Source organism: Salvia hispanica, chromosome 5 (genome assembly GCF_023119035.1).
Source record: "Salvia hispanica cultivar TCC Black 2014 chromosome 5, UniMelb_Shisp_WGS_1.0, whole genome shotgun sequence".
NCBI classification, from domain to species: domain Eukaryota; kingdom Viridiplantae; phylum Streptophyta; class Magnoliopsida; order Lamiales; family Lamiaceae; genus Salvia; species Salvia hispanica.
This window is the reverse complement of record NC_062969.1, coordinates 10862565-10995863: the sequence shown is the minus strand read 5'-3', so window position 1 is coordinate 10995863 and position 133299 is coordinate 10862565. Positions and strand designations below refer to the sequence as shown.

The 133299-nt window shown below is 38.1% G+C and overlaps 26 protein-coding genes across 41 annotated transcripts in view; 16 read left to right on the top strand and 10 right to left on the bottom strand.

The window, feature by feature from the left end:
• LOC125188965 (AT-rich interactive domain-containing protein 6-like) overlaps positions 1-4695 on the top strand; it is a 6707-nt gene extending 2012 nt beyond the window's left edge. Inside the window, exons 4-12 of the mRNA XM_048086097.1 lie at positions 65-110; positions 696-785; positions 1470-1592; positions 1694-1745; positions 1837-1909; positions 2911-2977; positions 3059-3109; positions 3305-3397; positions 4404-4695. Coding sequence (XP_047942054.1) covers positions 65-110; positions 696-785; positions 1470-1592; positions 1694-1745; positions 1837-1909; positions 2911-2977; positions 3059-3109; positions 3305-3397; positions 4404-4508 — 700 coding nt within the window. The 3' untranslated portion in view covers positions 4509-4695. The remainder of the gene's footprint in view (positions 1-64; positions 111-695; positions 786-1469; positions 1593-1693; positions 1746-1836; positions 1910-2910; positions 2978-3058; positions 3110-3304; positions 3398-4403) is intronic.
• A 496-nt stretch (positions 4696-5191) lies between these two features.
• On the bottom strand, positions 5192-7143 carry LOC125188964 (3-hydroxy-3-methylglutaryl-coenzyme A reductase-like). The gene has a single exon (XM_048086096.1). It carries the CDS (start codon positions 7023-7025, stop codon positions 5370-5372), a length of 1656 nt encoding a protein of 551 aa, XP_047942053.1. The 5' UTR covers positions 7026-7143; the 3' UTR covers positions 5192-5369.
• A 4173-nt stretch (positions 7144-11316) lies between these two features.
• Positions 11317-15215, bottom strand: LOC125187893 (glutamate--tRNA ligase, chloroplastic/mitochondrial). Its single transcript, XM_048084542.1, has 12 exons — positions 14814-15215; positions 14510-14631; positions 14213-14395; positions 13655-13773; positions 13514-13562; positions 13255-13356; positions 12922-13024; positions 12755-12818; positions 12463-12577; positions 12137-12237; positions 11816-11972; positions 11317-11740 (listed from the first exon to the last, which is right to left on the bottom strand). The coding sequence occupies exons 1-12, from the start codon at positions 15178-15180 to the stop codon at positions 11504-11506; spliced, it is 1719 nt and encodes a 572-aa protein (XP_047940499.1). The 5' UTR covers positions 15181-15215; the 3' UTR covers positions 11317-11503.
• On the top strand, positions 15197-16502 carry LOC125187895 (protein THYLAKOID ASSEMBLY 8, chloroplastic-like). Its single transcript, XM_048084544.1, has 2 exons — positions 15197-15737; positions 15875-16502. The coding sequence occupies exons 1-2, from the start codon at positions 15411-15413 to the stop codon at positions 16283-16285; spliced, it is 738 nt and encodes a 245-aa protein (XP_047940501.1). The 5' UTR covers positions 15197-15410; the 3' UTR covers positions 16286-16502.
• A 195-nt stretch (positions 16503-16697) lies between these two features.
• LOC125187894 (expansin-A16) lies at positions 16698-17964 on the bottom strand. Its single transcript, XM_048084543.1, has 3 exons — positions 17678-17964; positions 17309-17612; positions 16698-17231 (listed from the first exon to the last, which is right to left on the bottom strand). Exons 1-3 carry the CDS (start codon positions 17805-17807, stop codon positions 16919-16921), a joined length of 747 nt encoding a protein of 248 aa, XP_047940500.1. The 5' UTR covers positions 17808-17964; the 3' UTR covers positions 16698-16918.
• Positions 17965-18319: 355 nt separating this feature from the next.
• On the top strand, positions 18320-21856 carry LOC125189151 (damage-control phosphatase At2g17340-like). Of its 2 annotated transcripts, none has more exons than XM_048086395.1 (12): positions 18320-18570; positions 18649-18726; positions 18796-18862; positions 18939-19007; positions 19269-19409; positions 20061-20189; positions 20297-20383; positions 20819-20893; positions 21022-21099; positions 21190-21267; positions 21420-21482; positions 21586-21856. In XM_048086395.1, exons 1-12 carry the CDS (start codon positions 18410-18412, stop codon positions 21664-21666), a joined length of 1107 nt encoding a protein of 368 aa, XP_047942352.1. In that variant the 5' UTR covers positions 18320-18409; the 3' UTR covers positions 21667-21856. The 2 variants fall into 2 exon arrangements, with proteins under 2 accessions (XP_047942352.1, XP_047942354.1); XM_048086397.1 differs by having other exon boundaries at positions 18321-18570; positions 18661-18726.
• A 213-nt stretch (positions 21857-22069) lies between these two features.
• LOC125189150 (calcium-dependent protein kinase 4) lies at positions 22070-26364 on the bottom strand. The gene is made up of 9 exons (XM_048086394.1): positions 26207-26364; positions 24758-25647; positions 24488-24631; positions 24256-24408; positions 23910-24025; positions 23593-23760; positions 22979-23203; positions 22670-22814; positions 22070-22371 (listed from the first exon to the last, which is right to left on the bottom strand). Exons 2-8 carry the CDS (start codon positions 25530-25532, stop codon positions 22692-22694), a joined length of 1704 nt encoding a protein of 567 aa, XP_047942351.1. The 5' UTR covers positions 25533-25647; positions 26207-26364; the 3' UTR covers positions 22070-22371; positions 22670-22691.
• Positions 26365-32758: 6394 nt separating this feature from the next.
• Positions 32759-33157, bottom strand: LOC125189406. Its single transcript, XM_048086686.1, has one exon. It carries the CDS (start codon positions 33155-33157, stop codon positions 32759-32761), a length of 399 nt encoding a protein of 132 aa, XP_047942643.1.
• Positions 33158-40500: 7343 nt separating this feature from the next.
• Positions 40501-41899, top strand: LOC125190512 (tetraketide alpha-pyrone reductase 1). Its single transcript, XM_048087835.1, has 4 exons — positions 40501-40729; positions 40805-40977; positions 41056-41600; positions 41669-41899. Exons 1-4 carry the CDS (start codon positions 40597-40599, stop codon positions 41805-41807), a joined length of 990 nt encoding a protein of 329 aa, XP_047943792.1. The 5' UTR covers positions 40501-40596; the 3' UTR covers positions 41808-41899.
• An 8670-nt stretch (positions 41900-50569) lies between these two features.
• LOC125187833 lies at positions 50570-53042 on the top strand. The gene is made up of 4 exons (XM_048084480.1): positions 50570-51029; positions 51374-51919; positions 51993-52218; positions 52407-53042. Exons 2-3 carry the CDS (start codon positions 51428-51430, stop codon positions 52056-52058), a joined length of 558 nt encoding a protein of 185 aa, XP_047940437.1. The 5' UTR covers positions 50570-51029; positions 51374-51427; the 3' UTR covers positions 52059-52218; positions 52407-53042.
• Positions 52129-52864, top strand: LOC125189405. Its single transcript, XM_048086685.1, has 3 exons — positions 52129-52218; positions 52285-52294; positions 52407-52864. Exons 1-3 carry the CDS (start codon positions 52129-52131, stop codon positions 52862-52864), a joined length of 558 nt encoding a protein of 185 aa, XP_047942642.1.
• Positions 53043-56204: 3162 nt separating the features above from the next.
• On the top strand, positions 56205-61543 carry LOC125186652 (alpha-1,3-mannosyl-glycoprotein 2-beta-N-acetylglucosaminyltransferase). The gene is made up of 18 exons (XM_048083065.1): positions 56205-56610; positions 57078-57128; positions 57430-57517; positions 57676-57738; positions 58490-58524; positions 58610-58686; positions 58764-58809; positions 58936-58998; positions 59253-59319; positions 59409-59477; positions 59553-59622; positions 59725-59786; positions 60273-60363; positions 60464-60557; positions 60678-60740; positions 60824-60862; positions 60950-61120; positions 61290-61543. The coding sequence occupies exons 1-18, from the start codon at positions 56542-56544 to the stop codon at positions 61398-61400; spliced, it is 1329 nt and encodes a 442-aa protein (XP_047939022.1). The 5' UTR covers positions 56205-56541; the 3' UTR covers positions 61401-61543.
• A 751-nt stretch (positions 61544-62294) lies between these two features.
• On the top strand, positions 62295-64571 carry LOC125189156 (probable serine/threonine-protein kinase PIX13). Its single transcript, XM_048086402.1, has 7 exons — positions 62295-62364; positions 62437-62700; positions 62795-63111; positions 63228-63363; positions 63449-63591; positions 63680-63803; positions 63886-64571. Exons 2-7 carry the CDS (start codon positions 62631-62633, stop codon positions 64329-64331), a joined length of 1236 nt encoding a protein of 411 aa, XP_047942359.1. The 5' UTR covers positions 62295-62364; positions 62437-62630; the 3' UTR covers positions 64332-64571.
• Positions 64572-65187: 616 nt separating this feature from the next.
• On the top strand, positions 65188-69253 carry LOC125190152 (probable galacturonosyltransferase 3). Of its 2 annotated transcripts, none has more exons than XM_048087362.1 (9): positions 65188-65342; positions 65842-65888; positions 65989-66049; positions 66343-66381; positions 66452-66574; positions 66707-66832; positions 66911-67245; positions 67338-68283; positions 68916-69253. In XM_048087362.1, exons 1-9 carry the CDS (start codon positions 65292-65294, stop codon positions 69189-69191), a joined length of 2004 nt encoding a protein of 667 aa, XP_047943319.1. In that variant the 5' UTR covers positions 65188-65291; the 3' UTR covers positions 69192-69253. The 2 variants fall into 2 exon arrangements, with proteins under 2 accessions (XP_047943319.1, XP_047943318.1); XM_048087361.1 differs by having other exon boundaries at positions 66698-66832.
• An 896-nt stretch (positions 69254-70149) lies between these two features.
• LOC125187010 (U11/U12 small nuclear ribonucleoprotein 65 kDa protein) lies at positions 70150-73284 on the top strand. 2 transcript variants are annotated; one of them, XR_007170548.1, is made up of 11 exons: positions 70150-70433; positions 70559-70630; positions 70761-70958; positions 71214-71295; positions 71405-71566; positions 71646-71810; positions 71905-72075; positions 72488-72575; positions 72767-72825; positions 72908-72969; positions 73050-73136. XR_007170548.1 is itself a non-coding variant. In XM_048083511.1 (11 exons), the coding sequence occupies exons 1-11, from the start codon at positions 70252-70254 to the stop codon at positions 73134-73136; spliced, it is 1332 nt and encodes a 443-aa protein (XP_047939468.1). In that variant the 5' UTR covers positions 70153-70251; the 3' UTR covers positions 73137-73284. The 2 variants fall into 2 exon arrangements, 1 of the variants encoding a protein (XP_047939468.1); XM_048083511.1 differs by having other exon boundaries at positions 70153-70433; positions 72904-72969; positions 73050-73284.
• Positions 73285-73965: 681 nt separating this feature from the next.
• On the top strand, positions 73966-77881 carry LOC125190797 (pentatricopeptide repeat-containing protein At2g17140). Of its 4 annotated transcripts, XM_048088197.1 has the most exons (5): positions 73966-74691; positions 74767-76579; positions 76815-77045; positions 77154-77210; positions 77385-77881. In XM_048088197.1, exons 1-3 carry the CDS (start codon positions 74094-74096, stop codon positions 76933-76935), a joined length of 2532 nt encoding a protein of 843 aa, XP_047944154.1. In that variant the 5' UTR covers positions 73966-74093; the 3' UTR covers positions 76936-77045; positions 77154-77210; positions 77385-77881. The 4 variants fall into 4 exon arrangements, with proteins under 4 accessions (XP_047944154.1, XP_047944152.1, XP_047944151.1 ...); XM_048088195.1 differs by having other exon boundaries at positions 73966-76579; positions 77420-77881; XM_048088194.1 differs by having other exon boundaries at positions 73966-76579.
• Positions 77882-77961: 80 nt separating this feature from the next.
• Positions 77962-81359, bottom strand: LOC125190795 (protein NLP2). The gene is made up of 4 exons (XM_048088193.1): positions 80478-81359; positions 80282-80335; positions 79213-80188; positions 77962-79119 (listed from the first exon to the last, which is right to left on the bottom strand). The coding sequence occupies exons 1-4, from the start codon at positions 81357-81359 to the stop codon at positions 78251-78253; spliced, it is 2781 nt and encodes a 926-aa protein (XP_047944150.1). The 3' UTR covers positions 77962-78250.
• A 5739-nt stretch (positions 81360-87098) lies between these two features.
• LOC125186528 lies at positions 87099-90387 on the bottom strand. 5 transcript variants are annotated; one of them, XM_048082902.1, is made up of 5 exons: positions 90015-90387; positions 88876-89173; positions 88473-88776; positions 88307-88390; positions 87099-87514 (listed from the first exon to the last, which is right to left on the bottom strand). In XM_048082902.1, the coding sequence occupies exons 2-5, from the start codon at positions 89134-89136 to the stop codon at positions 87417-87419; spliced, it is 747 nt and encodes a 248-aa protein (XP_047938859.1). In that variant the 5' UTR covers positions 89137-89173; positions 90015-90387; the 3' UTR covers positions 87099-87416. The 5 variants fall into 5 exon arrangements, with proteins under 5 accessions (XP_047938859.1, XP_047938857.1, XP_047938861.1 ...); XM_048082900.1 differs by having other exon boundaries at positions 88473-89173; XM_048082904.1 differs by having other exon boundaries at positions 88641-89173.
• Positions 90388-90493: 106 nt separating this feature from the next.
• On the bottom strand, positions 90494-95110 carry LOC125186527 (ubiquitin domain-containing protein DSK2b-like). Of its 2 annotated transcripts, none has more exons than XM_048082898.1 (8): positions 94757-95110; positions 93216-93983; positions 92603-92805; positions 92410-92523; positions 91610-91656; positions 91282-91310; positions 91068-91157; positions 90494-90977 (listed from the first exon to the last, which is right to left on the bottom strand). In XM_048082898.1, exons 1-8 carry the CDS (start codon positions 94980-94982, stop codon positions 90829-90831), a joined length of 1626 nt encoding a protein of 541 aa, XP_047938855.1. In that variant the 5' UTR covers positions 94983-95110; the 3' UTR covers positions 90494-90828. The 2 variants fall into 2 exon arrangements, with proteins under 2 accessions (XP_047938855.1, XP_047938854.1); XM_048082897.1 differs by having other exon boundaries at positions 92603-92808; positions 94757-95109.
• Positions 95111-95703: 593 nt separating this feature from the next.
• On the top strand, positions 95704-98476 carry LOC125187965 (sorcin-like). The gene is made up of 10 exons (XM_048084659.1): positions 95704-95993; positions 96103-96161; positions 96241-96281; positions 96401-96432; positions 96870-96898; positions 97467-97503; positions 97609-97665; positions 97758-97834; positions 98116-98189; positions 98295-98476. Exons 1-10 carry the CDS (start codon positions 95772-95774, stop codon positions 98312-98314), a joined length of 648 nt encoding a protein of 215 aa, XP_047940616.1. The 5' UTR covers positions 95704-95771; the 3' UTR covers positions 98315-98476.
• Positions 98477-98909: 433 nt separating this feature from the next.
• Positions 98910-101632, top strand: LOC125187963 (U-box domain-containing protein 15-like). Its single transcript, XM_048084656.1, has 5 exons — positions 98910-99047; positions 99301-99645; positions 99725-99841; positions 99954-100370; positions 100455-101632. Exons 2-5 carry the CDS (start codon positions 99328-99330, stop codon positions 101523-101525), a joined length of 1923 nt encoding a protein of 640 aa, XP_047940613.1. The 5' UTR covers positions 98910-99047; positions 99301-99327; the 3' UTR covers positions 101526-101632.
• An 8-nt stretch (positions 101633-101640) lies between these two features.
• LOC125187964 (metal-independent phosphoserine phosphatase) lies at positions 101641-103943 on the bottom strand. The gene is made up of 6 exons (XM_048084657.1): positions 103803-103943; positions 103655-103735; positions 102985-103113; positions 102383-102445; positions 102130-102254; positions 101641-102007 (listed from the first exon to the last, which is right to left on the bottom strand). Exons 1-6 carry the CDS (start codon positions 103899-103901, stop codon positions 101815-101817), a joined length of 690 nt encoding a protein of 229 aa, XP_047940614.1. The 5' UTR covers positions 103902-103943; the 3' UTR covers positions 101641-101814.
• A 728-nt stretch (positions 103944-104671) lies between these two features.
• Positions 104672-107290, top strand: LOC125190194 (SEC1 family transport protein SLY1). Its single transcript, XM_048087417.1, has 3 exons — positions 104672-104797; positions 104875-105216; positions 105526-107290. Exons 1-3 carry the CDS (start codon positions 104767-104769, stop codon positions 107022-107024), a joined length of 1872 nt encoding a protein of 623 aa, XP_047943374.1. The 5' UTR covers positions 104672-104766; the 3' UTR covers positions 107025-107290.
• A 4995-nt stretch (positions 107291-112285) lies between these two features.
• Positions 112286-114618, top strand: LOC125187566 (isocitrate dehydrogenase [NAD] regulatory subunit 1, mitochondrial-like). Its single transcript, XM_048084182.1, has 4 exons — positions 112286-112899; positions 113562-113801; positions 113932-114010; positions 114163-114618. The coding sequence occupies exons 1-4, from the start codon at positions 112402-112404 to the stop codon at positions 114435-114437; spliced, it is 1092 nt and encodes a 363-aa protein (XP_047940139.1). The 5' UTR covers positions 112286-112401; the 3' UTR covers positions 114438-114618.
• A 307-nt stretch (positions 114619-114925) lies between these two features.
• LOC125190593 (protein DETOXIFICATION 45, chloroplastic) lies at positions 114926-118999 on the bottom strand. 4 transcript variants are annotated; one of them, XR_007170942.1, is made up of 14 exons: positions 118466-118883; positions 118037-118209; positions 117518-117792; positions 117300-117435; positions 117055-117151; positions 116851-116951; positions 116592-116755; positions 116433-116504; positions 116240-116356; positions 116076-116171; positions 115866-115987; positions 115708-115765; positions 115406-115567; positions 114926-115315 (listed from the first exon to the last, which is right to left on the bottom strand). XR_007170942.1 is itself a non-coding variant. In XM_048087923.1 (13 exons), the coding sequence occupies exons 1-13, from the start codon at positions 118831-118833 to the stop codon at positions 115559-115561; spliced, it is 1788 nt and encodes a 595-aa protein (XP_047943880.1). In that variant the 5' UTR covers positions 118834-118883; the 3' UTR covers positions 114926-115558. The 4 variants fall into 4 exon arrangements, 3 of the variants coding, with proteins under 3 accessions (XP_047943880.1, XP_047943881.1, XP_047943879.1); XM_048087923.1 differs by having other exon boundaries at positions 114926-115567; XM_048087924.1 differs by lacking the exons at positions 114926-115315; positions 115406-115567 and adding an exon at positions 118922-118999 and having other exon boundaries at positions 115593-115765; positions 118466-118785.
• An 8081-nt stretch (positions 119000-127080) lies between these two features.
• On the top strand, positions 127081-130180 carry LOC125187126 (protein ROOT HAIR SPECIFIC 17-like). 2 transcript variants are annotated; one of them, XM_048083658.1, is made up of 10 exons: positions 127081-127476; positions 127563-127622; positions 127697-127787; positions 128065-128135; positions 128332-128420; positions 128506-128680; positions 128779-128966; positions 129054-129156; positions 129225-129556; positions 129642-130180. In XM_048083658.1, exons 1-10 carry the CDS (start codon positions 127261-127263, stop codon positions 130018-130020), a joined length of 1704 nt encoding a protein of 567 aa, XP_047939615.1. In that variant the 5' UTR covers positions 127081-127260; the 3' UTR covers positions 130021-130180. The 2 variants fall into 2 exon arrangements, with proteins under 2 accessions (XP_047939615.1, XP_047939614.1); XM_048083657.1 differs by having other exon boundaries at positions 128059-128135.
• The last annotated feature ends 3119 nt before the right edge of the window (positions 130181-133299 follow it).

The window sequence follows — 133299 nt, the reverse complement described above, 5'->3', positions numbered from 1 at the left end:
AATTCTTTATTCAACTATTTCACAAATGGTTCAATGTTAATTATGTTATTTGTGCGTTTTACAGGACTTGTACCACTGTGTCCTGGACGTTTCGAGGTTTTTATGAGAAGGTTGTGTTCAGATTACTTGAAACATTCACATCCTTCTGTTGTTTTTATTTCATAATTTTCTAGCTTGTCATTTTGTTTAATTTCTCAGAAATGTCTATTTTTTAAATCCTTCTGGTCTCACTTTTGCTGGGGCATCTGCAATGCATGCATATATTCTGGACGGGTGTAGGAAATTGCCTTCTGCTCTTTGTTTTGGCTTAGGGTTTCCTCATGTAACGTAGATATGACCTATTACTTTATGAGGTGTCTCCAGGGATTTAACTGCATGGCATGCCTTGCTTGTTGGAAAAGAGTTCATCATTTATCATCTATTCTTTTCTTGAAAAAGATTGTCAGTCTAAGTGGTTTCGATGAGTTTTTGTACTTAATATGCACTGCTAGAGTAACCGTATTTATATATGTGTCCTGAGCCATTGCGAGACTTCGCTTTTGTATTTCTTTATGTTGGGTGGTTTTCTTGAACATTGGCTAAAGCTTCCCCTGGGGTGTTTACCGAGAAGCATACTTCTATGTTTAGACTGATGTTATATTGAGTTACAAAATGTCTCCTACATTATGCACTGATCAGATGGTTCGAATTTACAGGCACTGTTAGAATATGAAAAGAATAAAATGCGCTGTGGCGAGCTGCCTTTTACTGATGCTACTATATCGGACCCTGCTGCTGGAAGTCAGGTTGTTCATAAATTCCACTTCGTCTTAGTATTTTTATAGGTTGGTAGAGCATTTACAACAAAGATTTTCTAGTTCAGTAGTGTGCTATTGTCTAAACTCGAATGTATAGTTTACTTTAGAGTTTATAAGAGAACTAGATGTTTGAGAAATGTGGATGTTACTGTTGTGATTCATGCACATACTTATCTTTTGGTGACTTTAGAGGTGTCCAGGTACCATATACCTTGCTACATTTGCAACTTTGCAGCTGCAACATCCCTAAATTCTTTTGATGCGTAAAATGAAAAAATTACATCTTTGTTTCATGAGTTTTTTCCCCACATCAATTGACTCAACATGTTGACAATGTGGAGCATATATTTGGAAATTACATCTCATAAAAATTTACTGTGTAATTACTATGTATTAAAAGTCATGTAATAATTGCAAGGCTGGTGAAAGGTTGTGTTCAATTGTTAATTTTACAATTAATCCTATATTTTTTAGCAACTTAAGTGTTTTATAACTCCAATATGTGAGGACTTATTGTACGTGACCATAGATTATAGAAACATTCTTTGCCTTCCTCCAAAATGGAGAGTCGAACTACTTAACTACCCCAATCCTCCCAAAGGGATATGGAAATAATTTCATGGCTTTATATATTTTCAATCCATAAAGGTCCTCCAAACAATGTATATGCAGGTAGATCAAATTCATGCCCCAGGATCAGGTAGAGCAAGAAGGGATGCTGCGGCTCGTGCCATGCAGGGATGGCACTCTCAGCGTCTTCTTGGTAATGGTGAGGTTGGAGATCCCATCATTAAGGTATGATTATTCTTTTTTCCTTGTTCCGTTTATTTTCAGAATTTGTACTTTCCTGCTCTTTTGTTCTAATTCTTTTCTTATGGTCTTACTCTGTTTTGTAGGATAAGAATCCAATAACGACACCAAAGCGTGAAAAACAATTAAGGAATATTGGTAAGTGTCATTTTTAGAGTTGAATGGTGTTTCCCGATCTTCTGTTGGCGAGCTTGAATTATATTTCTTTTGTGGCCAATTCTTGACTAAGGCTTCCTAAAGCGCAAGGGGTCATCTCCCGTTGAGCATGCTGTCAAAGTTGCACGCACGGCTTCAAAATCACAGTTAAGATCTCTTAGTTTGGACCCTGATTTTACTGTGTAACTTGAGTTAAGTGAGTGAATACTTTGAAGCCCCTTAGGCTTTGGCATATATATACATAAATAATGTACAAAAGTATAAATAGGCTTAAAATATCAAGCTTGCTGAACCACTTAGTTCCATAAAGCTCATCCTACATGTATTTTATTAGTGGAATCAAATACTTATCCGGAATAGTCTGCTCTTGGTATTATACGCAAAAACTGCCACTGCTGGCCAATCGTCATTCGAGCAGCTCTGCCACAATAATAATGGGACAGCCTACCTTAGAAAATTCCCAAAGCTTCTTGGCATCACTAAGCTAATTTGGAATCCCCTTGTTGTTGGCTGAGGCACTAGCTGTTTCATACCACCTTTGTTGTCTCAAGACTCTCAACTCCCTTTCAGCCTCTCAGCCCTCAGGCTACATGTATTGTCTCAAATAAATTTGTCGCTTCCCGAGATCATGTTCAATCATCTTCTTCTATTAAATGAAGGAACGTTCCCAGAAAAGGGTGGTACCAGTAACATGAACCAAACGAGAAATAAATAAATAAGTCCATCTAATCACTTACAATCCCAGTCTGGCGGGTATATATTAAGGCTCGAAGGTTTTGCCAAAGAGTCCTGACTATAATTTGCATTGTCATAGTCACATGAACTACGTGAACTACTGATTTTAAATGGTCAGAGAGGAGTTCTCCTTGTTGGCCTTATCTCACATAAAATGAAGTGCACATGCTCATCTAAATGTTTCCGCTGTTACTTTGATATTAAAATAGAAGACTCTACGACTAAATTATTTGTGAATGTGAAGGAAATCTTATGCATTCTCTTTCAGTATATGGATTTCAGTGTGTTCAGTAAATTGGATAGATTTATATGCATTCTTCTTTTTCAGCCTATGTATTTAATCTCTTCCAATAGAATGGAAAAGAGTTCTGTGCATGTCTTTTCAGTATCTTGATTTTAAGTTCTTCAACAGATTGGAAATAATGGTGGTAGATGTTGGGGTTCCTGCTGATTGGGTGAAGGTGAATGTGCAGAGAATGGTACAGTTTTCACTCTGGTCCTGGTTTGTAATCATCAGTATTCATAGAGATCTAATTTAACAAGTTTGTCATGTTTTGCAGAAAGACTGTTATGAAGTATATGCCTTAGTTCCTGGGCTTCTTCGAGAAGAGGCAAGTAACCGAGATGTTACTATCTCATTCTTTTTGTAAATCAGAAAATAGAAATTCATTTACATTTTAAGCTCTAATACCTTACAATAAATATAAGTGTTGATAAATGATGCATGAGTGCATCGTTGGTCATGGCATTGCTTTTCTTTCTCATTCTAACTTTTTTGTGCTTGGTCTTGTGGCTTTGCTCAATAGGTGCGCGTACAGTCTGATCCTGCAGGACGTTTAGTTATATCAGGGCAACCAGAGCAACAGGACAATCCTTGGGGTGTTACACCATTCAAAAAGGTAGCTCCAGTAACTGATTTCTTACAGTATTTATAGTCTGTGTTACAAGTGTGGAATTTGTGAAGTTGAATAATTTTAAAACTGTAAGATAGTTTCCTTTTCTCTGTGCCGCCCACTTGTCCCCATGAGTATGCTATTGTTCTTATGGTTTTTTATATGAGTGGTAACTGGATCAAAATTGCGAGTTATGTTTTGTATGTTTTCTTTTTATAGTTGCATTTACCTCTCCCTGACTATCATCTCAGCCCATAACTTCCTGTAGTCTCCTAATCCACAACAATAAATAGATATCTGTCTGTACAGAAATTCAAGAAGTATTTCTTTTTTTGCCAATATAAATTTATGTTGGTGCAGTCCTAAATCAGAGCAAGTAAATGCCTCTGCATCTTTTGTTTCTACCTGAAACCTAAAGATTAGACTGGACCCTATGGCATGCAAATTTGCTCCCGTCTCCTTATTGTTGAAATATGCTGTTCTAGGAGTCACCTCTACAATCATTCCAACCTAGTTACTAGTAGGAAAAGAGGAGAAAGAAGAATTTAAGTTTGAAAATTTTAAGTTTGTGTCCGTACAAGTACAAGTTTTGTCTGCCTTTTCTTTCAAAGTGTTTTCGTTGACATACCATTTGATGATGCACTCTTATGGCTGTCTGAATAATTTTTAAAATTAAACATTATTACCTTTTTTCCTTTTCTTGCCTGTTAAATTCATTCTTGTTGGAACTTACATAAAATGTTATAGTCCAGTGGTTTACCCACCTTGTAATTCACAAACTATGAAACTGAAAAGAAGAAATAATGTTGTAAATAAGCTGAGCAGACATGATAATTCCATGGACACTGGTTCTTCTGAGGTTGAAATAAATGAAACATGAATCAAAAGCTATTGAAGGCCCTTATTTGCAGGTCGCTGAAATAGCTAGTTTTAAGGTTGCAGGAATAGGTGTAAACATATATAGCAGCTTGTTGTTGATCTGACTTATATGAGAGTCGTGTTCTGTCCTCAGGTGGTTAGCTTGCCTACTAGAATTGATCCTCATCAGACATCAGCTGTGGTGACTTTGCATGGGCAGCTATTTGTGCGTGTACCATTCGAGCAGTCAGATATGTAGAGGCACCCTATGAGAGATGGGCTTGAAAATAGTTGTGTAAGGTTTAATTATGTTGAATATTCAGACTGGTAGCTGTAGTGGTAGTGGTAGTGGTAGTGCACCTTGTAAATGAGGGTTGACGTGCTTCCTCTCTTTTGGATTCTATACTGAAGCGGATTACTTAGGTAATCACGAAGTCTTTTTTTCACTTTTTCCCTTGAATGTTTTAAGGTAATTTATCGTACAAAATGTAGGTCATTGGATGGTTTAGCACCACACGTAATTAATCTCTTCCACAATATGTGGCGTGCTAAATTAGAATCACCGGATCGAGTCATGCTGATTCCTGCTTCAAACGTCGGTATCCATGCTCGTTTATAGTCTGGGCGATTGGTGATGCTCACGTTTGTTTTATGTGGGGATACCTTTACCCCACATATTTATTAAAATTCATACTGAAGAAATGCACAATAGTTTAAAGGGATGACAAGGAATATAAAAGAGATCATTTTTTAAAATTAAAAATGAAGTACCTATCACCAAATATTGTTAGATTCATCAATTGCTTATGAAACTGTCTTTTTCATGAAGCTTACAAGGCATTACATGTGAACAGCATGATGGAACTGTGATTGATGGACCAAGTCATGCCGGTGGATTTGAGTTAAATTTATAAAATAACCCAAATAAAAGTGGTAAGAATATGGAGAAACAGAAGCTAGCTTTTGTAATTTGAGAATAGGTAGCCAAACAATTGAATAACGAATACAGAAAGCAAGCAATTTATACATGTTTGTATAGATATTACCACTCCATTCATATTCCTTATTAGAGTAACTAGTACTAGTAGTGGAATTGAGTTTCACTGTACAGGACACTTGATCAAGTCGAGAGCTTGGTCACATCTTTGGACGACCTGTTATACTTCATGTGGCTCTTCACCAGTTGCCCGGCCGCAATCGCCGACATCAGCGACAGCTCTCCGGCCAGAACGGACCCCGCAACGATGGTCGCCAGCAGCCTGGAGTTCGACCCCGGCACCTCCTTGCTGGCTCCCTTCACCCCCAGCAGGTTCAGGCACGCCGACTGCGACGCCAGCTGCGTCCCTCCCCCGACCGTCCCCACCTCGATCGACGGCATGCTCACCGACACGTGGAGATCCTTCCCACCGTTGATCGCCTCCATCATGGTGATGCAGTGCGAGCTCTCCACGTTCTGCGCCGGGTCCTGCCCTGTCGCGATGTACACCGCCGACACGATGTTGCTAGCGTGCGCGTTGAATCCTCCCAGCGCTCCGGCCATGGCGGAGCCGGTGAGATTCTTCAGCATGTTGAGCTCGACCAGCGCAGCCACATTAGTCTTGAGCACCTTAGTCACTACTTCTTCCTTGATGATGGCCTCGCACACCACCGATTTGCCTCTCCCTTCGATCCAGTTCACCGCGGCGGGCTTTTTATCGGAGCAGTAGTTGCCGGAGATGCCGAGCACGTCCATGTCGGGGAACTGGCTGACGAGGAAGTCTAGGACGTTCTGGACTCCCTTGGAGACCATGTTCATCCCCATGGCGTCGCCGGTGCTGCAGGTGAATCGGATGTAGAGATTCTTCCCGGCGATGGCGCATTTGATCTTCTGCAGGCGCCCGAAGCGGCTGGAGCTGTTGAACACAAGCGAGAGCGTCTCGAAGTTGAGAGGCTCCTCGAGGAATAGTTTGAGCTCCGCGGCCCGTTTAGCCGACCCGAACCGGACGACAGGGGCGCGGGTCATGCCGTCTCTGTGGACGGTGCTGGTGGCGCCGCCGGAGGCCAGGATCGCCTTGCATCCTCTGTTCGTGCTCGCGACGAGGCAGCCTTCCGTCGTGGCCATCGGAACGGAGTACTCGACGCCGTCGAGGAGGAGAGGGCCGGCGATCCCCACCGGAATCTGGACGTACCCCACCGGCATCTCGCAGCACTGACCTAAAATTGCCTCGTAATTGAATCCTTCCAAGGGGAGGCCGGCTAGGGATTTGCCGGTGGTGCGCTGCAGCGCCTCGCGGCGGATGGAGGCGGCGCGGCGGCAGTCGCCTAATTTGGATTCTAGGGCGTAGGAGGGGATTTTTCCTTGGACGACGGATTTGACGATCTCTTCATCCTCCTCGGGGAGGGGTTCGATTGGAGCGGCGACGATCTTAGTCGGGGGTGCGGCGGCGGCGCAGGGGGCGGTGCGGGAGTCTTCGTTGAGCATGAGGTCGTCGATGAGGATGTCGTCGTCTTCGTCGTCGTGGGGGGCGCGGGGGAGGATGAGGGACTGGACGAAGGAGATGCCGAAGAAGCCGAGGAGGTAGATGAAGGAGGCGAGGAAGACGACGATGGCGGAGATCTCGGAGAGGGTGACGACGTGGAGGGGGACGGAGTTGCGGATCTTCTCGCGCCAGCGGAGGAGGAGGAAGTAGACGACGGAGAAGAAGAGGGTGAAGAAGACTCCGTTGGTGAGGTAGAGAGGGAGGGGGAGGGCGTCGGAGGCCTTCTCTTTGCCGGATAGCTGCATTTTCACCGCCATCTCTCTCCAGATCCTTTTCCTCTTCTTTTTCAGAGAGATGGAGGTTTTGAGGTGAAGCTGGTGAATCAAGGTTTTGTTATTTATAGTTACTTGAGGCTCTACTCCTTCTCAGGAAGCTGCTTACAACCTCCCTACTACTTCCCACCCCATTATTATTACCACTTCTAAATTTAATCATCTCTTTTTTTAATTAATATTTAACTCTTCAAATTCATTTTATACCAAATTATTCCATTTGTGTTTTTATCAAGTTTTATTAATGGTCCTATCGTACTTAAGTTTGTAGGGAATTATTGGGATCAAATCAATAGTATACTAGTATAACACATGTAATTAAAACATTTTCAAATTGTTTAATCAATCATAAAAAATAATTAAATTTTGGTTCGTCTCACATTTTTCAACATAAAAAATAAATCACGAAAATTGAAATTTTCACAATCATCCCACCATTCACTTTTTAGGCAAATTACGTGCTGATGTGGCAGTCAATTTAATACACATGGAAAAGATGTCGTGTTTTGCCTAATGCTATTTTATCTATATTTTAAACTGATCGTCACATTAGCACGTTATTTGCTACAAATGGAAGAACGAGAGCGAGTATTTCATCTTTAGGATAGACCATAATTTGACTATTTTTTATGATTTATTCGGCAACCTGTCCTTTGAAAAACCCTCAAAATTTCATGTTCTATGGCAATGAAACGCAACCTAATTGGTGTGTCATTTTCCTTTGATTAGTAAGTCGGGGCTTCGAATCATCACGAAGGTAAATATGGATATGGATTATGCTTTCTCATTTTTTTAAAGAAAAGAAATGAAAAGCCTGCGTGTTTTGTGTTTCCTAATAAAATTCCATTTCTTGGCGTCATTTTCCTCGTGCTGGACTTCCGTCTCCACTCAAAAGTCAAGAACGTCAAGTTTTACTTCCTTGCCATTTTTTTAATTTTTTTTGAACCATTCACGTTATTTTTTTTGAACCATTCATTTTAGTATTACTAATTATTTATATATTCTCTATTTAGTAGGACAAACAAACATGTATACATTACTAATCTGTACAGGTCATCAAACAAATAATCAACAATTAATCATTAAGAGGTACATTGAGTAATGTGATCAGGAGAATCAATTTATGACCACTACCTTACTATTGGCTGTACTTGATTAAATTATTTGTATATACATTTTACACTGTACATAAGGCGTTATATTTGACATTATAATGTCAGTATTTGACTCTACCCTTAGCTCACCATTGTTGAGACTTGATACCCAAAACATTGTCAAACTAAGCTGCGGTTTGGTAAATTCATGTATCATTAATTTGATTACTAACTAATTTATATCATCGTCATCATCATATAATAATAGTAACACACTAAATTTTCCCACGGTTCACACGGCCTTTTTATCTCATGATTTGGTACTTTTTGATATATATATGTGAATGAAGGAGTAGGTTAGAGTTAGACCAGATTGCATATATGTGTAAACGCAATTTTTTCTTCTAATTTTTGTCTTGTTATGCAAATATTTTATATATAGGTATATGCTTTCTGCCGTTGAGTATTTTTGTAATCAGCACAAACCACATGACTGATTCCCAATTTAGCTGGTTAGTCAAATTCCAGCTCTTGCTTTTATTGTTGAATATTGCCAACAAATGGGTCATCAACTAACTTGAATAATCTTACTTCAATTTGGTACTTGCGTCTGTAATTTTGTTTCAAACTCCATAACCAATTTAGTAGTAATAAAAAAGACTATTTTTATATGGATGGCCTGTTCAACTTCTTGTTTTGTTTTTATTCATGTGTTGAGATACCAAAATCTTGAAATGAAGTCATGGATGAGCATCAATTGTGGGTATCTACATATAAAAAAGGGGATCTGGCTGGATAATGATTGCACAAATCTATATAGGGAAATGTGATGCACAAAATATAAAACATGCAAGTGGTTGCACACCACGATCTAATGGCGAGCTGAATGGCAATTTCGAAACTAAATTAGGGTTTTGATTAGTGACAAAATGTTGTTTCAGCGACGAAAACGACGCATAATTAACAAGTGGTGGGCGTTGATGATCACATTTATTATGAAATAGTGGCAGCATGATTTTATAGGTGTAAAGAGACATGAATGTTAATGCTCGTGTTTAATATGATTTGTTAAACTAGGGAATTAATTAAGAAATTGAAATCCGAAATTAATATGGTGGTGCGTTAATGAAAACGTTCATTTGTAGAGCATCAATATTGTGTTTTTTTGAAGTAGAGCATAAATGTAGCGTCACCTCACCGGCAGCCAATTCAAATAACTTCACCACTTTAACATAGGTAATAAGACTCCTATACAATTAGGTACATGAATTAGGAAAAATGAATTCATAATTATTATCAGGAGTATTGGTTTCTAAGACCATCCGTTCATCCCCAACCATAAATCTTCAAGCATACACTAAATCCAAACTTATTTTTGGATTTTTCTACGGATCAATGCTAAATATATGATACATCATACAACACCAAATATGGTCTACTGCAAAAATTTAATAAATATTACAAATCAATCCATTATTATTTAGTTAATGTGAACTAAAACACGAACAATAAATTACAATAACAAAAATAAAAAAATTAATCTAGTCATTCGGTAAATCATAACCAGGTCCCTCCAATATTGTAGAAGTACAAATAATATGTAATAGTTGCTTCGTCATTTGGTTGTTCTTATGCTGAACTCCTTTCTATAAAATGCATCTTCTCCGAAGTTGAGATGACGACAAATGAAGGTGCTGAGGTCAAGAGTGCTCGACTCAATATGACCCAATAAGATACAAAAATGTCATCTAGAACTTTGAAATGTGCTAGTTGATCATTTGTGTTTGAGATTTTCCACAATTGGTGTCAATTCCGGTGAAATTGAATAATATATGGCTTGTTGAAATAATCTAGGTGGACTAATCGGATCGGAGAAGTAACTATGCAATTTTTTAATAGTTGCAAGTGACGTTGTTTCATGCTAACGCTGCGATTAATTATCATACAGTACCAAATAAAATTAGGATTCATGTCGATATTTTTCTTAAGGTAAATCGCGGGAAAAAAACATGAAATTTGATCAAACTCGGGTCAATCTCGCAACTTTAAAAAATAGTCAATTAAGGAGTAGTATATAATAACTTTGATATTCTTTCAATTTTTCAATTTATTTGTATTTGGAGGAAATTGTGTATGATGTGAAAGCCGAAATATATACATAAATATATATTTTGCAAATTTGTATACATCATTTACAAAAACCATTGATTTTTATGAAATTATAGTAGAATATTATTAGATTATAAAGTTATGTGATTGAACAAAGTCTGACTAAACTTTCTGATTTTTGTGACAATTTGCTCTTTTTCTTAATTTTAGACAAAATAAGAAAAATGTCAAAATTATGATTTAACTGTTTATTTTAAAAAATTACGGAATTAACCAAAATTTGACAAAACTCTTATTTTTCCGTGACAATCTTCACTTTCTCTTATTCTTAGACAAAATTTTGGGATGAGTGTTTAATGCCAAGTTAATCATCTTCATTTCTTCCTCCTCTTCGAACAGGTAAAGGTCATGTCATATTGGTAAAGGCCACATGATTTTACTTCACCGAAATTTATAATTATTGGAGATCCCAAACACGATTAGATTCATGGTTTTAAGACCAAGTTGTAAATTCATGAAAAAATTCATACTTGGGTCATAATTCATGATATTGTCTTCTAATAACCCTTAATTTTTTTCAAAGAAAAATGATGTGTTACTTTGTCCTGATTATGACAACATGCATTTATTGATTGAGAGAGCACCCTACTATATTGCTATTAGCGTGGCTTTGTGAATAAATGAAATATTGCGACTTTTTGGGATCAAACTAAATAAAACGGTGCTACCTAACTTGTCATTTATGTGCATTGTTTGGGCATTAAAGTCTGCAGTGGCTGGCTGCCGCCGGCCTTACTTTTTTAATTATTTAATCATGTTTGTAATTTTTCATAATTGAAAAATTGAAAAAAAAGGTTTATGCATAATTTCCACTTACCTTACCAAAGATATAAATATTGCATTTACAAGACTTTGATGTGTAAATTCATGACTTTTAAACACACTACATATGTCTGTCTCCACTACTACCAAAGTCAATATTTCATTTACAAGACTATGATATGTAAATTCATGACTTACAAACACAGTCTGTCTGTCTCCACTATTAGTCGACATCCAATAAGGTAATGTTGTTCATGGAAAAACAAAAATTATTAGTAAATTTTAAAATTTAGGCTCAAACAAATAGTATCACTCATCATCCAGAAGAAGGCAAACAGATAAAGAATCATCCCAAAAAATTTAGCAGGCAAAACCATCTATCTATCAATCTGTCTATTAGTCTACAGCTTGTAGCAAGTGGAGGGAGGTGGGCCGATTTTAATTAGACACGGACACAGGAGCAGCTGACTCGAGGGTAGGATTATCCTCCTTGACCGATTCCCAGTCAACTTGTCGAAGGATGTTGAACCTTTCATCCAAGCTTACAAACTCCGAATGAGGTGCGACCACCTCACCCCTCCCGGCTTTATAGACAAGAAGCAAACCAGCTCCCATGTCGGGACCGTGGAGTTTTCCAGTCAGCAAAACGCGTAGGGGCATGAACAGAGATTTCCCCTGTATGTGTGTTTTCAGTATTACAAATGGATAAATTCAACTAAAGAACTTCATTCCTTCTTCACCAAAACTAACCTTGCGTTTCTGTGATTTACCAAAGCTCTTCACCCACTTCTGCCATCCGGCACTACCTTCTTCGAGTGCACCAATTAACTCACCATTGTCATACGCAGCAATCAGGCTTGCAGCAACTTCTCCCAGCTTATCTTCTAATACTGGTCGACCTTCAGGACTGCAATCAACAACTTTTTAATAATTGAAATTTCATGCATGGAGAATAACATGTATTAGACTATGGACTTATACCCAGAGGCTGGATTATCAATTCCAATCTTGTTTGACAAGTGGTTTGAAATGAGAAAATAGAAACGAAACTAATTCAGGCTACATAATTACCTTGCAAGCGTTGCATGCAAAGGATAAGACAGTAGGGTTTTAAGAACATTATCAGCATCTGGTATCAAGTCAATTCCATCCTTCAGCAGCTCTACAGCCTCCTGGTCATACGAAGTCATGCAATAAAAAAGACAAATCATTGACGGAAACAAGTAACCTTATCAGCAGATTGTCTATAGATGTATTGATTGTCATTGTCAACTTCGAGCTGCTTAAGTACAGAATATAGCAAGCAAATCAACAGGGTGTGTGAGATAAAGGATCACCAAGAGGGCTCTTATCGGTCAAAATCACAAGTGTGAAATAAAATAGCACAAAAGGCGTACTTCTACAAAGCTCCCCTCAGATTCTGTTAGAATGCCGATACTCTTCCAACGCTCACCGATAAGCTTAGTCAGATTTTCTGATGGAAGAGATCTCAAGTGCTGACCATTCATCCACCTTGCAGAATCATAAAGTAATACTGAGGAGACAAGAATCAATAATACACAGAGCCACAATCCTTTGAAAGACAATGAACCATAAAAACATAAATGGGCTACAAGCAGAAAGGTCAGAGGTTAAAGAGCCACCAATCTATAGAATTGCTATGCGCAGACTAAAGTATTGCATAGTTACCTCAACTTGGTGGAATCAAAAACAGCACCACTCTTGTTAACACGCTCAATCGTAAACTTATCAACTGCAAACAGTGTCAGAACATCATTGTAATAACTATAATAAAGTCAAGAATCTTGATTTGCATGAAAATCACTTGGTGAGTCTTTCATAGAGGACTAACTAACCTAGTTGGTCGAGGGTGAAAAATTCATTCTCAGTACCATCACCCCAACCCAATAATGCAAGATAGTTAACCATTGCTTCAGGCAGATAACCCATCTCCTTGAACTGTCAAAGTAGTTTCAGTAAGAAAGTTAGTGCAAGAAAAGATGCAAGGAAAATCATCAGCAGAGTTTTAAAAAAAGAATCGCGTGTTTCACAACCCAGAGTTATAGGTTCATATATCTCCAGGTGAAGGGGTAAAAATAAAACAGCACTGCCGAAACCGGATCACCTGACCTACTGAAGTTTCCCTACTCCAAGGGGAAAAATGAAACAGTAATGCAGAACTGGATTACCTGACCTACAGAAGTTGCCCCATGCCGTTTTGAGAGTTTGCTCTTATCGGGTGCAAGGATTAAAGAGACGTGTGCAAACTTAGGCATTGGGAATCCCAGGGCCTGTTTTCCATAAAATGTTTCCACCTTGTTAGTTTGTTTTATCCACACAGACAATATCACATTACGAGTTGAAAAGCACAACACAATCAATAACACTCATCCAAAATTGTTGAACAATGAAAAGAGGAATAGAAATAGAAACGAGTTCTAGTGATACCTTATATATCAATGCTTGCCTCAAAGTATTTGGCAAGTGCTCTTCTGCTCTGGAACACAAATACCAGCTTTTACACTCCGATGCCATAGACAACTATAAACCATAAAGTAAGAAACATTTGTAGCAGGTTGCTGTACTCACCTAATGACATGCGAGATAGCCATGGTAGCATCATCAACAGTTACACAAAAGTTGTATACAGGTTGCCCGTTACTTCTCATAACCACAAAATCTCCAAGTGTGTTGAGATTCCAGCTTACCTTCACGACACTATCAAGCTAAGTTAGTTTCGGAAAAGAAAGCACGATTAGACCTCAGTCACAAGTTTCTGAGCAAACAAGAGAGCACTTGGTAATCAATGTTAGGCTGTTTTAACATCATTGAGCATTCCAGATTTCTAACTGAGTGTCCAAAAAATAGCATTCTGGATTGCTTTCTTATAAACATTTGAGCTTGCAAGTTGCATCTAGACCATTTACACGGAAATGAGAAAGTGACCAAGTTTTAGTATGATGTTATATCCACATCCTAATGAAAATTCCCAACTTCACCAATCTAAAAGATTTAAAAACCACATCTACACTCATTGATGATCATTTGAGCTTGTTACAGAAGAGATTCATCAGCCTATGCTCGCTGGAAACTACAGAGACGAAAGAGAAACAGATTGTAAACACTAGAGGGTCAGTAAAGGTATACCTCACCGCGAATGAGATCATCAATTTTCAAATATCCTGCACTAGGAACTCGGAATCGATAAGTATAAGGCGTCCCTTTTTCCAACTCCTCTTGCACTTCAATGTCTGATGCAGTAGCCCACTTGCCGGAGTAGACAGGAGGCAGCTGCTTGAGTTTCGCAATCTCTTTCATCTTTTCAAGCTCCTGGTAGGTATTGAGAGAACCAAAACTAAGAAAGTCGAGCATTTTGGACTCCATGAATTCATAAAGGCACAAACAAGCAGTTAAAAGTGAAAATACAGAGAAAGTAAGGATCACCTCGGCAGAGCAGAAACAGCGGTAAGCATGCCCGTTTTGGAGGAGTTTATCGGCGTATTCCTTGTAAAGGGCATTTCTTTCAGATTGACGATAGGGACCATAGTTGCCACCAATGCCTGGGCCTACATATCAATTCCACAAATAACAACTGAATTAAATAGGATAGCAAAAGAGAACCACATTTCAGGAGAAACCAGACATGAATTGCTTGGTCGATTGAGGTGTGAAGGAAGTAATCAAAACCAATTTGAATTTCAGAATCAATTAATAACAAAATTGAACTGAGGCGATGAGGCTTGCTAACCTTCATCCCAATCAAGACCAAGCCAGGCGAGATCGCGAAGCAAGGCTTCCTCAGACTCCTTAGTTGACCTCTCTAAGTCGGTGTCTTCAATTCGGAGCACAAACTTGCCGCCTTTGGACCTGGCGAACAAATAGTTGAAGAGCGCAGTGCGCGCGCCGCCCACGTGCAGATTCCCGGTGGGGGAAGGCGCGAACCGCACTCGAACCGAGTCATCTGAAGGTGGCGGCGGCGAGGGAGAGGAAGACGCCGAAATTCTAATGCTTCTAACAAAAAACCGTCTTCCGCGGAATAGCAGCATGGATGGAGCCTCCGTGTAAACACCAACCCGCATCCCCAGGCATGGCGCCCCCAGAAGACAACTACCCATAATTCTTCCTCTTCTTCTTCAACTAATGGATGAAGATGAAGAAGAAGATTAGATGCAGATGACGTTTGTCGCAGCGGAAGTGGGCCTAATTCCCAGTAGCCCATTCTAGCAAATGGTTGAGGCCCAATCATCAAAAGCCCACACTAAATCGAGCGAAATTTGAAGAAAGATTTGAACTTTTGCATAAGAAATTAAAATCCTGTGGATTATGCAAATAGGAGTTGGAAGGGATGATGAAGTGCTTAACGGTGGTGAATCAGATAGGAGTCGGAGTAGTTGAGGCGAAGCAAGCAAAATGCGTGGAGAGGAGAGCGACGACGATGATGGCGATGGTGTCAATGAGAGATAGAAGCAAAAACAGAAAGCCTCTCCAGAAGGGGAGAAGCCTGAGCATTGAAGCTATCCAAACGGTCCAAGCTCTCAAGCGAGCTTCCAAAAATTCCCACTCCTCTCTCCAAGAAGCATTTGCCGCCAATTTCAGGCGTTTGCTCAAATCCGACATGATTGCTGTTCTCCGCGAGCTCCTTCGCCAGAATCAGTGCCTTTTGGCCCTTCAGGTTTTCCCTCTCCTCCTTTTTATGCCCAATTCTCTTTAGTTATTTTAATACTGCTTGCCTAGAATTACTTGGATTGAATTATTCATAAATCAAGAATATGGATTACTATGTTTTATGAGTCAATTGTTGATATGTAGGTGTTTGAGGATATGAAGAAGGAGGAGTGGTACAGCCCTAAACTGTCGCTGTATGCTGAAATTGTTGCGGCACTTGGCAGTAACGGAATGCTTGAGCAGGTTCATGAACTTATTGTCGAGCTCAAAGCTGAAACTACTGTCACTCCAGATCTTCAGGGATTTAATGCATTGATGGAAAGCTTAATGAGTTTGAATCTCACTGGATTAGCAGTGGAGTGCTACTACCTGATGAAATCGGTATCATGTGACCCAGATAAACTGTCATTCAAGATACTAGTTGATGGCTTAACGTCAAATGGAGAAACGGAACTTTCAGAAGCTATACAGAAGGATGCTCGAGAATATTATGGTCCTTTTTGGGATTTGTCAGAGGAGGAAGAGGCTGAATTGAGCTATGGAAGCACGTGGTGAACTATGGTATTTTTCAACTTTATAGGTGGGAATGAAATTAGTTGCTGTGTTCTTAATGCTGGATCCTCTCATGTTGTTTTCATTGATGCAAATGGTGAAATGGAAGATGAGATGAACCAAAGAATCCAATCTATGTTTTGCACATGACTAGGTTATTGAATCAACCTTTGTATAATGTATATATGGTCATCTAATGTATGTATGAATCTTGTTTTAACACTGCCTTGGCCTTATACTTGTTATGTTTGTTGATTTATTGTTCTTTGTTCAAAGAGATTGAGATGAGATATAAATTGACCAAGCATTTATATAGTAGTATGTGTATGTTTGTAAACTATAGCATTGCATTTCAAGTGACTCAATTACTGGTGCTTAGCTATTGAGTATTTTGAACGCTAACTTCACAGTAATGTTAGCTAATGAGCATTTGGGATACTATTTTCACATTAATGTACGAGTTTGAATGTATCAGAGCAATAGCAACCATCCAAATCAGAGATTGAAGCAAAAACTTTCGAAGTCTTTCTAATTTTCTCATCAACCCAGCCTACATTTAGTTGGTAATGCTGCACGTCTGGTGGTTTTACACTGTTTCAGTGAGCGAAGCCATGCCTACTTTTGCGAAACTTGAGATCACGCGTGCTGAAATTGTTTTCCTGTGAATGTCTGGCCGAACATCCAGTTTGGTGGCGCGACACTGTAAGATGTTAGCGTTTGCCAAGCAGCTGTGGTGACCTCGAAGGATAAGGGTTGGCCAACCAGGTCGATGTTGGTCTGCCAGTTCTGCCCCCAGTCCCTTCCCATCGGAATCCATCCAGTCCTCGATCCCTTCACTTTGACTGCAACAACCTGTCCATCCAACCCAACATTGCTGACCAGGACTTGCATGAAGATAGCACTGCCCTTGACAGTGAAGCGAATTCCACCTTGTCTTTGGCATGTGGCCCTATTCAGGTTTGATCAATTACAATTGATTATTGTCAATGTTAAAGCCACATGACTAAAGACTGATTCTTGATATACCTTCTGTACTGGATTGAAAGTAGTTGGGGCTTGAGGTGGGAAATGAGAGAGAAAGTAGCCTCAGGCAAGTGAAAGTGGGCTCTGGGAAAGTTGCACCAGCCTCCATGATCGGCAGGTAAGGCGTAGTTAGGCGGGCAGAAATCAGTAGCGGTGACAAGGATGGGAGGAGTGGCTTGTGGGAGTTGAGCGCTTCTGATCTCAAAGCACGCACCGCAGCTGCTCCCTCTGTCGAACAACATCCCACTGAGTCCTGTGGTGTACTTGCCATAGCTTTTGTGAAGGTCTCCATAACCACAAGCACCTTCTGCAACAGATCAATGCAAGTGTGAATGATGAAGAATGGCAGAGCTAATTAATGGAATTCTATACCTGTAAGCATGGAGTCATTGGAGTCTGTGGAGTAGGTTGCAGTGGCTGACTTCCATTCGGCAACTTGGGCGTGCATTAGGTTTGAGAAGAAGCAGAGGATTAGGGCTGAGTGGAGAAGAAGAGCAGCCATTAACAAACTGCACTGTGCACTGATTGATGACTTTTTCTTGTTTCTTTTTATATCTTTTTCAAACTAATTTCCGCCATTTACTCTGTGTATCACTTTCTTCTTACTAAACTATATGTAAAACCACTTTTTGTGTTTCCCACTTAACCATTTATTCCTCCTCTTTTCTCTTTCTCTCTGTGGAGATTTTATGAAATGGTTATTTAATTTTTAATTCCAATAGAATTCAAAAAGTAGGATGCGGGAAATTATTCAATTTGATGAAAAGTAGGAAGTAATTGGACCCAACCAACTTAGAGTTGTAAAGAATATGCTTAGGCATTTTTTTGAAATAAAATGAAACCATACATGTCGTGTAGTAGCAGTATAAAATATGGGTGTAAATATTCCTCATATTTAATTTTAAAAATATTAAATAAAGCTACATTTTTTTCAAAAGAAAATTTTAAAACGATTCAAGACTGCATTTTTAAATTTTAAAAAAATTATTTGTAGGAAGGAAAGAGCATTTGTTTACAAATAAATTAGTTCTGATTGAGCTGACAGTCCCACTCTCTCCGACTCTCACGAAATTTGGCATCGCGGAGGAAAAGAGTGGATCTGGAATGGAGAGCTCCGGCGAATTGGTGGCGCTTCCCGTGTTAGTGGAGTCCAACTACAGGGCTTGCACAATTCCCTACCGATTCCCTTCCGACAATCCCAAGAAACCCACCCCCACTGAGCTCTCTTGGATCAATCTCTTCGCCAAATCAATCCCTTCATTCCGGTATCATCCCTCCCCCTTTCATTCATTACTCCCACTTTTACCATAATAAATCATCAATCTTTTTTTTTTTTTTTCTTGATTGATCTGCAGCAAACGTGCTGAGGCCGATGATTCCGTTCCGGATGCTCCCGCCAGAGCTGAAAAGTTCGCCCAAAGGTATCACCATTGAATGCCCTAGCAGAACTAGTAGTTTCCTTTATCGATACTCTTGTTTACACTCCACAGATATGCTGAGATACTGGATGATTTGAAGAAAGACCCTGAGAGTCACGGTGGCCCGCCCGATTGCATTGTATTTTCATCTCTCACTCTCCATTTGCAATCATAAACGATTACTGCTTCTCTGAAATTCCTGATTTCCTTTCCAGCTTCTTTGCCAGCTCCGTGAGCAAATCCTTAGAGAATTGGGCTTTAAAGATATATTCAAGAAGGTCAAGGTAAGACTCCCGCTTCTCTTTTCAGGGACAACCATTTCATCCATTTGATACTAGCATTACCGTAATTCGATGATCATATTATAATTTTATGTGCCAAGGGGTCCTATGGTGTGCAAATATACATATTTTGTGTTGATGCCTCAAAGAAAGATTTAGAAGAGATTTTGCTAGCATGCCTTTGCAGTTTACTTCTTTTTCTTGTAATGGGAGGGACAGGGACATGTATGTATGACAAAGGGATTTTGATTTGATGCATAACAGGAGGAAGAAAATGCCAAGGCGATATCTTTATTTGAGGGTGTTGTCCACCATAATGATGCTATCCAGGATGAAGCTGCACGCATTGAAAATTTGATTAGAGGGATATTTGCTGGTAACATTTTTGATCTTGGCTCAGCTGAGGTACGTTAGGTTCTTTCCGTATAAGAGTAAGGTGTTTGATCAAGTGGAAGCCTAGACTTATTTGAGTTTTTCCACTGATTCCTTCGTTTAGTTTTTAAAGTACTCAAAATTACTTGATTTATTTTAACTTTTTTCTGAAAAAAGGCCTTACAAGATTTTCCTGTTACATGCATTTACTCATCTCATTTAATTTGTGCATTTTCATTTCTTAGTCTAATCCAGATTTGAGGGGTTAAGCACTTATTTTCTCAGGAGACTAACTATGAGTTTATAGTCCCTTTTTTTCTACCTTAGACTATGTTTAACTGATGGATCTTAAAACTTCCTTAAACCAATACAGGCTTCAAATAGTTTCAGCGATGTAACTTGATGCTGGAAGATTTCAGATGTTTGATGCTTATATAGCTTCTGAGTCGTGTGTGATCTTATCTATTTTCAGCTGTATCGAATTCTCATCATACTAACATTTCCTAGTCAGTAGTCAATTTGCTTGAATTGACAGAAATTTTCTGGTGAAACATGTTGGCATTTGTAGTTTCAGACTTTCAGCAATCCAGTCTATTGACTACTAACTTTGATAATTTATCTTTATAATATAGATTCCCCGTATTGCATGGGCTTAAAAACAATTTTTCGATTTTAATCTTGAAGCTTGCAGAGTTGTTTGCAAAGGATGGTATGTCCTTTCAAGCTAGCTGTCAGAACCTTCTCCCTCGACCCTGGGTTATTGATGATTTGGACAAGTTCGTTTCAAAATGGGGCCGGCGTCCATGGAGAAAGGTTATATTTTTAATTTCTGATTATTTTATCATTTGTTTCAATGTACTCGCAGAACCAGTCATAAAGGTTTATGTTTTCTTCCACTAACTATAACATTTATGCCACAGGTTATAATATTTGTAGACAATTCTGGTGCAGATGTCATTTTGGGTATATTGCCATTTGCGAGGGAGTTGCTTCGACTTGGTGCCCAGGTCTCATTTGCTATCATTTACTTGTTTGCTAAAGACTTTATCTTGCTTGGAACTCTTTTTTCCTGGGTAGTGCTGTAACATGTATGAATCGGGTCTGTAGCAAGAGACTACTTGTGGTTAATTGATTCAGCATGATTTACATAATTACATGTCCAATTGTTAGACAAATTTAGTATGAAATCTTCTGTGCTCTTGTGGCTCTTGACAAGGTCTTGAATTTGGCTTTGCGTGGCCGTGTGACACTCCCATAAGATAACTGGGGTGTTACTACATTAATGGTTTGCCAAGTCTGGGGCATTGGGATCATTAGCACTAATACCTTAAATCTCTTGGGGTGAAACTATGTTCAACTTGAACTCATTATTTGACAAACATGTCTCTTGTCAGTCTGAGTGTAATCCTATTTGAGGTCGTTGTTCTCTGAATTCTTTGCAGGTTGTACTGGCGGCAAATGATTTACCTTCCATCAATGATGTGACATATGTCGAGTTAATAGAGATTATAGCCAAGGTCAGTGACAATTTTTTGTGCTCTTACAACTTTTACTCTAGGTTCAGTTTATGTACTGGCTTCAAATGATTTGACTTCCATCAATGATTGCAATTTATGTAATCCTATTATATGCTTCTATTTTACAGCTGAAGGATGAGAGTGGGAAACTTGTGGGAGTTGATGCTTCAAACCTCTTAATTACAAATTCTGGTAATGATTTACCGGTAAGAAGCTCTGTGCTAATTCTTAGTGATTCCATACAACCTTTCTTGAACTGATCTAGTTAAACGAGTGGGTGGTCTTATTCGTTGCAGGTTATTGATCTATCAAGAGTATCACAAGAACTTGCCTACCTGGCAAGTGATGCAGACCTTGTGGTCATGGAAGGAATGGTAAATGCTTGTGAACTAGTTGTGGCATACTGTTTGAGTTCATATATGTATTTTGTAACTGTCGATAATGTATTTCTAGACCAATAGTAATGGTATACTATTCAGAAGAACGGAATGCTTTCTCACATTTTTCGTATGATGCTCTTCTCCAGGGTCGTGGAATTGAGACTAACCTATACGCGCAGTTCAAATGTGATTCCTTGAATGTTGCTATGGTAATGAATCCAATCATCTACTCCTATTATTAAATCATTTTGCTCCTTTTACTCCATCTTGTTGATTGATAATTGCCAATCCATTGCTGTGTCTGCAATTCAGGTGAAGCACCCAGAGGTTGCTCAGTTTCTAGGAGGACGACTCTATGATTGTGTGATCAAGTACAACGAGTTTTCCAAATAGAAAAACATTTTGCGACCACATATGGAACGTGATGCAGGCGTACTCGCGTAGAACATGGATTCATCTATCTTTCTTTCTACTCTTACATGTATAATAGATAGGTGAACTCTGTAATCCATGGAACAAATCTTGATTTTCACCATCTAGCCATTCTAATATATTACTCCAAATCTCAATAGGTGTTGCTACATTTCGCTCCAGCTTACACTTGTAGTTCATTTTGTTGGTACCTAAGGTTCATTTCTGAGTTAGGGACCGGAGATTTGAAGATCCAGCTCTAGTTGTTGATCGAAATGGGAAAACGACGAAAATATAAAGTTAGTGGTTTTTTTTTTGGCTAGTTACTAGTTAGATAATGACTTGAACGCCACTGCAGTTAGATGGTGCATGTTATCTCAAGAGGTGAGAATATGAAGGGGAAGAATTTGAAGGGAAAAAATATTACAACATTGGTTTCCAACACTTGATCTCACAATCAAATTCAAGAAAAAGAAGAAAAAATAACTTAACAGCATTCTACATTCAAAGATACAGACAAGTTTACAAACAGCCTCACCGGGCACACAGCAACACATCCTCTGGTAAGTTATCAAATGATGCCAAATTAGCACTTCCAAAATGTTACGGCTACAGAAGGAGATCGTTCTCTGTCATCTACATCCACAATCGAACAACATGCAAGGCTGGCAAGGATTCCATGTAGACCTGATAACGACACTCCCAATTCACTAACACAACAACTGTTGTATAACTGAAATCCCACATCACTTTTAACATATCTAACCATTTTTGCATGCGGAGTACTTTCTTTCAATTTTTCAATATTCAATTCGCAAAATATATTTCTTTTCCTGGTTTTAACCTACCATTCAAGAAAAATCAACCTCTATACCAATAGTGAATTCATATAATCACAAATTTATGTTCAGTTAATTACACTCGGGTGAAACATGCAGCATACAAGTAGGGCAGAAGGGGAAACAAATGGAAAAGTAGCAAGCACCTGTAACATGCTGAAATGGAAACTAGACAGCTCCAGGGGCATCCCTCATGCTTATGTTTAAGCTGTTTCGCATGGTTCGCCTTCCAATGCCACCATTCCCCTTGGTCATCATAGCAACAAATTCTCCATAATCGATCCTTCCATCCTGAAAGAGATGTTCGATTGGAGGTTAGCAAATGTTGATTGAGAGCTTTATAAACATTTCGCAACTCCAAGCTTTCAGCAGTTTTTGTCACACTTTTCTGCACTGTTGAAAATCCTATACGAAGTTGACAGGAGCAAGAAAGATAAGAATGAGCCATCACTTACATTATCTTGATCAACTTCTTTGATTATATCTTCAATGAAAACATCAGTCATATTGTGCTCTACGCAGGCTTGCTGAAGCTCATCAACCGTGATATAACCACTTCCATCCTTGTCGAAATATTGGAATGCAGCCAAAAGATGTTCTTCACGTTCAAGTTTATTCAAGTGAATTGTAGCTGCTATAAACTCTCCATAGTCGATGGTTCCACTATTGTCTACATCAGCCTGCAAAAATAGAAATAATTTAACAAAGACATGCCGAATAGTATCAGTTGGTTAATTAACATTCCACAGATTTTAAACCAACATAATTGTATAATATGCATCTGCAGCATCATATGTCAACAGCCATTATGGAAACTGATACGGTGCTAGTGTTGTGTTGTCTAGAGATAGTGATTTTACAGAAATGGTGACAAGATAGGGTTACGTAATATTTAATATTTTAAAAAAAACTTCAAGCATATTTGTTGGCACTCACAGGTAAAACCATAGAAGAATTCATTTTTCTATGAAGAATCTAGAGTTCTTCTTTAAGTGAATCAATAACAGTATAATTTGTCTAAATGAATAAGGCCACAAAAGTAATTGCTAGTGAAAAGAAGTTGTCATACTGCATCCATAAGATCTCTTATTTCTGTGTCCTTTAAGGTTGATCCATATTTTCTTAATCCAGCTTTGAGTTCATCAAATGTGATTGCTCCACTATTATCAGTGTCCATAGCAGCAAACATCTCTTTTAAGCCAGCAATCTCTTCTTCTGACAAACTTTCAGCTATAACCTGGAGAGAGCAAGATCAAGGTCTTCATTATTTTTCGTGATCATATTTTGCTCTGCTGCCTCTGCAGCCAGCAAGCAACTTAAGCAATATATGAATTGCAGTTACTGGTTAAATTGGTCCTGAGAGAACAATTTATAGAATATACATACCCGTAGAGCCATTTTCTTCAACTTATTCATTGCAGAGAACTGTTTCAGACGAGAAAGCACAGCAGGATCCAGGGCCCTATCAGGGGCAACACCATTTTCACAAATCCAAGGATGGCCTACATAAATTTAATATAAAATAAAAATAAAGGTGATCAGAAAATTCATGGATGCTGCGTAAGGAAAATGCATTATCAATATCTCACTTGACATCAGCTGCTAAGTCAATATTAACATTACTAAGGTACTATTGAAGTAATACTATGAAAAACATGTGTCAAATAGATACGCAGACAATGTTGAAAGAAGCCAATTGTCACTATAACAATGTAAGAAAATAGAGACATACACAGTACTTCGTGAGCAGTCAACCGCTCTGAAGGCTTCATGCATAACATCTTACGTATAAGATCCTTAGCACTTTCTGATATCAGCGGCCATGGATCAGAATCAAAATCAATGTACCCCCTCAAAACCGCATCAAATATTCCCTGTTGAGTTTCTGAAAATAAACAGAAACCATCAATTCACTGCACCTAGAGACATAAATTGTTAATTTGTACTATTACTAATAGACTTACCAGCCCAAAAGGGGGGAACACCACTTAACAATATATAAAGGATAACTCCTGCTGTCCAGACATCTGCCTCGAAGCCATATTGCTTCAAAAGAACCTCAGGTGCGACATAATATGGGCTTCCAACAACATCCGTGAAAATCTGACCTGATAAGAATAAACCATGCATAGAAGTTAGACCAGCATCCAGCAATGAGAATATCCAATGCTCGTCTATTGACCAAGCTACACTACAGAACCACCAATAAAAAAAAAGCCAAAAAGGAATTTTACCTGGCTTGAAAAAAACTGAGAGGCCAAAATCAATAGCTTTCAGAGAGAAATCATCGTCCTTGTTGACCAATAAAAAGTTCTCTGGTTTAAGATCTCTATGCATCACCCCAAGTGAATGGCATGCCTCAACAACTCCAACAATGATCTTAGTCAACTGGGCTGCCTTTCTCTCACTGTAGTGGCCCCTTTGAATAATGCGGTCAAACAGTTCGCCTCCTGCACAGAGCTCCATGACAATATGAACATACAAAGTGTCCTCATATGCCCCCTTAATGGTGACTATATTCTTGTGACCAGCCAGATGGTGCATAATCTGGATTTCCCGCCTAACATCCTCCACGTCTTCTTTGGCAATCAATTTCCTCTTTGATATGGATTTACAAGCATATTCAATGCCAGTGGAGTTCTCAGTGCACAGAAAAGTAGTACCAAACTGGCCTTGTCCTAACTTACGGCCTAGAGTATAAATATCGCGGATATTTTCGGTCTTGTGACCCAAGACAAAGTAAGGCTGGTTGGTGGCACCGCGATTCATGATGCTATCTTTCCTAGGGCTTATGAGGGGTGGATTGGCTTCCTTTTTGTGGTTTGGCTGGGCTTCTTTGGAGAATTCTTGATCGGCAGGTTGTTGGGAAGTCAGGGTAGTCGGGGAGTTGTTGTCAGAAGAAATCGAGCCGGCTGATGATCCTTTGCGCTTGGAGTTGGACTGGTCTTCAGGCACGTTGTAGCCTTGAAAAGGTTTGCCTCCAGATGATCCACGACATGTATTGCCCATGAAACAACTCAACTTCCCCTTTGCTTGCCTCTCTCTCCCCCTATCAGCTCAATATTGAATCAATGTATTCCTTGTACACAATCTTTTTTCCATGAATAGGAAGAGCCTAAACAATCTGACAGTTACAAACAAAACAAATAAGGTAAGAATTGCAACATTAGCACACAAATTAACATTATATCCAAATTCACACTCAAAACAATAGCTAGTCATAAACATTTTCTTCCAATCTCTCTCTCTCTCTCTCTCTCTCTCACACACACACACACAGACAAGGGTCAACAGAAACAGAAAGAGACAGCTGAAGAAAATTGATGACCCAGATCGGATCCAGAATACAAGAAGTAATAAGAAGTACTGATAAGTTAATGGCAGATGAGAACGAACTCGAATATACGAGATCAATAAATCCACCAATAAACGAAGCAATCAAATCCCAGAACTAAAAAATAGGGAAATCATATATCACATATATAAAGATAGGAAAAGGCAGAACCTTTGCAGAGTAGGAGAATAATGAAGAAGAGAAGCACGAGAAAAATGGGATCTTGAAAAATCAAAGCTAAGTAGCAGCAGACATAAAAAAAGCAAAGAATAAAGAGTCAAACTTGTGTATGCATATATATGTTAAAATAGGGAGCAAGAAGATACACTGTATTTTTGTACATACATACCAAATTACAGCTGGACAAAAAGGAACTCAAGATTGAGGAAGCTTTGAGGAAGACGATGGGATGTTGCAGAGTGTGCCACCATCCAGGTTCCTGCATTTCTTTCATTTTTTATCTGAAAAATATCTAGTGATAAAAGTATAATCAATTAAAAATATTCGAGCGATCAATCAATTTTTCTGACTGGGTCTCCTCGGACATAGAGGTGGAGGAGGTGGATACCAACTCATGACGCTGGCTTTACGATTTTGTCCTCACACATTTCTAATATTCCTTCTTTGATTAATTACAGATATTTGACAGCTTGTGTAAGTAGGAAAATTGAAACAGTGAGCGTCGTGACCACAAAATTGTATCTTTTCGGTTAATTATATGAAGTCGAAGTCTTATGTTTTTCTTTCTCTTCCTAGCCGTGTGTGTGTTTTCCACTCGGGATATGGGAAAAGACCGAAAGCCATAAAATATAGAAATTTTGATACCACCTTGTAAAATGAAACCAAAGTTATCTATCTGGATGCATGTTTTTTGTTGAACTGTATAAATGGTATCTTTCATTTTCGCACATAAATGTATCTAATTTTTATTTTATATTATTTTTAGTATTCTATGATAAAAATAATCCTAGGTACTAAATATATAATTTTTTTGTTATGAAAGATAATTTTGGAAATTTCAATTAAATAGAACCAAATATGTAAAAAAAAAAATTCTTCCTTTCTTATTTCTTTTTTTCTTCTTTAGTTTATTCTTCTTTCTTTTTTCTTCATTTTATTCTTTCTTTTTAGTATTTTATATTCTTTCTTCTTTCATTTTTCTCCTTAGTTTATGTTTTCTCTTTTTTCTTTTCTCTTCTTTCTTTTTAGTGTTTTATACATACATCTAATTGCATTCATAATATAAATCAATAACAAAACACCTAATTAAATTAATTATTTAAAGTAATTAAATCAATTGAATATTTTTAATTAAATTATTTATACTCATTTTAGGATTGAAATACCTAACTAAAAGTATTCAGCTCTTCATCATTATGAATACAATTCACAATTTTAAATTTTGATTAAGACTATATTGATTACTTATTAATTTAATAAAAAATAATAATAATTATTTATTAATTACTACTAGTTTTTACTATTATAACAATAATATTATTATAATAATTAAATATAATTATAACTATAATTATGATTAAGTATATTTATATGATATTAAAAAATAAATTAATTATTAATTTATAATATCAAAATAATAATATTTACATTGATTAATAATAATAGTATAAAGAGTACGGAGAATGAGAAAAGATATAATAATATCACTTTTGTTACTAGTTTTGTCAATGCTCAAAATATCCTTTATGACACAAATGGAAAAATAAATTTGTTTAGATGGTATTTTAGGATGAAAATTGCATCAGGTACTAAAAATAAAAATGTGATTTATAGATAAAAAAATGATATAAAATAAAGATTATGTATCATTTATATGCGAAAGTGAAAAATCAAGTACTATCTATATACTTCACTCTTTTTAAAAATGTCATTTCAGTCGTCATATACTATTGTCGTAGTTTTTAAAATTTTACAGTACTTAGTAATATTTAATCATGTTTGTATGTAAGAATATGTTCTAAAATTCTCTAAATTAAATGTTCTATAATAAATAATTTTGAGAACTTTTTTCTACTATTATTCATTGGAGAGGTACAATTTTAATAAAGGATAATTGAGAATAATTTTAATATGGAGTATAATTTATATAATTTTTGTACTATATATTTATATATTTTTAATAAAGGATAATTGAGAATAATAAATAATAATTAATTTTCATTGTTAGCTTTTAACCCGACCAGTCTGATGGGTTAGTGCTCACACTTAAACCATACTTGCCCTCAAGTATGAAGACAAGAAAAAGGAATAAGGCACGTTTCAATGCATGGTTTCCCCTTAACCGACTCTAACAGAAAAAAAAGACTCAAACTACTAGACCTAGACGTTAAGGACTTAGACAAAGAAAACAGATAAAATATTCAACACATAAATGCATAAACTGGTTTATTTTCTAGCAGCCATCCCAACAAGATTAAGGTCAATTCAAGAACCTACAGTCTCCGAATCTTCCCCTTCCCTTCTTCTATCTAATCGGCTTGTCAGGTTTGTCAAGATAGCCCCTAACTTCACTAACTGTTGGATTCGCTCGATCACTCATTCCTCACCAGGGATGTTAGGATCGTTCGCTCTTTATATGCTATACCACTGATGTCTCGGGTCAGAGAGTTCCCCTGTCTTAGCTCTTATTATAATTTTCTCCTTCCCTCCTGGACTTCGTCCAACTTATACCTCCCTGGACTTCGTCCAGCTTATAACTCCAATTTTTTTATTTTTTTTTTATTTTTATTTTTTTATCTGGACCTTGTTCCAGTTTATTCCTCCCTTTTTAGACTCTGGACTTCGTCCAACTTATACCTCCAGTACCCTTTCCCTAAGCATCAAGTGGCAGCCCTCTCATTTTGTGTTAGTGTGAAGTGTTTAAGGCTTATAACTCACTTTTAATGGAGGGCTTCACAGCTAGATTAGTCGAGACATATTCTATCGTCCTTACTTCATCCAAACCGATTTTGATTTATTAAGGTAAATGGCATCAAAGTTGACATGCATTCTCTTTTCAATCACTCTCACTAAGGGGCTTTGCTTTCTATTCACCAGTTATGCATAAACACATAATTTCCTACTAACTGACTACTACTAACTCCTAGACCTAGTAAACAGACACATATAATTGACATTAACTTGCACTAACTCCCTCCCCCCTCCCACTTCACCATGCTTGTCCCCAAGCATTTTTTTGGTGAAGTGGAAAACAGGGCTAAGTTAGAGCGACACTTAACAGACTCACAAAAAGATACACAATTAAACAGACACCAAAGCATGCTATATATATAAAAAAAAACTTCTCACACTTAGACCGAGCATCGGGCTAAGTGGGAGAAGATAGCTAACACATATGTACATAAAGATTACACAAATATTCACAGACATATAAAAGGGCATGCTTTGTAAAAAAGAACGATCTAAAACATAAAAAGACATAAAAAAAACTGAAATTTAAAATTACTTGGTTAGGGGGGGGGTTCAATTCTGGCTCTGGTCCCCCGTGGGACCAGACTTCTTGGGCACCGTCTTTGCTTTCTTCTGGCTGGGCTTTGGTTCATCATCCTTCTTGGCTGGTACGCTGGTGGTGGTCTCGCTGTCCTTTCTCTTCTTCTCTGGTGGCATTCCCTGGGCGCTGGAGGCTGGCTTCTCTAGGGTAGCTCCCGGAGTCAGTTGCCTAGAGTCTGTGGGCAACTTGGGAGGCATGCGCTGCTGCTGGGCCCGGAGGATCTTTTGGTCAACCACGGTGACCATCTTCATCATTGTCTCCACGGCCTGGGCCATCTTGTCAGCTTGCGCGGCCATCATCTCCCTCTGAGCTACCGCCTCTTGGTGCAGCTTCAGCAAGATCTCCTGTTGCTGCACCGTATTTGCTCCCAGCTTCAACATTGTCTCCTCCATTCTCGTCTGCCACCCTTCGTCTGCCACCTTCTCATCACTTTCTTCATCTGCCCTCTCTGTCTTTATCTTCACTCCGTCAGCTTTCCCTACTTCGTAAAATCTCAACACAGCATCCTTCATTATCGTCAATCCCTTGTTGAAGAAGAACGGGAGATCGAAGTATCCGGGGTCGCTACACATTGGCAGGTTGGTGATCTAGTTGGCTATCTTCATTGACACATTTCTCTGGAGGTATGCTCCCAGCAAGTTGCACGTGTAGAGATGGCGGTCGGAGTGAGTTCTGACTCTCTGGCATGCATAGGCAGTCCAGTACCCGAGGTGGACTTTCACGTTATTCAGCATGCACCACATGAAATACAACTCTGGAGTAGTGAGGGTTGCACCCACTTGACCCAGGAGATTGTACCCGATATATACTTGTGCCAATCGGAGTACAGGGTCAGTGATGTTCGTCCCCTTTGATGTGCTTGTCTTGAACTTGGCCACCTTCTTGTGGGCAACCATCCTCCAGGCCTCCTCAGCATCGAAGCCAGCTGTATACTTGGGTGCGCCGATCTCTCTCTCATTCCACGCTCCTTCTTCCTCTTCCTCGGGTGTCAGTAGTCCCAGTCTCAACGACCACTCCCTCATACTCATCTCCATCTCCTCGTTGAATATCCTCAAAGAGATTGTGTCTGCATCGAGATCCGTAGATTGTTTGAACTTGAATGATGTAAAGAACTCCTTCGCCAGAGCCACAGGCACCTCCGCATTGCTGTGATTGAGAAGCCACTCAAACCCTATGCTTTTGAAGTAGGAGATGAACTTCTTCTCCACTCCCAGTTCCTCCAGGTCCGATAGGCACAGCTTCTTGCCGGATTTCGCCGACTTCCCATTCGTGGCTCGGCCATCACATGCCTTCTGCAGCTTTGGGTCCTCAAACTGGACCATGGCTTCCAACAACCTCTTGGTCACTAGGACCTCCATTGTTTCGAAAGGGCTCTCCTCCACGGCTGGTATCTCAGTCTCTTCTTCTTCAGTCTGATGGGCAAACGGCGCACGGATCGCCTCTGGTTCGCTAATCACCACAGTGGTGTTCGCGGGGCGAGATTTCTTCTGTTGGGGCTTAGTAGCATGCTTACCCTTCCTCTTTCTTTCCGCCTCATATCTCGTCTCCAGGGCCTCCGGAGAGATCTCCTCCTCGGCTGGCAAAGTTTCTTGGACCGGGGGGATATCATCCCCAGTCTCCTCTATGTCTTCCAGCCTCAGGCGCTTGGACCTGCCTGCCTCTGCCTCATCCACTTGCTTTCTATTCCGACGGGATTGCCTCCTCGTCATCCTCTCGTCCGTCGGAGTTACTTGGTCGTCAGTAGTCGTGTCGTCCACCACGGCGATGTCAGTCTCGATCTCTTCACAAACTTTCTTGGCGTCTTGCTCATCGCCGTCTCTTTCTTCCTCCTTCTCAACATACTCTCCTTTTGCCTTTTCTTCCTTCTCAGTCTCCTCAACAGCAACTTCCTCATCAACACTCTCACTTTCTTTCTTAGCCTCCTTGTCAACAACTGTCTCACCTTCTTAACCTACGCTGCCCTCACTACCTCTCCCATCTTCCATAGTTTCCTCTACACCCTGTTCCTCCTTCTCTTCCACCTCCCATGTTTTATCACTCTCCCCACCATCTTCACCCTCCTCTTTTTCCCTTTCATCCCCTGACCCAGCGGCCTCTACATCCGGTATTTCTTCTTGCTCTCCTAGACTACCCCCTCCCTCCTCTCTCTCTAATTCCTCCATATCCATCCTATCAGCCTCCTCAACATCAATTTCTTCTATATTTACAGAGGGTTCGGCGTGGGGCTCAGTTTCTGTTTGAGGAATAGTGTGTGGGGGGTTCGTCTCTTGAGTTAGGGTTTCGGGTAAAATTTGGGGGTTTTCTGTGTGTGTGGGTAAGGCTTGTGCAGTGGGTGTTTCGATTAATGTATGGGGTCTTGGTGGAATTGTAAGTGGGGTTAGGGTAGGAATTACCTCTTCTTGTTTCCGGCATGCCTCCGACATTTGTGCTAAGAATTTGCTCGCCTTTGGCCCCTTCCCGTACTTCCTCATGAATTCTTGTATGATTTCCTCGGGATCTGGTTCCGCTTCGTCGGATTTCGCCTCGGCGGGGTTGTATTGTCCGATGCTTGGTTGTGGTTGCACTTCGGTCGGCATGGGCTGCGGTGGAACTTCCGGTGGAGTGGGGTTTTCTTCTGGTGGCGGTGTGGGTGTTTTCTCGGCCGTGGGAGCCGAACTCGTCGCCTCCGTCAACTTCTTCGTGGTCTTTCCTTTCGGCGGGTTCTTCCCGCGGGCTGAGCGAGGTATCGGATTTCTTTGCATCTTTGTGTACGGCTGTGGTCAACGGCGGTGGTTAATGGCGGTGGGTTTGATGTTTCTCGGATCTGCAGAGAGAAAGAAAAGTTTGGGAATGGTGAGTTATGAGAAAATAATTTTAGGTGGGGGAAGTTAATTAGTTTTCTTAGGGAAGTTTATTTTAGGAAAAAGAAAATAAAAGAAAAATAAAATAATTAAAAGGAAAAGAAAAGGAAAAGGAAATAAAATAAGAAAAGGAATATCATGATTGGCTGCAGGCGAACGGTCGCGTCTCTGACGCAAGCAACCGTACGCCTCGCCAGCTTTTTGAAATTCAAAATTCAAACTTTCCCCTGATTTTTTTTCACTTCCCTCTGACCTGGTAATCCGAAACACTTAGTAAAAATAACGAAATTTGCTGAACGTCTGGGTCAAAGAGATGAGCCTTTCACACTTGTGCATTTCCCAGACGATCATAATTTTCAAAAAAAATCTTTTTGGGTTTTAGAAGCACATATATATATTTTTGTATTTTCATAAAAAAAAAACTTATTCATGTTAATTACACCTAAATGTTTAAATATTCTTGGGAATTAACTGGTCCAGTCAGCTGATCGAAATTTTTACCCTATCTACCTGACCCAATAATTCCCGAAGAATATTTAAACATGGCTTACTAGGCAATAGTGGAAGGTGTGTGGAGTGGAATTTCTTCCACTTCACACAACTCCGAACTATCCCTAAACACTTTCACTCTATGACCATTAACAAGGAACGGAACATAGTTAGCATTGACTCCCTGAATTTCCACTGCTCCATGCGGTCGAATGCCAACAATTGTGTAAGGCCCTATCCACTTGGATTTCAGCTTTCCAGGCATGAGCTTGAGCTTTGACTGAAAAAGGAGTACTTTCTGCCCGACCTGCAGCTCCTTGACCCGAAGGTTTTTGTCGTGCCAGAGTTTGGTCCTCTCCTTATACCACATGGCCGAATCATATGACTCCAGCCTCAACTCCTCTAGCTCCTGCAGTTGCATCTTCCTCTCTTCCTCACAAGAATGAGCCTTCATATTCATTTCCTTGACTGCCTAATACGCTTTGTGCCCTATCTCCACGGGCAGGTGGCACATTTTTCCAAATCCAAATCTGTAGGGTGACATTCGTATTGGTGTCTTGTAAGCGGTTCTGTAGGCCCAGAGGGCATCACCCAGACGCTTGCTCCAGTCCTTCCTTGAGGTATTCACCGTCTTCTCTAGGATGCCCTTGATCTCTCGATTTGAGATTTCAGCCTGCCCATTTGACTGGGGATGATACGGAGTAGATAACCGATGGTGGACTCCATATTTTCTCATCAGTGCTTCAATCGTCCTATTACAGAAGTGAGTCCCTTGGTCTGAGATGATCGCTCGGGGCACGCCATATCGGTTGAATATATTGGCCTTTAGGAACTTTGAGACTTCCTTCGCATCGCTTGAGCTTGTAACCTTGGCCTCTATCCACTTGGACACGTAATCCACAACAACCAATATATACGTATTTCCATACGAGGATGGAAATGGGCCCATGAAGTCCATGCCCCAAACATCAAAGATCTCGCAGACTATTATAGGAGTCTGTGGCATCTCATCTCTCATAGAAATCCCTCCGGTCAGTTGGCACCTGTTACAATTCTGGAAGAACTCATAAACATCCCTATTCAACGAAGGCCAGTAGAAACCGCTATCCAGAACCTTTCTTGCAGTTTTCCTTGGGCCAAATGGCCACCACATGCTAGTGCATGGCAATGGTTTAGCACATCTCTTTGCTCCCACTCTGGAATACACCTTCTTATTACTTGATCTGGACCCATCTTCCAGAGGTATGGGTCATCCCAAAAGTAGTACTTGGAATCACTTTTAATCTTCATCCTCTGGTGTGGGGGTACATATGAGCTTCCTTGGTTATTTTGGTTCCTATTGTTCCAGCTGGATTGATTTCCTTGACCTCCTTGACTCCAATTACCTTGTGCTCCTTGATTCCAGTTGCCCTGCCCCTCTTGACTCCTTCCGGACCAGTTGGGTTGGTTCCCTTGGTTATTTTGGTTTCCTTCCGAGTTAGTAATCTGGAGTTGAGGGTTTTGATTCCCCTCGGACCACCTGAAGCATGGATTGTCCCTCCATGGAGCGTCTTTGATTCTCCACTGGTTCCAATTGTTGCCTTGATTATTTTGGTTCCAATTTCCTACTGCATTTATATGGGCTGGACAATCCATCCCTCCTTGAGATCCGCAATAATTGTAACCATCCTCTGGACCCAGTGCTTGTTTTTCTTTTTCTGTTGGACCCGGTGAATCGTTCTTCCCTAGGGCAGTTAGAATAGTCTTCTCCAGCTGCTCCATTCTAACGTCCATCCTTGCATCCACTCGGGCATCCATCCTTTCTTCATTTTGCACTGTGACTGCATCCGCACTTCCTCTCCTTAGGATGGTACGAGGTGAATCGTATGCCTTTTTTGCATCAATTAATCTTCCCAGTATCTCTCGGGCCTCGCTCACCTTCCTCTTGGTGAAATTTCCTCCACTAGCGGTGTTCATCAGATCTTTGGACTCAGGTTTTGCCCCTTCATAGAATAGATAGTAGGTTTCGGCTTCCATCATCCGGTGGTTTGGGCAAGCATCGAGCAGCCCCTTAAATCTGGACCAGTATTGGCTCAACGATTCATCATACTCCTGCTTGCATTCCTGGATCTCCTTCTTAAGAGCATTTGTTTTGTTAGAAGGGAAAAAGTAATCCAGAAATTCCAACTTGAAGTCCTTCCACGTATGGATCGAATCGGGAGGCAACCTTAATAACCACGTGTTAGCCTCCCCCTTCAGCGCACATTAGTTTTGATGTCGATCGCCCTCTGGCGCTGGTTGGAGACGATGGCCTGGGCAGGCTCGCCATCTAAATGGGCAGTGAGCCAGCCGATCTCCGGGTCGTCGTCGCCTGCGTTGGCCATGCTCTCAACGCTTTCCTCCTCTGTCTCTGAGGTTGACTTTGGTTCCTTCTTAACTGACGAAGTTGACTCCTCGTCCCTCTCCGAACTCAGGTGAACTGGATCCCCTGTTGTAAGCCCCGATCTGGTGGTAACTGGGAATATCGCTTCCTTGACCCGCCAACTAGTCTGGGCACTCCTCCAACTAGGTGAGTTGTTCCAGTGTCCGAACAGGTAGCTCCTGTTCATAAACCGAAAAGAGAAACAAAAGAAAACATAGTAAATAAACTATTTACACCAAAACATTCGCAAACACAGAAATAACACCATGCATTCCCCGGCAACGGCGCCATTTTGACAGAGCTCTAGAGTGCAGTGCAGGTGCGGTGTGATATGTGTCACTCGATCTAACAGGTCCAGAGGATTCGACTAGACTTTAGAGGCTAGAAGATCATGAAAATTATCAGAAAGGGGTCGTTGGGTGCACTCTGTCCCTTCAAAAACCTCAACCCACTATACTTCAACTTAGCACAGGGAAGTAAAGGATCGATCCCACGAGGACGAAGGTGCTACGAAACTGCATTTGAGAATGTTTTGGAAAAAGGGGTTGGCTGCTGCCACACAATTTTGTCGGTCGAGAACTTAAAACTACTGGGTCCGAGAGATAAGCAAAACTTTACTCTACCTATTGGGTCTATTGGATCAAAAGAATTTTACTCTACCTACTGGGTCTAAGAACTGAGAGCGTACGGAACATACATGACTTTAGAGACTGCGATATTTTAAAGATCTAAAATAGCTGAAGTAAACTTAACTAGAAAGGCTTTCCTAATTTGGACAGACAAGCATAAAACAAAAAGCAAGACAAGTTTCCTTAAACTACCAGCGTCTGGAAAAGCATGCAGAAAAGTAAAAGAGACAAAGTGGATCGTACTGACAGGCCTAGGGGACATGCAGAAAAAGCAAAGTACATGCTGAAAAGTGCTGACATAAAGCAGATCTGGTTCTAACTACCAACAACTTCATCTTCTTCGGGAATCAAACGAGAATAGCAGAGAAAACAGAGTTTTAAACACCATGAAGACAGAGCAAACTTTAGATCTAGACTTAAAACGAGAAATTAAAGCCTAAACTAACAGAAAAAGCAAAGTACATGCTTGAAAAGTACTGACATAAAGCAGATCTGGTTCTAACTACCAACAACTTCATCTTCTTCGGGAATCAAACGAGAATAGCAGAGAAAACAGAGTTTTAAACACCATGAAAACAGAGCAAACTTTAGATCTAGACTTAAAACGAGAAATTAAAGCCTAAACTAACAGATCTACGCTACTGGACCTAAAGGATGCAGAAACAGAAAGTAAATAGCCATAATCATGCACAACGTAAACATCAAGCACCAAATATGTGAAACTTCAACTCCAAAACACCACGATTCAACAAATCCAAACATCTCCATATGCAAATCCCCAACCTCCGTAAAAAAACCAACGTATTTCAGCTCCAAACATCCAATAACAAACAAAGAACGAAAGCTAAAAACAAGAGATGAACATAAACTCAGAGATATCCAACCAAAAGCAAACATAAACTTCCATAATAACTAGAAATTGGTCTAAATCCAGTAGATCAAAGTAAGGAACTAGAGTTGCGAACTAAAAACCAACAAATTTTAAACGAAAGCAAGTAAAGATTGTTTCTTCGCCTTCACAAGGCGGTGTTACACAGCAAAATAACAACGATGACGATGAGAACCACGGTGGCCAGGATCCTCCATGTCCAAGTGCGCAGCAGTCGAAAATGAAAAATTGAAGTTTGGAACTAGAACTAGAGCTAGGAGAGTGTAGAAGTGGCTGTTCACGGTCTGTCTTGTTCTTCAAGGTTGAGCTCTTTATATATGTGAGCCTCTGATCCCTAGGGTATCCCCTCTGGTGATTTTAGGCTCCCGCCCTTGAGTAAGACTCTTTAAAATAATTTTCACTCGCTCCATTCTGCTCCTGTCGCCAACTTTTGATTCTCCCAGGTCCGAACGACGACTTCTGATTTTTGCTTCAATTTCATCTCTTTTGCATCTGCCAGGTCGAGGTAACAACAACTCCCGGGTCCGACAGATTTACTACGCACCTGAACTCATAAACGCACATTAGCACCCCAAATGCACAGAATTTTAACCCTAAACCAATGCATGAAACGAGCCTTATCAGTTAGCCTGAAACTCGAATATTTAAGGTTATGATTGCAAATTTGTAACCCAAAAAATTTCAATGCGATAAGTCTATAACCCGAGTATGATACAGTTGAAACTCGATGGATCGTCTGCTGGTGGAGCCGTGAGTGCCGGCGGAGGAGGGGAGAAGAAGCTCTCTAGCAGCGCATTGCGGGAATTGGCAATGGATATGTTATAGGGTTGTTTCTCTTGCTGTTACCACTATTTATCATGTGCAGGAGGGAGCGGTCGCGGTCAGTCGACATGGCGACATTCAAGAATCGGGAAAGCAACTCCTCCACCGCTGCGCAGAAAGCCCCCCCACCCACCACATGCGCTTGACGATGGCACCAATTTGGGAGTGAAGGTAAGGGAATTTTGGGGTGGAAATATAGGATAAGAATGAATAGTGAATTAGGGTGAATTTGAGGATTTTGTTGGTTAAAATACGAGTAAGTATAATTTTAAACGTTAGTACACGCTCAACAACCACGCCAGTTGGGGAAAAAAGTTTAGTTCGTGGAAAAAACCGAAAAATGGAAATAATTTGTGACTTTTAGGGCAATTTGCCCATATTTTAACACGGTATGTTCTCAACAAACATTCAACAACCACGTCAAGTTGTTTCTTGGCTAGAAAACCCGTCATGGGAAAACGGCGACTGAATGTAAAGTTCATAAACATTATACGTCAATTTTTTAGTTCGTGGAAATACCAAAATTTAACAAAAATTTATAACTTTTAAGGCGGTTTCCCTTATTTCAAATAGAATACTGATTTTCTAGTATAGATTTTTACTTCGATCCAATTGACCACTACTATGCATGTAACTCCACTCACCCATCTCACACACAGAAAAACTTAGATCTACATCAAACCATTTTTGATCTAATAGACCATATATGACTTAGTTTTAGTATAAAATTCAGATTAACGTTTTAACCGTAGTTTATGTCAGTATGCATCATGCTTCCAGTCAAATCCAAATTTAGTTTCCAAGCTTAAAATGATTAGAATTTAAAAATTATAGTTACTTTAATTTTAGATTTATTAACCATAATTCAATTTTTAATATAATGACGAAAAATTCGAAAAAATAATATACTCCGTACAGTGATAAACTCTTGATAATATAGTAAACTGAAATTAAAAAAAGGTACATTAAAAAAATATATAAAATGGAAAGAAGTCAATGTAGGGACTACTTTTTTTATAGGCAAATGAATAGAAATTTAAAGGCCCATTCATAGTGGATTCAAAACCAAGACTTTTAGCATTGGACATTAACACTCTAGTACTATTTCCTCAGTCTACTGATATGTGTCCTATTTTGACTCAACACGAGTTTTAAAAAATGTTATAGTAGTAAGTTGGTTGCAAAAGTTACTATCTCCGTCCACCAAAATTTGTCCCATTTTGATCCGGCACGAGTTTTAAGAAATGTAATAGAAAGTGAGTTGAAAAAGTTAGTCGATTGTGGGTCCTACTTTTATATATTAGTTTTATAATAAAATGTGAGTAGAAATGAGTTAGTGGAATATGAGGTCCACTACCAAAAATGGTAAAAGTGAAATGGGACAAATTTTGGGGTGCTGACGGAAATAAAAAAATGAGACAAATTTTGGTGGACGGGGATAGTAGTAGCATCAGAGTCCTACTTTTATATACTCCTTCCGACCACCAAAAATAGACATAATTGTGTATGTCACGAGTTTTAATATGAAATTGATAAAGTAAGGTAGAGGGGGGAAAGTAAGAGACGAGTAGCGTTAGTGGATTGTAGGGTCCACATTATTAATTCTACTAGTATTTAATTTCATATTTAAAAAGTACCGTAGTCTAATTTTGGGGGACGGTCCAAAATAGTAAACCTTGTTTATTTTTTGTGGACGGAAGGAGTATTAGCTTCATAATAAAATATGAGTGAAAACGTGTTAGTGGAATGTAGGGTCTGTTCATGGGCGAAGCCACGTTGAGGCCAGAGGGCCCCTGGTCTCCCATCAGTTTATCGTTTTACTATATATTGAGTATATGCAAAACAAAAATTAGATGTGGATTAGTTAGGGCATTTGGTTGGAGATCATGTCTCTTGTCCACTAGGTTCGGGATTGATTCCCACTTGGGACGTTTCTCCTATATTTTTTTCTCTTCTGTTAATTTGAGTTCTTTATCACTTTGTAGTTGTTTTCTTCTATCATTGTACTCATAATAAAAAATTTTAAAAATAATTATTGTATTTTATGTTTGTTAGTATAACTTATATTTTCGTTGATATTTGCTGTGGTGACATTTAAACAATATAAAAAATCATTTTCATCCATTATTCGTATGTAAAAGTTGAAACTATCAACTATTTCGAGCTTCCAATGTCACAGGCATAAAAAAAATCCTATGACTATTAACAGTAATTTGGGCCCATCGTAAAACTTTCGGTTTCACCTCTGGGTCTGCTAAGAGTATCCACAGTGGGAGGGCCGCGGCCCTTGGCCCGGAGTCGGCCTAGGCGCGGCCCCCCACTACCGAGGCGCAAGGTGGACGAGGCCCGGGGGGTGGACGAGAGAGGGCCGAGCTCTCGGCCAGGCCGAGGCCCTTGGGCACGCGACTTGGCTCGCCACTACAGGGGCCGAGAGCCGCGGGCCAGGCCATGGTTTCAATGTTTTATTTTTTCAGTTTTTGTGTTAATTTTAGGGTTTTGGAGAAGATGAAGTGAAGAAGATGAAGTGGAGAGAGAGAGAATGTATGTGACGAAAATTAAACGGTAGTTTTCAAAAAAATTTGCATTAATTTAGCATTAATTTAGGAAACAAATCAATCTCAATCACTAAATCCCTATTAAATTGGTCAATCGTTTAATTAAGGATTGTGATTTCAATTTACACCCTAATTACGGAAATAATTAAAATTCAAATTTTCAATAAATATATTTACTTGTAACTGTCAAATTTTTTAAAATTAATTTAGATCTTTTTAATATTATTGTCCAATAATTTTTATTCTAGCTAAATTAAAATATAACAAAAAATGTAAAAAAATAATTTTACTTGGTGGCTCTGGCAGAACCAAGTTTGTTGGGCATGTCCAAGAAATGGTGGTTGTACATGCCTAAGAGGGCCACCATTGTGTACACTCTAACAAGTGGGATAATCCTATGGGGCTAGCATGGGAGGGAGTACTATTTTCGTCTTCCTTTTGCTTCCCTACCTACTCCTAACCAACAGTCAACACACATTTGGCACCACGGCCGCTACTTCATTTAAAATTGGGCACACAAGCTTTCAATTTAGTAGCGCTCCACAAATGGCCTCTGCGTATATATACATTATTGAATAAGTTGGATGAACTTGCAAGTTACCAATGGAGGAAACGATGAAGGATTTGGAGGGGAAGAAAGTATGCGTGACTGGCGCTTCAGGTTTTGTAGCTTCGTGGCTGGTGAAGCGCCTTCTGCTTTCAGGGTATCGAGTGATCGGCACCGTCAGAGATCCAGGTATACCTATACATTTATTATGCGTAAAATTAATCAAATCAAATCATTAATGAACTGATGAATCGCAATTCGCAGATGACGAGAACAGAGTAGGCCATCTCCGAAGGCTGGAGGGAGCGCGAGAGAGACTCGAGCTAGTTCAGGCCGATCTGCTCAAGGAGGGAAGCTTCGACGACGCCGTTTTCGGATGCCATGGCGTTTTCCATCTCGCCTCGCCCGTGCTCGGCACCCCTAAGTCCGATCTCATGGCAAGGCCGCAGTAGCGCTAATCATAATTAATTGAGATTGTTAATTGAACTGAGCTGAATCGAATTGAATTTAATCAGGTTGAGATACTGCAACCTGCAATCGACGGGACGCTGAACGTGCTGCGCTCGTGCAAGCGGAATCCATCGCTGCGCCGCGTGGTTCTGACGTCTTCGTCGTCGACGGTGCGGATCCGACCGGATCTCGAGGGCGCGGCGCCTCTGGACGAGACGTCGTGGAGCAGCGAGGAGCTGTGCGAGAAGCTGCAGATCTGGTACGCGTTGTCGAAAACGCTGGCGGAGAAGGCGGCGTGGAGATTCTGCGAGGAGAACGGCATCGATCTGGTGACGGTGATGCCGTCGTTTGTGATCGGGCCGAGCTTGCCCGCTGCGTTGAGCTCCACGGCGAGTGATGTGGCTGGATTGCTGAAGGGGGTGAGGGAGAGATTCGAGTGGCATGGAAGGATGGGATATGTTCACATTGATGATGTTGCGTTGAGTCAAATTCTGGTCTATGAGAATCAAAGCGCACGAGGCCGCTATCTCTGCAGCTCCACTGTCATCGACGTTGATGAACTGCTCGCGATTCTCTCGTCGCGTTATCCGTCACTTCCAATCCCCAAAACGTAGGCTTTCTATCTCTCTAAATTTTATGCATGTTTACATTAAATTAATGGCTATTCATTGATTTCAGATTGCTCAAACATGAGAGACCGCACTATGATTTCGACGTCTCGAAAATCAAGGGATTGGGAATGACATTCAGATCTATTGAAGAAATGTTTGATGATTGTGTTGAGTCTTTAACCATGCAGGGTCATCTCTCTCCATAGAGATATCAGTATCTACTTATATTTCTATCATGTGCTCTTTAATTAAATAAAATCATTATATAAATAAATTGTCCTACTTGGGCCTCTTGCAATCATTTGGAATTTCCATCACAAATCAAATTTTGTATCGTGAAATCATTTCAATTAACTATCTCATGGGATATTTCCTAGAAAGTCTTGAACTTTCAAGTCAACTAACACTCATCATGTTAAATTATAGAGATCATTAAATGATGATCAATGAATTTTAAAGATGAATTATTGGAAAATTGAAAAGTTTGGTTGTTATCTATTTTAAAAATTGGTATTCTAAATTTTTTAAAAATAAATATGTGTTTGACATTGATTGTAATTGTTCCTAAGATGTCCTATTCCAAATCACTTATGCATATGATATTGCTGATGTACCACGTACATGTATTAATTTGATGGTCTGACTTATTCGATGCTCCTAACATATACTTAAATGATGTCATTTTGATTTATGAAATTTTAAAAATTAAAAATAAATAAAAAACTTGTCTTCCATTATGCAAAACTAGTATCACCACCTGTACTATGCACGGGCCATATATTTTTCATGTACCGATTAACCATTCATATTAACCATTCGTAATAACGTTAATGAAAATATTTTCTTGTTTGGATTGTGACCCATTAAAAATGAAATGTTTCTTAAAATGGGATGGAAGGAGTATGTAACATTTTACTCTCTCGCATCAACTCAAAAAAAATCATTGCATAAAAACCTGTACCGATTCCCAAATATTGCATATTTAATAGAACAGAGGAAATATGAAATACTCCCTCCGTCCGCCATTAGAGCATCCACAATAGCGGCTAGCCGATTCGCGTCGTTAGCCGATCGGGTAGCCGAACCATTGCAACCGGCCAGCCGAGAATCGGCGTGGGCTAGCCGATTAGAGGGCGCTGGCCGCCATTGTGGCGTGCCGATCGGCCAGCGCCAATTTTCATTTTTTTTTTTATTATTTTTTGAAAACCTATATATACGCGATTTTAGTTTCATTTTCATTTGCACCACTTGTTTTAACGAGTTTTCTCTCTCTAAATTTCTGTACAAGAGCAACATCGAGGGATGAGTAACGCGGGTGGTAGCGGTGGTGGTAGTGGTGGGGATGCCGAGGAGTACGAACGGAGGATGAACGAGGCTATGGAGGCCTACATGAACCGCGAGATGGAGCGGTACATGCGAAGGGTGGAACAGACGAGGCGGTACCTCGCCCTCTACCGGGTTGTCCACCGCCGAGCAAAGTGATTGATCGGGATCACGTAGCTGCACATCAGCGCCTATATGAAGACTACTTCGCTCCGAACCCGCGGTTTCCAACAACCATGTTCAGGCGGCGTTTTAGAATGCGCAGGGAGTTGTTTATGCGTATCGTTGACGCTTTGGAGCGTCGATATCTTTATTTCCGCTTCAGGCACGATGCGGCTGGCAGACCCGGCCACACCCCTATCCAAAAGTGCACGGCGGCAATCGGACAGTTGGCCTACGGAGGCGCGACGGACATGTGGGATGAGTACCTCCACATCGGTGAGACGACTTCTCTGCAATGTCTGAAGTTTTTCTGTCAGGGCGTGATTCAAATTTTTCGGTGAGGAGTACCTTCGAAGCCCTACCCCCAAGATTGTCAGAATCTGATGCAGATGCACGGGGAGCAGCATGGGTTCCCCGGGATGTTAGGCAGCATAGATTGTATGCATTGGGAGTGGAAGAAACTGTCCGACTGCCTGGAAGGGGGCCTACACGACCGACTACAAGTCAAAGAATCCCACGATGATCCTCGAGGCCGTAGCTGATTACCGGCTGTGGATCTGGCATGCGTATTTTGGGGTAGCCGGGTCGAACAACGACCTCAACGTCCTCAACTCGTCGCCCCTCTTCAACGAGAAGTGTCAGGGCATCGGTCCAGCCGTCTCATTTGTGGCCAACGGCAACCGGCATGATATGGGCTACTACTTGGCGGATGGGATATACCCTAGGTGGCCCATCTTTGTGAAGACGATCAGGTACGCGGCGGATGACAAGAAGGCCTACTTTGCGGAAAGACAGGAGTCGGCGCGCAAGGACGTGGAGCGCGCATTTGGTGTGCTCCAGTCTCGATGGGTGGCAATTAAGGGTCCAACGCGTTTGTGGGATGTCAAATGCATTTCCCAAATAATGTACGCCTGCATTATCATGCACAACATGATCGTCGAAGACGAAGGCATACAACTGACTAGTTGGGTCAATGACGATGAAGTCGGTCCAAGCCACGGAACGGCCACCCCTAGCGTACGACATGGGGTACCTCTCGATGAAGTCGGCCGCCTCCAGGAATATGCCGACATGCGCCAAGTGGATGCTCATATTCAACTCCAAAAGGATATAATTGAAGAGTTGTGGGCACGGAAGACTGCACGGCGATAGTTTTTTTTTTTATTATGTAATTTATTTTTTTAAATGAATGTACTTTTTTTAATGCAATTAATGAATTTTCCCGTATATGTCTCGTAAATTTAATTCCGCAATTTAATCATAAATTTAATTTCGTAAATGTAGTTGTTTTTGAATTATATTTATTTCGGCTGGCCTAAATCTAATGTGGCAGGTTGATTTTTAGTGCTGCTGACGTGGCATGGAGAGAGTGGCTGGCCTATGGCTAACCTATTTCTATTGTGGATGCTCTTAGGAGTCCCATTCATGGGCGGCACCGGTTTTATGAAATGTTAAGAAAAGTGGGTGGAAAAAAATTAGTGGAATAGAGGTCCACTTGTATATATTAGTTTTAAATGAAATGTTAGTGGAATGAATTAGTGGAAGGTGAGACCCTATTACCATTTATGGTAAAAGTGAACCGGGACTCTTATTCGCGGACAGACTAAAATAGAAAAACGAGACTCTTATTCGTTCCAAATTCTTGAACATTCCTCGAGCCTGTAAATTTTTTTCTAATTATTTACATGATTATAACTTCCATCAGTGCAGAAAAACTATTCAAAGAAAAACAACTAAAACATAGCATAATAATAATAATAATTTTCTAAAAATGGGAACCATTAATTACCTACGCTAAATTGAGAGAAAGGTATTTGATATCTGATTTTGGAAATAGGCATACTCTTGTATCTGGAAGCTGGTATTTAAAGGTTAAGATTTAGTTATTTTACCTTTATTTTAATTTTAAATTTGATAAATCCAATATTTTCTGATAAGCTTGTTATATACGCAAGCCTCTTGGTGATTGAAATAAAGTTGTTAAGACCGATTAACAATTTTCAAATGATTCAGAGCACATAGCTCAATATTGTTATCACTGTTACCCAATATTTAATCAATTACAGTTTAGTAATCAATGTATTATCCATAAGTTATAGCGTATATATATGGGTTTTTATTTTGTATCGATTTGACATATTTCTTTGATGACAAATCCAATTGAAACTTTTCAGTGTGGTATCAACTTAGTATAACATTATCAAAGAAGCCAACTTTTTACCCACACGTTATCACAACTAGTGTTACCACCCGTGCTATGCACGGGACAAGAGATTTTCAAATAATGAAAATATATTTACAACAAAAATAGATTAAAATAAAGAATATAAAGAAAATAATATAAAAATATATTTATTTTAAGAATATGAATCAATTAAAAATAATATTAATAAGATTATAAACAATTAAAAACATTATAAACAACAATAAACAAACATTTGTAATTCTCTCAACCCACTGTAATAAAACATTTCATATTCAAAATAACATTGAATTATTAACTGTAGGTGTAGTAACATAAATAAAAAAATTAACAAAAAAGGACATGCGTTGGTAATTAAATAGAATAATATATACAAATAAAGGAAAATGTATTCCTAAATACAAATGAAAAAAAATATTTGAATGAATAATTAGTTCATGATTTCATTCGATCAACAAATCACATGTATTTATTTGTGCAAAATTTTTTTTTAGAAAAACAACAATAAATCAGTAGTTCATAAATTTTGAAAAGCTTCTTTGTAAATAACATTAACAATAGATTCACTTCTACTGTCATCATCATCATCTCAACCAACTAAATTCTCCAGACATTCACGATTTGTGACTCTAAATATAGCAACATACTGTCGTAGTTGGAATCTGAATGGGAACCTTGAATCAGACAGTATTAAAGGTATTCGAAGAATCAAGACTTTATGACCGACATTATGGTCACCCAATACTTGAGCCTCCATAACATAATCACCTAGCGGTGTAATTATCAATCTGGTGTCATTACGCAAACCATTAGACTATGTTTATCCGCAACCCAACCCACCCAACCATCCATTTTTATACAGTAATATTTAATTAATTTATATCTCCTCTACATCATCAATATTCATCCAACCCAAACATACATTTCTTATTTCCCGCCATATATACGTATAAAAAGTAAATTGTCACTTAAAATAAGTAATAACATTTTATCACTTAAAATTTATACTACTCTTTACTATATTATAAGAAGTCATACAAACTTTATAGGTTAGATTTAATTTTAAATATTTAGAATTTAATCTAATTCTGTTTCTGATTTAATTTTAAGTATTTATAATTTCATCTAATGGGTCCTATTCTAATGCATTTAGCACCCTAATCCAAAATCAAGACTAAATCTCCACCCTTGAATTTTAAAATGAGTGGATGAGATTAAAGCTCACAAAATCTCAATAAATAGTAGACAAAATATCAACAAAAGGGTAATATCGTCATTATGTTATCATATGATAATTTTCGTGAGTATTTCTTTATATCAACATTGTGTATTACAAATATCAACAATATGACATTAGAATATCAACACAAGGACAAGAAAATATCAACACATTTTTATTGAGATTGGACATGCATAATATTGAGATTTTGCCTACAATATATTGAGATTTTTTGTTGCATTTGTTGAAAATAGCTGCTTATCAACATGTACGAAAATTGAAATATAATTTATCAAATTTCATCACTCGAACATCGTCGGAACATATGCAATTGAGATCTCGTTGGAATCCTTATTAAATTATCTTTAATTTGATATATTTTTTGCGAAAAAATAATTTAAATTGAGAGAGTTATGTACATTTAAAGATTTGAGAAGATTTTGAGGAGAGATAAAGTAGTTAGTTATAATTACTGCATAGGATTTGACATTAATACCCTTTTAATTTAATTAATAATAATTTAAATTTAAAATATATTACACTTGACATTATATTAACCACAAGATCTTCTAATCTAATGGTTGAAAATTGGTCTCAATTTGGGATTGGTAATTAGTTAGCAATTGATTGAATCCCTTCGTCTAATTTCGTGATTTATTCTATAAACTTAATAGTTGCGTTTGGTAAATTGGAGACATTAATATGGTTTCGATTTTTTCATCATCATTATTATTTCAATACATGATAATATATGTACACATTCCGATATTTTGAGAGTCTAAAAAAAAAATGAGTTAAAGTCTTGAACATTAATATATTATTTAATAGAATAAATCAAAGTCAATTCAATTCAAATTAAATATATAAATTTAATTAGTCAATAAAATGAATTTTAATTTTAAAAATATATATTATACAAAACCTAATAAATAAGAAGTTCAAACTAAAACCTAGTTTAAGACATAATAATAGAGCCCAACACCTAAATTAAAACTCTATTATTGGAGATACGCAAAATAATTATTTTACCAACCTACATCTCTGACATAAATTATCAAACAATATAAATTAACAATACGTCGTGTCTAAATTAAGCATGCTTCGTTTCATTTACTATAATTTATGAGAATTGAGACACATCATACTTGGAGTACGGAGATATACATTTTTAAACTCTAGAAATTTAAATACATCTCATTTTGTCCGAAAATAAATAAAATCTAATTTTACATGACCTGTGATGGATATTAAAATCTTATCACTATAATCAGTGATTAAATAAAATATTTCACCTAATTACGATATACTTAGTAAATATTTTTTATGAGTAGTATTTAAATTAATCGATTCATAATTGATGTATTTTGCAATATTTTATCTTTTATAGAAATGACACCTAAATTCTATCATTTTCATCATCGTTATTAAATATCAAGTATAATTAAATTTATAAATTGCATTGCTAGAATATTAAATATAAAACATCAGAACAATATTTCCCTTTTTTTTAAATAATTTGAAAAGAATGAAATTAGTTTATTTCAGTTCATTTCAAATTCTAATGTCTTTCTTCTAAGTATTTTATGTTTATATTTACTTGTGGGTGTCACTCAACAAAATTCTTGAAATAAAAAAGAATCAATTTATGATTCTTAAATTTATCACGTCAATACAACAAATATAAAATTAAGTATTTATTTAATGACATATCTAGAATAATAGTACTATATAAATTGTTTGATAGCTAACACCACACATATATACATTTAGACATAGAAGTATAAACGTAACATAACAAATTAATGTTAAAAAAATCCACCAACGGTTAATCTAATTTTGGGCCAGCAACTATAAACCACTCTAAATTGAATATGAATAGACAACATTAAGCTAATTTAGGTTTTACAGTCTCCATATCATTTTCTGAAGTGAAACCCCCCTCACTGCCTCAGTCGTCTTCTTCCTTACTCTTGAATCTCAGCCTTAGCCACACGTCTCGCTTGTTTCTTTCCCAAATCGGCGCCGCCACGATCCCGCCGCTGATGCTCTGTTGCCTCCTCATCTCCGGCATCTCTCTCCATCCCTCAATTTCTCACAGCCACGCCGCCGCCCCTTCGTCCCGACCTGTCTGCACTGGCGAGCCGCTTCCTCCTCATCTTTCTATCGCTCCGGATCCCTCTCTTTCTCTCAGCCAGCCGCCGCCTTGTTGCCACCGCTCCGCTTCCCTCGGCCTTGCCGCCTGTGGTTGGAGCTATAGCCAGATTCCAAGATCTTGCGATGCTGTAATCAATAAATCAGAAAATTAGTCCATGAAAATGCATATTATATGAGTGTTAAATCTTCTTTTGAGAAGCCAACCTTTTTGCATTTAATTGGACAGTAGAATCTGCCCTTTTTTTGTCCCCACAGATGATTTTTCCGTCTAAAAATGTGCCACGTGACAATTCAAAAAACTGTCCCTTTATATATTGATAGATACAATTGCACCACAAATCCTTCCAGAAACGTTAAATAAATATTAAACTATGTCCTAATAATTGTTAATATATGAACATAACTTTTTACCGTATGCATTCAAGCATAGTATTTTATTAAACTGGGCGTCAAAATTAGCCGGCCAAAACTGTGGCTTTATATATTTATAGATAGATAGATTACTTCAGTTAATCTTCAAGGTTGCTCATTTATGTTTATGAAAATTAATACTAATAGGAGTAATATTATATTCCTGATAATAAAATGTATACTATTTTGTTTCCATAAATGAAATAAATTACGATTGTGATCTTTTTGTCATTCAAGATTCTAATCAATTAATCTCAATTTAATTTAAAATAGTTGATACTTTGAAACAACAATGAATTCTTAAAAACATTAAGCATAATAATTAAACTGCTATAATATGATATCATTAGCCTAACTATATTTTATCATAGAAGAGATAACTCACCTAAAATGAGCAATGAGAACAGAATATAGAACAATTGTCCGATTATGAAAGCCTTAGGAGTTGAAAACCTATGTCACACAACTTATATTTTAAACCAATATAAATGAAACTATAAAAATGAATCTCGTTGTGTTGTTGGGGTAATTTTTCTCGACCTTACTGGTATTTATATACATATAAATGGTGAGGATTTGACTCTACTTTTTAGATTTTAATTTAAATTTGATGCAATTTTCGACAGTCATCTTCTCAAGGTGAATTTACGTCAGTGTTATGCATCCAGACAACCCTTTATTCAAGAAATACCACATATACATTGGAAAACCTTTTTGCAGCATCTTGGGAATTCATGCATTAAGAATAATTTTATCATTTGCTTTTTAGTACTATAGTACTGTTGTTTTATCTCATTTTCCTGCCCAAATAGCTATGAATGACATTTCTATTAATTTTTCAACAACTCTCACTTTATACTATATTTATAGATATTTATAGATATAGATTTAACCCATATCAATTTTTTAATTTTTGTTCATGTTCTAACATATTTTCTGTTTTTTTATACTGAAAAATAAAATGACATTTAGCTCCGTAATGTGTTGTTGAACTCCTCTGTCTCTTCTCTTCCTCTCCTCTGCTTCTCACCAATTCTCTTTGTCTTCATTATTTGTAGTGTTTCTATTATTTCCGTCAGTCGTGCTAGTGTACAATGATTGAGTTGTTGGCTCTTCATTGCTCATTCCATTATTTCCGTTAAGCACTCCTTAATTCTCTACTGCTCATTCTTGTTTTCCTTCACATTTAGAAAAACGATACTTCATATTAGGTTGAAACATGCCTTGAAATCTTCATGAACATTTTAGAACTATAAATGAGGTAAGATTTGATATAAGCAAAGTTTCTTACTTGGTTATTCGCCCATATGTGGCAAATTCAGGACTATCATCGGATTCAACTGAGAAATGGTGCTATGACAGAAGGTAATATAATTTGCCCTTAGAAATCATAAAACGTAATTTTACTAAAAAAGAAATACTGCAATTATTAGTATTTACGCATTCTAGTTTGGAAAATTTGGTTCTTTAATTTAAATGTCTTATTCTCTTCTCAATTCCTCACCTTTTCTCCTCCCTTTGTTGTGTGTAGTGCCTGCAAAAGCTTATAAGATGTTGTAATAGATTTGTTGTATCTACTGTATTTCTTATTGTTTTATGACTATATGTAGGGCTTGATTGGTAGCTCTTAATAAGCTATAAAACCCCGAAAAGGCCCAACCTTGCATCCCTTTTACTACCTTCTCTTCTGTTTGGTAGATCTAGATCTAGTCGGCAAACCCGGAAGAAAAACGTCGGATCTTCCACAAAATCATACTGATTTCGGCGTTTTCGGCAATTCCTTTTCTTCGAAATTGTGTGGTATTAATTTTTGCTGCATCTTCGACAAAGACAATTTCCTCTTCTTACCGATTTTGCCCTCCAACGGCTCTGCGACGCAGCTGTTGGTACCAAGGAAGAAGGAGGCAGGAAGGCCCAAATTCGTTGCTCTATAATCACAAATTCAAGCCCCTGCAGGTATTCCACTGCAGTACATAGGTCTAATGTGAAATCGCCAATGTTGCAAAAACTAAAATTTTAGGATTGGGTGAGGAACGAAAAAATCATTCTCTGTGCCCATTCTATTACCATTTCTCCTCTCTGTGCCATGTTTTTGGTTGTTTTAGGGAATGAATCTTGCTTAGTTTTGGTTGTATTAATCTGTACGGATATTGCGCAGAACTGAAATGTGTTGTTTGTAACGAAGGTTTATTGGTCGGTTTTGTTTATATCCTCATCCGGGTGCAAATGGTATATCTGACCCGTAGGTAGATTTTGATTTTGGTTTCATAGCTGAGTTTGTGGTGCTCCATTGGTTGTAGGATGGATAATGACAGGAACCAAAAAAAAGAAAGGAAACTGAGGCTGTTGTCCTAATGGTTGAGGACGTAGTCCGTACCCAACAACAAGATTTGCTCACGATGCTGAACATGGTCCGAGCAATGATTTCATCACAAAATAAGGGATGGGGTGGACGTGCAGCAATTGGCTACAGCTTGTCTTCGAAAGTGCCCGCCCAAGTTAAGTACAAGGATCGACTGTATGGCGTCACTGATACGGATTGCATAAGCAACTTGAGGACGGACCGCAACGCATTTGGGCGTTTATGTCGACTCATCCATGACAGAGCAGGTATGGTTGATCAGCGATATGTCCACGTCGAGGAGCAAGTAGCTATGTTCTTAAGTACCCTTGCTCACCATAAGAAAACAAGGATTGTGGGGTTCGATTTTATTAGATCCGGCTACACAGTCAGCCATTACGTGAATGAGGTGTTGCGTGCTGTAATTCATCTTCACACGGTTCTCCTTGTTCAGCCTACGCCAATTGATGAAACTTGTGATGATGCACGGTGGAAATGGTTTAAGGTAAAATGATCAACAAAGACGGTGAACTTCATAGTACATAAACATTGCTGAATGTGTGTTACAACTGGTGCAGGGGTGCCTTGGGGCACTGGACGGGACGTACATTAACGTCCGTGTCAGCACAGCAGATGCACCATGATACAGGTCACGGAAAGGATTGATATCTACAAACACTCTTGCGATCTGCGATAGGTTCCTTCGATTCGTCTATGTCTTACCGGGATGGGAGGGATCAGTGGCTGATTCACGTGTCCTTCGTGATGCCGTTTCTCGTCCAAATGGGCTCAAAGTCCCCAAAGGTATATTGTAATTTCAAAATTTGTTTCTCAAGTCTTTGGTTATCCACTGCATTAGCAATCATATAGCCGTTAAAGGGTTTGAAAGTTTCTTGCCAAATTTGTTTAGTGGATCTATATATTTAGGTCCCAGCTACTACACTAGATTAGTCACTGTTAATCCTTTTCATTGTGATTGAATTTCAATGCAGGATGTTATTACTTGTGCGATAATGGTTATGCCAATAGTGAAGGATTTCTAACCCCTTTCAAAGGAGTTAGGTATCATCTTAAGGAGTGGGGGCCACAAAATCAGAGGCCGACTAGTCCCCGCGAACTCTACAACATGCGACACACGATGGCACGGAACGTGATCGAGCGTGCAATTGCAGTATTGAAGATGCGGTGGGGTATATTGCGTAGTGCTAGCGTCTATCCCATTCAAACTCAGTCACGACTCATTATGGCATGCTTTCTACTGCACAATTTCATTCGAGGCGAGATGCGCGACGACCCCATCGAGCAAGAAATGGACTCCGATGGAGTAGGGGGGCAGCCTGCGGACGGGAATGAGCAGGACGAGGCCGACTATGTGGATACAATCGAATCTACACCAGCTTGGAACCAAAAGCGCCAAGACCTAGCTGACTTTATGTGGCAGCATCAGTAGGTACCTTGGTGAATCCGTGTCAGCCCCAAAATTAAACCCTCCCTTTTGTTGGCTTCAAGACATTTTATGGCCTTTGGTTGCTTTTTTCTTTGAATTGTTGTGGAGTCTGAACTATATGCACTTGGTGATTGGCGATGCTTGCTTTTATGGATCTCGTATTCATTTTGGTGTTTGATTACCATAATTTCAAAAATGGTGCTGTTAATGAGTTATAAGTTTGCAAATATGGTGCTGTTAATGAGTTATAAGTTTGCAATATGGTGCTGTTAATCAATCTTCATAGATAGAACTCATTCTTGCACCACGGGTTCAGTTCTTTGAACACTCCTCACATCAGAGGTCATTTTCAGGGTCTTCTTGTTTGTTTCATTTGTCCAACACATTGAAGACTTTATCACAATTCAGTAGCTGTTAATTTGGTGCAATAGTGGAAATACACACATTCGTCTTTGATAATAAGAAAGGTACCGAATTTAAGCTACAAGGAGTTTCATGAGGCCTTCTTTCAACACAAAATAGACATACTACTACTAACGGCATCATTCTAACATCCACACACGGCGCACACAACAAACATAAACTTCAAAGAAAGATACATAAACACCAGAAGCCCATTGATCAGGCAGTCCTACTACACACGGAGTACCGGCATTCTCCTACGGTCGTGAGCCACCGCATTTGGAAAATCAGTGCCACGAGACCAATAGGGACGCGCTTAATACATAGTAACGTAGAAAAGGGTACGCCGGGCTCTAACCAGCTCGAATTTGAGAATGCTTCCAACCCCGATGTCTTTGGCCGTGACAAATTCAGTGAAACCTTTCGACACCCGAACCCGCGTTTTTGTGCACTTCACGGCTACATCCCACGTGAAGTTGCCCATTTGGAATTTGAAGTCATACGTTCCTGGGGGCTTGCGAACGTAAGTGTCCCACCACATTTTGGGAAGCGTTTGCATAACACAAATGTCGCATTTAGGTGAGTGGAACATCTAATATTGAGTATGAATTATACACCGAAAATTAATACCAGTGGCAAGTTCAAGTGTGTTTGTTCAATTTTCTTCATGAAACAAGGACCGTAAGTCTTAGGGTACGTTGCTCGCTTCCGGGCGTCGCGACCTAGTTGCAAATCAAGGCTGGGAGCAGCGCCGGACCCCTCGGCACAGTGTGTCTCGGCAGCTTGAATTGGCAGCTCGCCCACAATGTGGACAGGTTGTGGTTCTGGCTCATCAAGCTCCACGTTAGGTTGGGGTTCTGGCTCATCAAGCTCCACATTAGGTTGATCATCGGCTGCAGGTTGGGGTTCATCAAGAAGAAAGTTCTCCACGTCCGCGACATCGAGTACTACAGCAGGAGGCTCGGCCGCGCCGCCTTCGTGTTGCTGGACGGGAAACGCCGCAACTTCCAGTGCCGCTGGCGGAATCCCAGCTCCGGCCGCCATCGCCACGGCGGCAGCATCCCACTCGTCGTAGAGTAATTGCAAATCTGCCATGGGTCCGAACCCATCTATATCCGGTGGGAGGTGGATAACTATATCACAACAAGCACAACGTTTTTTCAATAGGTTTGTACATATTGCCAAAACAACTACAAAGAGAAATAAGGAAAAACAACGTATTCCAGACCTTCATCATTAAAATGAGGGTACCCAGGATCGACGGGAAGCACGGCGACGGTAAACATTCCATCTAACTGATAAGAGAACATAAGATTATCCCCCGCGTGAAACCCAGAATGAAACGCGAAGAGGTCCCAGCCCCGGCCGAAGAACCACAGAACACCATCGCAGCAGAGGTCAACAAACCAGTGAGCCTGGTTTGGAAGGGCCATCCGACAGTAAATTGGTAAAATCACGCCGAACAATGATACCCAAGAATGCGGGAGTGGCTGGAAAAGAGAAAAGAAGTAGAGGAAACTGAAATTTTTGTTGTGGTCTCTTCTCTACTCATATCACCTGAAGTTTCTGAATTTTTTTTTTAATTACATTAGTGTTAGGGATAGTAGAGAGAGAGGAAAAAAAAAACTGAGGGTGCAAATTTTCTGCAATATAAACTGGTATTTATAGACTGGCTCCAAAATATTTTTCTGCAAAGAGTTTTGACTCTCAAAGTATTTTTACTGACCCAATTAGCATTATTATTCAGAGTTTGGCATATTAACTATAGGTTTAAAGGTATGAAAGCAGTTTTTTCAAAGTTGGTTCTATTATCTAATGGTTGTGGTAATGTAAAGTAATTTTTGAATGAGACAATTATTAAGTTTAAAATTGAACTACCAAAAAATCCAATAGCAAAAATCCTCTTCGGTGAATTGATATGATCCTCCTTGGATGTTTGATAATATAAATCAGAATTAGGCTTATTAACCGCTGGTATATAAGGATAAAGTTAGTTTGGAAAATGTCCTACTTTTCAGCATCATGCACAACTTTTTAGGAGCTAAATTACATTTACAATACTGTCAACAATAGAACGTGAGATATAATGTATGAGTAAAATTTTTTATAATATGCACAACTCACATTTTATTAAGTTAGGCGCCAAAACAGTCCAAAAAACTGTGGCTTTATATATTAATAGATGCCAAAACCCTGGTTTTGAAGAAGTAATTGATGTCCCAAATGGGAACAAGTAATTTGATTAAGGTCTCCTCCAATAAGCCATTGAGCTAGTCGAATCATCACTCTCTATGTGACAATCCAATCTTCTTTTTGGATTATTGTCGTTCGAATTTGCTGCATTGTTCGTGTTTAAAACCCCTCACATTGATCGTCCATAGGTATGACGGTGTGTGATGATTACGACATTTAGGCTTCACCACTCTGCTGCCGAAGATTGTATAGAAAGGGAGACGAGAGTTGAGGAAAATGTGAGGTTTTTTCTAAAGAAAAAATATTTATTTTACCAAAACAATGACGTTTTATATTTCAATATATAACGTCATTCAAGTCGTCAATCGTTTTTGTCCAAGTATGAATTATCATCAACCAAATCATTCAATTTCCCCCAAATCAGGTCATTTGCAATCGTTTAAATGTTTGGTAGGGATGATAACTCATATAGGGATGAAATTTTATGAACAAAAATGACATTTTTTTTTCATAAAATTCGATCCCTATATAAGTTATCACTCCTACCTAACTTGCCATTAAGTCGAGAACAATATTAAACATCATAGTTTCCTTTATTAATTATCAAAATAGCGGAATATAGATCATAATTTTGCCAAATTAGATGATTTTTAGGCAATACAACTCTTACAACTATCTAATGGAGTGTTAAATATATGTATTTAAAAAGATTATTTGTTGTAATCGAATGGATTAAACAAGTGCTAAAATGTTTGCGAGTGCGAGTAATCTTCAAATTCATTGATTTGGAAACAATGGCATACAAACTCCAACAAGAGGGGAGGGGAAAAATACATGCAACATTGTGTGATTTGCAGTAAAAATATTGAATATTCAAGCTAGGGCGGATGGAACCACCTTCCTTGAAATAGCAGATTTTGATTTTCAGTTGGAATTTTTTTAACTAACGAGTTTTCAGATCCAAATTTCCCAAGTCGTTGCAGTGGTGGACTTGGGGCAGTTGCGCGTCGTTTCTTCCGTTGGAAGCATTTGATTTTGTCGACAACCAACACCAACACACAGAGAGAGGATTCAGTCAATCGAGAATGAGGAGGTGCTCTTGCGACTACCGGTACCTCCTCCTCGTCGCCGCCGTGCCGTTCATCTACATCCAGGTTTAACCCTATTTAGTTGCATTTCTCTGCTCCATAAATTTCCCCTCAATGAATTATAGTAATAGTATATTTCTGTATTACACTGCAATCAGAATTTCTTAATTGTGGGTGATCCTAATCGGACAGCCTGCTTATCTGGAGTCGTGATATCGTTGATCAAAATTGTGGAATCTCATCTTTCAAGTGATTGACTTAGCTTAGCATAACCGGATTTTCTTATTGATGGTTACTACTACTACAGCTGGAGTGCAGTTGTGATTTTTTCTGTGGAACTATCTGAATGATTTTTTGAATTGCCACAAGCCATTTTCTTCCTCAGCACATACAATCTGAATGATTTTGTTAATTCTGTTTTTTCCTTTTCATTTTTTCGTTTTTGGCTGGGCTGATTATACTGGGAATGCCTTGTGCTGCTTGTTTTAATAAAATGATGGTCCTACTGACTGATTTATTTTCTTGATGTGCAGATGCGCCTTTTTGCCACGCAATCAGAGTATGCGGATCGCCTAAATGATGCTGTATGTCACCTTCATTTTAATTTGGTGAATATAATAGAGACTTAAATATGTCTTATTAGTTAGATACTCATGCTAACATTACCATATGTAACCTTCTATTACATTCTGGTTGTGGTCTGGCCACATTATTAGTTTCTGGACCTTTTCAGCAATTTTTTGTTTCGAGTAACTAAGCAAAGCTCAGAACTCTCAATTCCAAGTTCTGTCTGTATGGAGAACTTGAAAATGATTCTCCTAATTATACATCTCACTTTGCAAGCATGAAGTGTGTGATACAAGCCTCATGATTTTCTGATTCCAGATCGAGGCAGAAACTCAGTGTACAAGACAGACACGATTACTAATTGATCAGATTAGCTCACAACAAGGGCGACTTCTTTCTCTTGAAGGTGCACTATCATTCTACTTCAAATTTTGATGTGTGGAATCATCTCCTTCGATTTTTTAGATGAGATTTTCTCAATCTAGAGGGGTTTAGTATCTCGTTTAAGACTGCAGTTTAAAAGGATACCTTGCTGATTTTACTACTATGAGTTCTGAATTTCAGAAGAAAAGAAACGCCAAGATCTGGAATGTAGCCAGTTGAGAGCTCTTGTTCAAGATCTGCAACGTATGTTTGTTTAACCATTCTTTTATCTCCTAAGAAAACTGTTTTCAATACTTTATGCAACAATCTATGCATCATGTACCCTAGTGACCTAGTTCCTACTGCTCTTGGTATGACTAATTTGAAAAGTAGAGTACTCATACAGTCTTACATTACATGCAAGACGAATAAGAAATTAAGACAATACTTCTCAATGTGGAACTCAGCAATTGCCTAGAACTACAATTGTTATTCAATTAAAGGCACCGGCAAGGCAACAATGAAAGATTCTTGGTACATAGAATGCTTGTCGATTACTAATTGCTGGAATAATAACACTAAGAGAACGCTGTTTTGCATACAGAAGTCCAGTACCCTCTTTTGTATTTGTTCCAGGTTTTTTTTATAAAAAAAAAAAAATCTAAATTCATGTAGCACCACACGCATCACTTTGTGGCATTGTTTCTCTAGCAACTGATCCTCGTTGAAGTTTCACTTTGTCTTGCTAATGGGGTTACACAACTTATACTTACTAAAAATATGTCGCTGTTATTGTATGTATGGTTTTTGCCTCTGGGAGTACATTTATCATCATTATTTTACAAAAATCAATCTATTTATGCTTCATATTTGTTTGCGCAATTGCTAGTTATTACACATTCGTCCCCCTTTCTCCTCTTCTTTTGTAGTCTATTTTTGCTGTGGGCTTAGCCTGTTTCCCCTGGTTGATGGCTGGATGTAATATGATAATGACTATAGCTCTGTTATGCTGCAGGTAAGGGTGTTGAGAAACTGGTTGGTGATGTACAGGTTTGTTGAGTCGAATATATGATTTCTTGTCCCTCATGCTAATCCATTAACACCTTTTTCACTGGACATGCTTCTGAATGATCAGGCTCCAGTAGCAGCTGTCGTGGTTATGGCATGTAACCGTGCTGATTACCTTGACAGGACTATTAAATCAATTTTTACGTATGATTCATTTCACTCCATTATTTTTGGCGCTCTAACTGCTAGCAGTCAACTGACTATATAACTCGTCCTTATAGGTACCAAAAACCTGTTGCATCAAAATATCCTCTCTTCATATCACAGGTACCTAAATTTAACACTTTTAATCGTATTAATACACATCATTTCTCATGTATTCAGTACATAATTCTGAATAGGGAGGTATTATGACATAGTATAAATTATTCTTCTCTTTTTCATTTTGAGCAGGATGGGCCAGATCCGAAGGTTAAAAGTACAGCATTGGGTTATGATCACCTAACCTACATGCAGGTACTTGATTTCCATCTCATTTCGTCACAAACAGCATCATGCTTTACTAGCTGAGTTTCAAACCAGCCAACTTCACAAGGCATTATCCAGTTTTCCCTCACATTTACATTTTAATTGAAACACAAATATACAATGGAAATCTAGCTATTTTTCCAAGACATCAATTAAGAGATGGCCGGACTTAGTAATCTCAAGTCAAAGTCTGTCATATTTACTGAACTATGATAACACTAACATAATACTCATATCTACAGCATCTAGATTATGAACCTGTGCATACAGAAAGGCCTGGGGAGATGATAGCATACTACAAGATTGCACGTAAAGTTTTCAAATCTGTTGTTCATAATCATCTGTTATGTTTGAGCAAATTGCTATTGCCTGAATACTCTAATCTATTTGTCTTACAGGGCATTATAAGTGGGCACTAGATCAATTGTTCTATAAACATAAATTTAGCCGGGTGATCATCCTTGAAGGTGTCTATAAATGAATGTTTCCAATCCTTTCTAGTTTATTTGTTTTATTCACACTGAGCATATCTCAACATGCAGATGATATGGAAATTGCTCCTGATTTCTTTGACTATTTTGAGGCTGGGGCTGCCCTCATGGACCGTGACAAGTGAGGTTTTTTGACTTTCATGATATCTGATCTGTATATAGTTATGTTCATCTCCAGTTTCTGGCTAAAGCTGCTTCATTTTGTTAAATATAAACTTTGCAGGTCCATCATGGCAATTTCTTCATGGAACGACAATGGACAAAAACAGTTTGTACATGACCCTTGTAAGTTAGTTCCTTATAAAGATTCTTCAAAACTCTTAAAAAATTGTCTGCGTACAATTTAGTAGATTCCTTTGAACTTGGGTAGATAGAGTGAACTGGTGATGCAAAATCAAGAGTAATAGGGATGAAAAGATTCTAAACATCATGGTTGAGACTTGGAATATACTCTCCAAACATCATGGTTGAGAAATATGTTTGGAAATTCTAAATCTGAATAATGATTTAGTAGTTGAATGCCTAGAAGAATTACAATTAATAAAAATCTAGTAATAGTTCTTATTTCTAAACAAATCCTAAATACATATTTTGCCTACTTGACTCTTGTATTACCATGACTCTTTGGTATCACATCTATTTAATTTTTCCAAGTCGATAATTTACATCATGCGCTCTGTGAATGGTAATAATTTTGTGCTGATCCATTGCACAATTTTAGTGGTCTATCTACCCTAGGAGTTCATTTACATATTCACATGCGTCTTGCAGATGTGCTTTACCGCTCAGATTTTTTCCCGGGCCTTGGGTGGATGCTTACAAGATCCACATGGGATGAACTTTCTCCAAAATGGCCAAAGGCATATCCTTTTTTTTTAAATATTGAAAATTGATATTTATAAATCTAAAGTATGGTTTATTTACGGAGTGCAATCTTGGAAATTTTCTTGACCAAAAATTACTTATTGGGATGATTGGCTGAGACTGCAAGAAAATCACAAAGGACGACAATTCATTCGCCCAGAAGTATGCAGAACATATAATTTTGGAGAGCATGTATGTATTGAATCAATCTCCAGATTGCTTTATGAAATGAGTTTTAGTGTTTAAATAAAGTAGTGTGCTTGAAATTGTTTCCCTCAGAACTTGCATTCATGAGGATATTTTTTCTCACAGGGTTCCAGTATGGGTCAGTTCTTCAAACAATATCTTGAACCCATAAAATTGAATGACGTCCAGGTATGCAACCATTTGGCCTTTATTCATCACCTCTACTTGTGCTTGCCGTTTTCTGAAAACATCTATTGTCATCTGTATGGAAGGTTGATTGGAAGTCAATGGACCTGAGCTACCTGGAGGAGGTAAATTCTTGTAGGATGATTGTAAAGTGTCATAACATACAGAAAATAAATTGCTTAGAATTATTCTAAATCTAAAAGCTTTTACAGGACAAGTATGTGGAGCACTTTGCTGATTTGGTAAAAAAAGCGACTCCTATACAAGAAACCAATGCTGTTCTGAAGGCATCTAACATAAAAGGAGATGTCCGTATTTTGTACCGAGACCAGCAAAACTTTGAGCAGATTGCAAGTCAGTTCGGTATTTTTGAAGAATGGAAGGTAATTGTTGTTACAGTGGTTTTCTTGTCTTACTTTTCACAACTTGTGTGTCACAACACCAACTAGAGGGTTACCCTTACCCCCCCCCCCCCCCCCCTCTATGTGAAAGTTGGTAGGCCTGGAGGGAATTCATCCTCGTCATCTCCTGACGGTTTATTACATTTTGCAGGACGGTGTCCCAAGAGCAGCATATAAAGGAGTAGTAGTTTTCCGGTATCAAACACCGAAACGTGTGTTCCTTGTCGGCCCAGGTTCTTTAGGACAACTGGGAATCAGATAGACTAGATCAGATCCATGTTCATTCCAATAACTTGATGAGATTTTGATTGAACCATAGGTGGTTTTGCTTCTAGCAAATTTTATACTGCATTTTGCACCATGTATTATACAAATACAATTATAGTGATTTGTTTTAATTGCTCATGTCATAGCCCTATTGAAAACATGAAGACGAAGAAGAGTTTTGTGAAATTTCAAGTATCCTGCTATATCATATTATTATAGTAACAAATACAAACTCAAAATATTCTTTTATTGAGACTACCGTTGAAGATTTTTGGTGACTTGAATTGAACCTCGGAACTTAAGGTCTCCAAGATAGAAGATCTCATCACATATATCTTAATGCGTAATATAGATAAGTCTAGTGTCTACATACGGTTTTTTTGACCAATTTGAAAGCATTGACTTGTCTTTATGTAATAAAACTGCTAGCAATTTCCAACTAAAATTCCTTTAGTTGTTGAGATTCTCGTTTGTAGGTCTCAAGTTAATTTTATAATGAAGCCTCCTCTCAAAAGTGGCAAAAGGACTTCTCAGAATAGTGGAGTTTGGGGCCAAGAATGCACTGACAATTATAATTAAACACTAGTACACACTGACAATTATAAAGAAACACTAGTACACTTTACATGATATTTCCAACAGATTACGTTTCTAGAGTATTAATGATGTCAATACTACTTGGACGTATTTAAACACACATTTCTCACAATACTAGAAATCAAAAATAGAGAGAGATGATTGGAGATTGGAGATTGGAGTTTGGAGTTTGAAATTTCTACGTTAACGCTGTTTGTTGACTTGACTTTGGGTGTTCCTTAGCCACTTTGGTTCTCACTCTTCACCATTCATTTTAATATTTTAATATTATAACTAAATTCCACGACTCAGTCTCTCTCCTCTCTCTTTCTCTCAGCTTTTGTGATTAAAGGTCCACTTCTTTATTTGCAGTATACATACAGGTAGTGGGATTTGTCTGCAAAATTCATAGTGAGTATTGTTAATTTGTTACACAACAATCATTTGTGCTTTAGTCAACAACACAGAGTAAGATAAAGGATCATCAACCGAAAAAGGGAGCCTCTGCAACCACGAAAATCACATCTACTGAAGAAGAAAAAGGCACAAGGGACGTGATGCGAGTGAGATAACTCCTAAATGATCGTCTGATTTTCGAGATTATTCAGTTTCTACACCTCACAATTCCAATTTTTCGAGATCAAGCAGCATGGGAATTTGCTTCAGTTCTGCCTCCGTTGATCAAAGCCCGCCGCAATCTACCAACCAATTCAGCTCAGGTATCCCCCACGCGATCTCGTTAATTTGATTTGTGTGATTATTGTTTATGATGAATGGACGATAATTTAATTTTTTTTTTTTTTTTTGGCGTAGTGGCGACGTCGGAGGCGACGATGAGGAGCACGATGACGTCTTCGAGCGGCGGCAGCAGCAGCACAATTTCCGCCGGAAGTTGCGGTGGGAGTTTTAGTCCGGCAGGGAAGATGCTTGAGCAGCCGAATTTGAGGGTTTTCACCTTGGCGGAACTCAAGGCGGCGACTCGGAATTTCAGAAGTGATTCAGTGCTTGGAGAAGGAGGTTTTGGGAAAGTTTACAAGGGGTGGGTCGAAGACAGAGCCACCGGCAAAACAACCATAATTGCTGTCAAAAAGTTGAATTCTGAAAGTATGCAAGGGTTTCAAGAGTGGCAGGTACAATTCAATTGAATTGCTTTCTCCTCTTATATGCTCAATTAGAGCTTTAAGCCTTTAACTGCATAGTATTATGATGGTGATTGAGATTGAAAATGGATGCTGTGCGTGTGCAGTCTGAGGTGAACTTCCTTGGAAGACTTTCCCATCCCAATCTGGTGAAGCTGTTGGGGTATGGTTTGGAGGACACAGAGCTGCTTCTTGTGTATGAATTCATGGCTAAAGGCAGCTTGGAGAACCATCTCTTTGGAAGTAATATTCTCTCTTGATTGCAATACTATAATTTAGTGATGACTTTAATGGCTACTGATTTCATATATGTATGTATCTTGGTTAGGGGGCGCGTCTGTGCAGCCGCTTCCATGGGACATTAGGCTCAAGATATTGATCGGAGCAGCTCGTGGTCTGGCCTTCCTGCACGCTTCTGATAGAAAAGTTATCTACAGGGACTTCAAGGCCTCAAACATATTGCTTGATGGAGTAAGCTCAACTTTTCAAACTATATATCAAACATCTAGCTCATTTTGATTCTATATATATTAACCTTGAGTTATTGATCTTCACTCAGTCATACCATGCCAAGATATCTGACTTTGGCCTAGCAAAGAATGGTCCAACAGCTAGTAAATCCCATGTGACCACACAGGTTATGGGGACATATGGTTATGCAGCTCCGGAATATGTTGCCACTGGTAAACACCTACCTACTTCTACTTGTTCAATCAAAACCATTTGAAATGAAATGAGTTTGTTACAAATACTATTGCATTGCAGGGCACTTGTATGTGAAGAGCGATGTGTATTGCTATGGCGTGGTGTTGGTAGAAATGCTGACAGGGCTGCGCGCGCTTGACACCAACCGGCCTTCCGGGCAACACAGCCTGGGTGATTGGATCAAGCCACATCTATCAGATAGGAGGAAGTTGAAGCGCATCATTGATGCCCGGCTAGAAGGCTATCCCAGCAAATCAGTACACCACGTAGCCCAGCTTGCCTTGCATTGCCTCGAAAGTGAGCCCAAAAACAGACCATCCATGCAGGAGATAGTTGAGAGACTGGAAAAAATCGGTTCTTCTAGTGACAGGCCTAGAGAGCGTAGAGCGCAGTCCGGCAGTCCTCATGCAGTGAGTCGCCGTGGCCATCAACCGCTACAGCATCGTTCTCCACTTCATCCTAAACCAGAGGCCACAGAATCCTATCCTCTGCCACAGCGCTCATAAAACTAATTATATAGTATATGTGTTCTTTGTGTTCTGTCATCTTCTTATTGTTTCTGTGATAGCTAAGAGTAGGCATAAGTGTGCCATTTTTGTGGTTGATGTAAAGTTGTGTAAAAAATGTTGAGATGTTCATGCCATGTGTTCAAATGTATGCTATTTATACGTGGAGAGACTTGATTATGTGCAGGATTTTTAAAGAAATTTTAGCTATATAATATAGTACTTGATGGTTGTATTTGAGATTTCTCTAATTTTTAAAAAATTTATTTGTATTTTCCCGTTTTACCCAATGGATGCATTCAATCATTCATAGCCTAATGTCCACTACACTCCTGTCAAATCCATCCATCCATCGACTAAGAAAGATAAAAGTGGAAATCATTGGAACTCGATAAAAATACAACGTTGCTAAAATGTTTCTCCATAGAGACAAATTGTATTCGACGAATAAGAACCATTGTTGATGTAAAAATATGAGATATAAATTTTCTATTTCAAATCAATTTTTGAAATGACGGAAAATGACAAAATGAGACTATTTTTTTGGACAAAGAGTATAATATTTTAGATAGCTTTTTAAGTTTATGTCAAAGAGGGTATAATATTTTAGATAGCTTTTTAAGTTTATGTCAAAGAGAATAAAGTCAGCCACTTGATTTACTCGTGCCAAGTATTATAAAAATGTCCATTGCCTTATAGTAATTCACCCGGCATAAAAAATAATACTACACGAAACATAAAATTTAAACTCATTTAAAAGTTCATAAAAAAAATAGAACTAGGCCAAAGCCATTTAAGGGCCAATATGACTTTTATGTTTAAAATCAGAAAATAAAATTGTAAATCCAGTGTTCGTTTCTACGCAGTTGACACTTATGAAGCCCAAAAATTGAGTAAAATTAAGAGGAGGAGGAAGAAGAATTAGAAGTTGAGCTGATCGAATATCACTCCTCTCGTAAGATGAGAGGCGGTTTAACATCGCCATCTCTTTCCGCGATCTTCCTTTTCCTCGTAAGTCCAATCTCTCTTAATATATCCCGATTCAAATCTTATTGGGTATGCGCATGTGTCCGATGTCAATGCTTTCCACCAGAATGTTGCTCTCTTCTGTTGATTCCTTATTGTCCACTGCATTCAGATCGGACTAGTAATCTCACTACCACATTATGTGTTTGTGTGTGTGGTGCTGCCATTCAGCAACCTTTGCTTCCTCAATCTATTCCAAAACCTCATTTCGCAGCTCTACTTCCTGCTAATCTTTGATTACTTGTTTTTCCAATCCGGAATCCCCGTCAGTTGCTGCAATATGTTTCATCTATTAGCTATGATTAATTCATGCCCGGCTTACTTTAGCTTGATCGATGTGTATTTCTATTGTTTTAGCTTTAAGTTTTCCGTTTAAAGCGATTAGACTGATTTCTTGTGGGATATCAAGTACTCGTATCTGTTTGAAGGAGTTTCAAGGAATTAATAGATTTATTTTGATCGCATATCTAACATATTTATACAGGGTATCAACATTGTCTTGTCAGTCAGAGCAGAGGTTTCACCCACGCTGTAAGATTTTAAGCAATTAGTATTGTTGCTTCTATTGTAACAAGATTCATCACATGGATTTATTGCACCTCATGTTTCCATCTTTATTATGATTTTCCAGTCGAAGAGAAAACAGACTGTATGCCCCATCATATGACTGCCCAAACTGCATTGAAAGAAGGGTAATGATTTTATTTCTGATCTTTCTAAGTAGTAATCTTCCTTAACATGAAATTTTGGTTGCCATTTTTATTTTGTGCCTTTCTACTTGTCCGTGGATGAGAAACTAAGCAAATTTGTTGATGTGATAGGATGCTCATAAGTCTAAACAATTAGAATAATGCCTATATGTACAAGTGTCTTTACTCTCTAAGCTGATTATTTTGCTACTGAAAACTGAATGTTTGATTTTATTGGAAAATCTATGCCAAAAAACTGATGCTTCATTTGCTTGCACCAAACAATGGCTTGGCAGGATCGAGGAAATATCAGTTCTACTGATCATCCTTGGAAGGTAAGACCTTTTTTTTCTTTCATGTAAGCAATTTGAATAATAATTAAGTTTGATTGATCATTTCATGCAGGATTTTGACATAATTGTAACATACAGCGACCCTTCTGGTGCTGTTCAAATTAGGAGTGTTAGATCTAGAGACCTATCTTCTTCATGGGTATGGAGAAACCATAGAAAGGAGAAACACAATAGAGTAAGGAGTTTGCTGGTGATTTTTATCCAGCTATATCTTCATTTTATGTTCTCTCAATTTAGTTCCCAGAAATCCATTTTGATCCTGATTGTAGGTCACTGACCTCTCCACTAATTCTCTTAGATAGTACAGGACTCATTTCAAACTAAACTGAGCTATAGAAAAAATGGGGACAGTTGGAGTGACAATCACCAATTTCAAGGTGAAACCTCACAAGCACAAGCGTATCCGGTGCATCCTGTGAAACTTAAGAGACAGGTCCAATTTCTATATATGCACTCACAGCTGATACATTGCTTTTGACGGTTTGATAAGTAACTTATTCTCCTACTTCAGATGCTACGACGGGAAAGGAGGGAGAGGAGAACTGCAGATCTGATAAAACAAGACAAAGAGATAGAAAACCAAATGCAAGAAGAAGCCATTAAACGAGCTAGGGAGCTTGACACCAATATCAAGGGGAAATACAGCATATGGAGGAAAGAGTATGAAAATCCCAACGCTGACTCCACAGTAAAACTTATACGAGACCAGATCATAATGGCCAAGGCTTATGCAACAATTGCTATGGCTAAGAATGAGACCGTGCTTTATAATTCTCTGATTGAACAGTCCAGAGAAAGTCAACTTGCAATAGGAGAAGCAACAAACGATGTTGAACTCCTTCCAAGGTTTTGTGATGTCAAGTGTTTGTTAATAAGATTTTCAGGTGCTGGCTTCGATCTGATATACAATTTTTTTGCTCCTTTTTCTTTCTTGTCAGTGCTCTTGATCAAGCGAAAGCCATGGGACACATTCTAGCTACAGCAAAGGACCAGTTATATGATTGTGTTCTGATAGCAAGAAAGTTGAGAGTAATGCTTCAATCTAGTGAGACTAATGTAAATTCGTTCAAGAAGAAGAGCACATTTCTGATACAGCTTGCTGCAAAAACTGTTCCCAGACCATTGCATTGCATTCCCTTAGTTCTCACCACAGATTATCACCTAAGTAATTATGATAAAAAAGTTTTTCCTAACAAAGAAAAACTTGAAGATCCATCTTTGTACCATTATGCCATCTTTTCTGATAATGTACTTGCAACATCTGTGGTCGTGAACTCAACAACACTACACGCAAAAGAACCTGGAAGGCATGTGTTCCATATAGTCACCGATAAGCTGAACTTTGCAGCTATGAAAATGTGGTTTCTAGTAAATGCTCCTGCAGGTGCAACAATTGAAGTTAAGAACGTTGATGACTTCACTTGGCTGAATTCTTCATACTGTCCTGTCCTCCGTCAGCTTGAATCTGCACGGATGATAGAATACTATTTCAAGGCACATCAATCATCATCTCTCACTGGTGGTGCTGACAATCTCAAATATAGGAACCCAAAGTACTTGTCAATGCTTAATCATCTTAGATTTTACCTTCCTGAAGTTTATCCAAAGCTGGATAAGATATTGTTCCTGGATGATGACATTGTTGTTCAGAAGGACCTGACACCTCTATGGTCTGTTAATCTGAATGGGATGGTGAATGGTGCTGTGGAAACCTGCAAAGAGAGCTTCCATAGGTTTGACAAGTATCTGAACTTTTCAAATCCAAAGATAGCTGATAATTTTGATCCAAATGCTTGCGGCTGGGCATTTGGCATGAATATCTTTGATTTGATCGAATGGAGGAAACGTGACATTACTGGAATATATCATCACTGGCAAGAAATGGTATGGTTGCATCTCACTCGAACCTTTCCCTTTATGTGGTGCTTTTTTATTGTTGCATTTATTATGTTCAAATGTGTAGCTAAATTTTTGAAACTACTTTACTGGAAAGGGCCAAATGCTCCTTGTATTACACATTGTTCTCAGTAAATGAACTGGATGTGCACAGGGTAGCATGGAATTTTCAACTGTCTAGTAGCACCAGTGCATGTTTTCTTCTATTTGTTTTTGGCAGAGGGGTTTCAGGCTTCTACATATCAAGGGTGAATGGAATTTTTCTTTTTGGTAGATCAGCAAACCAGGAAATTCTTAAATGCTTACATTTCAATGTTACAGCTTAAACCACACTACTAATCTAGTACAATCCCATAGGCAAGACTTTCCTTCAACAAGCAACGTGGTAACATCATTGCCATCATTATCATCTTGATTGTGTCGTGCATTGTATTGATTTGGCCACAGGTGGTGATATCATAATAATGGTTGTTAATCCTTGAAACTCATGTGTTTCCTCACTCTTAGAGCAAAGGTGGTATACATAATCTGTACTTGGACCAAAAATGATGATATAGCATCTCAGTCTTGAACGTTCATCACAGATCTCAATCATTTACTCGATTTTTGTTTGATTACAGAATGAGGACAGGACTCTCTGGAAACTTGGGACGCTGCCACCGGGGCTGATAACTTTCTACAACTTGACCCACCCTCTGGATCGGAGTTGGCACGTTCTTGGGTTGGGCTACGACCCAGCTCTTAACCAGACAGAGATAGAGAATGCTGGTGTTGTACATTATAATGGAAACTATAAACCATGGTTGGATCTTGCCATAGCCAAGTACAGATCATACTGGTCCAAATATGTCATGTATGATAACTTCTATTTACAAGTGTGCAACCTGAATCAATAATGAGGGATGTTTTTTATTTTCTTCATGTATAAAATGGTTGGCTTAAGCTTTTTCATGTTTTACTTGGTTGTCATTTCCTTTCCATAAGTTGCAATGTTGCTCCAAATGAGAGGACTGGGATTCAGCATTTGTTTTCACCTGTGACTGAGTCTGACAAGGGGCGCATGATATCAGATGCACCTCCGTCCATGTATCATTTCATAAAGAATCTCATTCAAAGTTTAATGCGACACAAATTCAACGGCTCTGTTTGGTGCAGGAGATTAAGACCAAGATTGAATAACCAATCTTTGCCAAACATGTTATAAGGAGGGTGTTTGGTACTCAGGATTGCCAAAACAATGTTTAATATGAGGAAAAGATCGCTATCCGCCTAGTTAAGAAGCTAATTTCTACTTTTCGCCCACTCTATACGTTGCAACACTTCGCCCAATGCCGCATTTGTCACACTGGCGCACTCATCCACGAGCCACCTGGCTGAACTACGACAGTTTGGGCCCTCCTCTTCAGCACGTGAATCTGACCCACTTTGCTGATTAAATGACCTCTCTTGAATCGTCAATAAAATCAGTCAGCGTAAAGAACTCAATAAGATTTGAATGCAATTTTTAGTATGAATTATTTTTTCAAATTCATATGTAGTACTATAATTTCTTCTTCCAGTTTTGATGTAATCTCTTATTGTTACCATGGTGTTGATTTTCGGTTGTGTCATAGTGAATTACATTTTCACATTTTGTAATCTTCGTTTTAATCTGATGTACCAAAGAACAATATAATCTTTTTAATCTTAATTTTTAAATAATGGTTTTTATGTTAATACTAATTTTAGTTGTCTCCTCTATTATTACATTTTAATCTGATATACCAAAACGAGCAAGGTAAAAGAACTAGTAGTAAAAAACAGAGAGGGTAATTTTTAAAATTAGTGGGCTTTATTTTTCATACAAAGAAATTGGCACAAGTCTTACTTTGGCTACAATCTTCTCACCGGAAAGAATTGACAGAGATATAATCCAATTCTCCAATTTCTGCTGCCCACAACCCACTTTTTTCAATCATGCAGGAGGCGCCGCCGCCGCCGATTACACATCAATTAATCAGGAATTCCGTCGAAGAATCACCGCCGTCGGCTGTTACCCTGCTGGTTCGGCATCTCCCGGAGGCCATTCCCCACGACACTCTTACCCGCCTCTTTTCCCACTACGGCGCCTCCTCTGTCCGCCCCTTTTCTCATGGACGGTTAGTTATTCTACGGCTCCCCTTCTATCGCATTTTTAAAATTCTTTCATTTTAGCTTGCAAACTTACTCTTTTAGGTTTTTATTTACTTTCAACTCAAAACTGATGCAACCTCCGGGTGTATAGGGTGAAAAATTGCGCTTTTGTTGATTTTAAGGATGAATTCTCAGCATACCAAGCACAGAAGCAGCTACATGGGTATTTATTTCATTTATTCATAATCGTCATGTCTTTGGGAGTGTTTGTGCTACTGCATTACTAATTTCATATGATTGATTCATAATGCCGATTGTGCCCTATTGCCTGAACGAGAATTGGTTGCTCTCAGGTTGCGATTTCTCGGTAAAGTCATGTCTGTAGAGAGAGCTAATAAAGGTGAGGGGACTAAGCAAAAAGATAATGAAAGAGAGGTTAGGGAGGATGCTGCCTCTGTGGTGAAAGATGTTTCTGTCGGGAGTAGTACACATGCTAGCGAACCAATTGCACAAAAACTTGGCATCGAATATCCATTTCCGCCCCATCTTGAGTATGTTTTACTCTCTTTGCTTAAATTGCTTTTCATATTGATTCGGCCACTCTTTCTTCAAGTTCTAGCTGAATTCTGTTTTCTTATTTTAGGACTAGTTAGTCTGCCTCTGTTTGCACGCCTCTAATTTCTGGAAGCTGTTTGGTTGCTTGAGTAGACACATGCAGATGGAGTTTTTAGTTTTTTACTGAATATGTCATCCATGTTCTTTGTATCAACCTACTCACTAGTTCAAACAACTGATTTCTAATACAGATATGCATATCCACCACCTGATGGTAACATCCTCACAAACATTGTAAATGCTCTTATTGCAGTTCCACGATTTTACACCCAGGTTGGTGAACGTTGTACCCCTTTACTCTTCTTCATTTTCTTCTTCTTCTTACTCTCTCGCACCACTAGATATTTATAACATTTTCTTTTTTATATACTCCCAAACACAGGTTTTACATTTGATGAACAAAATGAATATTCCCGCTCCATTCCGGAAGGCATTACCTACTCCACCTCTTCCAGAATTTCCATCAGCACCACCACCTCCTCCACCATCCTCTAACATGGAATATTTGTCCAGTAGCGAGTCAGAAATGGAGTCTTCAGATGAGGTAATCCTCTGGATATTTCTTTTTATCTTGTATGTTTGTGTTGTTACTACAAGGTCATAACCGCAAGTTCATGGTTTAGGAAGTCAGACAAGAGGCTAGACCTAAGCGAAAGCGTGCCAAGAAACAAGCAATTGTTGGACCTGCTGTTGACAAGGATGTGGCTCACGAGGCTGTTGGATTGAAACAAGTTGCATTAGTTCCCAAAGAGAAGCCTATAATAAAAAAGAAGAACCCTGTATTGCAGGTTGCAACTTGCAACCATTGATCTCTGGTATTATGTATTTGAGACTTATTTCCATTGAAAGACTTGTAATATAGTGGTTTTGACATGCTTGCAGATAAGAATAGCACAAAAACAAAACCAACCTGAATTACAAGATAATGACTCTGCAAAGGAGTTGCAAGAACCAATCCCTGAATCTTCTTCTCGGGAAACTTTTGCAACTATAGAGGAACTAAATAATGGAAAATTGCCTCCTGAGGAAATCTTATCGCTCCCTAAATTTAAGGTATTATATAGTAGTACTACTTTATTACTTTCCTGCTACAGTCTCTCTTCTCCAGAACTATACAGGGAATCAAATCTTTTTAAACAGCGAATCCTAAAATCTAATAATCTATTAGAAAATGGCTACCTGAATGCAATATGCAAAGAACTTTTTATGTAATCGGGCAAATGGTTTCATTTGTTTGTGGGGACTGGAGGAGGACTGGGAGATGTAAGAGTAGAACAGGGTAGATGCATCTACTCTGCTATTACTGCCAATGTGTTCATTAAATTGTCAATTTTTTCTCCTAAAAAATAGGTTATATATGCTTGTGCTTACTACTAGTATTACCAATGTTTGTTCATTTGGTAGTTTAAATTGCATGTGGACGAGCACTAGTTCATACTTGACATGTATTGACTCCAATGAACAGAATTATACTGCTGGTGATCCTACTCCTGTGCTGTACATCAAGAACTTGGCCAAAGATGTGGTCGTTGATGACTTCTACTTTATATTTGGTTAGTCTGTTTCCTTGCTCCTCTGTATATAGTTCTCTATAGCAGTGACACTATTCTGCTCACAACTGTATTCAAAATGTGAGAGATTAACTAACCCGGGCATTTATCTTGTTCAATGCTACCTCCCCCTCAAGCAGTTACTACAGTTTGAACTCACTAATGCTATCTATATATTGGTAATACTGTTGCAGGGTCATTTTTTGGGAGCATTGATGCTGCCAAGTTCAATCTTACTGTGAAGTTAATGCAGGTGAGATATATCAGTGCATACCATATGAGATCTCCCTCTGCATTTACATGCATCTGAAGTGAAAATGGTTTTGTTTAGGAAGGAAGAATGAGGGGCCAAGCCTTCGTCACATTCCCAACAGTCGAGCTTGCTCGTAATGCCCTGGTATGTTTTCCATCAGTGCCCCCTTGTGTAATTTGGTTTAACGAATACTGATACGAGTCATGACTTGGGGGTAAGTGCAGAGCGCGGTAAATGGTTACGTATTTAAAGGAAAGCCCGTGGTGATTCAATTTGGGAGGAGCCCTACCGCTGCTGCTAAACTCAACTAGTTTTCGGGTCTGGAATTGCAAGGGCCAAGAGATTTTGTAGTTGATAGTTTGAACTGAGCATAGTTTTTGTTTCTAGCATCTATCTATCCATATAGCAGATTGATTGGTTGCCATGAAAGTTTGGAGGTGCATATTTGTTGATCTACTATACTCCCTCAATCTCCACTTTCATGCCTTGGTTTGTTTATGGATATGAACTAAGACTCCCTAAAGACCAAAAAGTTTTAAATAAAAATTAATTAGACAGCCATGAAAATTCATGACCTCGGATGTTGGCCAAAAGGCATGAGAAAGACATGGGACAAGTGGCACTCTTTCATTGGGCTCTACATAATTATGTGTGTAATCTAAATACACATATCAGTTAATTATTTATTTAAAATAATAATACTATAAATTATGAGTATCAAAATTAGTAAATTCTATTTCTATACATATAGAGTCTCGTTTTGCTTATGTATTACACATTTAAAAAATTTCCTTTTTTGTAACTATACTTTGTATCATCATCTCATATTGTGGAATTATTAATCTATAATTTGATCCCCACAATTTCTAAAGTATGTTCAGTACCTTTTGGAGTGAAAAGCTAAACACATTCCTTGTAGCCATTGAATCATTAGAAAGATTAACTATAATTTGATCCCCACAAAATGTGGATAGCAATGATCTCATTAGTGTAGTTTTTCCTTCTTGCGCATATTTTTAGTTAATCTTATCAATCATTATTAGTTGAACAAATTGTAGTTTTAGGATAATAAATAAACGTGTTGTGTTATATAAATAAAGTTTTAAAAAATTTGACATCAGAAATTGAAGAAGTTGAATCTGGAGTTGAACGTCGAAATTGTGGTTCAGGTGGATGGAAAGATGTTTTATTGTCTTGGTTGCTTGTTCTGCAAATTTTGCTATCTTAATTAGTTTGATAAAGTAGGAGTTGAGTGAGCGAGCAGAGCAATGGAACAAGCAAAAATGGTGGCCAAAGCTCTCCTCCGAAACTCCGACAATCCGCACCTGGCCTGGCTTCTCTTCAAGCGCACACTCGCCACCAATACTAAAGACTTCTCCTTTTCCCATCACACATTCTCTCTCATCGTCCCAATTCTCATCCGCGCCCACATGTTCTCTCAACTCGACTCTCTCCACCACCATCTCCTCCTCTTCCCAACGCCGCCGCATCATGCTTTGTTCTCCCTCGTCAAGATGTTGGCCGATGCTGGCCGACTTCACCAAGCCTTTTCTCAATTTCAATCTCTTCGCGCCCGTTTGTCCACGCCACCGCCCTCAATTGTTCTCTACAATTTGTTAATTCGAGCTTCTATCCAAGAAAATTGCCCTAATTTTGTGTCCTGGCTTTATAAAGATATAATCTTTTCCAAGGTGAAGCTCCAGACTTATACTTTTAATCTCTTGATTGGCGCCTTGTGCGACGCGGGTCGTTTGGAGGATGCCTGCCACTTGTTTGATAAAATGCGTGACAAAGGTTGTCAGCCTAATGAGTACACTTTTGGAATTTTGGCACGTGGTTATTGCTGCGATGGGCTCGTTGATAAAGGTTTGGAGCTTCTGGATTTGATGAGGACGATGGGTTTGGTCCCCACTGCAGTTATATACAACACTTTCATTGCAGGGTTGTGTAAAGAGGGTAAAGATGACGAAGCTGAGAGATTGGTGGAGAGGATGAAAGAGGATGGTCTGGCTCCAAATGTTGTTACCTTTAACACAAGGATATCTTCTCTCTGCAAAGCTGGGAAGATCTTGGAAGCGTCCAGGATATTCAGGGATATGCAAACGAGTGAGTTAGAATTGCCAAAGCCCAATACTGTGACACATAACATAATGTTGGATGGCTTTTACCGGGAAAGGATGTTAGCAGAAGCAGAAGCTCTAGTTTTATCTATGAAAAGGGATAGTATTTTCTCGAGTGTGAAGAGTTATAACATATGGCTGTTGGGTTTGGTGAGCAATGGAAAACTGTTTGAGGCTCAAGCAGTTCTAAAAGAAATGGTTGATGATGGAGTTCAACCAAATGCACACTCGTACAACATTTTGATTAACGGCTTATGTAAAAGTGGCATGCTTGCAGATGCAAGGAGAGTTGTTAGTTTGATGATAACTGGGGGTGTTTCCCCTGATGTAACTACTTATAGTGCATTGCTCCAGGGGTATTGCAGGAAAGGGAAGAATGTTGAGGCCAATAAAATTCTGAATGAGATGACTAGAGCTGGATGTGTGCCAAATGCTTACACTTACAATATATTGCTACACAGTTTGTGGAGAGAAGGAAGAACAGAAGAAGCGGAGAGGTTAATGCAGAAGATGAATGAACGAGGGGATGGATTAGATACTGTGAGCTGCAACATTGTGATTGATGGTTTGTGTAGAAGTGGGAATGTCGATAAAGCAGTTGAAATTGTGAGTGAAATGTGGACTCATGGAAGTGCTGCTCTTGGTAACTTGGGAAACTCATACATAGGCCTAGTAGATGAAAATAGGAAGAAATGCTTGCCTGACTTGATTACATATTCGACAATCATAAATGGACTGTGCAGCGATGGACGGCTAGATGAAGCTAAAAAGAAGTTTACGGAGATGTTGGGGAGAAACTTATATCCCGATTCAGTTGTCTATGATATTTTTCTATTTAACTTATGCAAGAGAGGTAAGATATCATCTGCATTTCAGGTTCTCAAAGACATGGAGAGAAAAGGTTGCAACAAGACCCTGCGAACTTACAATTGCCTATTATTTGGGCTTGGTGTTACAAATCAAATATATGAAATGTTTGGCCAGTTGAATGAGATGAAGGAGAGAGGCACTTCTCCTAATGTTAGCACTTACAATATTATTCTTCATTCTCTGTGTGAAGGACAAAGAAGCGAAGAAGCTGCTTTCATATTAGATGAGATGCTGCAGAAAGGAGTAACACCTAATTTGAATTCTTACAAATTGTTAATCAAAACCTTCTGCAGGACTGGGGAGTTCAGACCAGCACAGGATGTGTTTGAGATTGCAATCAGTGTATGTGGCCACAAGGAAGTACTTTATACTCTGATGTTCGAGGAGTTGCTTCTTGGAGGGGAAATCTTGGAAGCTAAGCAATTATTTGAGGCTTCAATAGAAAGATGCTTTGATTTGAGCAGTTTTTCTTACAAAGATCTCATTGACAAACTGTGCATCAATGAGAATTTTGATCTTGCTCATGATATTCTTAAGAAAATGGTGCAGCGGGGTTGTAGTTTTGATCCTGCACTTTTCATGCCTGTGATTGAATATTTACTCAGCAAGGGAAATAAACATGAGGCTAATGAACTGACAGAAAGAATGCTTGCAATGGGTTCTAATGTTGAGGTTAAAAATATGGTTCACAATGGTGAGAAACAGTTAAATCGTGGCAAAAAACATAAAGACATTGGCAGTGATTGGGAAACTATTCTGCACAGGTATGGATGTCAAAGTCGCCTTCTAACTTGTATTCTACTCTGGAGTTCCTTCTGTTATTATTCAGCTCTTGGGGTGTCACTTGTATTTGACTGTATGATTTATGGGAATAGGGAAAAAATGTTAGTTATAGTTATGAGTATACTACCAGACATGTCGCAGAATGATGTTTACATTCAGTATCTGTTACATTTTTTGTGGCATCTCCGTCATTTCTTCTACCTTGTTTTTTGACAGAGATGATGGAAGTACAATGGCCTTGAAAACTTTGAAGCGAGTGCAGAAAGGCTGGGGTCACAGTAACTTATCACTAGCCCATAAGAATGACTTTCTCGATGATTTGGATGCTCCTTATTAATTGTGTGGATACTTGAGATCCGATATTATAAATCTCAGCTGAACCACAATCAACCAGAGATGACCACCATACACTTTTCCTCAATCGCCTCTGCTTGTGGCTTTAACCAGGTATAATCATAGTGGATATTACAGATTGAATTGCATATCTAAGTAACAAGGTTTTTATTTTGTTCTCTTTACTCAAAAGTAAGTTGTTTTTTCTCTGCTAATATAAAGTGAATGGAGCAGCTCAAGTTTACTGCAGTTTTGCAGACCCAAAGATGCTGAAGCCAGGTATTTGAAATCCATGAACTTGCTTTATGTATTGAAGACATTACATTCAGAAACGAATAAGTTATGGCTGGTTGATTCATTATCTTGCCTCATGATCATGAAATTTTACTAAGAGGGCTTACGAACCTCAATCACATTGTGATGGTTTTCTAATTTAAAGGGACTTCTCTACAGCGCGTGATGATAGTAAAGACTATTGTCTGGAACAGGACAATCATTTTCAGGAGATAATCATTAACCAGCGGTGGTGGTTTAGAGAAGATGACGGATGTCTTAACAAATGCCTTATATGATTCATTTGAGGAAATGTTGAAAATTTTGACATTGTTCGTGCAAAGCTTGAAACAGCCGAGAGAGCCATCTATGCATCAAACAAGCTTCATCATCGAAAGATCTCCTTCTCCAATATGTCAATAGGAAGGTATGCTTGTTGTTTGGAATGGAATCCCGCTGTGGTCCTTCTCTACTACGATGGTCCAGCATGACTACTATTCTTCTGTCCCTTCTTAAGCTGTAAACAAGTAACAAGATGTTGACAGTTTGATGATGTATCTAATTAAGATAAAAGCAAGGATTCCTATTTTATGCCATATTTTTGTTTCTTTATTTGATACCAAAGTTGGTCTATGTTCCCAGCAGCATATATCACTTTGGTATTACTTTGTGTAGTATATATCTTGTTTTGGATGAGAAAAGAAAGAAGCATGAACTAGTATGTTATGCCTTTTAGAAATAACATGGAAAGGAAAAATAACAGAATGTGCACAGGTTTCAAATAAATCCATGAGAAACTCTTTGTACATATTATGGTACAGAAGTATCAATTGCACTGCTTAAAAAATAACCAGAAGGAAATATTGTACGAAAAAACAGTCATGTCACTCTGAGAGATAGTGAATATCTAGCATCACTATCTCACTTAACTAGTCTACAGAATACTAAATGGCCATGAAATAGTTGCCATTCTGTATGCATTCCTACTATTACAGCCTGTTACACCCATCCTTGGTTGTCGTCTCTTATTCATGGTAAGAAAAACTTCAGAAGGGGCCATTACTACCAAATGAGCTTCCAATACTAGGATGATAATATGCTTGATTTAGGGAGAGTCTAATTGTTCCACTCTTCATCAACGTGTGTATATCTTTACATTCTTCAAGATCAGCATCGCAGGTTAAGAGCACCCATTCAGAGTCGTCATCCAAATATTTCAGATCAACTCTACTGCCATTGTCAATGTTGAAACGCCTCAACACCTCTTGCTGCAACTCTCTGAATCCCCAGTGTGGTTGCAGAGTGAGACGAATCTTCTCGTCACCCAAAGAAGCTTTTACTCTAAAATATCCCACCTCTTGAACCTTGCTGCTAGTTTTTGGCACAGGTGGAGCCTCATTTGAGGCATGGTCACTGAAAATCTTCTGGCTGTATGATCGAACGAGAAGCTTTGAGTCCTCTTGGCTCAACTGATGCAATTCTGCATCACTCCGTGCTCTTTTGAGCATCCCTTCATTTTGTTCTGCTGATAAAGCATCACCACTGCTGGAGCCGTTGACTGGGAAAGACGACTGCTTCACCCCAGTAGAACAGCAGTAACTTGAACTGGAACTGTGGCTGCCAGAGGAAGTAGTTCCAGGGCTTAACAAAGTACCCTCGGGTTGATTGTTTACTTGCTGCAGCTCACCACCCACTGTAGATGTTGGCAAGTGGCTCGTTTCTGGTACATTTGGAGAGCCGAGTTCTGGAAAGTTGTTGTAGAATGAACTTAACTGAATGGAACCCTCAGTGCCCTGGACTGAGTCAATCACAAGTTGAAGTTTCCTCAATGAGTGGCCAACTTTCTTGATCTTTCGAGAAGGCCATCGGGTTATCCCATGATGCCTGCATATCCTTTTCAAGGTAGTTGGACACACTGCATCATCATTATAACAAACTTTAGTGAGATGGAACAGATATTGAATTTTATGAAGATGCATAATTATTAGAGATTGCTAGTAACGTATACCTCCAATGTTCTTGGCAGCATCTTTTAGACTCCCAGCAAAATATTGCCTAAGTACTTGCAAACTTATAGTCTTCTCAGTCTTTGTCCTTCTCTTTTCTGTGTTTGTTTTAGGACCAGCTGGAAGAGTTCTGCTCGTAATGAAGAAACTACCACTGCCATCTTTCGATCCAGAGTCCTGCTGATGGTGTTGGTCGTGCTCCAGAAAAGTTGGCGCTTGATGGAACTCTACACCCTGCTTATCCCATTGGGTTGTCACGATGAACTCTCCTGGTTCCTCCTTCTCATAACCCAAAGCAACAGCAACTCCTTTGCCCTTGTGCTGGGGCTCCATCATTTGTGTAATCCAGGGTGAAGGTGCTTCTTTCGAGGGAATATCTTCCAACCTTGGCCTTTTTCCATTGGATAGAGTGCTGCTTGTTTCTCTATCCGATGTTTCCCGGGCCAACTCCTGGTCTGTTACTACACGTAAGCTCTGGCATGTTCGTTCCACTACAGATGATAATGAGTCGAGCATCTTTCTCTGATCTTCTGGTCCTTTGCAGTTTATGGGCAAGAAGAACTCCAGAACAAAATCAGCATCCCCCGTGTATGTACTCCTGAGCCGTATTGCTACAGCAGCATGCAAATTAAACACCCGGGCGTGATGCGCTAGGGGATATTCTGTTTTGCTAAACTCTGTGATGTTCGAGGAGAAACATGGCTGATTTGTCAGGAAAGCTTTCCCAGCAATGCCTTCACCTTTGAGTAAGTGATACTCAGAGCAGGCCTCATGGAAGCCTGAAACCTCTTGATCAGCAACATAGCAGGCGGAGTCCAGTGTCGACACACAATGTGTGTAGTTCTCGTCTGAGTGCCGGCAACCTCCTTTTCCTTGTTGAACACACGGAGCCCATGTCTGTGCCAATGGCAGCTTATGTGTGTCGCATACACATCTCAGCACATTCCCGATCTCCATCAGCACAAATTGGTACGACTCCTGGTATGATCATTGATTCTCTATTAGTAATGCATTTCAAATGTAGATGATTGTTTCTTTTTTTAAAAAACTGTAAAATAGTCCTTCTAATACCTCCATATTGGGTGGACTTTGTTCCAATATATCAGAACTCTTCAAATCAACAGCCTGCCAGAAGAACAGAGAGCAGATTTATCATTATGAATGGTAGATAGGTTCGAAATCATACTTGACACAATTTACATGGTTTCTTGTTTGAACAGATAATAGAAACACAAACTGGAAGGCAGAGATAACAATGTATCATCACCTCTAGAGCTTTGCAGACAGTCTCAATATCAGGGCGACAGTTGACCTTGCGACTGGTTGTGACGATTTCAACCACCCCCAAGCACTTGCCACTACCGCGTTCAAAAACTGGAAGTGCGAGTGATCCTCTAACATCACACATCTGAGCATGACTCTTCCGGGGGTACTCCTCTCGTTTAAAGAACTGAACATCCGGGGTCCAATCAGGAAGCTTCTTCAAGAAGACGCGACCAGGCAACCCAGCGGGCTCCTTCGAGTCCTCATCTGCTGGAAAGTGATAGCTCACGGAAGCATCCCTATATTCTGCAAGGTTTTTGCAGTTGGAATTGAGTGAGAATGGCTGGTTATTAGTTGTGAGGACTTGCTTGCCTCCTCTCTTAACAGGAACCCAGATTTGAACGAGGACATCACTCTCTCTTATAGATTTCTTGAGGTGATCAACCGCCTGCACCAGCTTCTTCTTCACGGAGACAGATCGGATTCGGTTCCTGGTTGGCGCCACCCACAGCCTCTTGCTCACTTGAGTTTCTTCAAACAGGAAATCAGTGGATTGGCCCAAGGAAACCGAAGGGATGGGGGCTCGATTTCCAGACAAGTCATCCATTCCTGGGAAAGTAAAAGGTGGGATGCTTGGTTTTTCGGTTTCTTTGAAGAAAGTAGTAACTGGATTTGTGTTGAAACTAGTGTCTGAAGAAGGGAAGAAGAAAGAAGGGTTCAAATCAGTAGGAGCAGTGGGGCAGGGCTGCCAGAAGTTGGATTCATCAGTAGTCTCTAACCAGAATCCATCATACAAGAGATCATCCATGACAGAGAAATCAAGATTGGTGGTATCTGACAAAGTTTCAACCATGGTCTTAGGCTTGTAGGAACCATCATCTCCCATGATACGTCGTCCTCAATCCTCCATACCAGGAGAAGAAGCTTCTAGAACAGTCCGAAGATTCACGAGCCGAAACAGAGAAGCAGGTTGAATATGCAGAACAAGAAGAGGAACTTCCAAGAAGGATATCTTTCCCTATTCATCCAAAAACCAACCAGCCCCACGGCCACAAACACCATCAGTAAAAAGTTGTTTGCAACTGCAACCAGAAATGCATTTCAGAGGGCAGCAGCACCTAATTATTTGTACTTATTCATGAGCTATGCTTATGCAGAGCAATGAAAAGATGAAATCTTGTTCTTGAAAAGCTCAAAAAATTGAATCTTTTGAGTTGTATACAGAGCTAAGATGCGAATATAAGCAAATAAAGGAAAAAGATCAAGAACCCACGTTGAGTTGAAGCAGCAGCAGAGAAAAGCAAGCAATATGAAGGAGATGAAACTATATACAAAAGAAAAAGGTATGCACTCACAGTGACTGTGTGAAGATGTTGAGCAAGAGGAGAAAGATGATTGAAATAATGATTTTGTGGTCTATGGATGAAGAAACATATGTCTGTGTGTTGTAGTATCCTCAAAAAAGAAACTTTCTGCCAAATCTCTCTTTCTTGGCTGAGTTTCTTGTTTTAGCTCAAACAAAAGAAGCCAAAATGCTATGAGAGGTCGGCCGAATGTGGGGAAGAATCTCTTTTATGCAAATGCTAAGCCCTTGGATTGGACCCCACGATTACGACTCTTCTCTCTCTCTAGGATTATTACCACCATTGACACAAACTGAGCTCTTCTCCTCTCCTCATTTACTAAGTACTATATGTCTATGATTTGATGACTTCTTTTCAATGTCAGTGTTTAAACTTTATAAATTACTCAATAATTATTTGATAAAAGTATTCAAAAAGTGTGGCATAAATTGGAAAAAAGGAACAAACATTGTGAGATTTTCTCGACTTTATTCATAAAAGTGGGCAACGAACATTTAATGTTGCTCTAAAAGGACCAAGAATATTATGGCAAAATAATATTTGTTGGAGTCAGTTGCACCAAGAATTAGTTCATTATGCATCTTGAATTATTTGTAAAAAATGAAAAGGAATTTCTCCAGAGAATGGAACAGTGAAAAAGGAAGATTCTTACCCTCAGCTTATAATCATGACCAAGTCACTTGCATTGACTTTAAGTTTCTCAATCCAAATTTGAAGGTTTGAAGTTTGAACTCATGATTCGGTATTCATACACATACACAACAATATTTATCTTTTTTCTAAATTTAATTTTCATACTAGCACTATTTTAGTTCTGCTACAAAAGGTTACAGTAGTGATGTAAGCCTGCAACTTGACATTCTTTATATATGTATCAACATATCAACATCTTACACCACACATATGAAAAGATTCTACCATTTATTTATTTATTTGTTTATATTTGTTGATCCATCGATCATCCACATTTGTGGTCCCCTCAATTCCTCTTGGTCATCTGATCTAATTCTACTTGCAAAATGGAGTATTGTACAACCACCAAGTATAAGATTCATCTACATGTATTTTATAGGCATATTATAGAACATAAGAATAGTATATCACTTTAGTTAGATAAGCAAATTGAGAAAATGTATTCCTTTCTTTTTCCTTTTCTACAATATTAATTTATAAGTCCAACTATACATTTTCTTGGACTCCTTATCAAGTGACAATGAACTCGAACAGGCCTCACGCATTAGACATATTATCATTGGTTAGACCAACAGACGTGCCATACTTAAATTGTTTAAAATTAACATACCCACGTATGCAAAAACTAGTTTTTCGAGATGGACCTCTGTAACTCTGGGAGGGTAGGATGCATATCCGCTTATGCGTTTAAGTTGTTAATTAGTTGTAACCCTAACCTTCCACTAATCTCGGCCCTTCCATCACTAATCAATTGTATTATATGACTAAACTCAAAAACATGATTTTAAATTAAGATGAATCTGAATTCACCATTGTGTTGAGTTCCACCAATCATATGGAATCTCTTGGGTTTAAATTGGCTCTCAAAATCGTGGAGGGCCAATGCCTTTATTCACATTCTTGAAAATCTTGATCAACTCGCCGCGTCTCATCTTTAACTTGCCCCTACACTTAATTAATCCATTTTTCTATTACTGCATATATTCTAATAGCTTTGGTTAAACAAAGATTATGCATTTAAAAATTAGTAATTTAATGTGGCGTAGTGGAATCCTTGTGAGTCCAGTCCATGATTCCATTAATTCACCAACAAAATCAAATTAAACACACTTAGATCGAGATTAATTAGATGGAAAAGAGAGAGAGGGTTCTGCGGTGGTTGTGCCCAATCAAGCAGGCCCACACATGTTGCCTAAGGGGAAACACCAAACCCTAATACGTCATTAATCACTAATTAACAATATTTAATCACTAATCCACCCCACCTTCACTCTCACCATTTCGTCACCACCTTTTTATATTTAATACATCCACCCACCCTATTACGCTAAATAATGGAGTAGTACTATTTTGCAAAGAGTGTTTCTATAAAAGTTAAATTTTTCCATATTTTAATGATATATTGAGTATTTTAGATATTTGCAACCTTCCAAATTTGATAGGCGAACAGCTCTTTTGAGCAAATTATTGATTAAAAAAATGAAAGTAGTGATAAAAGTAAAAGCAAGAGGGCATCACGATTGATGGGTACTAAAAAAATAAAAATGGAGTGGTAATGGAAAGTACAAGACAAGAGAGAAAAGTAAGCTTATATAATTGGAAGGTTAGCAATATTAAAACAAGTTGGATTAGTCATTGATAATGATGCACACCATTACTAATTATTATTAAGGCCAACCCATTTTTTAAGTTTGTCATTGTTTGACCTCATCTTGGTTAGGTTTAGTTTGCCACTCTCTTTCATGTGATTATGTCAGAGTTCAGCTATATACATACTATAATTTATACTCTCATAAAAATTAAAATAGCACATTTTAATATAACGCTAATTTTAATGCATAATTAATAAAATAAGAAAAATAAAAAGAAAAAATAATTAAAATATTGTTAATGGAGAATGAGTCTCAACTCATTATGAATAAAATATTATTCAAAATAGAAATATCTGTTTTTGTGAATGAACAAAAATGATAAAAAATAAACTAATTTTATGAGACAAAACGTAGTATGTAGTAATTAATTAATTGTAAGAATATGAATATATGTTACTGTATATATTTTGTGGATTAGATTCCACTAATTAGATTTGAAACCAAGTTGTACTTCCACTTGGTATCTGGTATTGGATCCTTGTCAACAACAATCACCCAATTGTATCTGCTTTCTGATGTCATCATCATCCTACTATTTTAATTTTTATTTTGATTTTATCTACCATTTATGGATATTATTGTATGTAACGTAGACTTTACTTATATGATCACTTCTTCTACACTAAGGCGTGTGTGGAATATCTGTTTTACACAAGCTAGTCGTTTTCTCATCGTACGTGTCCATCTTTTTATTAATTTAATTTTCTCTATTATGTATTTTTGTGTGTGTATTTACAGTATATCAAAGCACATAACGTGCATTAGTGAATAGTGATATGTCAAAGTTTTACACTAATATTTTAAATTTAGTTTCTTTTTGTTCCGCTAATCTGACCGAAAACTTAACAGTTGCTTTTCTCTTTCCTTCATAATCCCTTTAATTATTCACATTCACCATTTTCTATGATAGTTTGATTATTCAAAGTAACACACTATTCAATATGCATAATTCACTATCTACATTTTTCTGGATGAAAAAATAGAAGATGATCTTAGGTGAATTTTGGAGAGAAATTTATTATGTAATCCATATTTAATTAAAAGACTATTAGGTCTCGAACAGTTTATTGATAGTTTATCGTAGCCCTTATTAACATTGATCTGAAGTCTGAACCCAAGGTGAGGGAGAACAAGAGTGGAAAAAATAATTCAAACTACCTTATACACCTATTAATCATATTCCATATAATTAAATGCTCTTCGAAAATATAATACGACATCAATATATTAAAGCGGGGTGCGTTAAAATGGCAACACCTCTTAAAATAACATCATACCACCATTCATAGCCAATCATTTATACACTTGGACGACTAATAAGCTGCCATGTGGCAATAAAAAAAATGCTCAAGTGTAAAAACTCGGCCATCAATATACAACACTGTATACAACAATTTTTTTCGGCTAGCAATATCCAACACGCTATACAGCAATCTATAGATTGTTGTGTAGCGTTTATAATATTGCTGAATATGTGGTGTCACGGTGTCACTTTAAGATGTGTTGTCATTTTATCACAAACCTATTAAAGCATATACTATATCTTGCAAAAATAAAATAATACTATGATCCATTGACAAATAGTAGTAAAGCAAACAATTGATAGAAGCTACAAAATTTATATAATCCAAACAAAATGAGTAACTTGCGAATTTAATTTTAAGGAAAAACAAGTCAAATCTTGATTTTTATATAGTCATTGCAAATACAGAATGAACCTTAAATCAAAATTCAACCGTACAATTAAAAACAAACATATCCACTAAAATAAAATACCAAAAAAAAATGTTTTTACTCTACTCACTAATAATAAATAAAACAAAACAAGGAACGTACTAGTTCTGTATTACTATACAATCTAGTGCTAATATTCGCTATCAGAATACCATACTTGTTAATAAAATTGGAACATGTCATATAACACAAAAATGAAACAAACAAACTAAACCAAACTTTTGTGTCTGATATTTGAGAAAATAAGGCATGATAAGCCGTACATCTTTGACATTCCAAGTTTGTCAATATATAACCATTTTATTAATATATTTGTTTAGTCATTATTGAATTAGACTTTCTGATAATTTGTAAGAGAGAGAGAGAGAGAGAGAGAGAGAGAGAATCAGTGTATATGACCGGATTCCAAGTGATTATATTTGAGTGTTTGAATATAAATACTAAAATGTGTATGTCATTGATGCAAGATGATGGTGATCTTCGTCACTAGCAATTGGATTAAACTAAAATCCAAGGATAGTAAACGTTTTAGGTGATAATCTGGACGTATTGAATTATATGCCCATTTAATAAAGTCAAAACTCAATTATTTAGACGGTGGAGATGATGACGATGATAATGATAATCTTCACTATTAAACTAATATTCCCACATGTAAAGTCAATAATTAGATACTTTCTTAGTATCGTGGATAGAGATCCAATATTGATATGAATATCTGGAATAATTGCTTTGGTATATACATTGAAGATTCTTGCCCACATTTTATATCACAAAATTGACCACCAATTAAACAGAGTCATTCAAGCTTATCTGATGTGGTTACAAGTATCATCCAAATCACAAACACATATATAATAATAATAATACTAAAAATTATAAAATGCTGTTGAACGAGCCCTACAACTTGATTCCTTTGCATACCAAAATTATCAACTATTTTTATAAATATTAAGCGACTTTAATAAATAGGACTTGTGGCCTCCTCATGCCTAGCTAGCTATGTCAAATTGTCAATTGAATAATAAAAACAATTAAACGATGTGCTAGGCAATAAGTCAGCTAGTAATTATACTTCCAAAAATAAGAAGCAAAGAAAACACACACACGCACACACACATAATAGTAGTAGTATAAGTATATTATAGGAATTTGATTTTGGGTGGATGTTGACATCACATATTATTGACAAGTTCCAATCTTCTTTTTTATGAGATGAACATTTCACAGTAGGTACAATTTTGGTCCCAAGAATTTGGAGCATTTAGACAGCTAAATACACATAAAATTTGTTTATTTGTAAGCATAATAGACAATGTGAACTAGGAGAGTGCCATTCATGTAGCAAATAGCTAAATCTATATGAAGCACCTCCAAATGCAAGAGTGCTCCTCATTGCACTTTCTGTACCAAGATATATACATACTACAGATCTACAACGACATCATTTTGTATCGGTATTAGTAAAAGAGAGCAGACCTTGCTTTGGTTGGCAAATTTTCACTTGTGTAACTGGTCTGGTAGATTAGAGGGTGTACAGACATTCTTTCCATATTTACCCAAAACATCAGCGAACCGAACTCGTTGCATCTCTTTTGCTGAAGCACAAAAAAGTAAATAAATTGTATGTCAGTACTCTTTACCTTCCACCTAATTGTGGTTCTGAAGACAGAGAGAACCCACAACTAAAATTTTCATATTGCATCCAATTGGATGACATAGATAAGAAAGCACAAGCATAAGGAATCTGCACTTCAAATACAAATACAGTGATGCAGAAAACATCCATGAGATTCTAGGTCGGGCAGGAAGATGTTATAGTACTTTGCTGTCTTTCATGATTTTGGTATCAGTAGCATATTATATTGTACAATATCATAGATCCTTATAGATCTGGTAATATGGATCCACGTTATTCTGATGTTTCACAAATATCAAATTCATTTATTGAAAAAAATAACCCCATTGCATGTAAGGGATCCTACACTAATAGTTTTTAATACAGAATCTGGCTGCATGCAGTGTTACTGGTTAAAGATGAAAGCAAGAGATATATCATAGAACACATTTCCCTCAGGAGAATCCTTAAGCTAACTGTTATCCCATGCAAGGTGGCTGCCTCCTGACTAAAGATGAAAGCCAGAGACATATCTTTAGTGGATAAAGAAGAATATCAAATTCATTTATTGAAAAAAAAAATAGCCCCGTTGCATGTAGGGGGATCCTACACTAATATTTGTTGAATACAGAATCTGGCTGCATGCAGTGTTGCTGGTTAAAGATGAAAGCAAGAGATATATCATAGAACACATTTCCCTCAGAATCAATACAAAGTACTATCAAGTTATACTAAAAGCAAAGTAAGAATTTTACATGCAACATATGATTACCTTCCTCCAACGAAAGCTTAATTGATCGTTTCTCAAGTTCCAACGCATGTCTGCTAAGCTCAACATATGAAAGCGATCGAAGCACTGGAAATTTGGACTAGGAAGTCAGTACTCAAAATATTAAGAAATGTACAGATTGCAGATATTACAATACGCAGGGACATACTCTGAACATATTCATACTGATCTGATTGATCCAACATTTTCAAGAAACTCTGCAAGCGGTTATATTGTTCTTCCCAGAGATTGACACTCACCATTGCAGGTTCTTTTGGAGAAGGTTTTCTACAGTTAAAATCAACGTGTTTAATATTCTCTGGTGATGATATATTACCAGATACTCCAAGAGAAGGAGAAACTGAACGTCTTGTAGATGAGAAACTTGGGGAAGAAGCCCTAGGAAGTGGTGCAGCATCTGATACACATATCATGGGCTCATTCTTCCCTGTGAACTGTTGAGTTGCATCATCCTGGTTAACAGATTTCTTAGTATCAGAACAATTGTCAGCATTAAGTTGAGTATCACAAAGATTGCTCTTTGCTATTTCTAGTTCAGGTTTTCTGCGAACATAGACAATGTGCGCGCCTCCACCATTACTTTTCGTTCCAGAAATCTTAACAGCTTCATCAACACTTTCACTGGTCTCCACAGGGAACTGGCTTCCAATAGATTTAGACACGGCCATGGGGCTCTCATTACGGGAGCCCAGCAATTCTGTCCTCTTTGCGGCTGTTGAGATGGAGAGTTGCTTATCAGAATTTGACAGACCAGATTCAGTGTGAGCAAGCCCGTATTCAGTAAATGTAGAATCTTTTGTTTGTTGAACCATCAGAATCCCAATCTTATACAGTATATTAAATGAACTCCTGATACATGAAGTCACATTGAAAAGAATTAGGAATAAAGAACTCGTCTATTAGAAAAGGAAATGATACAAACCACCAGCTAGACATATAGTATGCAGGTCATCAAAAGTTGGAACCAGAAACAGAACGTTGGTTTGCCTCCCCTCAGTGCATTATAGTGAAGATTCACAAGGAAGAAAAGTTTGTGGATAATCTGGCTAAAGGAGTAAGGTTGGATTTAACTACTTATTACTCTCAATACCCAAATAGTTATACCAATAAAATTCAACATAGAATAGTGATATACCTTCAAGTACTGAGATAAATATTAGGCATAGAAGCAATTGAAGTTAGTCTTCCACAAATCATATCTACCATAGCATCTAAGTTGAAAAGGCTCAGTGAAAAACACAACGTGATAATGGAAAAAAGCATTCGGACCTTCCTTTCTGAAATTCAATACAAAATATTCCATCTTTCTTCTTCCACGAAAAAAAGACTACTAATAGCATTCATGCTTAACAATTAACATATACACCCAATTGAACTGAAACTCCATAACCATTCCAAAGCATTTGTAGCACATTGCATCAATAGCTTAACCTAAAATGGAAGACATTACACGAGGCAATCAATTCGATCAAACCTAATTTTACCCCCAATAAAACACAATTTGATCAGAATCAAACTACAGGAAAGGAATAGCAACAACACCACTACGGCACCACCCACCACTCCTCCAACTTTAAAAGCGTAGCAAATTAAACGTCAATCCCAGCAGAAAAACAAGGATTCGATGCACATATAACAAAATGCAAAAGAAATAAAACTTAATTCGGAAGGGAGGCGATGAAATTCTTACACCCAAACGAAAATTCAGCTGCTGATCACAAGGAGAGTAAGAGTTGCGTTGCGCAAGTTATTGAGGAATTTGAAGATGCGAAGACGATAACAAGATTGCAAATTCTAATCGTACTACTTCAGGCTGACGGCATAGCCCCTGCGTAGCCACAGATTCATCCCCACACACACAAAAATAGAGAGAAGAGAGAGAAATCCAGCGCAGGTAGTTTTAGAAATAAAAAAATAGTACTACTAAAAAAAATAAAGCAGAGGTTCACAGACGTGTGTTGAATGCGCAGCGGTTTTCAGGTTTCTTCTTTTTAAAACTCGTTTTATTCATAATATTTCGAGTGATTACACTGTTAATCTACATCAAAATTGAGTAGTCGTGTTTATACATTGCACCATTTGTAAATTGGTATGTAAAAATTTCTGTTAAATAAGAAAAAAATCAAATGCAGGAGATACTAGGAAATAAAGACATATAGCACACAAGACTTCTACAAACATAAACTTCAATGTTATAAATAAAATAAGGGAAAGGAAGGGTTTAGACAGTGAAGGGGAAGGGGAAGTAATACAAGATGTCAAGACGAACATAATTCTTTTAAGTATGTACACAGGCACAAATCAATATACTACTATGATGGTAGAAATCTCCCATCCCATTCCCATGGCGAGAGAGCATAAAAGCCCCAACACAAAGTGAGTTGTATTTTATTCTCACGCTCAATTGCTCATGTGGTCTCATGTAAATATGCCTGTAACCAAACTCGACTAGTTTTTTTTTTCGCTTTCCTTTGCGTCCAAAAAATTGTACACAATTCGCCAGACTATTGCCCGAGGTTTCCTAGAAGTCGTTCAACAGCTGCGTGAACGTTTCCTGAGGTGGCGCGGAGTGCTCTGATGTTCTCTTGAGTGTCGAAGAAACCCATCTCTTGGAGCTGTGATAGCTGAGTTGCATACAGTTCTTCTGGGGGCACTGAGGAACAAGAAACATTTTTTACATTATTATCACAGAGGTCAGGGAAGAAGAATGTGACGTATCAGATCAAAGTTTAGAGAGTTCAACCGTCAGGGGCATTAGGAACAGCGAAGCCACCAGCTCCGAGTCCACCAAACATATTCATCAGCATGTCCAAACCCATATTGTTTTGTGGTCCTGCATACATAAATAAAGAGACAAACAAGGTTGTGGCATTGAAATACTTTAATTCTACACAAGGAGAGATACAGAAGTGATAACTGAGTTTAGATCCGATCAAAGGATTAGCTTGCTTTCATACCTCTATTTTGATTAGTCTGGTCTCCTTCCCTGCAAAAGAGAATTCAATAGGTTATAATAATAATAATACCTCACAATCGCATGAGTAGAGCTAATAACCAAGCATATTAGAGATGGTATTCAGTAGTTGGGTTGTGACATATTTTTAGACAACTTTCACAGATTAATTTGACTTTCTTCAGTAAAAGAACAGTTCAAAATTATAGGAGGGCAAGGCATGCGATGTAACCACATTCACAACAAAATTCACGCTGTGCATCATCTTTTGTAAGTAACTTCTTAAGTGTGGATGTCTTGTGTCAAAGGGAAATAAGTTTTTTCTGACTTACGGAGTAGACTGCTGCCGAGTAAGTTGTTGCTGCAAAGCCATCATTTGCTGAAAATAAGGCACAGGAGCATAGATTATCATCATAGTTAAAAGAAGGAAGAATATAATCAAATTTATATAACAAATCCAAAGAGTAATCTTCCACAAGCCAAGTTTAGGGATTGAACATTGAACAATGAACTAACACTTTAGCAACCATAAACAATCAATATCAAGGAGAAATGGAGGTTAGCCATCCGCTTAAATTGAGTAAAACTTACAAATGAAACAAGCACGTTTATTACTTAATATATTCACAACCAGAGTAGTTAATAGCATTTTAAGGTACTTGGGTAGTGCTGGACTGTACATCAATCACATGGCAAGTATAATGATTAACCATAATATTTTACATAATGTAACCCATTGACTTATTAGATATCTAATAAGCAAACGTATTTTTACATTAATAATTTGAATATCAGATACCAAATTTTGTGTGCATATATGCATGCATATGTGTGTTTATGCAAGAAGATATATCCGAAGTCTGAATCCCTTGCTGCATATAAAGTTTACCATTATCTTATTTTAATATAAACATAATTAGATTATAATGCTCCCACACTTATCATTTTCAATCAACTATACCAAAAACAAGAAATTCGTAAGAGCAGATACGCCTGAATTTTCATGGTCCCATGGTACCGTCAAGTACTAACACACCCACTCCCCATAATATAACGATAAACTAGCCAAGAAAAGGCCATACCATACTACAGAGAACTTGAGTGCAAAAAATAATACGGATCATGGACATACCTGCATCATATCAGACGAAGTTAACTGTCGAAGAAGTTCTGGGTTTTGCATCATTTCTCTCAATTGAGGGTTCATGTCAAGCATGCTGCGTAGTTGAGGGTTCATGCCCATGATCTGCAATAAAATTGTAATTCCAGTCAAAATACACCCATAATAAGATTGCTTAATCAATGTTCTGCAACTGTTGTAGTACTTGTTCCATGTACTGAGGGTTGGAAAGCAAGCTCTGCATCATCTGTGACACAGCCGGATTTTGCAACAACTGACTGTACGCAGTAGGATCACCCAAGCCTGTACTCCCTAAATCAGGAAGACCAAGTCCTCCCAGTCCTGTATTTGGAGGTGGTCTCGCATCGCCAGTTGGATTAGTTCTGGTAGCATTCATTGTTTGAGAACCTCCTAAAACAAAAGATTCAGAAACTCAGGTAGACACCATCAGTAATACATATTTATATATGTAGATGTTAACCAGTACAAGAATATCAAGATACATATGTAAAGGGATTTGATACCGGAAGAAGATATGATTAGTTAAACTAATCAAGCAAAAAAGTAGCAAATGAGACTTTTTTTTTCTAGCAAGGTGGTGTCCAAATAGACTAATAAGAAAACTAAGAACCTAAGGAGTTCATGGAGTAAGGGATTGAGATAAAATGCAGAAATAAATTACTCCCTCCTATTCTTATCAAGTGTCATCTTGAAGCATGAATCCTTTTGCAAATAAATTGAAGTTTTAGATATTGCTTACAAAAATACTGTCAAGTAATCAACCAAGGTCTTTAACAAATTATCGAAGTCTATCTTACCAGTATTGCTCCATGGATTAGGAAGTGGGTTAGCATTTGGAACAGCTGTTCCTGTTTCAGTTGCAGTTGTTGAATTAGCTCCATCTCTAGTTTGTATGCCCCCTTGGTTCCCCAGGAGTGCAGCAAATGGATTCGATCCAGCATCAGTCGCAGCATTACCACCTATGGTTGTTGCATTCAGGAAGGGTTCTTGTACATTTTCATACATGCGCCTAAGCATGTTGAATCCCTCAGGAGATGATTCAATGTTGCTCATTGCCCTGTCAGTGTTTCTCATCATTTCACGCATTAGCTCAGGGTTCCTTGCTGCTTCTAATGTTTGCCGAAGGACACTAGGATCATTCAGAATGTGAGCAAGTTCGGGGTTCCGATCAATTATCTCACGCATTTGAGGGTTACTCATAATTAGGCTGCGCATAATCTCAGGGTTGTTCATCAAGCTCTGAATGGCAGGCATGTTCATTATGTCCCTCATCATGTTAGGATTCTGAGTTAGTTGTTGCTGCACCTGTTCAAATTCTGGAAGTCCAGCTCCAAATAATCCACCAGATGCCCCTCCAGTACCACCTAGTCCACCTAAGCCAAGCCCTGGAAATAAGGATGCACCCGTACCAGCCAAACCAGTACCCCCAGGATTCGGACCACCACCTTGTGTGGCAGCAGGAGTGGTGGTGGTGTTCCCAGGACCAGTAGGAACCGGAGCAGGAGAAGGTGCAGCAGCTGGTGCAGAACCACGAACCATGTGAATAGTGTGATCTGCCTGCAGACCTATTCAAGAGTAGGAACATCCCATACTTAGAAGGCAGGTGAAAAGCTTCATTAAGTACTAATATGCCATGTGAAAATGTGGTATCATTTAGAAGTCTGACAGGAGCCTCTATAAAGAATGTTAAGCAGTAGATGCAATGGTCCTAAAAAGACTATATGATCTGAGTGTAAATATGGACATTATTGAGAGAGTATATTCCTTAAGGACAGTTAGGTGAAATACTAAAAATATGCTATAATTAATTTACAGTCTGGGTCTAATAGAGCTCCTCATGCCAATGCAATCTTCCAGACATTCGTGTTTTAAGTTTAACTAACAATATCCCATTTTCAGGTGCCTCTGATAAGGCTTCACCATATGTAGCCATTAAGTGCTAACCACAATTCACAGTAACCCCTTCCATTGCTTCCACGTGTTAGTTACCGTCAACAAGTCAGCAATACCTGATTATTTTCCATTATTATCTTACCCGATAAACTGATTTTTCCTTTGAGCTAATATTTAATATTTTTCAATAACTGTAGTTGTCATTTCCTTAATTACTCTACCAGACACAATTTCATTTTCAACAGATGCATTCAGCATTCAATTGACAGAATTTACCCAGATTGAAAATAAACAATAGCTCAGAAACTGAATCAACATAGCCAACCGCACCACAAGCAAAGATATCACACAAAACCAATCATCCATATAGTTGTTTATTCAAACAACAGACACGCCCAAAAATATTAAAATTAAAGCTAGCAGAATTCAAAGGGGAGTAGTATACCATAGCTGACTAGGGTTTGGTCATCCTTCAAGATCCGGCCCTTGTAGATCAACCGCTGTTGATCAGCTGGCACATCGCAATTCTGCGCCAAAACACCTTTGAATTCCGCCACCGTCGATTCGAGGTTCGTTTTCACCGAAAATTTAGAGCCGTTTGAGCATCGGATGTTTACGTTCACCTCCTCAATCGCCGCAACCCCCGTGGTGGAGTCCGCCTCAGCAGCCATTTTTTGCGGTGAAATTTATTCTCGTCGTCGATGAAATCAATCAAAAACCCTAACACTAAATCGAAACAAATCGGAGCCTGGAGTCGTCTCTTGTGTTGAAATGCAGGAAGTAATTAATAGAGAAAGCGAAGTAAATAGGATTTGGAGAATATATAAAATAATATAAACAGATTACAAGAAAAGGACAAGTTAACGGGGTGAAAATAGAGATAACAGAAGTACAGGGATCAAATTGAGATTTTATTACCGCTTTGGTTTGGCGAACGAAAGCGCGTTGCTGCTAAGTTATAAAAGCGTTGTGCAATTGCACTCGGTAATTTAGACCAGACCAATCATGCAAAGAAAAAATATTAAAAGTGCTGATTTGTAAATAGTTTTTTAAGGATATACTTTGATTTTCGCCCAAGAAACGATTATATTCATTTTTTTAATTCAAATTTACCATTGTTTGAAAAATGCATATGGAACAACTTGAATACAAGGGAATGCATCTTTAAATTCTTATACAGATGTAAACAGTATTGTGCTACATATTTTATATGAGAATTATTTATACAAATACTTTATGATAAAAATTTAAATCTACAAAAATAAGTTTTATGCAATGTAATTTATAATTTGATTGTACTACTAATTATAATTTTTTAAACTATTAAAATTCAATTGAATGTATAAAATCTTAAATGCTGTACATTATCTGCAAATCACATTAGAGATTTATTCTTTGCTTGGTTTGCTTCTTTCAGATTATTTTATTTGCCAGAATTGCAAAAAGGAAATCCACAGCACATGTGGCAAAAACAATTTCCATTCCAACATCTTGAATTGTTAAAAAAAAGCAAGAAATTATTTTTTTGGAAAAAGGGAAAAGACTTTTTCCGAGAATCAATTTTAGGATTATTGAGGGAGAAGAAACTAAAAGCAGAAATGGAGAATCGGGCAATTCTGCGAGAGTGGTTCGATCGAGTTGACTCGCAGAAAACAGGAAATATAACTGCTGCTCAGCTCAAGGTTTAGTTCTAATTCAATTAATTAGCTATAATGAGGCGGAAGTAGTGATATTTGGAGAAATTTTGGGGTATTGATTTTTTCTTACATTTTGTTGATGATCATTGATCAGAGCGCTTTGGCCGTCGGAAACCTTCAATTCTCTCTATCAGTTGTTCAGCAAATGATCAGGTGTGATGTTAACTTAGTTAGGCAGGTCTAAAATGAATTGGAAATTTTGAATTTTGACATTGTGTGCTGTGCAATTTAGGATGTATGATTTCGACAGTAATGGAACTATGAGCTTTGAAGGTTTGTTCTTCTCCCTTAATCATCACATAGTTATTGCATTTGTTTTGCAAGATTGTAAAATTGTATACACATTTAGTGAGAATGGACAATGTCTTAACATTACACTTTGTGTTTTCCAGAATTTTTTGAACTCAACAAGTTCCTTCTGAAGGTCAGTGAAGTTCCTCTTTTTTTCTTCCAAGTTTTTAGAACCCTCAAGTTGAGTGGTTTTCATGTTTTCAAGTTTTTAGAGCCCTCAATCATTTGTGTGATTATATTTTACGCTAAAGAATAAGGAAAAACTGCAACTTGATTAAGGCCTTTGGTCTGGAGAGACTAGTTCAAGACATTAGGGAACTAGAGAAGTAGGATCTTTTGTTGCTGTGAATCTTCAACAATGCGTGTGTGAAGTCATTTACCCGTATTCATGCTTCTTAGTGATGATTAATGTTAAAAAGTTGTGGAATCCCATCGTTATTACATCAGTGTCGTGATAGAGGAATAATGAGGCCTTCTGTTCATTTTAAATATGCAAAGAAAGCTTTTACCAAGAAAAAATATTAATCCTATGCTTGTTATGTAACTAGCTCGTGTTTGCTTTTCTTGCAGGTTCAACAGGAATTTTCAAGCTTAGAAAGGTGAGTTGTTGTTACATTTAACTTAGACTGTGCAGTTTTATCTAGTAGAATGGCATTGTTTTATGAGTATTGATTTGGAATATTAGCTCTTGCATAGATTCCACTTGGTTTAGTTTGCTTGATATCCTGAAGAGAAATAGATTTAGATGTATGCATGATCAATATTAACTTTGTATGCTTCTGAGTGAAACCTTCAAAATTGATTGATACCCTTCTGCATTTCTTGTAGATGTACAGAGCTATGATTAAATTTTAATTTTTCATTGACATGCTGTTGTTGGCTATGATTGAAATGGTCTCATAGTGATTTATTGATCTTTGTATCAGATTATTTGAGGAGGTTTTGATACACTTCATGTGACATTTTCTGTTTTCTACTCCGTATATGTTTTAAGCAGCACTTATAAAACACTTCACTGTGAGTCAGCACCTAAAAGTATGTGTCTGACTAAGGAGAATCATATAATCCTGCGTTTAATTGCTTGCCTCGGTTGTTGGTTGTGATTACTGTGGTTATAACATGCAAAAACTAGGTAATTTATGCTATTTTCTCTTTTCGTTGGAGTAGGGGGCATGGATTTCTTGTTCCGGATGAAGCCTACGAGGTATGTAAACATCAATTAGTTGTGAACTTTTAGCTTTTGCAATTTCAAGATGCTTACTTGAGGACTTCTGTTGATACATTTTGTCATACTCTCTTATAACTCCAGGCATTGGTGAAAATTGGTTTTTCTCTCGACTCCCCTGCTTTTTACACTGTTTGTGAGGTAAAGATGCGAAGTAGATTAAAATATGCTGCTGTTTACATAACTTACGAGTTGATAGAGATTACTTATTCCCCTTATCTTTATTATTTCAGAGTTTTGATCGAACGAAGAGTGGCAAACTCAAACTTGACGATTTCATATCTCTTTGTATATTTGTACAGTCAGCCAGGTAAACAGAGCTGAGAAGCACCGATCATAGTTTATCATCGTTTTGATTATATTAACAACTACCTACTAGCATCTGCGCTGTTTGAATGACTCGGTTGAGGAGTATTAGTATCTACTATTATCTGAAGTGCCATAGATTCGTGCTGTTTCACTTTCACTCCCTCTTCAGTTGAAGAAGTCGTTAAAATTTCCAGTTATTATCTGCTAGGCCGAGTTTGAAAACAACAAGTGCTGTTTGTGGTAACACTCAGCATCATTGAGATGTTTTTTATATGTTTTCAGGAACCTATTTAATTCGTTTGATACGAGCAAGCAAGGGAGGGTGACTCTCGATTTCAACCAATTCGTTTACTGCAGTAAGTATTGAAACTCTATTTTTGCTACCTCTCGTGAACTGTCTGCCCTAAGATAGCTTTGATAATCAATGTTCTCATATCTTGTCCCTTTTGTTTCTGTCACAGCTTCAAATTGCAGAATATGATGAGACCCCTCAATCTTATCTGATGAGTAAAGGTTATTTTAATTGAATCGTGTGCTGTAAACATATCCCGTGTTTATTTTTGTAAGAAATACCTTCACGGAGTTGATGTATATTCATAGAAAGATTCGAATCTTAGTAACAAACCTTCGAGTTCATCTGCAACTAAGAGTTCAATTTGAATCACACTAACGCCTGTAGTTGGTTAGGGGGAATGTATTTGCAGTGTCCATGCTGACGACGTCTGAATAAAATCTGCAGCAACACCGGCATATGGAACTAAATGGATCCACAACTAACTAATTCTAAAATATTGAATAATGAATGATGAGCTAAGATGGGGCCTTTCTTCCTCCTTGCTTATCCACAAAAGTCCATCTTCAAGGTTGTAATTTTCGGCAAAATCGGATCGGAAATGGATAAAGAAAACAATGTGGGCCTACGCTAACTGGTTGGTACAGTGGAGTGGTTGAGCTTGTAATTGAGCGTCATGAGCTTGAACCTCATCTCCGTAGGTCCGCTCTTTATAATAACCGAGCTCGTTGTTGGTTTATCCAAAACGCACCCTTGTGACGACGACGTGACTCGTCACCGGGAGAAATGAAAAAAGATAAAAAAGAAACAACATGGGGCGAGACAAGGAAGTGAGAGTGCATGTGAAGACGCGTCATCTTTGTCCACTCCCCAAAACGCGTGGCCCAACTGCCTTCAATTCCATCCATTACCAGTTTACTACGTACCCTTCTCTCCTTCTCTTCCCTTTTTTGTAGTTATTTATTTTTTTTACCCGCGAAAAAAACAAAGAAAGAAATAACCCCAAACTTCCCCCTTAAATTCCGCAATCAAATAAAGTAAATAAAGAAACAAAAAATCTTGAAGCACTGCCCTGCACTAATAAAGTGAACAATCATGGCTTTTTTGCATTGGAAATTCTACTAGCAAGAGCAAGTGGTTGGTGCTAAATATTCCTTCATTCATTCTTTCTTTAGAGAGAGAGAGAGAGAGAGGCAATATTGATGGAGGGAGAAGGAAGCAAGAATGAGAACAAAAACGGCGTTATCTTGGAGGGTGGAAATGGTGTTGAGCTAGTGAGAGAAATGGTGGAGATGATACAGAAAGTTGGGACATACACTGATTTCAGAAAAACACAGGGGAAAGAGTGTGTCAACCTGGTGAGGAGGTTGAAGCTGCTGACGCCGCTGCTAGAAGAGATAAGGGAGCTCCATACCTCCATTTCTGGTGAGGCATTCGATCACTTGCTTGATTTGAACAAGGCGTTGTTGGCTTCAAAGAAGTTGCTCAAGACCTGCAACTCCGGCAGCAAGATTTTTCTTGTTAAGACCCCTCCATCTCTTCTTCTCTTACTATCCCTCTTTCTCTCTTCTCTGATTTTGATCTGTGTTGCTTTTTTAGGCCCTGGAGAGCGAGGCGGTGATGAGCAGATTTCATCAAGTATACGACAAGATTAACCAGGCGCTCAACGGCGTACCTTATGAGAAGCTTGGCATCTCTCAAGAGGTTAAAGAGCAGGTAATTCTCTTTTCCATCTCGTCTGCGATGAATCTTTCTTGTCGCTTGAACTCAAGAAAACAGTTCCATATGTTATCTATGGTGTAAGGAGAAAATATATTGTTCATCTCAGGTAGAGCTAATGCATATGCAACTCAAAAGAGCCAAAAGGAGGACAGAGACGCAAGATATGGAGCTGGCGATGGACATGATGGTCGTTTTCACAAGAAGTGACGAGCGCAATGCAGATGATGCTATAATAGAAAGATTGGCAAAGAAGCTGGAGCTGCACACCGCTGCAGAGCTCGCAGCAGAAAGCGTGGCTGTGAAGAAGCTTGTGAAGGCCAAAGGAAAGAATGCCACTCATCAAGTTGTAGAGCTTCTGGAAAAATTCAAGCAGATTTCTGGAGTTGATGAAAACAGTGTTCTTGATGAGCCCGCATTAGTTAGATGCCTAGAAAAGAGCAAATCGTTATTAATACCACATGAATTTCTCTGTCCAATCAGTTTGGAAATCATGGCAGATCCTGTAATAATTGCCACTGGACAGGTAATCCCATGCTCAATTTCTTTGAAAGAATATCAATGTTTTTACTTAAATTTCGGATTCATTTTCCTGCTGCTATTTGTGCAGACATATGAACGAGAAAGCATACAGAAGTGGCTGAATTCGGGTCACAGAACGTGCCCAAAGACGGGGCAGAAGTTGAATCACTCGACGGTTGCTCCCAACTTTGCCCTCCGCAATCTTATCCTACAATGGTGCGAGAAGAACAACTACGACTTGCCCAAGAAGGAAGTCTGTGATGACCCTGATATAGCGTCATCTCCACTTGCTGAGGAGATATCTTCGTTGATCCAGAATCTGTATTCGTCATATGTAGACGTGCAGAGAGATGCAATTATCAGGATACGCATGCTGTCTAAAGAGTCTCCAGACAGTAGGATCTTGATTGCCAATAGTGGTGGGATTCCTCCATTGGTTTGTCTCTTATCGTGCGCGGATTCAGAAACACAGCAACACATCGTCACTGCTCTGTTGAACCTATCACTGGATGAGGCGAACAAACGGCTTATAGCTAGAGAAGGAGCTATACCTGCGATTATCAAAATCTTGAGAAATGGAACAGAAGAGGCTAAGGAGAATTCCGCAGCAGCATTGTTCAGTTTGTCGATCCTTGAAGAGAACAAAGTTCTAGTCGGCTGCTCCAATGGAATCCTGCCTCTCGTAGATCTCCTGCGGACTGGGACGAACAGAGGGAAAAAGGATGCTGCAACTGCACTTTTTAGCTTGGTGCTAAATCAAGGTAATAGATCAAGGGCAGTCAAGGCAGGTATCATACCGCCATTGCTGCATCTGCTTGAGGACAAGACTTTGGATATGATTGATGAAGCCCTATCAATTTTATTGCTTATCGCTTCACAAGCTGAAGGAAGGAACGAGATTGGACGTCTGTCCTTTGTGCGGAAACTGGTGGAAATAGTACGAGATGGGACTCCAAAAAACAAGGAATGTGCCACAGCTGTGATACTCGAGTTAGGATCCCACAACTCATCTTGTCTTCTAGCAGCGCTGCAATACGGTGTTTATGACCATTTGATAGAGATTACAAGATCTGGAACGACAAGAGCACAGAGAAAAGCAAATTCACTTTTGCATCTGATGAAAAAGAATGAACACATACCTCACATTCCCAGAAAATAGAGGTTCTTGTTAGTTTCATCCTGTCGCAAATGCCTTGTTTTTTTGACACAAACGTGTCCGCTGAAAATGAAGTATTGATGAATACAAAACAATTATTTTCAGAAGAAGATGAAACTCGGGAAAAAGTTTCATGTTTCATTTCAATAACTGATAATGTATACAACTCATAGCAAATTGCTTTATTAACTTAAACATGAGTAGTTCTCAAATTGACATGCTAATGAGTTCCAATCCAATTCCTCTTAAATGGAGTGTTTGAAGATCAATAATGGAAGATGGAAGTCATCATCTATGCTAATCTACGGAGTTCTGCGGTGTCAAGAGCAAACTGCCGGTGCTGTGAGAGAACAGAGGAGAGTCGCACAGCCTCTATTCTTGAGACTAAGTCATTTCCCTCGCTCCTTCCATCTTCCTTAGCTGCATTCATAACCGTCTGCAAAATCTGCAGTGGATCACCGTGACTGACTATTAGCACTGTGCACCTACCACAGAGAAAAAACCATGCTCGTGTTAACAATTCAAGGATACACAAGTATTCAGAAACTTTCTTACTCTTAAAGAACCACTATGGAGGTGCAATAAGATAAGAAAAAGTGATGAATACCCTTCGAACTCTGACTCAATCAGTGTCAATGCGCTCGTGAGCCTGGTGACAACATCTGCAACACTTTCTCCACCTTCCGGCTGCAAAAAGGGATCTTTGGCGTCCAAGTCCCAAATTTCTGAGTACTGCAAAATAAATAAAAAGTTGTTCGTTTAACTCATATAACTCATTAGCTTCATGCACACTGGAAGAGAAACACACTAGTGATGGAATCAGGTCTGAAATTGTATTTATGACCAAGACAATTTCTTACTTTATCATGAGACTTCAGCTCGAATGAAGAACCAAAGAAGCGTTCTCGTAAATCATGTACTACCTGTACAACAAATAGATAGAATAACAGTAGGACCTTTAGGGGCGAAAATATATGAAAGAGAAACAAGTATTCCTACCACAAAATTCCTATGTCCAGAAGGGAATACTAACAAAGTTACACCCTCAGCATAAGATCAACGTTCTAAAGCTAATAATCAGTCAAGGGTAAAAACTAAAAACATGGCTAAACCTCACACCATAAGGCCACAAAGAAGAAGACAGATACAAAGAAAGCAAAGCACTATAGAGGCATGTGTTCTGCAAATTCAAACCCTAAAAAATGATTTTGCCAAACCTCTTCTATTGTTTCCATAAAAATTGGCTTTTTTTTTTCCTACAACAAACCTTTAAACTATATTATCAAGATAAAGCTTGAGAATCAAATAAAATCAATCAACAACTTCACAAAGCAAGCATATATCCACATTATGTGAAACACACTTCAATTTCATGAATTTCTGCAACAATATTTCCCCTCATGATATCAGGGGCAAATGCCACATGGATCAGGTTCCTCCCAGCAGTTGAAACAGTACTCACCTTGCACTGTGGTGGTTCAAGTGGAATATCTAAAACAGAAGCAACCACTTTTGCTGTGTGAGTAGTCCTAGAGAATGGTGAATAGCAGATGCGGACATTTTCCAGGCCGATATTGTTTTCTCTCAGTTCCTGCATCGACAATAGAGGCGTTACAACCGGAAAAGGATCCATCATTCCTCTTGAAAGAGTACATTGCTTATCAAAACATCATAACTATCGCCAATTAATACACAGCTAAAAACAAACTAAAGGCTCAAGTTAACTGAGATACTTTATCCCTAATTTGCCAAGTAAAGGATGACAGAATTCAAAATCAAAACATCTGCCCAGAAACTAAAGACAATGTCACTAAGTTAGTAAATTGCCAGTTGTTTGTTCAGGAATACACCTACAAATTACAGATTCACACCTAAAGCACATCTCAATACATTGGTGATGCACCTACTAGGAAGATTATGCTGTTGTAGAGAAGAACATAAATATTCTAGCTTGATTTTACATTATAGTGCATCACATAATGATTAAGCCAGACAGAAGCAACAAAATAGTGACAACTACAGCAACAAAATAGAAATAAATAATTTTGTGATTATTACCACAAAATCAAACAAAATTGAACGACACAAAATGGAAAGGATTCCTGAATGGTTAGATTAAGAAGATGTAATGCCTTGAGGAATAATTCTCCAGCTGCACGAGCCTGATCAACTCCATCGGAAGCCAGTTGATAGTCTTCGAGAACTCCATTTTCCTGCCACACACACATAATCAGATAATTGAGAATCAACATTTGATAAATACACGACTAATTCACGAACCAGAGACGAAACAATGACACCGGTTTGATTTGGAATGCTTTTGCCGTGCCTAAGAATCCAATAGCTGTTTCTTAGAAACGATTGGTACCCACTCCCCATCAGCGCGCTCTCTCTCTATATTGCTGCCGGAGTTTGGTTGAATTTATTGTGGATGCAGTTTTGGAGCATTGAATTATTTATATATATTTCGCTTAAATACTTGTTTTTTCAGTAATATTTTTATTGTTACAGAATTTTGTGAATATAGAACCAGAATATGAATAAATAATTAGATACAGTTTTAGCTAGGGCTCGGTCCATATGATAACGTCGTGTATCATATTGAAAATATCGGTATGAAAGAATTTTACATCGTTATCGTATCGAAAGCTTCGATATATCGATACCGTATCATAAGTTTTCGATACGATAACGATATGAATTTCCTTATATCGCGATATATTGTTTTATATCAAATATAGTATATCGATATTTTCGGTATACCGAATCATATTGAAAATCAATACATTTGAATTATCAATATATATCGAATATATTTAAATTCCGATACGATATTGAAGTATTGATCTTTGATACGATATATCGAATTTCGGTACGACACATCGAAATATCGATACGGTAATGACATTGATATTATTCATATCGAAAGTTCGATATATCGCGTATTGTGTCAAAAATTACGATATACCGAAAATTCGATAATTTTTCAATATAATACAAGCGATATCATTTTTTCGATATTTTTCTCCGGGCCTAGTAGCGAAAGAGAGATTAAGAGCATCTCCAATAGCGGCTACCTAAAGCTATTGAAGATGCTCTGAGCCCAGTATATGATGGGCCTGCTAAACCCACAGTACAACTTCCGATGGGAGACGTACAACTTATTGACTAAGCAAAAACATTGACACAAAATTCAGATCTCTCTGTCCAAGCTGCGAAAATACACAAAAATTACTCAGCAGGAATGGCGCTAAATCTCCGGCAGAAGCAAACCGGTAAATCTTCTGTTCGTTCAACTGCCCTCAAATTCACGATTTCAATTTGCTGAATCTCGTTTGCTGAATTTTGGCAGAGTGCATCATTAAGATGCTGAATCTGAACCAGGCTGTGGGCACCGTCGGCGGAACGGCGAACGAGGAGGTCTACAAGATCCTGATCTACGACAGATTCTGCCAGGATATACTCTCTCCGTTGATCCACGTTAAGGATTTGCGGAAGCACGGAATCACGCTATATTTCCTCGTCGATAAGGATCGGAATCCCGTCCTCGACGTCCCCGCCGTCTACTTCCTCCAGGCGACACCACAGAACGTGCAGCGGATCGTCGCCGACGCATCCAGAGCGCTTTATGACTCCTTCCACCTTAACTTCTCCTCCTCCATACCCCGCCCGCTCCTTGAAGACCTCGCAACCGGTACTATTTTCCTTCACAGTTCTATTCGATTTCATTTTTTAACTGTTGTTAGGTTATTTGTAATTTTATGTTAGGAAAATGTGAATTTTGTTCTTTGATGTGGTAGGTCTATGAATTAGTTGATCTGATTAAGTGCAGCTGATCTCGTTCTGTTTATAGTGATAAATGTAGCCAGTTAATTTCATTTTATATTTCCATTAAGTGATCTTGGTAGTTGGTTGGATGGAAATCCTAGTTCATATTGCTTGATCTGGCTTGGATTCGACGGAAGGGCTGATTTAATTTGCCTTTCTTTTTATGCGGTTTAAGGAACAATGAATTCCGATTCGATTCAGAGGATCTCCAAGGTGCATGATCAGTATCTGGAATTCGTGACTCTGGAAGATAACTTGTTCTCACTTGCCAATAAGAATTGCTATGTTCAGTTGAACGATCCATCTGCTGGAGATAAAGAGATTGAGGAAATTATTGAAAAGATTGTTGGAGGATTATTCTGTGTTTTGGCGACCCTTGCAGTTGTGCCCGTTATTAGGTGTCCTCGTGGAGGCCCAGCTGAGATGGTAGCATCCTTGCTGGATCAGAGATTGCGTGACCATTTGCTGGCAAAGAACAATTTGTTTACCGAGGGTGGCAACTTTGCCAGCTCATTTCAGAGACCGATTTTGTGTCTCTTTGACAGAAATTTTGAGCTGTCCGTGGCTATACAACATGACTTTAGGTATAAGCCACTTGTTCATGATGTGCTTGGTTTAAGGCTAAATAGGTTGAATGTGAAAGTAGAGAAAGGTGGGATGAAATCATATGAATTGGATCGCACTGACCCATTTTGGACATCAAATGGGTCTCTGGAGTTTCCTAGAGTTGCTGAGGAAATTGATGCACAGTTGAATAAGTACAAGAAAGATGTCGAAGAGGTCAATAGGAGGACAGGCGGCGACGAAGCTCAGTTTGATGGGACAGATCTAGTTGGCAACACAAAGCATCTCATGAATGCAGTTAATTCTCTGCCTGAATTGACTGAGAGGAAGCAAGTCATTGATAAGCATACTAACATCGCTACTGCATTGTTGGGTGAGATTAAGGGGAGGACTCTTAATGAATTTGCAGAGAAGGAGAGCGAAATGATGGTCAGAGGTGGGATTGATCGTAACGAACTTCTTGGTGTGCTCAAAGGCAAAGGGGACAAGATGGACAAGTTACGATTTGCTATCATGTTTCTCATTTCAACAGAAACCATCCCTCCATCAGAAATTGAGGCGGTGGAAACAGCACTTAGGGAGGCTGAGGTTGATACGAGCGCATTTCAGTATGTGAAGAAGATAAAATCATTGAATGTCTCCCTGGCATCAGCTAATTCTGCAAGCAGGGGCAACATTGTTGATTGGGCAGAAAAACTCTATGGGCAGTCAATCGGTGCTGTAACTGCTGGTATGAAAAACTTGCTGTCCAATGATCATCAGTTGGCTCTAACCCGAACAGTTGATGCATTAATGGAGGGAAAACCCAACCCCGACATTGACTCGTATCTGATCTTTGATCCCCGCGCCCCAAAGTCATCCATGGGCTCAAGCGGCAGCCAGATGAAAGGACCATTTAAAGAAGCTATAGCATTCATGGTTGGTGGTGGAAATTATGTGGAGTACATGAGCTTGCAAGAGCTCGTTCATCGCCAGCAACCTCCAAAGCATGTCATCTACGGGACCACCGAGATCCTCACAGGAGACGAGTTTGTGGAGCAGCTTGCAGTGCTAGGGCGGAAAATGGGTTTAGGAAGTGTTCCACCTAGCGCTGGCAGCTCAAATAGGTAAATGTGTATGAACACCATACATTTTTGCAGCGGTTGTTTCTTTAAATGGATATATAGTGCTTGAAGATATGCATTGGACTTGATTGATGAATCTGTGGAAATTGCCTACACTTCACTATACTGCTGTGTTGTTTAAGCTTGTGTATCAATGCTTAATTCTTGTTATTAGGTTATCATGTTGTTTTACTTTTACCTAATTCTCTTCATAGTTTGTTGCATATGGACTCAAGTCTTGTATCAAATTATTCCTCTCTTTTTTCTCTCTCAGTTGCTTCTCATTTTTATTTAAAAATCCAAATATCGAATTTCTAATTAGCGCCTTGACAGTATTTTATTTTTCAATAAATCCAAACTTTGTTTAGGAGAATCAAAAGTCTTATCACTCGTGCTGACGTGCAATGTCCAATTATCATTGCATAGTAAATGCAAAGGGGATGGGGATGTGGATGATGGATATATAGACATAGATATAGTATATAGACGTAGGCATAGTAGTTGATTGAACTGAAAAGTTCGTTCATTACAAATTTATAACTGACTTTTGACTTTTGCTAATGAAATGAAATTACTACAAATTACGAGAACAAGTTTCTTTATTTTTAGTATTTTATACATACATCTATTTGCATTCATATTATAAATCAATAATATAACACCTAAGTGAATTAATTATTTAAAGTAATTAAATCAATTGAATAATTTTTATTAAATTATTTTATATTCATTTTAGGGTTGAAACACCCAACCAAAAATATTCAACTCTTTATATCATTATAAATATAATTCACAATTTTAAATTTTTATTAAGACTATATTGAATAATAATAAATATAATAATAATTATTATATTACATTATAAGATTCATAATTTAAATAATTATACAATAATTCTTTATTAATTACTACTAGATTTTAGTATTATAACAATAATATTATTATAATAATTAAATACAATTATAACTATAATTATATTTAAGTATATTTGAATGTTATTAATAAATAAATTAATTATTAATTTATAATATTAAAATAATTATATTAATATTGATTAATATTAATAGTATAAAGAGTGAGGAGAATGAGAGAAATATTATAATATCATTTTTGGTACTATTTTTGTTTATGCCTAAAATATCCTTTATGACACAAATGGAAAAATGTATTTGTTTTGAGGGCATTTTGGGGTGAAAATTGTATCAGGTACCAAAAATGTGATTAATAGGTACCAAAAACGATATAAAATAAAGATCAAGTACCATTTACGTGCGAAAGTAAAAGATCAGATATCATTTATGTAGTTGACTTTGTAAGAAAAGTAAAAGGAGAAAGTGAGTGAAATGTGGGACTCATTTAAAGTGTTAGTTTTTTATTAGATTGTGAGTGTAAAAAGTTGGTAGGACGCGAGGTCCGCATACTAAAAGTGGAATAAAGTAAGAGCATCCTCATCCATACTCTTATTTAAGAGTACGGAGGTGGGCCCGGATCCACTTTTACTCCATGTCCTTAGGTAAGAGCACAACACCCACATCCATGCTCTTCCGCAAGGACAAGCTCAAGGGTTCCACCATTCTATTATCAATTTAAATACTTCAATTACTAAAAACATTTCTACAATATAAAAATACATTAAAATATAAAAATGACATAATTAAATCCTAAAAAATAAAGTTTAGACATAATTAAAACACTAAAAAATAAAAATACATAATTAAAATCCTAGAAAATAAAAAATACATAATTAAAATCCTAGAAAATAAAAAATACATAATTAAATTCATAAAATTAAAAAGACTCACTACTCGTTGCCGAATTTCGCCCAAATGTGTTTGATTAGGTCTTTTTGTAGCTCAATGTGGGTTCTTGTATCGCACATTGTGTGTCTTGTTTCGATCATCTCGTCCACCGTCGTATGCACACCTCGGCGTGGGGGAGACCTCGCGGTTGAGCTTTCGGCTTCATCCTAGTCGTAAAAGTTAGCCGCATCAGTACTTCGTCAGCTATAATCATGTTGTACAAGATAATACACGTGTACATGATGTCGGTGATATTCTTAACGTACCACAGCCTAGACGGGGCCTTCACAATGTTGAATCGGCCTTGAAGGACCTCAAAAGCTCTTTCGACGTTTTTCCGAGCAGACTCTTGATGCTACGCAAAAAGAACCCGTCTCGGGTCTTGCGGATTGCTGAACGTCTTCACGAAAGTCGACCACCTTATACCATTGGCGAGATAGTAACCCATGTGGTATGCCTTTTCGTTGACGGTGAAGTCGATCGCCGGTGCTACACCATTCAAAACATCATCGAAGAGTGGTGAAGAATAGAACACGTTCAAGTTGTTGTTGGATCCGGCAACACTGAAATATGCATACATAGTCGGCGACCGCTTCAAGGATAAGCGTTGGGCCGCCACCTTTGTGGCCGCTTAAGTATTGCCCCCTCCAAGCAGTTGGACAATTCTTCCACTTCCAATGCATGCAGTCAATGCTGCCTAGCATACCGGGAAAACCGTGGACTGTTTCGTGAAGATGAAGCAACCGTTGACAATATTCGGTGGTGGGTTCCCGAAAGAATTCCTCGCCGAAAGCAGAACGAACACCGTCGCAAAAAATTTTGAGGCATAGGATTCCAGTTGACTCACCCACATGCAAATACTCATCGAAGAGGTCAGCCGTTTGCCCAGTAGCAAGTTGTTGGATGGCACAAGTACACTTTTGCCACGTCGAGAGACTTTGTCGACTGGCGTCTGTACCTGATTGAAAGTATTCAACACGGGCGGACAATGTGTTGACAATACGCATAAACAACCGTTTTGATATGCGAAAACGGCGCTGAAAGTAATCTTCTGAAAATCGCGGCTGGTCGGAAAAATAGTCGGCAACGAGCCTTTCATTGGCTCCCTCCCGATCACGACGGATGTAGCGGCGAGTTGATCTAGTTGGTCGAGGAGGAGGGGCGGGGGTATTGGCGGCGACATAGGCTTCATAGGCAGCACGATATTGTTTCCGGTATTCTTGTTCTTCACGCTCCGCTACCGAAATGAGATCGGTAAAATCCATTTTTGATTTTTTTTAGAGAGAGTTTGAAAATATGAATGAGAGATAATTTGATGTGAAAAGTGGATGATGAATGTGTGCATTTATAGATGATTTTGGGATTAAAAAAAAATTCCAAAAATTCCAAAAAAACATCCATAAACGGCTCTATTTTTTGGGAATCCAAAAATATATTTTTTTTTAATTTTTGATATTATTTTCGAATTTTTGAAAAAAGAAAAAAGAAAGAAAACAAAATTTCCAACGGCTATGTCGTTGGCCAATCGCAGCCCGCCACATAAGCCTGCTCAGCGGTACGAACGTACTCTTATTTAAGAGCAGCGTTGTGCTGCTGGCACGAATGGACGATTTGCAGCGGTGGACAGCGGTAGGGCGTGCCGCTGGCAAGGACGGACACCCTATCGCTGTGGATGCACTAAATGGTTCTATAAATCGTGGACAAACAAAAATGGCAAAAAGATTCTTTAAATCGTGGACGGAGGGAGTAATATATAGAATAAATTGATTGAATGGCCATAAAAATAAGGCAGACATTAGAGCGTCAACTATAGGGGAACTGCGGCGGGGGTGGTGGACGAGGGCATGCCGGGTAGGCGGCGGGAACAGGATTGGGGGGGCGGGGCGCTGACTGCGGCGCCCTATTGCAAGGTGCCGAGAGCCGCGGAAACATTTTCTTTTTGCCACCGACGACGGAAGAAGGACACTCTTACACTACTCATTTTTTCCTTGTCATTTTTCCTTGTAAGAGCATCCATGACTAATACCCTATCGTCATGCCAATTTTTCTTATGTCTTCATTTACCTCTTTTTCTGCATTAGACCACAACTCTTACAATGATGCCCTCTTTTAATGTCGGTGCACAAACCCCCACCCCCTCCAACATCGTGGGAGTGAGCGCGCAACGGGAAAATTCCCGCGCTCGAGCCCCGTGTCGTGGCTCCTCCACCATAAACGATGTTGTGGATGCTCTAAAGATTTTGAAACAACACAATATAATAAAGAACCTCGCTGCGCATGAGATTAGAGCTTAAAAATCGGCGCTCAAGTGGCAAAACACACTAACGATGTGATTGTTGTGGACACAGATCCTCTGCTGTGCAATAAAACACAGCATGAGGTGCTGTGGTATAAAACGCAACATATAATGAATAAAACGCAAACGTTAAACTTTGTTTCATTTTTAATGCCTTTCCCCTATAATTAAATATTTGAATACTACTATTATGGCCCTCCCTCGTTCCATTATCTACATTTTTAATGCCTTTTCCCTATATTTAAATATTTTAAGCTGATTGTGATGTGATTTAGATTTGCCTAAATAAGGGAGTATTAATTATTGACTTTAAAGATGAATAATATTTCTTTTTATGATGATATATTTTATGTATTATAATGATTCTCACTAGTTTTATCACTATTACACACATTCCTATCAATAATGCAAATTCATTTTTAGTAATCAATGACAAAAAATAGAAACCAGTTTTATATAAATACATTTATATATTATATTGCACTTCTTCTATAAATATTATTAATGCAAATTCATTTTAATAATTAATAACAAAAAATATTGAAATAAGCTTTATAATTATATTAGCATACAATATATTATAATAAATTAAAAAAAGTCATTGTAAAGATTAAAGAAGTATCATACCGTTTGAAAATGAATCGTTAATAGTAGTATTTGTTTAGCCAAATTTTCAGTTTATTATTCTTGCAAATATAAATAGTGCGAATTCTTTTTTAATAATTAATCATGCAAATACAAATTTTATTAATTACCGAGAACAAATAAAACCTGCTTTATATATATAAATATATATGGGAGAGAATGAACGAGGTGGGGCCAAGGTTGTAGTGTAGGAATATTTAATTGTGGGCAGAAGTCTTTGAAATAAAACTAACTTTAAAGTTTGCGTTTTGTTCAATATTGATAGCGTTTTATACCACAGCACCTCATGCTGTGTTTATTGCACAGCAGAGGATCTGTGTCCGATTGTTGTTTCTAATAGCCAAACACTTGCATATTGTTGAAAAATGATATAGAAAATGATTTGTTATAAAAGTAACTGAACTTATCAATGAACGAATTCTATTAAAACATAAAGTGTAACACAAAACATCACAAAAGTTTAGGGGGTAGATTGCAAAAAGCGAGAATAGTCTGCGTTTCGATGCGTTATTCGTTTTACCCGCTCATTCATACTTCACTTTTCCATGAAACTCCACCACCACCTGAAATTGAATCACATCTCATTTCCGAAAAAAAACTAACCATCCAACCCTAATTCCTCTCTCCATCTCGGATCCATCGCCATGTCTCGCCGCACGCTCCCGATCGTCAGGAATCTCCTCTCCGCCCGATTCCCCACGCGATCCATCACCTACATGCCCAGCCCCGGCGACGGATCTCCCCGCCCCGTCACTCTCATCCCCGGAGACGGCGTCGGCCCGCTCGTGACCGACGCGGTCGAACAGGTCATGGATGCGATGCACGCGCCTGTCTATTTCGAGAGGTATGACGTGCGAGGCGACATGAAGAACGTGCCGCCGGAGGTGCTCGAATCGATTAAGAAGAATAAGGTGTGCCTGAAAGGAGGATTGAGGACTCCCGTGGGCGGAGGAGTGAGCTCGCTGAATATGATTTTGAGGAAGGAGCTCGATCTCTATGCCTCGCTCGTCCACTGCTTTAATCTGCCCGGCCTCCCCACGCGCCACGATAATGTAGATATTGTCGTGATCCGGGAGAATACCGAGGGAGAATATGCCGGTCTTGAGCATGAGGTTATTCCCGGTGTAGTTGAAAGCCTTAAGGTATTTATGTCCCTCGCATTTGTGTGTGTGTTTGCTCTGTGCTCCTTTTCACTGTGGAATTATTGTGTAATTTTTGGGCAAGTGTTAGACTAAGCTATATTCATTTAGCTAATGGAATGCATGGAATAATTGTGAAATTAGAGGACCTAATTTTTTAGTTTGTGGATCATGTAGTTAGCTCCGCTATTTATATTCTGCAACTCTCCAAATAGAAAAAGGATGAGTAACTGGATGATCTTATATGTTCTAGATGGTTGAGTTTCAGAGTAGGAATTTGATTAATGTGAAAAGGCAGTCATCTAATTGATCATATAGTCTTGGGATCAATGTTGATTTTTGAGGAATCGAACTATGTCAGACATGAAGTTGTGGTTTGAGACTTGAATAAAGTATTTAACCACAGAGCTTGGATTATGTTGTTTAGAGCTTAATCTTATCTGTCCTTTCGAATTTTTCCAAAATATTTATTTTCCTTGTGCATTATTATATACAGTAGTTTAAAAATTGGATCAAGTTAAGCAAGCCTTCTGTAGTATGCTCTGGGGGAAAACTTAGATCATCCATTTTGCTTCTTGATATATTGCAAGCGTAATTGTTGGTAACTATGTAGGTAATGACTAATGAGTTGGTATATCTGTTTCTTACTCTGTGACCATTGCTAGGTGATAACAAAGTTCTGTTCAGAACGGATTGCAAAATATGCTTTCGAGTATGCCTATCTCAACAACCGGAAGAAAGTGACAGCTGTGCACAAAGCTAACATCATGAAGCTTGCTGATGGTCTATTTTTAGAATCTTGTCGCGAAGTTGCTAGCAAATATCCTAGTATTCAGTACAATGAGATGATCGTGGACAACTGCTCAATGCAGCTTGTTTCCAAGCCAGAGCAATTTGATGTGATGGTAAGTGATGTGAAAGTAATTTGCTTATGTTCCTCTTTCCTTTCCATATGAGGTGCATGTGGGTTTTCACTGTTGGCCTTAAAACATATACAGCCTTGAACTCATTACTGAGAAAATTTACATTTTTCAGGTAACTCCAAACCTTTATGGGAATCTGGTTGCAAATACAGCTGCTGGTATAGCAGGTGGTACTGGTTTCATGCCTGGAGGTATGTGTCGTAAATAAACTCGAGACACTCTTTTCCCAACGAAGGACTTTATTCACTGAGAATTCACTTTTTTCTGATGAGAATGTTATTATGGTGGGTCATTGTGTCTTTCCAGGCTGTTTAACATTTGACTAATCTGGCTGTGACTTCAGGGAATGTGGGCTCTGATCATGCGATTTTTGAGCAAGGTGCTTCCGCAGGTAATGTGGGTAATGACAAATTACTGGTACAAAAGAAGGCTAATCCGGTGGCTCTGCTTCTTTCATCGGCTATGATGCTGAGACACCTGCAGTTTCCTTCATTTGCGGACCGATTGGAGTCTGCAGTGAAGCGCGTGGTAGAAGAAGGTAAATATCGAACCAAAGATCTTGGAGGAAACTGTACCACCCAGGAGGTTGTGGATGCTGTCCTTGCAAATCTGGAGTGACTCCAGATTTCTTATAGTGTTTTTGATTTACATATTTCATAGTTGAGTTTCATTGTTCCTAGGCTAAAGGCTAATAATGATAAGAGGATCTTCTCAATTGATAGGGCAAAAGTTGAAATTTTGCATTTGGTAGAGCTGTTTGATATCCCAATAATGAAATTATCATTTGCTTTTGTGTTCCTTTGATAGCCCATCCACTATTCACTTGATCTCTATCCTTTAACATCCAAAATCATATTATTATTTCTTTTGATTAAAATTGTATATTCTAATTAAATTGATATGATATGATATTAAATTAAAATAAAATATTTACATAATTAAAATAAAATATAGATAATTAAAATGTTACAACTCAACTTTTACTGAATATTTTTTTACATTTTTAACGTACATCAAATTGTTTTGGCAGTCATAGAAAACGTGTCTTTGCTGTAATGCTTCAACACAACATTATAAAACCCCGCCTTCGTTTGCCATCTCAAGTGTGGACCGGAATCACTAATTTATTGCTCGAGGTCGCCACCTTCTTACCATTGCTCGGAGTAGTTACAAAAGTATGGGGTAACTAAAAACTTAAAATAAAAGGGGAAAAAAAATAGTCATTTGACTGTTGCCAACGAGAAAGTTGGAGAAAAAAGGAAAATCGATTTTATAAAAAAAATAAAAATTACTTCTAATATTAATAGACTGAAATGAAGCTCACTCGAACATCCACACGTGGGCTGCACACTCCATTCTAGGTGGCTGTGCGGGCCACATGTGGGCGTGGCAAGTGGCAAGTGGGCTTTCCATCCCCCACGAGATAATGTTCCATTCCGCTACCCCCTGCAACGCAGCTCATGGCTATGTCATTTCTGCAGGACGAGCGAGCAAGCCTGCGTTGCCAATGCCCTTAGACAAGTTTTGTTGATTTTAAATCTGAGACACACTGTGATCTTTTGACCAATAAGAAGAAAGAAGAAAACCTAAATTGCATATTTGCATCCACTTGATTAATCTCTAAATAAATTGTAGTAAATTTCAGTGTTGCACCCTCCAAACAAGCTCCTGTAGATTGTTCTTCTATGGCTCCAAAGGGCTGCAGAATTCTCAAACATCCTTCACTTCTTGAATTCTCATCAAACAAGCTGAAAGTTTAACAACATTTCAAAATTTGCAACCAAAAGCCACAGCCATTCCATTGAAAATTTTGAGCCAACAACACTTGCATGTTCATTCATCAAGCTACACCACCACAAATGAAAATTCTGCACTAGCCAAAACCTACCTTGACTTTGTTAAGATCGCTGTGGAGGAACCACCACGGGCCACTACGTTGTGACAATCTGAAAAGAAGGATATACAAATGAATCAAATTCAACACAATGTGTGTTGCAAACTTGGTTCAATTGACAAAAGAAGACGCAAGATGAGTGTCTACTTTACCTGATGAATCCAGCTGCTGTTCTTAGTGCCATTAAGAGAGTCAGACCGAACCAAACACCGGGAAGACCAACAAGCTTAGGAGCATATAGCAAAGCCACACAAGATATTGCACCAGACCCCATCTACGATTGAGTATTTGATCATATCAAATTAATGCTTTATGTGTTACTAAGATGATCGATTCATGTAACAGAACACCTATAAAGTTACCATTGAGATTGCAGCGAAACGGAAATCCGAGACACCATAGTAGAGACCATCAAGTATAAAAGCTAGAGCATTTATAGGTTGGCTGGCACAGACAAACTGCATCATTACATGAAACCAAGTTAGCAATATTATCCGTATTGAAAACAAAACCAACTCATACTCACCAGGACACCAGTTCTAACGATCCTCAAGACTTCAGCATCCTTGGTAAATATTGGAGCCAATGAACTAAAAGAAAAGCCTAGTATCACAGCCAAGGAAATGCCAGTAACAAGACCAATCTGGAACACAAAAAGCCAATGTCAGAAAATTAAATGATAACCTCATTCAGAAAAGAATGCATTATCTGTAAGTTACCTTTAATACGAACTGAGTGACATCCTTCACGTTAGCATAATCTTTTTTGGATATGTAACTGGCGACCAAGGCCTGTCGAAAGCCAAAATTTGTGACTCACGAAGTAATCAAGATAAGCCCATGAAAAGAAAATGCAGGAAAAGGGAAAGAGAGGTTCACCTGAGCTGCTGCTCCAAGTGCATCAGTAAGTAGTGATACAGCAAGCCAAACTTGGGTGCAAATTTGATGTGCAGACATAGCTACGGGCCCCAGGCGAGCCGCCATGGATGTACCAAGTGTCATCGTCAGAAGAACAGCAAGAGTCCTCCCAATTAGAAAACCACCTAACCCCCCTAAACTTGTCAGATACCAATAAACTCCAATACACTATGTCGATAAGAAACATGAAGGAAGAGGAGTAGAAGAAAAGCAAGCTTACCCGATTTCAGATAATTACCAAACTGCAGTTCGCCAAGCTTTGGAGGCAATAATACCGCTCTCTTGTTAAGACACCATGCCATTGAGAAGGTGACAATGTATCTGCCACAATGAATGGGTCATTAAAACAGAATAATTGAGAAAAAGTAGAACCTAGCATCTAAGTATAATGAAATCCAAGGAGAAGCATAAGTGAATCACATACTGAGAGATAACGGTGGAAATTGCAGCTCCGTTGACACCTAACTGAAAATAATACATAAACAGAGGAAAGAGGAGTATAGCAGTAAAATTTCCAAATCCTGCACAGGCCAAAGTTGCATCGTTTTTCAGGAAAAGAAACATAACCGTGTCAAAGTATGATTTATCAGACGTAAATTAGATAACATAAACGAGTCATTGAATTGCTTGGTCAGAAATTCAACAAACTTAATAAAACCGAAAACTTACCTAAACAGTATACAGGCGTCGTTGTATCCTTGAAGCCGCGAAAAATGCCTTGAAGGGCCAAAGAAACAACAAAGGCAGGAGCACCTAGGGCCCTCAGGATAAGAAACCGCTGTGCATGAGCACGCATTGAAGAAGCCTGCAGTGACAATAAAGAGCAACTTTGGAGTTGCCATGAACGGAAATGGTTCACAATAAGGCAAACAGAAAAAGAAGCCTACCGGTGATATGCCCATCAAACTGAGAAGAGGTCCAGATCCCAAAACAAGTGCCGTAGCTTCAAAGATGCCAATGCCAACAGCTAAAAACAGAGCAGTCGACACTGAAGATAGCTGCAGCTTTTCCACTGCATTATTGGTAGAGGGTTTGCTTGCATTCTTTGCAATGTCTTCAGCCACGAAAGAAGTAGCAACACTGAGGAGGGGAATATTGAAAAGCTTCGAGATTATGTTGAAGAGTGAGATGGAGACTCCAGCAGAACCCAACTCCACAGCACCTGAAGACAAGCTATGTGTGAGGGGAAAAAACGATAATTTTCATCATATCCTTAAAAGAGTAAAGACATTAACAGTTTGACGAATAGGAAAGAAAAGGGAAAGAAGAAATCTGTTTTTTCAAAAGTAATTTGTTAAACTTCTCTTTGTTACATGAAGAAAAATTCGAGCAACTATAGATAACCAGCAAAAAAGTAAGGTGGAGTCCAAAGAAACAAATTCCAAAAGAAAGCTAGTCCATCTTACCCAAACGGCCAATATAGGCAGTCTCCAACAGTTGCACAATCGGATCAATCGCCTGCCCACCAATTGCTGGTAACGACAACATCACAAGCTCGCGCCTAACATTGCTTGTAGCATTATCAGCAGGATCTTCCCTCTTCTCACTTATTTGAGAAGAGACAGCCCCATTCAATTCACTGCAAACAACAAGAATTCATCTGAACTGACTATTCAGCACGACAAGCTACCTCACCGGCACAGACATCAGACATGCCATCTGAACTACATGTAACACTCATATAAATAACACAGCAGCAAACAAAGATCATCTCGAAAGCACTCCTATGGCATCAACAACACCAATTCTCCTCTCCATCACAAATTATAGCTCAAATGCATCAAATACATTGCAAAATCTCATCTTTTTCTAAACAAACAAAAAGATGGTCATACCTAGGCCCTCCATTTGAGTCTAGGGAGAGGGATTCTTGTTTAAGAGCAACAGTCTCCTCCACGTCATCAGACTCCACATTGCAATCCGGCCTTAACTGACAATTCAATCTTGGAAAACTCTCCCTCCGCCGAATAATTGGAGATGGCAGCAACAATTTTGCACCAAAGCTTCTTCTTTTCCCCACCCAACACCGAAACCCTTTCGAGCTTACCGCCAGAGAATACAATTTGTTGGTTTCCTTCGGTAAGCCGCAGGAAACCGCAGTGCCAGCAGCGAGCTGCGCGGCCGCCATATTCACAATGCAATCGATAATCTTCTTCTGACAAAAAGGGAGTGAGAGACTACATGAGAAAATAACTAATCCCATATGTAACCCAAGTTTGCGATATTTCCAAAATCAAGGGAGGTGACATATGGAAATATAATGAAACAATAAAAGGCGATTCTTCTCTCACCTTTGCTATCGGTAAAAATGGAGTAAATGTTTTTTAGCAAGCCAAGAAATTTTTGATGTGGCTTAAATTATTCGATTGAGTCCGAGGTAGTATATCGAATTGAAACCACGCCGACAATTATTAGTTTTGATGGGCTATTTTTGTCCATATCACCACCATTTGCTCGTTTTGAATGAAAATTTCTATCTTGATTTTTATCAATACCTTTTTTTTTCTTACTCAATATTACTATCCTTTTAATTTGAGTACTTCTTACAGCATCTTCTCCACATTTAAAAAAAAAAGGAAAAAAAAAAGAAAAAACCACATTTTCTCGTGAAAATAGAGGCATAAAATATCACTACTAAGAGCATCTCCAATGGTCGGCTAGCGACCGGCTAGCTGATTTTTCGCGCTGGCCGATCGGCTAGCCGAACCATTGGAGGCGGCCAGCGCGAAATCGGCGAGCGGACCGGCGTGGGCTGGCCGATCGCTCGGCGCTGCCGATGCGCTGGCCGATCGGCTAGCCGCCATTGTGGCGGCCCGATCGGCCTAGCGCCGATTTTTTTTTTTTTTTTTTTTTAAAAAAACCTATATAAACGCGATTTTCGTTTCATTTTCATTTGCACCACTTGTTTTAACGAGTTTTCTCTCTCTCTAACTTTCTGTACAAGAGCATCATCGAGCGATGAGTAACGCGGGTGGTAGCGGTGGTGGTAGTGGTGGGGATGCCGAGGAGTACGAACGGAGGATGAACGAGGCTATGAATGCCTACATGAACCGCGAGATGGAGCGGTACATGCGTATGGTGGAACAGCAGGCGATACCTCGCCCTCCACGGGTTATCCACCGCCGAGCAGTGATTGATCGGGATCACGCCGCTGCACATCAGCGGCTGTACGACGACTACTTTTCAGAGAACCCGCGGTTTCCCGCCAACATGTTCCGGCGGCGTTTTAGAATGCGCAGGGAGTTGTTTATGCGCATCGTTGGCGCATTAGAGCGTCGATATCTGTGTTTCCGCTTTAGGTGCGATGCGGCTGGCATACCCGGCCACACCTCTATTCAAAAGTGCACGGCGGCTATCAGGCAGTTGGCCTACGGAGGCGCGGCAGACATGTGGGATGAGTACCTCCACATCGGTGAGTCGACGGCCCTGGAATGTCTGAAGGATTTCGTGTGGGGGCGTGATAAACGTTTTCGGTGAGCGGTACCTTCGAAGCCCTACTCCCAAAGATTGTCGAGAATTTGATGCGGATGCACGGGGAGAAGCATGGGTTCCCCGGGATGTTAGGCAGCATAGATTGTATGCATTGGGAGTGAAAGAACTGTCCGACTGGCTGGAAGGGGGCCTACACGACCGGCTACAAGTCAAAGAATCCACGATAATCCTCGAGACCGTAGCTGATTACCGGTTGGCATGCGTATTTTGGGGTAGCCGGGTCGAACAACGACCTCAACGTCCTGAACTCGTCTCCCCTCTTCAACGAGAAGTGCCAGGGCGTCGGTCCGGCCGTCTCATTTGTGGCCAACGGCAACCGGCATGATATGGGCTACTACTTGGCGGATGGGATATACCCTCGGTGGCCGGTCTTTGTGAAGACGATCAGGCAAACAAGTGATGAAAGAAAGACCTACTTTGCGGAACGACAGGAGTCGGCGTGCAAGGACGTGGAGCGCGCATTTGGTGTGCTCCAGTCTCGATGGGCGGCAATTAAGGGTCCAACGCGTTTGTGGGATGTCGGATGCGTTTCCGAGATAATGTACGCCTGCATTATCCTGCACAACATGATCGTCGAAGACGAAGGCGTACAACTGACTAGTTGGGCCAATGACGATGAAGCCGGTCCAAGCCACGGAACGGCCACCCCTAGTGTACGACGTGGGGTACCTCTCGATGAAGCCGGCCGCCTCAAGGAATTTGCCAACATGCGCCAAGTGGATGCTCATATTCAACTCCAAAAGGATATAATTGAAGAGTTGTGGGCACGGAGGATTGCACGGCGATAGTTTTTTTTCTTTATTATGTACCTTTTTTAATGTAATTTTTTTTATCTATGTACCTTTTTAAATGCAATTAATGAATTTTCCCGTATATGTCTCGTAAATTTAATTCCGTAATTTAATCGTAATTTTAATTCCGTAAATGTAGTATTTTTTGAATTATTTTTATTGTGGCTGGCCTATGGCTGGCCTTAATCTGATGTGGCAGGTGGATTTTTAGTGCTGCTGACGTGGCAGGGGGAGAAACTGCTGGCCAATTTCTGGCCGAAGTACCATTGGAGATGCTCTAATAGGGGGAGTGATAACTGCTAACTAATTAGCACTAAATCTTAGCCATTAGATTAGAAAATCTAGTGTTTGAAATAATGTCACGTGAACTATTATTTTAATTAAGAATATAAATAAATAAAATTAGAGGATATTAATGTCAATTCTCTCTCATTAAAATCATCTTAAAATTTTAAATTTACGTAACTCTCTCGATTTAAATTATTTTATTGCAAAAAATATATCAAATCAAAGATAATTTTATAAGGATTCCAACGAGATCCCAATTGCATATGTTCCGACGACATTCGGATGATGAAATTTGATATTTTTTATTTTTGTTTTCGTAAATGTTGATAACCATATTTTTATCAACAAATACATCAAAAAATCTCAATAAACCATGTAAAAATCTCAATAAATATGTGTTGATATTTTCTTGTACTAGTGTTGATATTCTTATACCATATTGTTGATATTTGTAATACACTATGTTGATATAAAAAAACATTCACGAAAATGATCATATGATAACGTAATGACGATATTACCCTTTTATTGTCTACTATTTATTGAGATTCATAAGATTTAATCTCATCCACTCATTTTAAAATTTAAGGGTAGAGATTTAGTCTTGATTTTATATTAGGGTGCTATAAATAATGACCCTACTAATAGTATTCATGTATAAAAGAATTAACCTCACATTACAACAATACACATTGAATTTATTCCAATTCTTTTTTTTTTTCAATTAAACTTTGGATACATAAAGCATCCATTGCAACAACTTATTATAAAAAAAATACACAAACAACAAAGCATAAATGAAAATCACAAAGTCTCCAATCATGAAGCACATTGCAGGCAAAGATGAGCTGCACCAAAGGAAGATGTGTACACCTAATACACGAAATGCAATTATATAATGAAGCAACGAGTGATAAACTGTGCTGAATCTTGAAAATGCTATCGAATATAGCTTCAGTTAATTCCATGAAGCTAGAAAGCGTTTTGGACATACGAATTTAGCATAACTAAGGAGGCATTGAAATTCCACAAAGAATTCAAGCAGATGATCAGCAATTTCATAAATTTTCACCAGACATGTCCACTGGGATATTAGAGCTTGTAAATCTGATAAGAAATCATTATACCCAGATAAATGTTTTTTTTACTAAAAAAAAAAAAAAGACTCAAGCCATTCATTAAATGGTGAACAAAGAGCATAAAAGCTAGAACAAATAAAATAAACTCCCCCAAAACAAAGAAACACAAAATAAACCAACACACCAAGTACAACCTAGAAACCACAACTAGAAAAAACAGTACAAAAGGAACACTTAAAAGACCACCAACAAAAAGAACATACATCCACGATAAAGTTGAAGAGCCACAACTCACCAAATAACGTGTTAGGGAGATACAAAACAGAGAAACAAAAACTGGATATCTGAAAGTCGTGTTTATCACTTTCAAATCAAATCAATTTCGATCATTATAACAATAACCGATCATTCAAGTTAATCCAATTACACTAAAATATCTAATATAACGATGTCAATCGGGTTAGCCCAATTGGTTGGTTGCTTGTTATTCGCGCGCAAGCTATGCTAATTGTATTTTTATCGGGTAGCCTAAAAGCTAATCGGGTTGTTATCGATAAAATTAACATATAAATAATCTAATACGTAATGATGAAAATTAGACATAATTTTGTGATTTGTTAAATTCAAATATGATTAAATATTAATTTAAGAATTGTATTGATAAAATAAAATTATACATATATTTTGAAAATTTTAAAAACATATTTTACAAATTGAAATATTTCTTATAGTGAATTTGAATTTATTATTTAAAAAAATCTAACATGTATGTGTATAAGTGTATTTAGTAATTTCTTCATACCACTATAAGTGAGGAGTTTTTTTTCTTCACTTGTTTTAGAAAAATGATACTCTGTCTTCCCAAAATAGGAGTCCACTCTTAATCTGACATGAGTTTTAATAAATACTAAAGGAAAGTGAGTTGAAAAAATTAGTGGAGTATGGGTCCAACTTTTATATACTCCTTTCATTCCTGAAAAGTATAAACATTTGGTTTGGTACAAATTTAAATGTATAATTGGTAGTGTAAGTTAGACATGCTTGAGGTTCATGAACCGCTGGTTACTATTCCAGAAAACTGAACCTTGAGCGTGTTTCGCGGTTCCGAAAACACTCGGTCTTCCAGTAGTTTCGGTTTGGTTTCACAGTTTTGGTTCCGAATATTTTGAACCTGAACCGGCTTGTTGTTCAAAATGTCATGGTTTTGGTTCCATTTTAATTTCACGATTATGGTTTGGAACCGTAACCGGTGGTTCCGGTTTCATGGTTAATAGTCGGTTCACTAAACCTTGGGCATCTCTAGTGTAAGTGTGAAACAAACAGAAAAATAGATAATAGTTGCACCTAGATTAAACTTATCGGGTTTTGGGTTAGCCTACTCAAGTTATAGACTAATCGGGTCCGGGCTAAATGAATGCGGGCTAATCTATGGATTCATATCCTAAGAAAAAATATTTAGTAAAAAAAGAGCGAAAGAGAAAATTGGCTGAAATTACGATCACAAAGAAAGCCCCTAATAAATAAGGCAGTATCCTCTAATTGATACACCATACATGTTAATTGATATAGTAAATGGATAATTTTGCCATTTAAATAATAAAAAAGTTAAAAATATCACAAAATAGTACAATAAACCTCATATGCGACCAGTGGCGGAGCCAAAATTTTTACAATGGGGGGCGCAAACGAGCATTAAAATTTGTTGATTGTGTTCAGTGCTAATGACACGAAAACAGTCGGATATAAGCAATATAAAAACCACACGTGAGAAATGGATGGGGGCCCAAACGAGCATTAAAATTTGTTGATTGTGTTCAGTGCTAATGACACGAAACAGTCGGACATAAGCAATATAAAAAACCACACGTGAGAAATGGATGATGAATTTTTTTAGAATTATAATACCAATTTTACTATTTATATATTTATTAGATCAAAGGGTTATTATTCCAAATTTTTTTATAATAACATTAAAATTGATTTTATTAATAGTATCATGTACTAATATTTTAAAATATTTAATAGAGTCAAAGAATTATTTTCTACTCTAAAATTTTGAAGATGAGAAAGTAAAGAAAAAATATAAATGAAGATGAGAAAGTAAATATTCATAATAATAAAATGCAATATGGTACCGCCATCGTGACAACCCAATTTTCCATGAACGATTTTATAGTTGATTCTTTTTAAAATAAAAATAAAAAAAATGAAAATTCACATTATATTTTAATATAGTATACTATAATAAAAATACAAATAAAATTCTCCGTCACTGTTTTTTATTTATTTTTAAGTTTTGAAAATTTTAGCAATAAAAACCAATAAAAGTTTTGGATTTGTAGATTCAAATTTTGAATATTATTGATTAGTTCATATTTATGTTCTCTTACATTTGAATTTTCAGATCAGTTCTGAGATTACACAAAATCGGATCCAAATACGAATGTATATCCTCAATAATTTTGAGATTCTGAGATTAATATTTATGCAACATTCATCTTGAAAAATGATTTCACTTAATAATTTAAAAATCGTGCATATAAGTGTTTCGTTTATAAGTGAAGTTTGTCTGCCTTGCAAATCAGTACAATCATATTGATAGTTTGAAAAAATTATTGAAAGTAATTAAGTGTGAAGCTCGATTCCCTTTGGATCGCCATAAAAACTCTGGAATTTATATTAACAACTCGGAACTTTGAATAATACTTAATGTAAATAAAATTAAGAGACATTAATGTAAATAAAATTAAGAGACATGTATTATTCCAATGATGTCTGACCATGAGAATATAATTAATGACATCTAACGGTAGATTGATATAAAGAAATCATTTGAGTGAAAAGCGAGCTCCCCGAAATGATTATGATTCCATATATTTCAAAAATAAAATATTACTCATTTTGTGTACACATAAATATTCAGTCGTATAGAAAAAAGAAGTAAATCAACGTAGGTTTGAAGAATGAATTTTGTCACCTATAAAATGTCGTTTTAAGTTTTGGACCTAATTTAACTTTCAAGATTTCTATAGTTTTCCACCATATATTTTTTATTTTTTGAGCAGCCAATATATTTCTCAAAAAAATTGCACATGATAAAAATACAAATGCACTAGATTGTGGCTGTAAAGAACGAGATAAACTATGACTGAATTCTTATCTACAAGAATAAAGTCAATAAAAATTAATACTCCCAATGAAATTACTTTTAATGGACGAAGGGATTACATTTTTTATCTCTTCATAATAGCAGATAAGAAGAGATCTAAAAATTAAAGAACGTAACAGTCTCAAAATAGCAAATCTTTGTACATTGAAAACCAACCATGTTTATCACTTCTTTATAGTGGAATAGTTCTATGGATCCAATTTTGTTAATACCAAAACCATACACCAAAAGTATTTTATTTAAAATTTTGGAGTAGTACTACTTAATTCGAGGATTAAAAAAATCTATGTTACGAATGGTCCACACAATGCGTATTATATCTAAATCAAAAAAAATATTTAATCACTTATTAAAAATGGTGTGATTGGATCAAAAAACGACTGCTTCTTTGTAAGCGAGACATTTTCTGCAAGTAGCTCAACGTAACCCTGAGATTTCTGACATGATTAATCTAATCAATTTTTAATCCCACCATTTTTCTCAACTAACTAATCCATTAATCATTATTAAATTCTAATTATGATTTAATCAACTATAATGACAGCTTATCAAACATCTAGTCAACAAAACCTAATTTACAATAAATCCAGATAGTTTTTGGGGGGGCCTAAGCTACAACCTGTTTAATCAGCTGCACCATTTTATTAATAACAACCTACCTAATATAATCTATATTATTAAAAAAAATAGAAAGAAAATAACAAACTAAGTTTCTGGTTCAAAATCATGGAAATATTGCTCTCCTATCTCAATAACGTCTGGGATAGGTTTAACTTAAAATGAAAGGAAAACAAAAAGAAAAAGCTCAATTGGGATTTGTTAGAACTTAGAATTGAGATTAGATTCCTAAATTTGTCATTTTACTTGGATGGTCGGTAATTCATTTTACTTCACATTTATCTTCCCAAAATAATGATTATATGAGACAAAAACTTTTTATTTGGTAGCAAATGTTATTAAAATGCTACATTAGATCGGTGAATCCTAAGCAATTAAATTATTAATACGGATTTTAATCTAGGAAATTAGCTTAAACAAAAGTTGCAGGCCAGAGAATCACGTGATATTGACATATTTATTGGTTTCAGAATTCAGATTTTTCGTTTAAATAATATCATTATCATTAATAATGTATTTTTCATTTAAATCTATCTACTATTTATATGCAACCACATGTTATTCGATCGGATCCATATTCTAAATCCTATTTTCAATATTGTATTAATTCAGCTTTTCCAATTATAATGGTAGAAAACTAGAAATGGTCGAGTTTACGCGATGATTTGTTGGCGACATCACCGATTTTAGATATCAATAATTCAAATACTTGTATAATTTAGGGGACCAAATCCACAATAAAAACAAATTTAACAAGCAAATGTATTTTTCACAACCATTTCCTATTTAATAGTGAAATCACGTGAAAATCAAATCCGGTCATGGCAACGCCGAATCATAGTTGAGGTCAATTTTGATGAGATATTGGAATTTGATTTATTTCATAATTTCATGTGTGACGATGAAGTTCCAATTAAACTTAGTTGGTTAAACATAGATTACAATATAAATTAGTAGACATTTTAATGGTAGAAAAAATATTTGAACGACCACAAAAAAGTGGGGCCAAATTGCAAATATTAAAAGAGAAGAAAACATCTTGACAATGTCGTTGCTGCGGGAGAAGAAACACAAGGCGAAACTCCTGCGATTTTTGAAGTTGGTTGTGCTGTTGTTGAAGCAGATCAGAAATCCTCCGCATTTCCTCACCACGCCAAAACCTCCTTCATTCAATCTCCTCTCTCTCTCTCGCCATGAGCATGATGAAGAAAAAGCCTCACAGAGATGAGCTGATCGGCCTTCAGATTCTACACGGCCTCGTATTCCGCCACCACAGCCGCCGCCGCCGTTTTCCTCTCTTCTCCGCCCTATCCGGCTGCCTCCTCCTCCTCTTCGCCGTCGTTTTGTTCCTCTCCCCTCCGGTCTCCGACCATGCCGGCCACCACCACCGCCTCATTCTCGATACATCGGTAATTTTAGGAGATTTTTTTAAACCTTTTTTAATTTGTTCATTTTATTTTTCAGCTTAATTTGTTTTTCTTTTTTCGTCGTGAAGTTCAATAACAGAGTCGGAATCCACATAAATGCTGAGAAGGAGAACGTTTTCCGCGTTCCGGTGAGTTTGTCGATATTAATTGCAATCATTTTTGTTCTCTCTCTATCTCTCTCATCGAGTTGATGAAACTGTAGAGGAGTGGAGGAATCATAGGGCGCGATGTTTGGACTTCAAATCAATCGAATTTATTTTGCGGGTGCAGCAATGCGAGCAACGACTTTCGACGTAATCTCCCATCCCTCATAAATTTATCTGTTTTCCTCAATAGCACCCGATTTCATCTCGTCGCCAAAATTGATGATAAACTTTCCTTTTCAAACATATTTAGTCTAATATCAATCACGTTTCCAAATTAAAGCTTTCGTCAAGCCTGCTTTCCATTTAAGCTTGTTATCAATGTCCTGTTTTCTGTATTTGGCTATGTAGAATTTCAGATTTCTGGTTTAAATTGGGGAAATGTTTTCAATTTCGTTTTGTAATTAATAATGCTTGGCAGCTGCAGCGATGAAAACTGAACCTCGTAGATATCTGTTGATCTCAACTAGCGGAGGCTTAAATCAGCAGAGAACAGGGGTAATTTATCTCTTTTGTTTCCACCTTTTGCTTTGATTATTCACAAACCGCTGCATTTGTATCATTTTCATAGAGTATGATAAGAGAGATATCGAAAAGGAGACTCATGTTAATTTCTACTCAATTTAGGCATCAGTTTGCCTCCCTTTCTCCTATGCATTGTTTCATCGTCTTATCTCAATTTTTGTGGTGACAGATAGTAGATGCTGTTGTTGCAGCGTACATCTTGAACGCGACCCTCGTTGTTCCTAAGCTGGATCAGAAGTCATTCTGGAAGGATGCAAGGTTTATTAAACATCATAGCTATCATCGTTGCTTGAAAATCATGCCATCAGGACTAATTTAAGAAAATGATGTTTGTTTCTTGAAGCAACTTCTCTGAGATCTTCAACGTTGGCTGGTTCATCAAGTATCTCGCCAAAGATGTTAAAATTGTAGCACAGCTTCCAGAAACAGCAGGGAAAATCATAACCACCCGTTCTCCGAGGAAGTGCAATAAGAAATGCTATGAGACGCGAATTGTCCCCATCTATCAGAGGAAGCGAGTAGGTGTTTGTTTTTTGACCATGTTAAGGAGTGTTATTGTCTCAATTTATCAAAAGACTGAAGGGAAGCAAATATGCTTTGTTTTGGATGTCATCAGGTACAGGCAGTTCAGCTTACGAAGTTCGATTACAGGCTCTCAAATAGGCTTGATATGGATCTGCAGAAGCTAAGATGCCGTGTTAACTACCATGCCTTGATATTCACTTCTCCCATTCAAGATATGGGTATGAAGTTGTCCCAAAGGATGAGAGCGAAAAGCAACCATTATGTCGCGTTGCATTTGAGGTATATATAGCATATCCAGTGCGTTCCTATCATTAAGTTTGTATTAATCTACTATAGAGTCTCTTTACCTGTCAAACAATGCTGCAGATATGAACCAGATATGCTAGCTTTCTCCGGCTGCTACTATGGGGGTGGAGTGAAAGAGACGAAAGAGCTAGCTTCAATACGAAAGAGGTGGAAAACGCTGCATGTAAGTCTAGTCTAGCCTCCTTGTACAATCTTGTATGAAATGTCACTGATATGAACTGGCCTTAATAGACAAAGAATCCCGAGAAGGAGCGAAGGCATGGGAAATGCCCTCTAACTCCTGAGGAAGTCGGACTGATGCTGAGAGCGTTAGGCTTTGGCAATGATGTTCATTTATATGTCGCATCAGGAGAAGTATACGGAGGTGAGGAAACACTGGCACCTCTCAAAGCCCTCTTCCCCAACATCCACACTAAAGAGACTCTTGCTAGCAAAGAGGAGCTTGCTGAGTTCCAGTCCTATTCTTCACGAATGGCTGCGTTGGATTTCATTGTTTGTGACGAGAGCGATGTGTTTGTCGCCAACAACAATGGAAACATGGCAAAGATTCTTGCTGGGAAGAGGTAAATAACTAATAAGCATAAGCAAGCTCTTATGTTTTTATTCTTGATAATGTGGCTTCATGACAAATGAGACATATTGTTGTAGGAGATACTCTGGTCACAAGCCAACAATTAGGCCTAATGCCAAGAAGCTCTACCGGCTGTTCAATGATCGACACAACATGTCATGGAACGACTTCGCCTCACATATTCGGACATCCCAAGTTGGGTTCATGGGAGAGCCAAATGAGGTGAAGCCAGGGCGGGGCGAGTTCCACGAACACCCTTTACCCTGCATATGTCAGAAACGTGGGAATTCAGCAAGAAACGAGGTGGATAGAAACAACGAATCAAACGAGGAAGATGAGGAGCAAGATCCGTCTGAAACAGAATATGCAGAGGAAGATAAAGTGGTGCCTAACAGGAGAGATTCTGGTTTAAGAAGCAGTGATCAGCCAGAATTAGATGAGATTCTATCAGAGTAGATGTAGTGTAGATAGATAATATATAGCAATTGATCAACAACAAATTTTGGTCTTGATTACACAGTGAAATCAAGCATAAATATGTGACTAGGTAGGGCAGCAACAACTTTGTACATAGAACATTTTTTGGAAAAGAATGAAGATTTTTCTTTTTTTCTTTATTATTAAGTTGATAGAGTTTGGATTGAATAATTAGCTACCCAAAGTTATTATGCAGCTCAAGCTGCATTTTCGCGATACTATTTTTGAAGGGTAAATTATATAGAAACTATGTATGTTTCTTTCTCATCTATATAAGAATGGACAACCCTTCCCCTTGTTAAAGCCTTTTAAGGGGTGTGTGGTTCATTTCTAATATGGTATTAGAACAGACTTTTTTAAGGGGTGAGTGATCCATTTCTAGCTCATCTATATAAGGTCTTTTAAGGGATAATGCTGATTCTAGCTCATCTATATATGATGATGATTCTAACCCATAAGAACTAAGGGATGATGATATTCTACCTTATCTATATAAGGTCTTTTAAGGTGTGAGTGGTCCATTTCTAATATGGTTTCAGAGCATACCTAAGTCGATAATGAATTTTATCTCTTCTTTTGCCACATGAAGGAAGTCCGATAAGCCATTTCGGCCCACACATGAGTGACTCATTTCTAATATTTTTAGTTCTTTAATGATGGATACGAGTTGGATTACAAAATTGAGAAATACAATTAGGCCATGTTTGGTAGGGATGATAACTCATCTACATTTTTGTTCATGGATTTTCATCCCTAGATGAGTTATCACCCCTACCAAACATGCTTAGCCGATAATTAGTAGTGACAGCCCTATTCAAGCTCTAAATATGGACGGAAATAATTTCACAAATATTTGGATTGTAAAATACTAATTTTTTGAATTTAGAAAAAGGAAAATGATAGAATATCCAAATCATCATGATTTGAAATAGTTCAGAATTTTTTTTATACTCCCATTTTCAAAAGTCGAAAATATAGTATAAATGTTTAGTCTAGTACTTTTAAATTTATTTCCCGTGTCATTTGTTTAACTTAATCGATACTCCATCCGTTCGCCATTATTACTTTACCATTTCTCCACTTTAACTATTTATTATCATTTTTATAAAACGAGTGCGTAAAACTGACCGAGACTTTTAACGACGGACAAAGGAAGTATATTAATTTAGCTCCATATTTTGTATTTTTATGTTTTGAATAATAAAACAAAGGTAAAATAGAAAGAATTATGTTTTTTACCACTAGCACTAATAGTCTAATAGCATCTCGAAAGAAGAGGATAAATGAAGAGGTAAAGAGAAATAACTACCATATTTACCTCTTCTTGATAAAATTTCATGAAAGGTATTTGGAGAGGTATCATACCTTCTTTTATTTTGAGAAGGTATCTTTACCTCTTCTTAGAAGAAAAGGTAAAAAGCAGTGTTTTAAAAACCGGTTCGGACCGGCCGGTCGGACCGGTCCGGCTGCGAACTGGTGCCCATGCCTGTTCGGTTCACCATATTAGTCCGCCGAGAGGTTGAGCCGTTTTGAATCGGATGAATCGGCCGGTTCGACCGGGAACCGGTTGCACCGATTTTTGACATTTTCAGCTTTTTTTCAAAAATTTGTGTCCATTAAATTCGAACCATAGACCTCATGTATGTAAGTCCGACTCCATTACCACTCCACCACTTCAATTGTTGTGATATAACAATAACTTTAATTATTCTTATAATCAATGAATAAATTTTCATTCATTCTTGATTAACTATTATTTTTATAAATTGATTAATTCATTATAATTAATAGTAAATAAAATATGTTAATTAAATTTGTTATTTAATAAACTTTAATAGTAATTTATTACACTAAATTTCAATATTGTCATATATATATTTAATTAAATTTAAGTTTTAATTATACTTATCTTCAATTAAGTTTAATAATGTTTTATTTTTCATTAAATTATATAAATATATATATGAATTTGATCAAAACTATATTTTATTATATAATAAATTAGATATATTTATAAAATATATATTTAATTATATATGCTACAGTAAAACGGTTTAATCAGTGGTTGCACCGATCTGACCAGTTGAACTGTGAACCAATAGCTTTACCGGTTCGCTTGCCGGTCCGGTTTTTAAAACATTGGTAAAAAGTTAGTTATCTGTGTTTGTCTTCTTCATTTACCTTCTTCTCTTGGAGTTCATTACATTTTAAGAAAGTATAATACCTTTTTGAGAAGGTAAATGAGAAATATAACTTCTCAACTTACCTTTTCCCCTTGGAGATGCTCTTAACAAGGAAGGGTAAATAAAAGAGGTATATTATCTATATAATTCTCAAAAAGTGAAATATAGCATTCCAAAAGAAATATACTCCAAAGGAAAAAGGTATATAGAAAGGTAAATGATTTTTAAATATAAAATAATAGTACAAAATGCATTAAAAAAACATAAAGTGTGATACCTTCTTAAATACCTTCTCCCTTGAAAATGATTTTTCATGAAAAAAAAGGCAAATGTGGTAGTTATAAAATTTTACATAAAAATACCTCTTTAAAATGGAAGAAGGTATAATACCTTCACAAATACCTCCCTTTGGAGAATGATTTTTCGTAAAAAGAAAGAAATAAATATGGTAATTATATAATTTTATCTCTCCATTTAGCTTTCCCTTGGAGATAGCTCAAATACACTGTAACACATAATGGCCTAAAAAATGAGGAGCATCCACAATGGATGCCCGATCGGCCGAGATCGGGCATCCATTGTAGGCGTCGGTCACGCCCGAGCGCGACCGAGAGTTCAGTCGCGACCGATCTCTCGCCCGATCCATCGAACGTGACATCGGGCGCCCATTGCGACAAAACACCCGAGTCCATTCTTAAAAAAAAATTTATAAAAAAATTGATTTTTAATTATAAAAACCAATTTTTAATTCTAAAAAATTGATTTTTAAATTAAAAAATCATTTTTTAACTTGAAATAAAAACTATAATTTCACAATGATCCATACTAAAAGAAGGATCTGTGAATTAGTGAAAGAATATATTTTATAGAATATAATCCTTCACACTAAATGAGCAAGTATTGCATTACTTGAGTAAACATTTTATAGATAGGTTTTCAACTCCAACTTTCATTGTGATTTCGATGAGGGACAAATGATAATTTTATAGATAGGTTTTCAACTCCAAATTTCTTTGTGATTTCGATGTGGGACAATTAGTTTTACACTTAAAAGAGAGTTTTTTGTTGCTTTATG

Coding starts and splice junctions, on each gene's coding strand:
- LOC125189156 (XM_048086402.1), top strand. CDS start 62,631: ATGGGAATTTGCTTCAGTTCTGCCTCCGTTGATCAAAGCCCGCCGCAA. Junction 62,701..62,794: donor TACCAACCAATTCAGCTCAG/GTATCCCCCACG, acceptor TTTTTGGCGTAG/TGGCGACGTCGGAGGCGACG. Junction 63,112..63,227: donor AAGGGTTTCAAGAGTGGCAG/GTACAATTCAAT, acceptor GTGCGTGTGCAG/TCTGAGGTGAACTTCCTTGG.
- LOC125190795 (XM_048088193.1), bottom strand. CDS start 81,359: ATGGGAGATGATGGTTCCTACAAGCCTAAGACCATGGTTGAAACTTTG. Junction 80,189..80,281: donor AAAGTCCACCCAATATGGAG/GTATTAGAAGGA, acceptor TGATCATACCAG/GAGTCGTACCAATTTGTGCT. Junction 79,120..79,212: donor TGCTGCCAAGAACATTGGAG/GTATACGTTACT, acceptor ATGATGATGCAG/TGTGTCCAACTACCTTGAAA.
- LOC125189150 (XM_048086394.1), bottom strand. CDS start 25,532: ATGGGCAATACATGTCGTGGATCATCTGGAGGCAAACCTTTTCAAGGC. Junction 24,409..24,487: donor TGTTCCCCCCTTTTGGGCTG/GTAAGTCTATTA, acceptor GTTTATTTTCAG/AAACTCAACAGGGAATATTT. Junction 22,815..22,978: donor AAGAAGTTGATCAAGATAAT/GTAAGTGATGGC, acceptor CATCTCTTTCAG/GATGGAAGGATCGATTATGG.
- LOC125190152 (XM_048087361.1), top strand. CDS start 65,292: ATGAGAGGCGGTTTAACATCGCCATCTCTTTCCGCGATCTTCCTTTTC. Junction 65,343..65,841: donor CCGCGATCTTCCTTTTCCTC/GTAAGTCCAATC, acceptor ATATTTATACAG/GGTATCAACATTGTCTTGTC. Junction 66,575..66,697: donor GAAAGGAGAAACACAATAGA/GTAAGGAGTTTG, acceptor TAATTCTCTTAG/ATAGTACAGGACTCATTTCA.
- LOC125189406 (XM_048086686.1), bottom strand. CDS start 33,157: ATGAATATGAAGGCTCATTCTTGTGAGGAAGAGAGGAAGATGCAACTG.
- LOC125190593 (XM_048087922.1), bottom strand. CDS start 118,833: ATGGGATTAGTTATTTTCTCATGTAGTCTCTCACTCCCTTTTTGTCAG. Junction 116,357..116,432: donor TCACTCAGTTCGTATTAAAG/GTAACTTACAGA, acceptor TTTGTGTTCCAG/ATTGGTCTTGTTACTGGCAT. Junction 115,988..116,075: donor GTTTCGCTGCAATCTCAATG/GTAACTTTATAG, acceptor ACTCAATCGTAG/ATGGGGTCTGGTGCAATATC.
- LOC125186652 (XM_048083065.1), top strand. CDS start 56,542: ATGAGGAGGTGCTCTTGCGACTACCGGTACCTCCTCCTCGTCGCCGCC. Junction 57,129..57,429: donor CGGATCGCCTAAATGATGCT/GTATGTCACCTT, acceptor TTCTGATTCCAG/ATCGAGGCAGAAACTCAGTG. Junction 58,687..58,763: donor ACTATTAAATCAATTTTTAC/GTATGATTCATT, acceptor TCGTCCTTATAG/GTACCAAAAACCTGTTGCAT.
- LOC125189405 (XM_048086685.1), top strand. CDS start 52,129: ATGTCTTACCGGGATGGGAGGGATCAGTGGCTGATTCACGTGTCCTTC.
- LOC125187893 (XM_048084542.1), bottom strand. CDS start 15,180: ATGGGTAGTTGTCTTCTGGGGGCGCCATGCCTGGGGATGCGGGTTGGT. Junction 13,563..13,654: donor GCTATCTCGCATGTCATTAG/GTGAGTACAGCA, acceptor TTTGTGTTCCAG/AGCAGAAGAGCACTTGCCAA. Junction 13,025..13,254: donor GGGCAACTTCTGTAGGTCAG/GTAATCCAGTTC, acceptor CTACTTTGACAG/TTCAAGGAGATGGGTTATCT.
- LOC125187894 (XM_048084543.1), bottom strand. CDS start 17,807: ATGGCTGCTCTTCTTCTCCACTCAGCCCTAATCCTCTGCTTCTTCTCA. Junction 17,613..17,677: donor CAATGACTCCATGCTTACAG/GTATAGAATTCC, acceptor GATCTGTTGCAG/AAGGTGCTTGTGGTTATGGA. Junction 17,232..17,308: donor CTTTCAATCCAGTACAGAAG/GTATATCAAGAA, acceptor AAACCTGAATAG/GGCCACATGCCAAAGACAAG.
- LOC125186527 (XM_048082897.1), bottom strand. CDS start 94,982: ATGGCTGCTGAGGCGGACTCCACCACGGGGGTTGCGGCGATTGAGGAG. Junction 93,984..94,756: donor CCAAACCCTAGTCAGCTATG/GTATACTACTCC, acceptor ACTCTTGAATAG/GTCTGCAGGCAGATCACACT. Junction 91,158..91,281: donor CCAGACTAATCAAAATAGAG/GTATGAAAGCAA, acceptor TTATGTATGCAG/GACCACAAAACAATATGGGT.
- LOC125187963 (XM_048084656.1), top strand. CDS start 99,328: ATGGAGGGAGAAGGAAGCAAGAATGAGAACAAAAACGGCGTTATCTTG. Junction 99,842..99,953: donor CTCAAGAGGTTAAAGAGCAG/GTAATTCTCTTT, acceptor TGTTCATCTCAG/GTAGAGCTAATGCATATGCA. Junction 100,371..100,454: donor TAATAATTGCCACTGGACAG/GTAATCCCATGC, acceptor CTATTTGTGCAG/ACATATGAACGAGAAAGCAT.
- LOC125187566 (XM_048084182.1), top strand. CDS start 112,402: ATGTCTCGCCGCACGCTCCCGATCGTCAGGAATCTCCTCTCCGCCCGA. Junction 112,900..113,561: donor GTGTAGTTGAAAGCCTTAAG/GTATTTATGTCC, acceptor GACCATTGCTAG/GTGATAACAAAGTTCTGTTC. Junction 113,802..113,931: donor CAGAGCAATTTGATGTGATG/GTAAGTGATGTG, acceptor TACATTTTTCAG/GTAACTCCAAACCTTTATGG.
- LOC125189151 (XM_048086395.1), top strand. CDS start 18,410: ATGGAGAGCTCCGGCGAATTGGTGGCGCTTCCCGTGTTAGTGGAGTCC. Junction 19,008..19,268: donor ATATATTCAAGAAGGTCAAG/GTAAGACTCCCG, acceptor GATGCATAACAG/GAGGAAGAAAATGCCAAGGC. Junction 21,483..21,585: donor ATTCCTTGAATGTTGCTATG/GTAATGAATCCA, acceptor TCTGCAATTCAG/GTGAAGCACCCAGAGGTTGC.
- LOC125186528 (XM_048082900.1), bottom strand. CDS start 89,136: ATGGTTCAACAAACAAAAGATTCTACATTTACTGAATACGGGCTTGCT. Junction 88,391..88,472: donor TCAGTATGAATATGTTCAGA/GTATGTCCCTGC, acceptor CCAAATTTCCAG/TGCTTCGATCGCTTTCATAT. Junction 87,515..88,306: donor TAAGCTTTCGTTGGAGGAAG/GTAATCATATGT, acceptor TTTGTGCTTCAG/CAAAAGAGATGCAACGAGTT.
- LOC125190797 (XM_048088195.1), top strand. CDS start 74,094: ATGGAACAAGCAAAAATGGTGGCCAAAGCTCTCCTCCGAAACTCCGAC. Junction 76,580..76,814: donor TGGGAAACTATTCTGCACAG/GTATGGATGTCA, acceptor GTTTTTTGACAG/AGATGATGGAAGTACAATGG.
- LOC125187895 (XM_048084544.1), top strand. CDS start 15,411: ATGATGAAGTGCTTAACGGTGGTGAATCAGATAGGAGTCGGAGTAGTT. Junction 15,738..15,874: donor AGTGCCTTTTGGCCCTTCAG/GTTTTCCCTCTC, acceptor GTTGATATGTAG/GTGTTTGAGGATATGAAGAA.
- LOC125188964 (XM_048086096.1), bottom strand. CDS start 7,025: ATGGCGGTGAAAATGCAGCTATCCGGCAAAGAGAAGGCCTCCGACGCC.
- LOC125187964 (XM_048084657.1), bottom strand. CDS start 103,901: ATGGGGAGTGGGTACCAATCGTTTCTAAGAAACAGCTATTGGATTCTT. Junction 103,114..103,654: donor CTGGAGAATTATTCCTCAAG/GCATTACATCTT, acceptor TTGTCGATGCAG/GAACTGAGAGAAAACAATAT. Junction 102,008..102,129: donor ATTGAGTCAGAGTTCGAAGG/GTATTCATCACT, acceptor TCTCTGTGGTAG/GTGCACAGTGCTAATAGTCA.
- LOC125187126 (XM_048083657.1), top strand. CDS start 127,261: ATGAGCATGATGAAGAAAAAGCCTCACAGAGATGAGCTGATCGGCCTT. Junction 128,421..128,505: donor TCATTCTGGAAGGATGCAAG/GTTTATTAAACA, acceptor TGTTTCTTGAAG/CAACTTCTCTGAGATCTTCA. Junction 128,681..128,778: donor CCATCTATCAGAGGAAGCGA/GTAGGTGTTTGT, acceptor GGATGTCATCAG/GTACAGGCAGTTCAGCTTAC.
- LOC125190512 (XM_048087835.1), top strand. CDS start 40,597: ATGGAGGAAACGATGAAGGATTTGGAGGGGAAGAAAGTATGCGTGACT. Junction 40,730..40,804: donor CGGCACCGTCAGAGATCCAG/GTATACCTATAC, acceptor CGCAATTCGCAG/ATGACGAGAACAGAGTAGGC. Junction 41,601..41,668: donor TCACTTCCAATCCCCAAAAC/GTAGGCTTTCTA, acceptor CATTGATTTCAG/ATTGCTCAAACATGAGAGAC.
- LOC125190194 (XM_048087417.1), top strand. CDS start 104,767: ATGGCGCTAAATCTCCGGCAGAAGCAAACCG. Junction 104,798..104,874: donor TCTCCGGCAGAAGCAAACCG/GTAAATCTTCTG, acceptor GAATTTTGGCAG/AGTGCATCATTAAGATGCTG. Junction 105,217..105,525: donor CCTTGAAGACCTCGCAACCG/GTACTATTTTCC, acceptor ATGCGGTTTAAG/GAACAATGAATTCCGATTCG.
- LOC125187833 (XM_048084480.1), top strand. CDS start 51,428: ATGGTTGAGGACGTAGTCCGTACCCAACAACAAGATTTGCTCACGATG. Junction 51,920..51,992: donor CACGGTGGAAATGGTTTAAG/GTAAAATGATCA, acceptor CAACTGGTGCAG/GGGTGCCTTGGGGCACTGGA.
- LOC125187010 (XM_048083511.1), top strand. CDS start 70,252: ATGCAGGAGGCGCCGCCGCCGCCGATTACACATCAATTAATCAGGAAT. Junction 70,434..70,558: donor CGCCCCTTTTCTCATGGACG/GTTAGTTATTCT, acceptor CCGGGTGTATAG/GGTGAAAAATTGCGCTTTTG. Junction 71,296..71,404: donor TTCCACGATTTTACACCCAG/GTTGGTGAACGT, acceptor TCCCAAACACAG/GTTTTACATTTGATGAACAA.
- LOC125187965 (XM_048084659.1), top strand. CDS start 95,772: ATGTGGCAAAAACAATTTCCATTCCAACATCTTGAATTGTTAAAAAAA. Junction 96,162..96,240: donor GTTGTTCAGCAAATGATCAG/GTGTGATGTTAA, acceptor TGTGCAATTTAG/GATGTATGATTTCGACAGTA. Junction 96,899..97,466: donor GAATTTTCAAGCTTAGAAAG/GTGAGTTGTTGT, acceptor TCGTTGGAGTAG/GGGGCATGGATTTCTTGTTC.